This window comes from Panulirus ornatus, chromosome 32 (genome assembly GCF_036320965.1).
Source record: "Panulirus ornatus isolate Po-2019 chromosome 32, ASM3632096v1, whole genome shotgun sequence".
Taxonomy (NCBI): Eukaryota; Metazoa; Arthropoda; class Malacostraca; order Decapoda; family Palinuridae; genus Panulirus; species Panulirus ornatus.
This window is the reverse complement of record NC_092255.1, coordinates 354886-499064: the sequence shown is the minus strand read 5'-3', so window position 1 is coordinate 499064 and position 144179 is coordinate 354886. Positions and strand designations below refer to the sequence as shown.

Here is a 144179-nt window from a genome sequence, read left to right as displayed (position 1 = left end):
TATGTTGGTCTTTACTGCTATGTTGGTCTTTACTGCTATGTTGGTCTTTACTGCTATGTTGGTCTTTACTGCTATGTTGGTCTTTACTGCTATGTTGGTCCCTACAGCTATGTTGGTCTTTACTGCTATGTTGGTCCCTACAGCTATGTTGGTCCCTACAGCTATGTTGGTCCCTACAGCTATGTTGGTCCCTACAGCTATGTTGGTCTTTACTGCTATGTTGGTCCCTACAGCTATGTTGGTCTTTACTGCTATGTTGGTCCCTACAGCTATGTTGGTCCCTACAGCTATGTTGGTCCCTACAGCTATGTTGGTCCCTACAGCTATGTTGGTCCCTACAGCTATGTTGGTCTTTACTGCTATGTTGGTCCTTACTGCTATGTTGGTCCCTACAGCTATGTTGGTCCCTACAGCTATGTTGGTCCCTACAGCTATGTTGGTCCTTACTGCTATGTTGGTCCCTACAGCTATGTTGGTCCCTACAGCTATGTTGGTCCCTACAGCTATGTTGGTCTTTACTGCTATGTTGGTCTTTACTGCTATGTTGGTCCCTACAGCTATGTTGGTCCCTACAGCTATGTTGGTCCCTACAGCTATGTTGGTCCCTACAGCTATGTTGGTCTTTACTGCTATGTTGGTCCCTACAGCTATGTTGGTCCCTACAGCTATGTTGGTCCCTACAGCTATGTTGGTCTTTACTGCTATGTTGGTCCTTACTGCTATGTTGGTCCTTACTGCTATGTTGGTCCCTACAGCTATGTTGGTCTTTACTGCTATGTTGGTCCCTACAGCTATGTTGGTCTTTACTGCTATGTTGGTCCCTACAGCTATGTTGGTCTTTACTGCTATGTTGGTCTTTACTGCTATGTTGGTCTTTACTGCTATGTTGGTCCCTACAGCTATGTTGGTCTTTACTGCTATGTTGGTCCCTACAGCTATGTTGGTCTTTACTGCTATGTTGGTCCCTACAGCTATGTTGGTCCCTACAGCTATGTTGGTCCCTACAGCTATGTTGGTCCTTACTGCTATGTTGGTCCCTACAGCTATGTTGGTCCCTACAGCTATGTTGGTCCCTACAGCTATGTTGGTCCCTACAGCTATGTTGGTCCTTACTGCTATGTTGGTCCTTACTGCTATGTTGGTCCTTACTGCTATGTTGGTCCCTACAGCTATGTTGGTCTTTACTGCTATGTTGGTCCCTACAGCTATGTTGGTCCCTACAGCTATGTTGGTCTTTACTGCTATGTTGGTCCCTACAGCTATGTTGGTCCCTACAGCTATGTTGGTCCCTACAGCTATGTTGGTCCCTACAGCTATGTTGGTCTTTACTGCTATGTTGGTCCTTACTGCTATGTTGGTCCCTACAGCTATGTTGGTCTTTACTGCTATGTTGGTCTTTACTGCTATGTTGGTCCCTACAGCTATGTTGGTCCTTACTGCTATGTTGGTCTTTACTGCTATGTTGGTCCCTACAGCTATGTTGGTCCCTACAGCTATGTTGGTCCCTACAGCTATGTTGGTCCCTACAGCTATGTTGGTCCCTACAGCTATGTTGGTCTTTACTGCTATGTTGGTCCCTACAGCTATGTTGGTCCCTACAGCTATGTTGGTCCCTACAGCTATGTTGGTCCCTACAGCTATGTTGGTCTTTACTGCTATGTTGGTCCTTACTGCTATGTTGGTCCCTACAGCTATGTTGGTCTTTACTGCTATGTTGGTCTTTACTGCTATGTTGGTCCCTACAGCTATGTTGGTCCCTACAGCTATGTTGGTCTTTACTGCTATGTTGGTCCCTACAGCTATGTTGGTCCCTACAGCTATGTTGGTCCTTACTGCTATGTTGGTCCTTACTGCTATGTTGGTCCCTACAGCTATGTTGGTCCCTACAGCTATGTTGGTCTTTACTGCTATGTTGGTCCCTACAGCTATGTTGGTCCCTACAGCTATGTTGGTCCCTACAGCTATGTTGGTCCTTACTGCTATGTTGGTCCTTACTGCTATGTTGGTCCTTACTGCTATGTTGGTCCCTACAGCTATGTTGGTCCCTACAGCTATGTTGGTCTTTACTGCTATGTTGGTCTTTACTGCTATGTTGGTCTTTACTGCTATGTTGGTCCCTACAGCTATGTTGGTCCCTACAGCTATGTTGGTCTTTACTGCTATGTTGGTCCCTACAGCTATGTTGGTCCCTACAGCTATGTTGGTCTTTACTGCTATGTTGGTCCCTACAGCTATGTTGGTCCCTACAGCTATGTTGGTCCCTACAGCTATGTTGGTCTTTACTGCTATGTTGGTCTTTACTGCTATGTTGGTCTTTACTGCTATGTTGGTCCCTACAGCTATGTTGGTCCCTACAGCTATGTTGGTCCCTACAGCTATGTTGGTCTTTACTGCTATGTTGGTCCCTACAGCTATGTTGGTCTTTACTGCTATGTTGGTCCTTACTGCTATGTTGGTCCCTACAGCTATGTTGGTCCCTACAGCTATGTTGGTCCCTACAGCTATGTTGGTCCCTACAGCTATGTTGGTCTTTACTGCTATGTTGGTCCCTACAGCTATGTTGGTCTTTACTGCTATGTTGGTCCCTACAGCTATGTTGGTCCTTACTGCTATGTTGGTCCCTACAGCTATGTTGGTCCCTACAGCTATGTTGGTCCCTACAGCTATGTTGGTCTTTACTGCTATGTTGGTCTTTACTGCTATGTTGGTCCCTACAGCTATGTTGGTCCTTACTGCTATGTTGGTCTTTACTGCTATGTTGGTCCCTACAGCTATGTTGGTCCCTACAGCTATGTTGGTCCCTACAGCTATGTTGGTCCCTACAGCTATGTTGGTCCCTACAGCTATGTTGGTCTTTACTGCTATGTTGGTCTTTACTGCTATGTTGGTCCCTACAGCTATGTTGGTCCCTACAGCTATGTTGGTCTTTACTGCTATGTTGGTCCCTACAGCTATGTTGGTCCCTACAGCTATGTTGGTCCCTACAGCTATGTTGGTCCTTACTGCTATGTTGGTCTTTACTGCTATGTTGGTCCCTACAGCTATGTTGGTCCCTACAGCTATGTTGGTCCCTACAGCTATGTTGGTCTTTACTGCTATGTTGGTCCCTACAGCTATGTTGGTCCCTACAGCTATGTTGGTCCCTACAGCTATGTTGGTCTTTACTGCTATGTTGGTCCTTACTGCTATGTTGGTCCCTACAGCTATGTTGGTCTTTACTGCTATGTTGGTCCCTACAGCTATGTTGGTCCTTACTGCTATGTTGGTCCCTACAGCTATGTTGGTCTTTACTGCTATGTTGGTCCCTACAGCTATGTTGGTCTTTACTGCTATGTTGGTCCTTACTGCTATGTTGGTCCCTACAGCTATGTTGGTCCCTACAGCTATGTTGGTCCCTACAGCTATGTTGGTCCCTACAGCTATGTTGGTCCCTACAGCTATGTTGGTCCTTACTGCTATGTTGGTCCCTACAGCTATGTTGGTCTTTACTGCTATGTTGGTCCCTACAGCTATGTTGGTCTTTACTGCTATGTTGGTCTTTACTGCTATGTTGGTCCTTACTGCTATGTTGGTCCCTACAGCTATGTTGGTCTTTACTGCTATGTTGGTCTTTACTGCTATGTTGGTCTTTACTGCTATGTTGGTCTTTACTGCTATGTTGGTCCCTACAGCTATGTTGGTCCCTACAGCTATGTTGGTCCTTACTGCTATGTTGGTCCTTACTGCTATGTTGGTCCCTACAGCTATGTTGGTCTTTACTGCTATGTTGGTCCCTACAGCTATGTTGGTCCCTACAGCTATGTTGGTCCCTACAGCTATGTTGGTCCCTACAGCTATGTTGGTCCCTACAGCTATGTTGGTCTTTACTGCTATGTTGGTCCCTACAGCTATGTTGGTCTTTACTGCTATGTTGGTCCCTACAGCTATGTTGGTCCCTACAGCTATGTTGGTCTTTACTGCTATGTTGGTCTTTACTGCTATGTTGGTCCCTACAGCTATGTTGGTCCCTACAGCTATGTTGGTCCCTACAGCTATGTTGGTCTTTACTGCTATGTTGGTCCCTACAGCTATGTTGGTCTTTACTGCTATGTTGGTCTTTACTGCTATGTTGGTCTTTACTGCTATGTTGGTCCCTACAGCTATGTTGGTCTTTACTGCTATGTTGGTCCTTACTGCTATGTTGGTCTTTACTGCTATGTTGGTCCCTACAGCTATGTTGGTCTTTACTGCTATGTTGGTCCCTACAGCTATGTTGGTCCCTACAGCTATGTTGGTCTTTACTGCTATGTTGGTCCCTACAGCTATGTTGGTCCCTACAGCTATGTTGGTCCCTACAGCTATGTTGGTCCCTACAGCTATGTTGGTCCCTACAGCTATGTTGGTCTTTACTGCTATGTTGGTCCTTACTGCTATGTTGGTCCCTACAGCTATGTTGGTCTTTACTGCTATGTTGGTCCTTACTGCTATGTTGGTCCCTACAGCTATGTTGGTCTTTACTGCTATGTTGGTCCCTACAGCTATGTTGGTCTTTACTGCTATGTTGGTCTTTACTGCTATGTTGGTCCCTACAGCTATGTTGGTCCCTACAGCTATGTTGGTCTTTACTGCTATGTTGGTCCCTACAGCTATGTTGGTCCCTACAGCTATGTTGGTCCCTACAGCTATGTTGGTCCTTACTGCTATGTTGGTCCCTACAGCTATGTTGGTCTTTACTGCTATGTTGGTCCCTACAGCTATGTTGGTCTTTACTGCTATGTTGGTCCCTACAGCTATGTTGGTCTTTACTGCTATGTTGGTCCTTACTGCTATGTTGGTCTTTACTGCTATGTTGGTCTTTACTGCTATGTTGGTCTTTACTGCTATGTTGGTCTTTACTGCTATGTTGGTCTTTACTGCTATGTTGGTCTTTACTGCTATGTTGGTCTTTACTGCTATGTTGGTCTTTACTGCTATGTTGGTCCCTACAGCTATGTTGGTCTTTACTGCTATGTTGGTCCCTACAGCTATGTTGGTCCCTACAGCTATGTTGGTCTTTACTGCTATGTTGGTCCCTACAGCTATGTTGGTCCCTACAGCTATGTTGGTCCCTACAGCTATGTTGGTCCCTACAGCTATGTTGGTCCCTACAGCTATGTTGGTCCCTACAGCTATGTTGGTCCTTACTGCTATGTTGGTCTTTACTGCTATGTTGGTCTTTACTGCTATGTTGGTCCCTACAGCTATGTTGGTCCCTACAGCTATGTTGGTCCCTACAGCTATGTTGGTCCTTACTGCTATGTTGGTCCTTACTGCTATGTTGGTCCCTACAGCTATGTTGGTCTTTACTGCTATGTTGGTCCCTACAGCTATGTTGGTCTTTACTGCTATGTTGGTCCTTACTGCTATGTTGGTCCCTACAGCTATGTTGGTCTTTACTGCTATGTTGGTCTTTACTGCTATGTTGGTCTTTACTGCTATGTTGGTCCCTACAGCTATGTTGGTCTTTACTGCTATGTTGGTCCTTACTGCTATGTTGGTCCCTACAGCTATGTTGGTCCCTACAGCTATGTTGGTCCCTACAGCTATGTTGGTCCCTACAGCTATGTTGGTCCCTACAGCTATGTTGGTCTTTACTGCTATGTTGGTCCCTACAGCTATGTTGGTCTTTACTGCTATGTTGGTCCCTACAGCTATGTTGGTCCCTACAGCTATGTTGGTCTTTACTGCTATGTTGGTCCCTACAGCTATGTTGGTCCCTACAGCTATGTTGGTCCCTACAGCTATGTTGGTCTTTACTGCTATGTTGGTCCCTACAGCTATGTTGGTCCCTACAGCTATGTTGGTCTTTACTGCTATGTTGGTCCCTACAGCTATGTTGGTCTTTACTGCTATGTTGGTCCTTACTGCTATGTTGGTCCCTACAGCTATGTTGGTCCCTACAGCTATGTTGGTCTTTACTGCTATGTTGGTCCCTACAGCTATGTTGGTCCCTACAGCTATGTTGGTCCCTACAGCTATGTTGGTCCTTACTGCTATGTTGGTCTTTACTGCTATGTTGGTCCCTACAGCTATGTTGGTCTTTACTGCTATGTTGGTCTTTACTGCTATGTTGGTCCCTACAGCTATGTTGGTCCTTACTGCTATGTTGGTCCTTACTGCTATGTTGGTCCCTACAGCTATGTTGGTCTTTACTGCTATGTTGGTCCCTACAGCTATGTTGGTCCCTACAGCTATGTTGGTCCCTACAGCTATGTTGGTCTTTACTGCTATGTTGGTCTTTACTGCTATGTTGGTCCCTACAGCTATGTTGGTCTTTACTGCTATGTTGGTCCTTACTGCTATGTTGGTCCCTACAGCTATGTTGGTCTTTACTGCTATGTTGGTCCCTACAGCTATGTTGGTCTTTACTGCTATGTTGGTCTTTACTGCTATGTTGGTCCTTACTGCTATGTTGGTCCCTACAGCTATGTTGGTCCCTACAGCTATGTTGGTCCTTACTGCTATGTTGGTCCCTACAGCTATGTTGGTCCCTACAGCTATGTTGGTCCCTACAGCTATGTTGGTCCCTACAGCTATGTTGGTCCCTACAGCTATGTTGGTCCTTACTGCTATGTTGGTCCTTACTGCTATGTTGGTCCCTACAGCTATGTTGGTCTTTACTGCTATGTTGGTCCCTACAGCTATGTTGGTCCCTACAGCTATGTTGGTCCTTACTGCTATGTTGGTCCTTACTGCTATGTTGGTCTTTACTGCTATGTTGGTCTTTACTGCTATGTTGGTCTTTACTGCTATGTTGGTCCCTACAGCTATGTTGGTCTTTACTGCTATGTTGGTCCTTACTGCTATGTTGGTCTTTACTGCTATGTTGGTCTTTACTGCTATGTTGGTCCCTACAGCTATGTTGGTCTTTACTGCTATGTTGGTCCCTACAGCTATGTTGGTCTTTACTGCTATGTTGGTCCCTACAGCTATGTTGGTCCTTACTGCTATGTTGGTCCTTACTGCTATGTTGGTCCCTACAGCTATGTTGGTCCTTACTGCTATGTTGGTCCCTACAGCTATGTTGGTCCCTACAGCTATGTTGGTCTTTACTGCTATGTTGGTCCTTACTGCTATGTTGGTCCCTACAGCTATGTTGGTCCCTACAGCTATGTTGGTCTTTACTGCTATGTTGGTCTTTACTGCTATGTTGGTCCTTACTGCTATGTTGGTCCCTACAGCTATGTTGGTCCCTACAGCTATGTTGGTCCTTACTGCTATGTTGGTCTTTACTGCTATGTTGGTCTTTACTGCTATGTTGGTCCCTACAGCTATGTTGGTCCCTACAGCTATGTTGGTCTTTACTGCTATGTTGGTCCTTACTGCTATGTTGGTCCCTACAGCTATGTTGGTCTTTACTGCTATGTTGGTCTTTACTGCTATGTTGGTCTTTACTGCTATGTTGGTCTTTACTGCTATGTTGGTCTTTACTGCTATGTTGGTCTTTACTGCTATGTTGGTCCCTACAGCTATGTTGGTCTTTACTGCTATGTTGGTCTTTACTGCTATGTTGGTCTTTACTGCTATGTTGGTCTTTACTGCTATGTTGGTCTTTACTGCTATGTTGGTCTTTACTGCTATGTTGGTCTTTACTGCTATGTTGGTCCCTACAGCTATGTTGGTCTTTACTGCTATGTTGGTCTTTACTGCTATGTTGGTCTTTACTGCTATGTTGGTCTTTACTGCTATGTTGGTCTTTACTGCTATGTTGGTCTTTACTGCTATGTTGGTCTTTACTGCTATGTTGGTCTTTACTGCTATGTTGGTCCCTACAGCTATGTTGGTCCCTACAGCTATGTTGGTCCCTACAGCTATGTTGGTCCCTACAGCTATGTTGGTCCCTACAGCTATGTTGGTCCCTACAGCTATGTTGGTCTTTACTGCTATGTTGGTCCCTACAGCTATGTTGGTCCCTACAGCTATGTTGGTCCTTACTGCTATGTTGGTCCCTACAGCTATGTTGGTCCTTACTGCTATGTTGGTCCCTACAGCTATGTTGGTCTTTACTGCTATGTTGGTCCCTACAGCTATGTTGGTCCTTACTGCTATGTTGGTCCCTACAGCTATGTTGGTCCCTACAGCTATGTTGGTCCCTACAGCTATGTTGGTCTTTACTGCTATGTTGGTCCCTACAGCTATGTTGGTCTTTACTGCTATGTTGGTCCCTACAGCTATGTTGGTCTTTACTGCTATGTTGGTCTTTACTGCTATGTTGGTCTTTACTGCTATGTTGGTCTTTACTGCTATGTTGGTCTTTACTGCTATGTTGGTCTTTACTGCTATGTTGGTCTTTACTGCTATGTTGGTCTTTACTGCTATGTTGGTCTTTACTGCTATGTTGGTCTTTACTGCTATGTTGGTCTTTACTGCTATGTTGGTCTTTACTGCTATGTTGGTCTTTACTGCTATGTTGGTCTTTACTGCTATGTTGGTCTTTACTGCTATGTTGGTCTTTACTGCTATGTTGGTCTTTACTGCTATGTTGGTCTTTACTGCTATGTTGGTCTTTACTGCTATGTTGGTCTTTACTGCTATGTTGGTCTTTACTGCTATGTTGGTCTTTACTGCTATGTTGGTCTTTACTGCTATGTTGGTCTTTACTGCTATGTTGGTCTTTACTGCTATGTTGGTCTTTACTGCTATGTTGGTCCCTACAGCTATGTTGGTCTTTACTGCTATGTTGGTCCCTACAGCTATGTTGGTCCCTACAGCTATGTTGGTCTTTACTGCTATGTTGGTCCCTACAGCTATGTTGGTCTTTACTGCTATGTTGGTCCCTACAGCTATGTTGGTCTTTACTGCTATGTTGGTCCCTACAGCTATGTTGGTCTTTACTGCTATGTTGGTCTTTACTGCTATGTTGGTCTTTACTGCTATGTTGGTCCCTACAGCTATGTTGGTCTTTACTGCTATGTTGGTCTTTACTGCTATGTTGGTCCTTACTGCTATGTTGGTCTTTACTGCTATGTTGGTCTTTACTGCTATGTTGGTCTTTACTGCTATGTTGGTCTTTACTGCTATGTTGGTCTTTACTGCTATGTTGGTCTTTACTGCTATGTTGGTCCCTACAGCTATGTTGGTCTTTACTGCTATGTTGGTCCCTACAGCTATGTTGGTCTTTACTGCTATGTTGGTCCCTACAGCTATGTTGGTCTTTACTGCTATGTTGGTCCCTACAGCTATGTTGGTCTTTACTGCTATGTTGGTCCCTACAGCTATGTTGGTCTTTACTGCTATGTTGGTCCCTACAGCTATGTTGGTCCCTACAGCTATGTTGGTCCCTACAGCTATGTTGGTCTTTACTGCTATGTTGGTCTTTACTGCTATGTTGGTCCCTACAGCTATGTTGGTCCCTACAGCTATGTTGGTCTTTACTGCTATGTTGGTCTTTACTGCTATGTTGGTCCTTACTGCTATGTTGGTCCTTACTGCTATGTTGGTCTTTACTGCTATGTTGGTCCCTACAGCTATGTTGGTCTTTACTGCTATGTTGGTCTTTACTGCTATGTTGGTCCCTACAGCTATGTTGGTCTTTACTGCTATGTTGGTCCCTACAGCTATGTTGGTCTTTACTGCTATGTTGGTCCCTACAGCTATGTTGGTCTTTACTGCTATGTTGGTCCCTACAGCTATGTTGGTCTTTACTGCTATGTTGGTCTTTACTGCTATGTTGGTCTTTACTGCTATGTTGGTCTTTACTGCTATGTTGGTCTTTACTGCTATGTTGGTCTTTACTGCTATGTTGGTCTTTACTGCTATGTTGGTCTTTACTGCTATGTTGGTCTTTACTGCTATGTTGGTCCTTACTGCTTTGTAGATCCTTTCTGCCATGTTCGTCCTTATTGCCATGTTCGTGTTTACTGCTATGTTGGTCTTTACTGCTATGTTGGTCCCTACAGCTATGTTGGTCCCTACAGCTATGTTGGTCTTTACTGCTATGTTGGTCCCTACAGCTATGTTGGTCCTTACTGCTATGTTGGTCCCTACAGCTATGTTGGTCTTTACTGCTATGTTGGTCCCTACAGCTATGTTGGTCTTTACTGCTATGTTGGTCTTTACTGCTATGTTGGTCCCTACAGCTATGTTGGTCTTTACTGCTATGTTGGTCTTTACTGCTATGTTGGTCCTTACTGCTATGTTGGTCCCTACAGCTATGTTGGTCTTTACTGCTATGTTGGTCTTTACTGCTATGTTGGTCTTTACTGCTATGTTGGTCCCTACAGCTATGTTGGTCTTTACTGCTATGTTGGTCCCTACAGCTATGTTGGTCCTTACTGCTATGTTGGTCCCTACAGCTATGTTGGTCTTTACTGCTATGTTGGTCTTTACTGCTATGTTGGTCCCTACAGCTATGTTGGTCTTTACTGCTATGTTGGTCCCTACAGCTATGTTGGTCTTTACTGCTATGTTGGTCCCTACAGCTATGTTGGTCCCTACAGCTATGTTGGTCTTTACTGCTATGTTGGTCCCTACAGCTATGTTGGTCCCTACAGCTATGTTGGTCCCTACAGCTATGTTGGTCTTTACTGCTATGTTGGTCCCTACAGCTATGTTGGTCTTTACTGCTATGTTGGTCCCTACAGCTATGTTGGTCTTTACTGCTATGTTGGTCCCTACAGCTATGTTGGTCCCTACAGCTATGTTGGTCTTTACTGCTATGTTGGTCCCTACAGCTATGTTGGTCCCTACAGCTATGTTGGTCTTTACTGCTATGTTGGTCCCTACAGCTATGTTGGTCCCTACAGCTATGTTGGTCTTTACTGCTATGTTGGTCCCTACAGCTATGTTGGTCCCTACAGCTATGTTGGTCCCTACAGCTATGTTGGTCTTTACTGCTATGTTGGTCCCTACAGCTATGTTGGTCCCTACAGCTATGTTGGTCCCTACAGCTATGTTGGTCCCTACAGCTGTGTTGGTTCTTACTGCTATGTTGGTCCCTACAGCTATGTTGGTCCTTACTGCTATGTTGGTCCCTACAGCTATGTTGGTCCTTACTGCTATGTTGGTCCCTACAGCTATGTTGGTCTTTACTGCTATGTTGGTCCCTATAGCTATGTTGGTCTTTACTGCTATGTTGGTCTTTACTACCGTGTTGATCCCTACAGCTATGTTGGTCACTACAATTGTTATGTTAGTCCCTGTAGCTATGTTGATCCTTACTGCTATTTGGTCCCTACAGCTATATTGGTCCTTACTGCTATGCCGGTCCCATTGCTATGTTAGTCCCTACTGCTATGTTGGTCCCTACAGCTACGTGGGTCCTTTCTGCTATATTGGTCCCTTCATCTATGTGGGTTCTTACTGCTATGTAGGTCCTTAATGCCATGTTCGTCTTTATAGCTATTTTGCTCCTTATTGCCAGGTTCGTGTTTACTGCTATGTTGACTCTTACTGTCATGTTCTACTTTAGTGATATGTTGGTCCTTACTGCTTTGTAGATCCTTTCTGCCATGTTCGTCCTTATTGCCATGTTGATCCTTATTGCCATGTTCGTGTTTACTGCTATGTTGGTCCTTTCTGCTATGTTGGTTCTTACTGCCATCTTGGCCCTTACTTATGTGTTGGCCATTACTGCTACGTTGGTCCTTACGGCCATGTTGACCCTTACCGTTATCTTTCCTTTACTGCCATCTTGGCCCTTACTTATGTGTTGGCCATTACTGCTACGTTGGTCCTTACGGCCATGTTGGCCCTTACCGTTATCTTTCCTTTACTGCCATCTTGGTCCTTACTGCCATGTGGGTACTTCCTGCTGTGTTGGTCCTTGCTACCACCCTGGTCCTTACTACTGTTTTGGTCCCCACAGCTATATATATATATATATATATATATATATATATATATATATATATATATATATATATATATATATATATATATATATATATATATATATATATATATATATATATATATATATATATATATATTCCTATGAGTCCACGGGGAAAATGAAACACGAAAAGTTCCCAAGTACACTTTCGTGTAATAATCACATCATCACAAGACACAAGAGAGGAATGTAACAGTCAGTTGATATACATCGAAGAGAAGAAGATAGGACGCCACTTGGCGTCCTAGCTTCGTCTCTTTATTCATTTTGCTTTTTCGCTGTCTTCCGCGTTTGCGAGGTAGCGCAAGGAAACTGAGGAAAGAAATGGCCCAACCCACCCCCATACACAATGTATACATACACGTCCACACACGCAAATATACATACCTATACATCTTAATGTACACATATATATACACACACAGACACATACATATATACCCATGCACACAATTCATACTGTCTGCCTTTATTCATTCCCATCGCCACCTCGCCACACATGGAATACCATCCCCCTCCCCCCTCATGTGTGCGAGGTAGCAGTAGGAAAAGACAACAAAGGCCCCATTCGTTCAAACTCAGTCTCTAGGTGTCATGCAATAATACCCGAAACCACAGCTCCCTTTCCACATCCAGGCCCACACAACTTTCCATGGTTTACCCCAGACGCTTCACATGCCCTGATTCAATCCACTGACAGCACGTCAACCCCGGTATACCACAACAATCCAATTCACTCTATTCCTTGCCCTCCTTTCACCCTCCTGCATGTTCAGGCCCCGATCACAAAAAATCTTTTTCACTCCATCTTTCCACCTCCAATTTGGTCTCCCACTTCTCCTCGTTCCCTCCACCTCCGACACATATATCCTCTTGGTCAATCTTTCCTCACTCATCCTCTCCATGTGCCCAAACCATTTCAAAACACCCTCTTCTGCTCTCTCAACCACGCTCTTTTTATTTCCACACATCTCTCTTACCCTTACATTACTTACTCGATCAAACCACCTCACACCACATATTGTCCTCAAACATCTCATTTTCAGCACATCCACCCTCCTGCGCACAACTCTATCCATAGCCCACGCATCGCAACCATACAACATTGTTAGAACCACTATTCCTTCAAACATACCCATTTTTGCTTTCCGAGATAATGTTCTCGACTTCCACACATTCTTCAAGGCTCCCAGGATTTTCGCCCCCTCCCCCACCCTATGATTCACTTCCGCTTCCATGGTTCCATCCGCTGCCAGATCCACTCCCAGATATCTAAAACACTTTACTTCCTCCAGTTTTTCTCCATTCAAACTTACCTCCCAATTGACTTGACCCTCAACCCTACTGTACCTAATAACCTTGCTCTTATTCACATTTAATCTTAACTTTCTTCTTTCACACACTTTACCAAACTCAGTCACCAGCTTCTGCAGTTTCTCACATGAATCAGCCACCAGCGCTGTATCATCAGCGAACAACAACTGACTCACTTCCCACTCAGTCATTTGGCGTCCTAGCTTCGTCTCTTCGATGTATATCAACTGACTGTTATATTCCTCTCTTATGTCTCCCCTGATGATGTAATTATTACACGAAAGTACACTTGGGAACTCTTCGTGTTTCATTTTCCCCGTGGACTCATAGGAATATCTTGATCACGCGCAAAATTGTGATCCTTTCCAATATATATATATATATATATATATATATATATATATGGGAGTCGTGAGAGTAAGTGAGCTTGGGAAGGAGACTTGTGTGAGGAAGTACCAGGAGAGACTGAGTACAGAATGGAAAAAGGTGAGAACAATGGAAGTAAGGGGAGTGGGGGAGGAATGGGATGTATTTAGGGAATCAGTGATGGATTGCGCAAAAGATGCTTGTGGCATGAGAAGAGTGGGAGGTGGGTTGATTAGAAAGGGTAGTGAGTGGTGGGATGAAGAAGTAAGATTAGTGAAAGAGAAAAGAGAGGCATTTGGACGATTTTTGCAGAGAAAAAATGCAATTTCGTGGGAGATGTATAAAAGAAATAGACAGGAGGTCAAGAGAAAGGTGCAAGAGTTGTAAAAGAGGGCAAATGAGAGTTGGGGTGAGAGAGTATCATTAAATTTTAGTGAGAATAAAAGATGTTCTGGAAGGAGGTAAATAAAGTGCGTAAGACAAGGCAGCAAATGGGAACTTCAGTGAAGGGCGCAAATGGGGAGGTGATAACAAGTAGTGGCGATGTGAGAAGGAGATGGAGTGAGTATTTTGAAGGTTTGTTGAATGTGTTTGATGATAGAGTGGCAGATATAGGGTGTTTTGGTCGAGGTAGTGTGCAAAGTGAGAGGGTTTGGGAAAATGATTTGGTAAAGAGAGAAGAGGTAGTAAAAGCTTTGCGGAAGATGAAAGCCGGCAAGGCAGCAGGTTTGGATGGTATTGCAGTGGAATTTATTAAAAAAGGGGGTGACTGTATTATTGACTGGTTGGTAACGTTATTTAATGTATGTATGACTCATGGTGAGGTGCCTGAGGATTGGCGGAATGCGTGCATAGTGCCATTGTACAAAGCCAAAGGGGATAAGAGTGAGTGCTCAAATTACAGAGGTATAAGTTTGTTGAGTATTCCTGGTAAATTATATGGGAGGGTATTGATTGAGAGGGTGAAGGCATGTACAGAGCATCAGATTGGGGAAGAGCAGTGTGGTTTCAGAAGTGGTAGAGGATGTGTGGATCAGGTGTTTGCTTTGAAGAATGTATGTGAGAAATACTTAGAAAAGCAAATGGATTTGTATGTAGCATTTATGGATCTGGAGAAGGCATATGAAAGAGTTGATAGAGATGCTCTGTGGAAGGTATTAAGAATATATGGTGTGGGAGGCAAGTTGTTCGAAAGCAGTGAAAAGTTTTTATCGAGGATGTAAGGCATGTGTACGTGTAGGAAGAGAGGAAAGTGATTGGTTCTCAGTGAATGTAGGTTTGCGGCAGGGGTGTGTGATGTCTCCATGGTTGTTTAATTTGTTTATGGATGGGGTTGTTAGGGAGGTGAATGCAAGAGTTTTGGAAAGAGGAGCAAGTATGAAGTCTGTTGGGGATGAGAGAGCTTGGGAAGTGAGTCAGTTGTTGTTCGCTGATGATACAGTGCTGGTGGCTGATTCATGTGAGAAACTGCAGAAGCTGGTGACTGAGTTTGGTAAAGTGTGTGAAAGAAGAAAGTTAAGAGTAAATGTGAATAAGAGCAAGGTTATTAGGTACAGTAGGGTTGAGGGTCAAGTCAATTGGGAGGTAAGTATGAATGGAGAAAAACTGGAGGAAATAAAGTGTTTTAGATATCTGGGAGTGGATCTGGCAGCGGATGGACCCATGGAAGCCGAAGTGGATCATAGGGTGGGGGAGGGGGCGAAAATCCTGGGAGCCTTGAAGAATGTGTGGAAGTCGAGAACATTATCTCGGAAAGCAAAAATGGGTATGTTTGAAGGAATAGTGGTTTCAATAATGTTGTATGGTTGCGAGGCTTGGGCTATGGATAGAGTTGTGCGCAGGAGGATGGATGTGCTGGAAATGAGATGTTTGAGGACAATGTGTGGTGTGGGGTGGTTTGATCGAGTAAGTAACGTAAGGGTAAGAGAGATGTATGGAAATAAAAAGAGGGTGGTTGAGAGAGCAGAAGAGGGTGTTTTGAAATCGTTTGGGCACATGGAGAGAATGAGTGAGGAAAGATTGACCAAGAGGATATATGTGTCGGAGGTGGAGGGAACGAGGAGAAGTGGGAGACCAAATTGGAGGTGGAAAGATGGAGTGAAAAAGATTTTGTGTGATCGGGGCCTGAACATGCAGGAGGGTGAAAGGAGGGCAAGGAATAGAGTGAATAGGATCGATGTGGTATACCGGGGTTGACGTGCTGTCAGTGGATTGAATCAGGGCATGTGAAGCGTCTGGGGTAAACCATGGAAAGCTGTGTAGGTATGTATATTTGCGTGTGTGGACGTATGTATATACATGTGTATGGGGGTGGGTTGGGCCATTTCTTTCGTCTGTTTCCTTGCGCTACCTCGCAAACGCGGGAGACAGCGACAAAGCAAAAAAAAAAAAATATATATATATATATTTTATTTATTTATTTATTTTGCTTTGTCGCTGTCTCCCGCGTTACCGAGGTAGCGCAAGGAAACAGACGAAAGAATGGCCCAACCCGCCCACATACACATGTATATACATACATGTCCACCCATGCACAATACCTATACATCTCAATGTACACATATATATACACACACAGACATATACATATATACACATGTACATAATTCATACTGTCTGCCTTTATTTGTTCCCATCGCCACCTCGCCACACATGGAATAACAACCCCCTCCCCCATCATGTGTGCGAGGTAGCGCTAGGAAAAACACCAAAGGCCCCATTCGTTCACACTCAGTCTCTAGCTGTCATGTAATAATGCACCGAAACCACAGCTCCCTTTCCACATCCAGGCCCCACAGAACTTTGCATGGTTTACCCCAGACGCTTCACATGCCCTGGTTCAATCCATTGACAGCACGTCGACCCCGGTATACCACATCGTTCCAATTCACTCTATTCCTTGCACGCCTTTCACCCTCCTGCAGGTTCAGGCCCCGATCACTCAAAATCTTTTTCACGCCATCTTTCCACCTCCAATTTGGTCTCCCACTTCTCCTCGTTCCCTCCACCTGCGACACATATATCCTCTTGGTCAATCTTTCCCCACTCATTCTCTCCATGTGACCAAACCATTTCAAGACACCCTCTTCTGCTCTATCAACCACACTCTTTTTATTTCCACACATCTCTCTCACCCTTACATCACTTACTCGATCATACCACCTCACACCACATATTGTCCTCAAACATCTCATTTCCAGCACATCCACCCTCCTGCGCACAACTCTATCCATAGCCCACGCCTCGCAACCATACAATATTGTTGGAACCACTATTCCTTCAAACATACCCATCTTTGCTTTCCGAGATAATGTTCTCGACTTCCAAACATTCTTCAAGGCTCCCAGAATTTTCGCCCCCTCCCCCACCCTATGATTCACTTCCGCTTCCATGGTTCCATCCGCTGCCAGATCCATTCCCAGATATCTAAAACACTTCACTTCCTCCAGCTTTTCTCCATTCAAACGTACCTCCCAATTGACTTGACTCTCAACCCTACTGTAGCTAATAACCTTGCTCTTGTTCACATTTACTCTTAACTTTCTTCTTTCACACACTTTACCAAACTCAGTCACCAGCTTCTGCAGTTTCTCACATGAATCAGCCACCAGCGCTGTATCATCAGCGAACAACAACTGACTCACTTCCCAAGCTCTCTCATCCACAACAGACAGCATACTTGCCCCTCTTTCCAAAACTCTTGCATTCACCTCCCTAACAACCCCATCCATAAACAAATTAAACAACCATGGAGACATCACACACCCCTGCCGCAAACCTACATTCACTGAGAACCAATCAGTTTCCTCTCTTCCTACACGTACACATGCCTTACATCCTCGATAAAAACTTTTCACTGCTTCTAACTTCTAACAACTTGCCTCCCACACCATATATTCTTAATACCTTCCACAGAGCATCTCTATCAACTCTATCATATGCCTTATCCAGATCCATAAATGCTACATACAAATCCATTTGTTTTTCTAAGTATTTCTCGCATATGTTCTTCAAAGCAAACACCTGATCCCCACATCCTCTACCACTTCTGAAACCACACTGCTCTTCCCCAATCTGATGCTCTGTACATGCCTTCACCCTCTCAATCAATACCCTCCCATATAATTTACCAGGAATACTCAACAAACTTATACCTCTGTAATTTGAGCACTCACTCTTATCCCCTTTGCCTTTGTACAATGGCACTGTGCAAGCATTCCGCCAATCCTCAGGCACCTCACCATGAATCATACATACATTAAATAACCTTAACAACCAGTCAACAATACAGTCACCCCCTTTTTTAATAAATTCCACCGCAATACCATCCAAACATGCTGCTTTGCCGGCTTTCATCTTTCGCAAAGCTTTTACTACCGCTTCTCTATTTACCAAATCATTTTCCCTAACCCTCTCACTTTGCACACCACCTCGACCAAGACACCCCACATCTGCCACTCTATCATCAAACACATTCAACAAACCTTCAAAATACTCACTCCATCTCCTTCTCACATCACCACTACTTGTTATCACCTCCCCATTTGCCCCCTTCACTGAAGTTCCATTTGCTCCCTTGTCTTACGCACTTTATTTACCTCCTTCCAAACCATCTTTTTATTCTCCCTGAAATTTAATGATACTCTCTCACCCCAACTCTCATTTGCCCTATTTTTCACCTCTTGCACCTTTCTCTTGACCTCCTGCCTCTTTCTTTTATACCTCTCCCACTCATTTGCATTTTTTCCCTGCAAAAATCGTTCAAATGCCTCTCTCTTCTCTTTCACTAATAATCTCACTTCTTCATCCCACACTCATTACCTTTTCTAATCAACCCACCTCCCACGCTTCTCATTCCACAAGAATCTTTTGCGCAAGCCATCACTGCTTCCCTAAATACATCCCATTCCTCCCCCACTCCCCTTACTTCCTTTGTTCTCACCTTTTTCCATTCTGTACTCAGTCTCTCCTGGTACTTCCTCATACAAGTCTCCTTCCCAAGCTCACTTACTCTCACCACTCTCTTCACGCCAACATTCTCTCTTCTTTTCTGAAAACCCCCACAAATCTTCACCTTTGCTTCCACAAGATAATGATCAGACATCCCTCCAGTTGCACCTCTCAGCACATTAACATCCAAAAGTCTCTCTTTCGTGCGTCTATCAATTAACACGTAATCCAATAACGCTCTCTGGCCATCTCTCCTACTTACATACGTATACTTATGTATATCTCGCTTTTTAAACCAGGTATTCCCAATCACCAGTCCTTTTTTCAGCACATAAATCTACAAGCTCTTCACCATTTCCATTTACAACACTGAACACTCCATGTATACCAATTATTCCCTCAACTGCCACATTACTCACCTTTGCATTCAAATCACCCATTACTATAACCCGGTCTTTTGCATCAAAACCACTAACACACTCATTCAGCTGCTCCCAAAACACTTGCCTCTCATGATCTTTCTTCTCATGCCCAGGTGCATATGCACCAATAATCACCCATCTCTCCCCATCAACTTTCAGTTTTACCCATATCAATCTAGAATTTACTTTCTTACACTCTATCACATACTCCCACAACTCCTGATTCAGGAGTAGTGCTACTCCTTCCCTTTCTCTTGTCCTCTCACTAACCCCTGACTTTACTCCCAAGACCTTCCCAAACCACTCTTCCCCTTTATCGTTCAGCTTCGTTTCACTCAGAGCCAAAACATCCAGGTTCCTTTCCTCAAACATACTACCTATCTCTCCTTCTTTCTCATCTTGGTTACATCCACACACATTTAGACACCCCAATCTGAGCCTTCGAGAAGGATGAGCACTCCCCGCGTGACTCCTTCTTCTGTTTCCCCTTTTAGAAAGTTAAAATACAAGGAGGGGAGGGTTTCTGGTCCCCCGCTCCCGTCCCCTTTAGTCGCCTTCTACGACATGTGAGGAATGCGTGGGAAGTATTCTTAATCCCCTATCCCCAGGGATAATATATATATATATATATATATATATATATATATATACTATCCTTGGGGATAGGGAGACAGAATACTTCCCACGTATTCCCTGTGTGTCGTAGAAGGCGACTAAAAGAGAAGGGAGCGGGGGGGCTGGAAATCTTCCCTCTTATTTTTCTTGCTTTGACGTTTTGTCCTCAAAATGAATCGAACACTGTATAGGAGTAGGCGGACGACCCACTGGGTGCCCCACGGATCAACTGTCCACACTCCTGGAGAGAGATACCCACCTCCGTCCAATCCCGCCTGGTTTCTAGAAACGACGCTACCCGCCCGCTGTGCGCCGCGATCTCTTGCTCGAATAGTATGAAATAAAAAAACGCAATACCTAATACCTCTCTCATGTCTGTATTCGCTTATATTCATGCTCTACTACGCATTATATATATCTTATATATATATATTATTATATTATATTATATATTATATTTATATATATATATATATTAAAAAAACCCAAATGGGAAAATCACACCCCCCTGCCGCAAACCTACATTCACTGAGAACCAATCACTTTCCTCTCTTCCAACACCTTTAAAAACAGGCCTTACATCCCCCCGTTTAAAAACTTTTCCCCGCTTCAACAATTTCCCCTCCCACCCCCAATATATTCTTAATACCTTCCCCCAAAATATCTCTATCAACTCTATCATATGCCTTTTCCAATCCTTTAAATGCTACATAAAAAAACCCATTTTTTCTTTTAAGTTTTTTCCCACATACATTTTAAAAGCAAACACCTGATCCAAAAAAAATCAACTAAACACCCCACATCCTCTACCCCCCTTTCCGGAAACCCACACGCTTTTCCCCCAAAATTTTGATGCTCTTTACATCCCTTCCCCTCTCAATAAATTTCCCCCTCCCTTAAATTTTCCCGGGAAATTTACTAAACCAAATTTATACCTTTTAAATTTGGCACCCCACTCTTATCCCCTTTGGCTTTGTACAATGGCACTATGCACGCATTCCGCAATCCTCAGGCACCTCCCCATGAGTCATACATACATTAAAAAACCCTTTTCCCAACCATTTCAAAAATACAGTCACCCCCTTTTTTTTTTTAAAAATTTCCCCACTGCATTACCAGTCTTAGTACGTGACAAGTGCGCTGCTGACGGATGTATGTTCTTTCTGCCTCTACCTTTGCGCTTTGGATGTGTACTAGTCTTCCGCAAGAAGCGTAAGACTACCTGGTCGTGCTACATCTCTGAGTTAACCGCAAGATCAGATTTGTCTGCCATTCATGAGTCCTCCTCCTCTGACTGTTGAGGCCCTCACCTACCTCGAGTGCAAGATATACACCTGCTATGTGCTGCCACTCGATCGTATCAGAAAAGCATTCAGAACAACCTTCTAAAGATAGCTCAACTACATCTCGTTGCATGGTCTTAGATCCCGAGTACGGTTGTGTAGAGTCACCGTCCCCGATAGTTGTGACGCTTCGCCGTTCGACAATGAGAGTTCCCGAGTCTAGCGTTGTGCTGTTGTTTGTATCTACACAGACCATTGTAATAGATGACGCGCTATTTAGTGTTACTCCTTCCTGAGTACAGCAATCTGGTTAGACTTACTACCCTGTGATAGAATTGATATGATGGATACAGTCTCATCACCGCGCGCAACTCTATTTGCCCTCTGTTTGGTGCGACCTCTAAGTCTCTGGATATGGATTGTATTTTGTTACAGGTGTGTCTACGCCACTGACGCAGAGTTGCAGTGTTTGCCTCGTGGAGTGCTTGGGTGTGTCTAATATGATGTTTAATGGAGTGGGTCTGGAAGGTGGTAAGTATTTTGATGAAGAGTGGAGTAGTGAGTGTGTGGGATGAAAAATCTACAGATTATTAGTGTAAGAATGAGAAGTACCGTAGTGCTTTCTGACGATTTTGCATGGAAAAAAAATGCCAATGAGAGGGCGATTTAAACAACCTCCCCGTCTACCCGGCGTTTCTGGAAATCCGGATCAAGGAGAAAGACAGATTTGTGTTGAGTGAATGCTGAATGGGTTTTTGGGAAGAGGGGCAAGTATGATAGGTTTGTGTGGAGTGCCAGAGGTGAAACTTAATGATGGCCTATTACTTAATGAATATTCTAGTATATTCTTGTGTGTCTTTCTGTTCTAACACCCACCCTAACGTTTCCCACCCCACCCTCTAAAGACCTGCGTTACCCACCCTATGATAGCCACCCATTACACCCCCCTATTTCCCACACCCAATACTGCAAAACCCAAATCACACCCCCCCCACACCACACCAGATAGCACACACCGAAATCACCCCCACCCCCTCCCCTTATCCTAATCCACCATCTACATCATCAACACACCCCCCCACCTCTTTTGTAATCCATTTGTATCCTACTTATACACCTCGACATTTAATCTCCGGTACCGATCAAATTACCCTCTCGCCTCTTTTACTGTACCCCTCAAATATTCCTCAGCCTCCCTTCCCTTTCTCTCTGTAAATTCATTCCACTCCCCCCTCTTCCAAACAACCCCCCTTTTACGCCAAACAACAAACATTATATACTTAACAACCCCGTCCATAACCTCACAATATCTTTTCAACAAAGATCGCGTCCAATCTATCCACTTCAATGCCCCCCCCTTGCCCCTAATATACTACCTCTTCTGTCGCCCCACCTCTACAAACCCCTATAAATAATACTTCTTTGTACCATATACACCAAGGAAGGAACGAAATGACACACAATCTATATCCCAATAAACATCCTTCATCTCTTCAAACATATTCTTCTTAATATATCCCTTATAAATCAAATTCGTCCTTCCATATTCCACTCAACAACTCCGCCCTGCCACCTTTCAAAGTAATACTCCCATTAAATTCGACATTGTTCTCCTTCGCCAACCCCTCTAATCACTCAGAGAAGTCATGTAGTGTGTTCCTTACAACCTCCACAATTATAATACTTCGCCATAACACCAGAATCCCCAGAAAAACACTCGAGAATAGCAGCCCGTTGTGCATGAGGTAGATGTGCCCCTTCTATCTAGCTGTTGTATCGCTGATGTTTGCACTAGCAGCTAGGTGGTAACCACCTATCCATACTTAAATCCCTTCTCTTTAGAATAGTTATATGAACGCCTAGAGACAACCCATGCTCTAGAACCTATAATCCGCGTGACTGAGTTTGACGTCAAAGATTGTTCAAGTAAGAAAAGAAGCAAAACCATACAAACAACGTTAAACCGACCCCCATGTAAACCCACAATACCCTATACTAAACGTCCCCCGACCTGTCAGCCCTCAAGAGAAGTGACACAAGACCCAACAACCGAACCACTCTGTCCTATTTATTATACGCATATGTGCTAGACCCCATCCGCTTAAAGAAGCATTGGTGCAAGCGGCCTCAAGCTCTTCCACACAATCGCCCGAAGAGCCAGTGATGATATCAATAAACAAATCCTATAGTATCCCTCATCCACATCATAACCCCGCATCCAATATACTTTACCCAATTTACTCTCCAAATAAGACATATTACCTCCCCCATTTCTATCAAAAACCCAACACCCCACCCCGCCTCGTCCCCAACCCCCACCCCCAAAGATAATTGTCCTCACCAGAAACCCACCCCATCCCAAACCCCCCCTCCCACCCCCCCCCCCCCCTGAAGTCCCCCCCCCCACGCCCGCTGCCCCCCCCCCCCCCCCCCCTCCCCCACACCCCTCCTCTCCCTATACCCACAAACCCCCACCCCCATAACTTTCCCCATCACTGTCCACGAAGCCCACACTGAAACTCAACAATTACCCCCCTACACCCAACTATATTGTCCGCCCATCACACACAATATAACCCCCCCCTTACAACTAATAGAGTCCATCATTATCTAAACCCCCACCCCCATATATCTCACTTTCCTTACCAGCTTCTTTATAGCGTCTTTGCTTTACCCTTCAAAATCGTTGTAAAATGCCTACTCACATAGTGACCCTTTATATGTCCACACCTACCCACACCACTATCCACAGCATCATTTACCCCCTCCAAATTGTCCCACCTTTCAGCTTAACAACCACAACTAATATAAAATCAGTTACTATATCAATCACCCTATACAAGTATTTATTTAAATTTCCTCCGCTCCCCAATCTAAGTTTGAACACGGAGAACAAAAACTAGAGGCCTAACATAAACACGAGATGTTCTACCGCATATCTGGGAGTCGCAATCATAGTCATCCCCGCGCACGACGGCATCAGCGAACCCCCATCGGACAGCGGAACCACGTCCCGACCCCACCCCCTCCCACCCATACGCACACACCAGCACACTGAGAGACGCCCCAACACACGCGGCGGCGACACAGAAACAGATCAATCTGGACCCCGCGACACCTTGCTCCCTCCCCACACTATGCTCGACACCCGCACCACGTTCCAGAGAGACAACACACTACATATAGTTCTCTCTACGAATCTTACTAGCACGCATACCTATTGAGAACCTAATACTAGACGTGTCTAGAACCCCTGCCTCGTGCCTCTACAATGAGACCACTAAATTATATTAGACAATAGACCGTCTCCCTACACCAACCCCCCCAACACATCAAACAGACAAAACCCCTGCATCCCAGCGTCGCGCCCCATTACAAGTCTAGCATCAGCCGCGCTCCGCGGCTATGCTGCTCGAGTCTGTGCGCAGGAGGGTGGATGTGCTGGAAATGAGATGTTTAAGGGCCAAAGTGTGGTGTGAGGGGGTTTTTATCGAGTAAGTAATGTAAGGGTAAGAGAGATGTGTGAAATAAACCAATCCGAGCCACAGGTGTAGCATGTGCGACACGCACCCGCCTGAGGTGTTTTGAAATTTGGGTTTGGGCAAATGGAGAGAATGAGTGGGAAAGATTGACCAAAAAGGATATATGTGTCGGAGGTGGAGGGAACGAGGGAGAAGTGGGAGAAACCCCAAATTTTTTGGGGGGGAAAGAGGAGTGAAAAAAATTTTGTGTGAAAATATATATATATATTAATAATTTATATATATATACCCTTTTAAATTCCCCATATTATATATCCACCCCCTATATCTACTCCCTATCTCATTCGCTATTTGCCTTCCACCTGTCTCGCCTCTCACTGCTGCTCTCCACAGCCACACCCGTTCTGCCACCCGTCCCCGTAGCGTAATTAGATGATATGCTACAAGAACATAACGCAATCACTCGGCCTCTCAGTCTACATGCACTCCCCCTACCCAACACCTTAAACACATCTCCACCACTACTTCACTTAATCACTAAGTGGTACAGCCTCTGCACTCATCCCTCCCGCAGTTCTATAAAGTAGCCAATCGACTGCAACCACACCGCACCTTCCAATAAACTATCCACTATCCGATCTAATACCCCTCCTCTGATAATACCTGCTTTCCACCTTAGGTTCTACCCATCACGTAGCTCCCGTCATACATGCGCTGGTGATTGCGCGAACCTCATCTGATCAGCAGTCTAGTGCACTCGACCACCATACACTGAGTGATGATCGAGCTACTCGCGGTCTCAAGTGCAGATTACTTTTTTCGGCCCTTGCGTACACTCTCACTCTCATCCATACCCTCCTGCATGTTCAGGCCCCGATCACACAAAATCTTTTTCACTCCATCTTTCCACCTCCAATTTGGTCTCCCACTTCTCCTCGTTCCCTCCACCTCCGACACATATATCCTCTTGGTCAATCTTTCCTCACTCATTCTCTCCATGTGCCCAAACCATTTCTGAAACACTCTCTTCTGCTCTCTCAACCACGCTCTTTTCATATCCACACATCTCTCTTACCCTTACGTTACTTACTCGATCAAACCACCTCACACCACACATTGTCCTCAAATATCTCATTTCCAGCACATCCATCCTCCTGCGCACAACTCTATCCATAGCCCACGCCTCGCAACCATACAACATTGTTGGAACCACTATTCCTTCAAACATACCCATTTTTGCTTTCCGAGATAATGTTCTCGACTTCCACACATTCTTCAAGGCTCCCAGAATTTTCGCCCCCTCCCCCACCCTATGATCCACTTCCGCTTCCATGGGTCCATCCGCTGCCAGATCCACTCCCAGATATCTAAAACACTTCACTTCCTCCAGTTTTTCTCCATTCAAACTTACCTCCCAGTTGACTTGACCCTCAACCCTACTGTACCTAATAACCTTGCTCTTATTCACATTTAATCTTAACTTTCTTCTTTCACACACTTTACCAAACTCAGTCACCAGCTTCTGCAGTTTCTCACATGAATCAGCCACCAGCGCTGTATCATCAGCGAACAACTGACTCACTTCCCAAGCTCTCTCATCCCCAACAGACTTCATACTTGCCCCTCTTTCCAAAACTCTTGCATTCACCTCCCTAACAACCCCATCCATAAACAAATTAAACAACCATGGAGACATCACACACCCCTGCCGCAAACCTACATTCACTGAGAACCAATCACTTTCCTCTCTTCCTACACGTACAAATGCCTTACATCCTCGATAAAAACTTTTCACTGCTTCTAACAACTTGCCTCCCACACCATACATTCTTAATACCTTCCACAGAACATCTCTATCAACTCTATCATTTACCTTCTCCAGATCCATAAATGCTACATACAAATCCATTTGCTTTTCTATGTATTTCTCACATACATTCTTCAAAGCAAACACCTGATCCACACATCCTCTACCACTTCTGAAACCACACTGCTCTTCCCCAATCTGATGCTCTGTACATGCCTTCACCCTCTCAATCAATACCCTCCCATATAATATACCAGGAATACTCAACAAACTTATACCACTGTAATTTGAGAACTCACTCTTATCCCCTTTGCCTTTGTACAATAGTACTTTGCACTATATATATATATATATATATATATATATATATATATATATATATATATATATATATATATATATATATATATATATATATATATATATATATATATTTTTTTTTTTTTTTTTTTTTTTGCTTTGTCGCTGTCTCCCGCGTTTGCGAGGTAGCGCAAGGAAACAAACGAAAGAAATGGCCCAACCCACCCCCATACACTTGTATATACATACGTCCACCCACGCAAATATACATACCTACACAGCTTTCCATGGTTTACCCCAGACGCTTCACATGCCCTGATTCAATCCACTGACAGCACGTCAACCCCGGTATACCACATCGATCCAATTCACTCTATTCCTTGCCCTCCTTTCACCCTCCTGCATGTTCAGGCCCTGATCACACAAAATCTTTTCCACTCCATCTTTCCACCTCCAATTTGGTCTCCCACTTCTCCTCGTTCCCTCCACCTCCTACACATATATCCTCATGGTCAATCTTTCCTCACTCATTCTCTCCATTGCCCAAACCATTTCAAAACACCCTCTTCTGCTCTCTCAGCCACGCTCTTTTTATTTCCACACATCTCTCTTACCCTTACGTTACTTACTCGATCAAACCACCTCACACCACACATTGTCCGCAAACATCTCATTTCCAGCACATCCATCCTCCTGCGCACAACTCTATCCATAGCCCACACCTCGCAACCATACAATATTGTTGGAACCACTATTCCTTCAAATATACCCATTTTTGCTTTCCGAGATAATGTTCTCAACTTCCACACATTCTTCAAGGCTCCCAGGATTTTCGCCCCCTCCCCCACCCTATGATCCACTTCCGCTTCCATGGTTCCATCCGCTGCCAGATCCACTCCCAGATATCTAAAACACTTTACTTCCTCCAGTTTTTCTCCATTCAAACTTACCTCCCAGTTGGCTTGACCCTCAACCCTACTGTACCTAATTACCTTGCTCTTATTCATATTTACTCTTAACTTTCTTCTTTCACACACTTCACCAAACTCAGTCACCAGCTTCTGCAGTTTCTCACATGAATCAGCCACCGGCGCTGTATCATCAGCGAACAACAACTGACTCACTTCCCAAGCTCTCTCATCCCCAACAGACTTCATACTTGCCCCTCTTTCCAAAACTCTTGCATTCACCTCCCTAACAACCCCATCCATAAACAAATTAAACAACCATGGAGACATCACACACCCCTGCCGCAAACCTACATTCACTGAGAACCAATCACTTTCCTCTCTTCCTACACGTACACATGTCATACATCCTCGATAAAAACTTTTCACTGCTTCTAACAACTTGCCTCCCACACCATATATTCTTAATACCTTCCACAGAGCATCTCTATCAACTCTATCATATGCCTTCTCCAGATCCATAAATGCTACATACAAATCCATTTGCTTTTCTATGTATTTCTCACATACATTCTTCAAAGCAAACACCTGATCCACACATCCTCCTCCATATATATATATATGCCTTCACCCTTTCAATCAATACCCTCTCATATAATTTACCAGGAATACTCAACAAACTTATACCTCTGTAATTTGAGCACTCACTCTTATCCCCTTTGCATTTGTACAATGGCACTATGCACGCATTCCGCCAATCCTCAGGCACCTCACCATGAGTCATACATACATTAAATAACCTTACCAACCAGTCAATAATACAGTCACCCCCTTTTTTAATAAATTCCTCTGCAATGCCATCCAAACCTGCTGCCTTGCCGGCTTTCATCTTCCACAAAGCTTTTACTACCTCTTCTCTCTTTACCAAATCATTTTCCTTAACCCTCTCACTTTGCACACCACCTCGACCAAAACACCCTATATCTGCCACTCTATCATCAAACACATTCAATAAACCTTCAAAATACTCACTCCATCTCCTCACATCACCACTACTTGTTATCACCTCCCCATGTGCGCCCTTCACTGAAGTTCCCATTTGCTCCATTGTCTTACGCACTTTATTTACCTCCTTCCAGAACATCTTTTTATTTTCCCTAAAATTTAATGATACTCTCTCACCTCAACTCTCATTTGCCCTCTTTTTCACCTCTTGCACCTTTCTCTTGACCTCCTGTCTCGTTCTTTTATACATCTCCCACTCAATTGCATTTTTTCCCTGCAAAAATCGTCCAAATGCCTCTTTCTTCTCTTTCACTAATAATCTTAGTTTTTCATCCCACCACTCACTACCCTTTCTAATCAACCCACCTCCCACTCTTCTCATGCCACAAGCATCTTTTGGGCAATCCATCACTGATTCCCTAAATACATCCCATTCCTCCCCCACTCCCCTTACTTCCATTGTTCTCACCTTTTTCCATTCTGTACTCAGTCTCTCCTGGTACTTCCTCACACAAGTCTCCTTCCCAAGCTCACTTACTCTCACCACCCTCTTCACCTCAACATTCACTCTTCTTTTCTGAAAACCCATACAAATCTTCACCTTTGCCTCCACAAGATAATGATCAGACATCCCTCCAGTTGCACCTCTCAGCACATTAACATCCAAAAGTCTCTCTTTCGCGCGCCTGTCAATTAACACGTAATCCAATAACGCTCTCTGGCCATCTCTCCTACTTGTATACGTATACTTGTGTATATCTCGCTTTTTAAACCAGGTATTCCCAATCACCAGTCCTTTTTCAGCACATAAATCTACAAGCTCTTCACCATTTCCATTTACAACACTGAACACTCAATGTATACCAATTATTCCCTCAACTGCCACATTACTCACCTTTGCATTCAAATCACCCATCACTATAACCCGGTCTTGTGCATCAAAACCACTAACACACTCATTCAGCTGGTCCCAAAACACTTGCCTCTCATGATCTTTCTTCTCATGCCCAGGTGAATACGCACCAATAATCACCAATATCTCTCCATCAACTTTCAGTTTTACCCATATTAATCGAGAATTTACTTTTAGAATTTACTCTTGCCCTTTACCCTTGAGCTTCGTTTCACTCAGAGCCAAAACATCCAAGTTCCTTTCCTCAAACATACTACCTATCTCTCCTTTTTTCCTCATCTTGGTTACATCCACACACATTTAGACATCCCAATCTGAGCCTTCGAGAAGGATGAGCACTCCTCGCGTGACTCCTTCTTCTGTTTCCCCTTTTAGAAAGTTAAAATACAAGGGGGGAGGGTTTATATATATATATATATATATATATATATATATATATATATATATATATATATATATATATATATATATATATATATATCAATACCCTCCCATATATATATATATATATATATATATATATATATATATATATATATATATATATATATATATATATATATATATATATATATATATATATATATATATATATATATATATGTATATATATATATATATAGATATATATATATATATATATATATATATATATATATATATATATATATATATATATATATATATATATATACATATATTTTTTTTTTTTTTTTTTTTTTATACTTTGTCGCTGTCTCCCGCGTTTGCGAGGTAGCGCAAGGAAACAGACGAAAGAAATGGCCCAACCCCCCCCCCCCATACACATGTACATACACACGTCCACACACGCAAATATACATACCTACACAGCTTTCCATGGTTTACCCCAGACGCTTCACATGCCTTGCTTCAATCCACTGACAGCACGTCAACCCCTGTATACCACATGACTCCAATTCACTCTATTTCTTGCCCTCCTTTCACCCTCCTGCATGTTCAGGCCCCGATCACACAAAATCTTTTTCACTCCATCTTTCCACCTCCAATTTGGTCTCCCTCTTCTCCTCGTTCCCTCCACCTCCGACACATATATCCTCTTGGTCAATCTCTCCTCACTCATTCTCTCCATGTGCCCAAACCATTTCAAAACACCCTCTTCTGCTCTCTCAACCACGCTCTTTTTATTTCCACACATCTCTCTTACCCTTACGTTACTTATATATATATATATATATATATATATATATATATATATATATATATATATATATATATATATATATATATATATATATATATATATATATATATATATATATATATATATATATATATATATATATATATATATATATATATATATATATATATATATATATATATATATATATATATATATATATATATATATATATATATATATATATATATATATATATATATATATATATATTATATATATATATATATATATATATATATATATATATATATATATATATATATATATATATATATATATATATATATATATATATATATATATATATATATATATATATATATATATATATATATATATATATATATATATATATATATATATGGGAGGGTATTGATTGAGAGGGTGAAGGCATGTACAGAGCATCAGATTGGGGAAGAGCAGTGTGGTTTCAGAAGTGGTAGAGGATGTGTGGATCAGGTGTTTGCTTTGAAGAATGTATGTGAGAAATACTTAGAAAAGCAAATGGATTTGTATGTAGCATTTATGGATCTGGAGAAGGCATATGATAGAGTTGATAGAGATGCTCTGTGGAAGGTATTAAGAATATATGGTGTGGGAGGAAAGTTGTTAGAAGCAGTGAAAAGTTTTTATCGAGGATGTAAGGCATGTGTACGTGTAGGAAGAGAGGAAAGTGATTGGTTCTCAGTGAATGTAGGTTTGCGGCAGGGGTGTGTGATGTCTCCATGGTTGTTTAATTTGTTTATGGATGGGGTTGTTAGGGAGGTAAATGCAAGAGTTTTGGAAAGAGGGGCAAGTATGAAGTCTGTTGGGGATGAGAGAGCTTGGGAAGTGAGTCAGTTGTTGTTCGCTGATGATACAGCGCTGGTGGCTGATTCATGTGAGAAACTGCAGAAGCTGGTGACTGAGTTTGGTAAAGTGTGTGGAAGAAGAAAGTTAAGAGTAAATGTGAATAAGAGCAAGGTTATTAGGTACAGTAGGGTTGAGGGTCAAGTCAATTGGGAGGTGAGTTTGAATGGAGAAAAACTGGAGGAAGTGAAGTGTTTTAGATATCTGGGAGTGGATCTGGCAGCGGATGGAACCATGGAAGCGGAAGTGGATCATAGGGTGGGGGAGGGGGCGAAAATTCTGGGGGCCTTGAAGAATGTGTGGAAGTCGAGAACATTATCTCGGAAAGCAAAAATGGGTATGTTTGAAGGAATAGTGGTTCCAACAGTGTTGTATGGTTGCGAGGCGTGGGCTATTGATAGAGTTGTGCGAAGGAGGATGGATGTGCTGGAAATGAGATGTTTGAGGACAATGTGTGGTGTGAGGTGGTTTGATCGAGTGAGTAACGTAAGGGTAAGAGAGATGTGTGGAAATAAAAAGAGCGTGGTTGAGAGAGCAGAAGAGGGTGTTTTGAAGTGGTTTGGGCACATGGAGAGAATGAGTGAGGAAAGATTGACCAAGAGGATATATGTGTCGGAGGTGGAGGGAACGAGGAGAAGAGGGAGACCAAATTGGAGGTGGAAAGATGGAGTGAAAAAGATTTTGTGTGATCGGGGCCTCAACATGCAAGAGGGTGAAAGGAGGGCAAGGAATAGAGTGAATTGGAGCGATGTGGTATACCGGGGTTGACGTGCTGTCAGTGGATTGAATCAAGGCATGTGAAGCGTCTGGGGTAAACCATGGAAAGCTGTGTAGGTATGTATATTTGCGTGTGTGGACGTATGTATATACAAGTGTATGGGGGGGGTTGGGCCATTTCTTTCGTCTGTTTCCTTGCGCTACCTCGCAAACGCGGGAGACAGCGACAAAGTATAAAAAAAAAAAAAAAAATATATATATATATATATATATATATATATATATATATATATATATATATATATATATATATATATATATATATATATATATATATATATATGTATATATATACATATATATATATATATATATATATATATATATATATATATATATATATATATATATATATATTTATATTCTTCATCGTTCCCAGAACCTTTGTTCCCTTCCCCACCCTGTGATTCAATTCCGCTTCCATTGTTTTATTCACTGCTAAATCCACTCCCAGGTATCTAAAACACCTCACTTTCCCAAATTTTTCTCCATTCAAACTTACATCACATCTAACTTGTTCCTTAACCCTGCTGAACCTAACATCCTTGCTCTTATTCACACTTACTTTTAACTTTCTCCTTTCACACATTTTTCCAAACTGTCACCAACTTCTGCAGCTTCTCACTCAAATCAGCCTCCAGTACTGTATCATCGCTGCATAACTGTTTCACTCCCCAGGCCCTCTCATCCCCAACAGACTGCATACTCGCCCCTCTCTCCAAAATTCTTGCATTTATCTCCTAACCATCCCATCCAAAAACAAATTAAACGACCATGGGGACATCACACACCCTGCCGCAAATCGACATTCAATGGGGACCAATCACTCTCCTCTCTTCCTACTCGTACACATGCTTTACATCCTTGGTAAAAACTTTTTAATGCTTCTAGCAGCATACCCGACACATATACTCTTAAGACCTTCCACAAAGCATCTCTATCACCGCTGTCATATGCCTTCTCCAGATCCATAAACGCTACATACAAATCCACCTGTTTTTATAACTATTTCTCACAAACATTCTTCAAAGCAAACACCTGATCCACACATCCTCTCATGCTTCTGAAACCACACTGCTCCTCCCCAATCTGATGCTCTGTACATGCCTCCACTCTCTCAATCAATACCTTTCCATACAATTTCCCAGGAATACTCAACAAACTTATGCGTCTGTAGTTTGAACACTCACTTTTACCACCCTTGCCTTTGTACAATGGCACTATGCATGTATTCCGCCAATCCTCAGGCACTTCACCGTGATCCATACATACAGTGAATATCCATACCAATAAAGTTACAACGCAGTCGCCCACTTTTTTGATAAATCTAACTGAGATACCATCCAAACCCACCGCCTTGCAGTATTTCATCTTCCGCAAGGCTTTCACTACCTCTTCCCTCTTTAGCAAATCATTCTCCCTGACCCTCTCACTTTGTACACTAACCTGACCTAAACACCCCATATCTGCCACTCTATCATGAAAAACATTCGACAAACCTTCAAGATACTCACTCCGTCTCTTTCTTACTTCATCACTACCTGTTATCACTTCCCCCCCTTGCCCCTTCATCAATGTTCAAATTTGTTCTCTTGTCTTACGCACGTTATCTACCTCCTTCCAAAACATCTTTTCATTCTCCGTACGATACTCTCTCACCTCAGTTCTTATTTACCTGGTACTATTACGCTACACATACAACCTGGTACTATTACACTACACATACAACCTGGTACTATTACACTACACATACAACCTGGTACTATTACACTACACATACAACCTGGTACTATTACACTACACATACAACCTGGTACTATTACACTACACATACAACCTGGTACTATAGGTACCAGAGGAAATGTCTCCTAATGAATGGGTTCCTGCCTTATCATTACATCAAGTCCATTCACAAGTTGTGTGTGAAGGCAGCAGCAGCAGGAGGCCGTCCTGTGTGTCTCAGCTGACAATAGAGGTTCTCTGTGTAACGTGATCTACGGCCAGCAAGTATGTTTGGTAGCAGTCTCCCTGAAAGATCTGTCAGAGGAAATTTCGTCAATCCCATTTGATTGTGAAATGAACAAACAAAGCCGATGTCTCATCAGCCACCCACACCATCATGATCAACAATATAGATACCATCTTTACCTGCCGCTAAATCCCTATTGAAAAACAAAGGCCGTCCGGTTTGGGTTGTGGTACCTTGCCCAGCCTCATCATTAATACCACATGAGGGACTTTTGCTCTACCCATTCATAGGTTTCCTGTGCCAGGGTCCGATGCAGGAGCCATGCCTCAAACAGCCACCAGGTAGGGTAGGTCCTCCCCTGAGACAGGATCCGTGCAGAGACCATGCCTCAAATAGCCACCAGGCAGGGTAAAAGTCCTCTCCTATGTTACGGTCCGGTGCATAGCCATGCCTCACACAGTCACTAGACAGGGAAGGTCCTCTCATGTACCTGGGTCTAGTGGAGGAGCCATGACTCATTCAGTCACCAGGTAAGGGAGGTCCTCCCCTTTGCTAGGGTCCATTGTAGAGCCATGCCTCACACAGTCACCAGGCAGGTCATATAGTAGTTGATTCTTTTTAGATCCTTCCGTTCTTGCCAGAGCACATGAACTATATGGATGTGTAGTATATCATTCATACGTAGGATGCCATACACATGGAGAGAATGAGCGTAAGGATATTATTGTGGCTAGATCAAAACTAGGACACCAAGAGTGGACGAGAACCCGGAATAGATTGTGAAGACAATGGTCAAGAGATATAAGATGTGATTTGTGTAAGAAAACCCTAAACATGAGCGTTATATTCAAGAATGCTACATACTGACTTGGTCTAGGATGAAATGATAAATAATGCTATTAGGTTAACAGGACAGATAGATGAATAGAAATAATTCAAACATCATATCGTTACGAGACACTTATATCTGCCATGCCATTCGTAACTGGTAATGCTCTAATGCAGCGCCTCACTTGCGGAATGGGTCCCTTTTCTCTTGGGAATATAATTCTTTGAAATGAATATTGAATTGTAGTATGCAACAGTGACCACTTGCGAGAGGTGCCCATGACCAGTTGGTGAGGTGTCCCTAAATCCCTATGAAGGATCGTTAGGCGTTCTTTCATGGGCGAAAGGTTGCTTATTCATAACAATCCACACCATTCCATAAATCTATGTTTACCGTCTAATGCTGGCGGTGTGTCAGAAGCCGGCCAATGGCCCAAGGGCATGGTAGCGCACCACTTGTGTGTGTGTGTGTGTGTGTGTGTGTGTGTGTGTGTGTGTGTGTGTGTCTTGCCTAGACTAATACAGGGGATTCTTAATGGTCCTTACCTCTGATAGAATCCTTCACACTTCTGGTTCATCTTCATGAAAACATACGTAAATATCTAAAATTCTAACCTTATATATTTTGCTTCGATTTGAAGATTTGTGTGCAATATTGATATCCTAAGATTCATTATCATATAATGTAAGGAAGAGCCTGATGATTATGACAATGAATCCTCGTGTAACAGCATGAATTGTCTTGGATAAGATTCCTTTATACCTGTACATCTTGATCGATGATATCTTATTGCAATAAAGTTCCAAACCTAGAGGAACCCCATCCTATATATTTTTGATGGGGACTAGTAAGTATTTAACATCTTTTGTGATAGCTCAGCAGTGGAATAGGAGTGCAGAAGCACGAATAACAACAGCAAGTACAGCAGTGATAAGTTGGTGTAACATTATGGTACTAAAGTAACGTTAGGTGAAGTGGATGAGATAATAGAGGCAGGCTTGGCAAAAGACCCACCGTGATAGTGTACGTGGTGGCGGTAAGGCAGGTGTGCTGCAGTAGAGGTGCGTGACTGCCAGGATTTGTGGAGCTTCTGTAAGAGAGATAGGTGGCGTGTCATGGTCCTAAGTGAGTGTGCGAGTGCCGTTTGTGTTTTATGCTGAATTGTGTCATGACTGGAGGTCTGGTAAAGATAACTTCTCGAGACGGGCAATGGCTTTATCCCACGTGAGACCTGCTGAAGACCGTGGGAAATGAAGCAACACAGAGCCCTGGCAGAAAAGTTGCACATGGACACTCCTGATTTGACCTGACTTGACCTCCCACTGCTAACCCTGTCCGCTAATAGTAGACGTCCAGCCAACTGTAGCATCTACCGCACCATCCGAGTGCTTATCACGAGGAAAGGAGAAGAAAGGGAGCGGTGCAGTGACATTTCCCAGTGTCGCTCCACAAAGCCTTACATATGAGAAACGCCTAACATCCCGCTGCCTGACAAACGCATGGTTCGCTCTTGAATCTTGACAAGGACTTCTTATGACCTCATGTGATCTCAGATAACCAAGTAGATCACAGATCGGGTGCCCAAGTAAGGAGATGACCCTAGCCTTCACAACTGGAGGTCTTCTATGATATTCCAGGAGCCAGCCATAATGGTTTGGCTGCCAAGCACACAAGAGTAACGTTATCACTAGTGTTGACATGACCAGCTCGTTAACATTCTTTTATAAGTGAAGCAGTTGGCCACTCAAACAGTCATTGGTTCTAAGAATCAAAGTCGTCATGTCTCCCTGGAAATGTTCACCATCTGACTCTTGGTTCATCACTCTGGCATGGGCTCTGTGGTGCCTCATCTCCCATCGTCTCAGGTAGGACCAGAGCGGGACATGCCAGTGCTCGTTTTCTGAAGTATTTCTTACAGGATCTCGGTTACGCCTTTCAACTTGCAGCATAGATACAAACCCGGCAGCTGCTGCACATCTCCTGCACTATGAAACCTTAGAAACCGCCTTCCTCCTGCCGCACCGGCGGTGAAGCCACAGGACCTCAGAGGCTCACATCTGTTTCACAGCCTTGAGGCACTGGCACGCCACTATCCCTGTGGCTGCACTAGGAGACCCAGGTAACGACGCATTTCTCCCACGTTCTTGCACCAGTCACCACGGGTTTCCTGCCTCATCTTTCCCTGGGAGTTCCAGTCACAACTGCTCCCGCAACAGTGCAACAAAAACTCCTGTCACGCCTGCCTACATCATTTCATTTTATAATTCTGCAACAACAGTGGCAGGTCTCCTTGTGCCATACATCAATTCTGTACAGTACCTGTTCAGTAAAGGACTTTGTTGCCTGTGTTCCTTGATCCCTCTCAAGTTCATTCACTATCAACATTATGAATAAGGTAGACATAACAACATCTGCTTAACTACAATATTCTGCTTTTGACTTGCAAATGTAATAACCAAACATGACACGCTTTCCTCCAACAAGGGGTAACCTTCTGGTTGGTAACCTGGGTGCGTGAGGTGCGTCTTTGGAGTGTTCAAAGTGAGTGGACATCCGCCTGTACATTTTCAGCTTGGGTACATCTCAGACTGGTACAGTGGGCAACCTCCCAAGCCGGAAGAGTGGCCGCCAACAGAGGAATCTGTGGTACTTCTGAGGAGAGGGCAGGATGGGAGGGTGGGGACCTCAAGGCTAATGCTGGGTGGTCTAGGAGGAAGGCGGAGCAGGAAGAGGTGAAAATGAATGAGAGAGAGGGAGAGAGGGCGGGAGAGAAGAGTCCCTCACTGTTAACCTAAGATAAACCTGTAGATCCCCAGTTTCAAAGTCAACAGGAAAACCTTAGTATCGCCTAACTATACATGGCTCCAGCCTGACCCTGTGTGTCTTTCACATCACACGATTTATTTCTTCCTCTTCGCTCACTTACCGGAGGAGGGGCCACCAACTGGTGTACTGGGCTAAGGTCTGGCCTGGGAGGGCCATCATCATCAGCTGGTGTACTGGGTTAAGGTACGGATCGAGAAAGCCATCATCATTAGCTGGTATATACGGATGAGGAACGGACCAGGAGGGCCACCATCATTACCTGGTGCACCAGGCTGAAGGATGGACCAGGACGGCCACCATCATTACCTGTTATACAAAAATAAGAAACGGACCGGGAGGGACACCATCTTCAACTGGTGTACTAGGCTGGGGGACAGACCGGTAGTGCCACTACCATCAGCTGTTGTACCGGGCTGAGGGACAGACCGGGAGGATCACTATCATCAACTGTTGTGCCGGGCTGAGGGACAGACCGGAGGATCATGTTCAACTGGTGGTATGGTGAAGGTCGTTCACAGATATTCTCATGTCTACGTTATGGAAACAAATTCTATTTTTTGTCTGTGCTTTACAATGATTAGGAATCCTTATGTAGATTTATTTTAAGACTATTATGTTCATGATAATCCTTATGTAGATTTATCTTAAGACTATTATGTTTATAATAATCCTTATGTAGATTTATCTTAAGACTATTATGTTTATAATAATCCTTATGTAGATTTATCTTAAGACTATTATGTTTATAATAATCCTTATGTAGATTTATCTTAAGACTATTATGTTTATAATAATCCTTATGTAGATTTATCTTAAGACTATTATGTTTATAATAATCCTTATGTAGATTTATCTTAAGACTATTATGTTTATAATAATCCTTATGTAGATTTATCTTAAGACTATTATGTTTATAATAATCCTTATGTAGATTTATTTTAAGACTATTATGTTTATAATAATCCTTATGTAGATTTATCTTAAGACTATTATGTTTATAACAATCCTTATGTAGATTTATCTTAAGACTATTATGTTTATAATAATCCTTATGTAGATTTATCTTAAGACTATTATGTTTATAATAATCCTTATGTAGATTTATCTTAAGACTATTATGTTTATAATAATCCTTATGTAGATTTATTTTAAGACTATTATGTTTATAATAATCCTTATGTAGATTTATCTTAAGACTATTATGTTTATAATAATCCTTATGTAGATTTATCTTAAGACTATTATGTTTATAATAATCCTTATGTAGATTTATCTTAAGACTATTATGTTTATAATAATCCTTATGTAGATTTATCTTAAGACTATTATGTTTATAATAATCCTTATGTAGATTTATCTTAAGACTATTATGTTTATAATAATCCTTATGTAGATTTATCTTAAGACTATTATGTTTATAATAATCCTTATGTAGATTTATCTTAAGACTATTATGTTTATAATAATCCTTATGTACATTTGTCTTATGATTACTGGTTATAATATTACATAAGTAAACAAAGCTTGTAGCATCTTGCCAAAAAAAGAGGATTTTCCCATTGCCAGAAAAGCTGTATCCAATTTCTAAAATGTTAAACTTAAAAGTCCCAATCGTATCTAGTTATGTTTCCAATACAAGAAGATAGTAGAGTCTTAAGTACACTTCCACTTGCTATATGATATCTATATTATATATCAGGTCTTATCTGCACTGGCAGCCAGCCCTCACACCCTCACCACACTGGCAGCCTACCCCCTCACCCTCACTACACTGGCAGCCAGCTCTTACACCCTCACCACACTGGCAGCCAACCCCCTCACCCTCACTACACTGGCAGCCAGCTCTTACACCCTCACCACACTGGCAGCTAGCCCTCCCATCTTCACCACACTGGCAGCCAGCTCTTACACCCTCACCACACTGGCAGCTAGCCCTCCCATCTTCACCACACTGGCAGCCAGCTCTTACACCCTCACCACACTGGCAGCTAGCCCTCCCATCTTCACCACACTGGCAGCCAGCCCTCCCACCCTCACCACACTGGCAGCCAGCCCTCCCACCCTTACAACACTGGCAGCCAGCCCTCCCACCCTCACCACACTGACAGCCAGCCCTCCCACCCTCACCACACTAGCAGCCAGCCCTCCCACCCTTACCACACTGGCAGCCAGCCCTCCCACCCTCACCACACTGGCAGCCAGCCCTCCCACCCTTACCACACTGGCAGCCAGCCCTCCCACCCTCACCACACTGGCAGCCAGCCCTCCCACCCTTACCACACTGGCAGCCAGCCCTCTCACCCTTACCACACTGGCAGCCAGCCCTCCCACCCTCACCACACTGGCAGCCAGCCCTCCCACCCTCACCACACTGACAGCCAGCCCTCCCACCCTCACCACACTGACAGCCAGCCCTCCCACCCTCACCACACTGGCAGCCAGCCCTCACACCCTCACCACACTGGCAGCCAGCCCTCACACCCTCACCACACTGGCAGCCAGCCCTCACACCCTCACCACACTGACAGCCAGCCCTCCCACCCTCACCACACTGACAGCCAGCCCTCACACCCTCACCACACTGGCAGCCAGCCCTCACACCCTCACCACACTGGCAGCCAACCCTCCCACCCTCACCACACTGACAGCCAGCCCTCCCACCCTCACCACACTGGCAGCCAGCCCTCCCACCCTCACCACACTGACAGCCAGCCCTCCCACCCTCACCACACTGACAGCCAGCCCTCCCACCCTCACCACACTGGCAGCCAGCCCTCACACCCTCACCACACTGGCAGCCAGCCCTCACACCCTCACCACACTGGCAGCCAGCCCTCACACCCTCACCACACTGGCAGCCAGCCCTCACACCCTCACCACACTGGCAGCCAGCCCTCACACCCTCACCACACTGGCAGCCAACCCTCCCACCCTCACCACACTGACAGCCAGCCCTCACACCCTCACCACACTGGCAGCCAACCCCCTCACCCTCACCACACTGGCAGCCAGCCCTCACACCCTCACCACACTGGCAGCCAGCCCTCCCACCCTCACCACACTGGCAGCCAGCCCTCACACCCTCACCACACTGGCAGCCAGCCCTCACACCCTCACCACACTGGCAGCCAACCCCCTCACCCTCACCACACTGGCAGCCAACCCTCACACCCTCACCACACTGGCAGCCAGCCCTCACACCCTCACCACACTGGCAGCCAGCCCTCACACCCTCACCACACTGGCAGCCAACCCTCCCACCCTCACCACACTGACAGCCAGCCCTCCCACCCTCACCACACTGGCAGCCAGCCCTCACACCCTCACCACACTGGCAGCCAACCCCCTCACCCTCACCACACTGGCAGCCAGCCCTCACACCATCACCACACTGGCAGCCAACCCCCTCACCCTCACCACACTGGCAGCCTAGCCTCACACCCTCACATCATTGGCAGGAAGCCCTCCCACCCTCACCACACTGGCAGCCAGCCCTCCCAGTCTCACCATACTGCCAGCCAGCTCTCCCAGCCTCACCACACAGGCAGTCAGCCCTCACATCCTCGCCACACTGGCAACCAACCCTCACACCCTCACCACACTGGCAGCCAATCCTCACACCCTCACCAAACTGGCAGCCAGCCCTCCCTTCCACACCACACTGGTAACCAGCCCTCACACAATCACCACACTGGCAGCCAACCCTTACACCCTCACCATACAGGCAGCCAACCCTCACGCCCTCACCACCTTTAATCACGTTTATCAGAACGGCAGTTTACGTACAAATGGCTGTTGTATGACAGTGATTGCTAGACTAGTGCTCAAATATCCCTAAATATCCCCAATTTCAACTATCGTACACCATGTTGGTAAGACAGTTGAATCCACAGATGACCATCTGTGTCATGTTCAGTTCCTGTCTCGGGTGAACCAGTTCCCATCTTTAAGAAAGGAGATAGATCCATTGTCTCTAATTATCGTCCTATCAGCTTGACATCTACTGTGGAGAAATTTCTCGAATCAATTATAGCGAACAATATACTGGAGCACTTGGAGAATCATGATCTCATTAGGGATTCTCAATATGGGTTTACTAAAGGGAAGTCATGTCTCAGTAACTTTCTCTCCTTCTTTAATAAAGTATTTGAAACTGTTGATCAGGGTAAGAGTTATGGTATTGTATACTTAGACTTAAGTAAGGCTTTTGACAGAGTACCTCATGAGTGTTTGCTTAGAAAATAGTGGCACACGGCATCGGAGGTTGTGTCCTTCATCGGATTAGGGCGAGGCTCACTGACAGAAAACAGAGGATATACATCAACGGAGTTACATCGAACTGGGGCAATGTAACCAGTGGCGTTCCTCAGAAGTCAGTTTTGGGACCGCTCTTGTTCGTTGCATATGTTAATGATTTGGATATGGGAATAACCAGCGACTTATGTAAATTTGCCGATGATACAAAAATAGGGACCGTGATTGACTCAGATGAAAATTCAGTGAATTTGCAGTGACTTATATAGATTATTATAATGGGCAGGTACATGGAAAATGGAGTTCATAGATAATTGCATAACAGTGTGGGTGAAGACAGGAACCCTGATTGGACAATATTACAATTGGTAAAACAGAATGCGAAAGAAACCTAAGGTTACTGATGAGCAAGGATCTTAGCCGCGGCAACAATATATTAAAGTGTGTAATAAGGCTAATAGGATGTTAGGATTCATTGATAAGACTGTCAGCAATAAAACCTCTGGAGTATTATTGCAACTTTATCTTGCGTTGTTCATATCACATTTGGATTATGCGGTGCAGTTTTGGGCTCCATGTTGTGAAGTTGACATAGATTGTTTAGAGAGAGTACAAAGGCGAAGACAAAAATGATCCCTGGAATTAGAAACCTCACTTATGAAGAAAAGTTAGAAAGAGTGAATTTACACTCACTTAAGAGGAAGGCTAGAGGGGATATGATTGAAGTTTTTAAATGGGTGAGAGCATTAATAAAGGTAACATGAATAAAGTTCTTAGAATGGCGCCACCGGATAGGACAAAAAAATAATAGATTTGAATTAGAAAAAAAAGATAGATTCAGGTCGGATGTGGGTAGATATTGGCTCCGGAATAGTGTAGTAGATTGATGGAACAAGCTGGCGAGTACAGTAGTGGAAGCTTAGTCTTTAGGTAGATTTAAACGAAGGTTGGACGTGCTCATGGGTTCAGGCTGTTGGTTGTATTGTGGACAGATGCAGGACCTGCCTAGCATGAGCCAATAGCTATGCCTCTTGCAGTGTCCTCACTTCTCATGTTGTTATGTTCTTATGTCCTCCATGACGAGAGGTGACATGTCTTACACGAAAAGAAGAGACATATCTTACATGAGTAGAGTACTTTTCTGTTCATTGTTTTTGTCATTTTATCAGGGAATTGCAAGGTAGACTGAGACTGATACACAACTTTCGTTGGAGTGTCAAACATCTGCTGCAGGAATTATCTCACTTCTTGTTTAACTAGGAGGGACGTGGTTACCCTGTATATCCAGGAAGTGATTTGTTACCCTGTAAAGCAATGAAGGGTCATGGTTACCCTGTATTGCCAGCATGGTCGTGGTTACCCTGTAAAGCAAGGAGAGGCGAGTGCCTGTATAGCAAGGAAGGTCGTGGTTACCCTGAATAGCCAGGAGGGTCATGGTTAACCTGTATAGCCAGGAGAGGCTTGGTTACCTCGTATAGCCAAGAGGGTTGTGATTACCTTATAGCCAGGAGGGTCATGGTTACCCTATATAGCCAGGAGGGTCATGGTTACCCTATATAGCCAGGAGGGTCGTGGTTACCCTATATAGCCAGGAGGGTCATGGTTACCCTATATAGCCAGGAGGGTCATGGTTACCCTATATAGCCAGGAGGGTCATGGTTACCCTATATAGCCAGGAGGGTCGTGGTTACCCTATATAGCCAGGAGGGTCATGGTTACCCTATATAGCCAGGAGGGTCATGGTTACCCTATATAGCCAGGAGGGTCATGGTTACCCTATATAGCCAGAAGGGGCGTAGCTACTCTGCTGCCTATATAGCAATGAGGGGCGTGGTTACCATGTTTAGTCAGGAGGGTCGTGGTTACCCTGTATAGCCAGGAGGGGCGTGGTTACTTTGCCTCCTGTATAGCCAGGAGGGGCGTGGTTACTTTGCCTCCTGTATAGCCAGGAGGGGCGTGGTTACTTTGCCTCCTGTATAGCCAGGAGGGTCGTGGTTACCCTGTATAGCCAGGAGGGGCGTGGTTACTTTGCCTCCTGTATAGCCAGGAGGGGCGTGGTTACTTTGCCTCCTGTATAGCCAGGAGGGGCATGGTTACCCTGTATAGCCAGGAGGGGCGTGGTTACTTTGCCTCCTGTATAGCCAGGAGGGGCATGGTTACCCTGTATAGCCAGGAGGGGCGTGGTTACTTTGCCTCCTGTATAGCCAGGAGGGGCATGGTTACCCTGTATAGCCAGGAGGGGCGTGGTTACTTTGCCTCCTGTATAGCCAGGAGGGGCATGGTTACCCTGTATAGCCAGGAGGGGCGTGGTTACTTTGCCTCCTGTATAGCCAGGAGGGTCGTGGTTACCCTGTATAGCCAGGAGGGGCGTGGTTACTTTGCCTCCTGTATAGCCAGGAGGGTCGTGGTTACCCTGTATAGCCAGGAGGGTCGTGGTTACTTTGCCTCCTGTATAGCCAAGCTGGCCTGATTACCACTTTGAACTAACCAGGTCCGTAGGGTCAGCTCGCACCACACCAGTCATGTGTATTCAAAGTGGCCGCACCTCCCGAGGTCCTCCATTGCCCATGACAGGTGAGGTCTGTATTTATGAGTGTCGGGGTGGTCCGCGTCAGTTCCCTGGGCCCATCATTTGCTCTCCGCCCGCCCAACACGCTAAATAAACGCCCCAAACTGTAAGATTTCCACCCCGTCTTCACAGTGGTAATACCGCCTATTCTCCTCCTCACTGGCGTTTTCGTGACAGCTTGGCTTTTTTTCAGTGTTGTAGTTTAATTAGTAGTTTAATTAGTCATGTATTTGACACAGGCAAATGGCAAAGCGATAAATACATGCAGACTGTAAATTACCTGGCAAGTGGTGGGTAGATGGGTGGGTAGTGGGGCTCCAGTTGATATACGAGCAAGTGTTTGTGTTGGCATCACTGGCCGTGAGTGGCTTTAATGTGCCGACGGTCTTTGCAGTGTTGTCAGCGCTAGAACCTTCTACCTACATCATCATATCTATGGCATTTATAACTCTGCGATATCTATAATTAGCAATAAGACCAGTCTTCACTACTATACAATCAAAAACAATCGTGCATGTGTCCCTTTCATAACCGATTAAATGAGAAAAATCTACAATAGATTGGGAGTGATGCATGTCGAGTAGCCCTGTCGCCCGTCCTGCCTCCCTATCCAGCTGTTCGAAACAGTAATTGTTCGGCAGCGGCCGACACAACCACCTTTGTATGTCGGTAGAAGACAAGGTGCGGGTGGAACGGGAGACCAGTGGCGGGTTGAGCCAGGCCCCTTATCAACAGCTTGGGAAGACGCAAACATAAGGTCAGATCATAGATGACCAACCGATGTATGGCAAGGTTATTCGCTTAAGTGCAGTAATATTCTTATCTCATAATCTATATAAGTGCAGTAATATTCTTATCTCATAATCTATATAAGTGCAGTAATATTCTTATCTCATAATCTATATAAGTGCAGTAATATTCTTATCTCATAATCTATATAAGTGCAGTAATATTCTTATCTCATAATCTATATAAGTGCAGTAATATTCTTATCTCATAATCTATATAAGTGCAGTAATATTCTTATCTCATAATCTATATAAGTAGAGAAAGGAAAGTATAGCCGAAGGCTTCCACCCCCGCCCACCCTTCCACCCACCAATACAGATGGAGACATGTTAGTAAAGTAGTCGGCTGCTCCCCACCCACGTACATAGGTGGGGACAGGATAGTCAAGAAGAATGCTCCTTTCCACCTACTAATATAGGTGGAGATAGGATGATAAAGCACATAGCTCCTCCCCCATCCATCACTACAGTTGTAGACAGGGTAGTAGAGCAGTTGCCTCCTCCGACCCACTAATATAGATGGTGACTGTGGTAAAGCAGATGGCTCCTTCCCACCCACCATTATAGATGGAGTTAAGATAGTGAAACAGGAAGTTCCTTCCCACACATCCCTATAGATGGAGACAAGATAGTAAAACAGAAGGCTTCTCCCCACGTACCACTATAGATGGGGACGTGATGATAAAACAGAAGTATCCTCCCCACCCTTCCATCCACCACCTCACCATCACATCAACCAAAAGGAAAATCTAAAAAGAAAGAAAAAGAAGTTGAATTATCTACACATTACACCTTCCTTATACAACGGTTATTTCCTAATAATTGATATCATAACAATGTTTGACTCGCTGTCAACCATTACCTTATCTGACGTTTTTTTAGAAGTTGCGGAGAGTGCGTGTGTAATTTTACTCTTTGTAACTATTTCAGCTGAATAGGGAAAGAATTTTACACTCATGGGGCCCCATCTCTCAACCATTCTCTAATATTCATACAATTTTTCAAACTTCCCTATGTTGTCAGCATTAACCATGTCTTCATTTCACTTTATTCATCCACCATTCCTATACTATGACAGTACTTCCTTACATCTTTTTTGGAACGTTCCTAAATTCATTTCATGTAATAACACCTGGTTGCTCAATCCTTACATTTTTCAAAGACCTGTTCACTGTCTTCGTCATCAATACGTTTAAAAAACTTAATGGCTTTATTCAGGTCACACTTCACTCCCCACATGCCTTCTTACGGTAGTGTTCCCCTCTGGACTATGGCAACACTCCTCACATACCTCCTTAAGGTAGTTTACTCCTCTGGACAGAAAAAGCAAGACTTTTTCTAGGAAGTTTTGTTTCCATAACTCCAGTACAGGTGAGCCTTCCCTCTATACGACTCTTAAATTCCAGCTGTTTACTGTTTCTCACAAACAGATTAGCATTTGTATTGGACACTTTCAGGCCAGCATTACCACAACTTAACATTCATGACCTCTATACAGCCATGACCTCTATACAGCCATGACCTCTATACAGCCATGACCTCTATACAGCCATGACCTCTATACAGCCACTCACTACAAAGACAACAATAATAACGACAACAAAAGCTTGGTCCGGTCATCAGTAGTGCCGTTCACACCAACAACAACAGCATGGCATCATGACCACCCTTCTCTCATACCTCTTAACGACTAGTTATCATCATATTCACTCTCTAATACAAACCTTAAGACCATTTTATTAAGAGAAGCTGAAGGATTAGTTAGTAAGGTGGACGGTTTCCGCACCGAACGATAGACCGACCTGTCACACCCTTTGTCTAGGTTATCATTTTCCATTATTTCCGGTGTAATCCAAGTCCTCTTCGTTTCATGTTTTGATTTACAAAAGATAAGATGACTAACAGGTGCAGTTTAGGTGATCATAAACCTTCCAGTAGCCTCCCCAGGTGATTTCTTTCATACCAACAGGTTATCCCAGTGATCCTTGCATCCCAGCAGCTTTCCTAGGTGATCCCTTCTTTCCAGCAGCCACCCTAGGTGGCCCCTTCCGTCCCAGCAGCTTCTCAGGTGACTCCATCAAAACAGTTTTCTCAGGCGACCCCTCCGTCCCAACAACTTCTTAGGTGACCCCCTCATTCCTAGCAGCTTCCCAGGTGATCCTTCTATCCCAAGGGATCCCCTCAATCCTAGCAGCTTCCCAGGTGATTGTTCTATCCCAAGGGATCCCCTCAATCCTAGCAGCTTCCCAAGGGACCCTTCTACCTTAGCAGCTTCTCTATGTGACCCTTCCATCTCATCAGCCTCCCCAGGTGACCCCTCCATCCCAGCAGCCTCCCCAGGTGACCTCTCCATCGTAGCAGCTTCCACAGGCTTTCATCCCACCAGCCTCTTTAGATGATCCTTCCGTCTCAGTAGCTTCCCCTGGTGACCCTTCCGTCACAGTAGCTTCCCCTGGTGACCCTTCCGTCCCAGCAGCTTCCCCTGGTGACCCTTCCGTCCCAGCAGCTTCCCCTGGTGACCCTTCCGTCACAGTAGCTTCCCCTGGTGACCCTTCCGTCACAGTTTCACAAAGACTGTGTAGATGGAACTGATGAATTGCCATGGCTCATCACTCCGATTGAACTGAATAAAACTAAATAACTGGAACTGCATTACCTAAAACTATGGTTCTAGCAGAGGTCACAAACTATAAGCAATCACTGTAACAACGCCGAGCGGGAGGCCGGAAGGTCGCCTCATTTGCTGTTGTGGTGAGTTTCAACCAGCATGATCATACTGTGTGTGGGCCATAGTAGAGTGGGTGTGGGCCACACGGGCGTTGATGCTGGCCACATGGGAGGCGAAGATATTTTTTAGCCCGACCACCAAAGTGTCTACGTGTGGGAGCGCTGGGTCAACTTGTCTGGTAGTTTAGTTAGACTTGGGTAGTGAGTAAAGATTATTTTGGATAGCGTGTAGCCGCAGTCGGTATATGTTCTGTAGCGGTCCGTGTCTGTGATTTTTAGTTATATAAGGCAGTGGTACCGGACTTGTAATGTATCTATATTTGATTATTTACTCCATAACTGAAAACACCCGCACTCAGTGACAGCCTCACCGTATACCAAGGCGAAGATGAATGTATCGCATATTCACTTTTCACATCAGCTATGAATTACAGAAACAGCAGGCATCAGCTGTGTGTGTTCCCATCATTTACAGCCTCATGGTCCATCTGCTCAAGAACCAGAGTTTTGATATGCTACAGTATATTCATGATGCTCCTCGACCAGTGTTGATGTGCTACAGTATTTCTATAATGATCCTAGACCAGTGATGATGTGCTACAGTATTTCTATAATGATCCTAGACCAGTGATGATGTGCTACAGTATTTCTATAATGATCCTAGACCAGTGATGATGTGCTACAGTATTTCTATAATGATCCTAGACCAGTGATGATGTGCTACAGTATTTCTATAATGATCCTAGACCAGTGATGATGTGCTACAGTATTTCTATAATGATCCTAGACCAGTGATGATGCGCTACAGTATTTCTATAATGATCCTGGACCAGTGATGATGTGCTACAGTATCTTTATAATGATCCTGGACCAGTATTAATGTGTTACAGTATCTTTATAATGATCCTGGACCAGTGTTGATGTGCTTCAGTATCTTTATATCGATCCTGGACCAGTGATGGTGGGCTATTTATCCTTATGATGTTTTCCGTCATCCTCCGTCTTCCATCCTTCTCTTTCCATTAACATCCTCCCACTATCATTATCCTTCTCCCAACATCATTATCCTCCTTCCATTGTCGTCATCTCACCATCCTCTTCCCAATTTGCTCGTCCTAGCATCCTTCTACCATCATCATCCTCATCATCATCCCATCATCATCCTCCCATCATCATCATCCCATTATCATCCTCCTTCCATAATCATCATTCTATTATTATCTAACCATAATCTCCTACTAGCATCCTTCTCTTCATAATATCCTCATCCCATCAAGCATCATCTTATCATCCTCTCCCCAACTTCTCATCATCCTCTCCCCAACTTCCTCCTCATAACATCATTCTCTCATCATCATCATCCATTATCATTCTCCCATTGCCATCATTTCAACATCTTCCTCCCATCATCACACTCCTCTCATCATCCACTTCCCAACTTCCTCCCTACAGCTTCCTCCTCCCATTTTCAAGCTCCTTTTCCTAACGTCCTCCTTCTTCTCCTCTTCCTCCAGTCCTTATCCATTATCTTTCTTCCACCATCCTCTTCCCATCATGAAAACCATCCTCCCAACATCCTCCTTCTCTTTCAGTCATCAACATCCTTCTCCCATGGTCATCATCCTCCCATTATCCTCTCCCGTTCACCATTCTCCTCTTATCACCAATCTTCTTCCCGTCTCCATCCTCCTCCAATTACCACCTCCTCTTATCACCATAATGTTCCCATCATCATCATCATCATCATCATCCTCCCACCCTCCTCTTCCTCAGGGTGACGGCCCACGTTTTCCCACCTTCCTGTGTCTTTGTTTCTCCATCGTGGTGTACAGCGGGGGGCCGGGGCGCCAGAAACCCGATGCGGGCGTGTTGAGGGCGGAGGCGACGCTGAGGCGGGCGGCGGGGGCGGCAACCATCGCGGGCGGAAGTGCAGGAATGTGCCAGCCACCCACAGCGGGACCTAGAGACCTTGGCCTGGCCATGAGAAGCTGTGACTTACAAAACGGGACGAGTACTAACTCTCACGGCAGCTACCACAGCACGGTGTTGGTGGAGGGAGTTCTGGTTGTAAATGAGGAGTTAGATGATGACCACTGTGCTAGCGGAGAGGGCTATGGCTGGGAAAGTGGGGGACAACCACTGTGATAGTGGTGGGAACTGTCGTTGAGGTGTGGATGACGACCACTGTGATAGTGAACGAAGCTGTGGCTCTTGTTTGTTGATTGAACGACGACCACTGCGGTGGTGACGGAAGCTTTGGCTGTGGCTAGGAGAGTGAGGACGACCACTGAGGCATCTGAGGGAGTGATGGCTGTGGGTGGGAAGTGAAAGACGACCATTTTGGTAGAGGAGTGATCTGTGGCTGTGCTGAGGGAGTGAAGAACAACCACAATGGTAGTGGAGGGAGCTTTGTCTGTAGCCGAGGGAGTGGAGGACGACCACATTCGTAGAGGAGGGAGGTGTGGCTGTGGTTGGAAGAGCGGAGAGCGATATCACTTGAAGTAGAGAAAACTGTAATGGTGGCTGTAGCTGAAGGAGTGGAGAATGACCATCACACTACCAGAGAGAGTTGTACCTGTGGCCGGCGAGTGGAGGACGACTATTGTGGTAGTGAAGGTATCTGTGGCTAGAGGAGTGAAGGATGACCAGTTTGGCGGTGGAGGGAGCTATGCCTATGGCCAAAGAAGCGGAGTATGACCACTGAGGTAGTATAAGATGTGGGTGGGATTGTTCTGGGAGTGAAGGACGACGACTACCATTGTAGTGGAGGGAGTTGTGGCTGGAGTTGCACTGAGAGTGGAAGACGACCACAGTCAAAGGGGAGGGAGTTATGGTTGGGTTTGCCCTGAGAGTGGAGGACGATGACAACTGTGAGGGTGGAGTTAGCTGTGGCTAGTGTACTGATAGTGGAGGCGAACGATATATATTGTAGTGGAGTGGGATATGAATATAGTTGTGACTGGAGGAATGGAGGACGACCACCATGGAAGTGGAAGGAGTCGTAGCTGGGTACTGTAGGGAGCTGTGGTTGTGGCTGGGAGTAGAACACTATCATTGTGGTAGGGTAAGGAGCTGTGGCTGTGAATAGGGTGTTGGGGATGACCACAGTGGTGGCGGAAAAAGCTTTGTCTATGGCTGGAGCAGTGGAGGGAGACCGCTGTGATAGTGGAGAGAGTTGTTGCTGTAGATGAGAGAGTGGAGGAAGACCACTTTGGTAGTAAAGGGAACTGTGGTTGTGACAGGGTAGAGGGATGTCCTTGTGGTAATGGAGGGAGCTGTGGATGTGGCTTGGGGAGTGAAGGACGACGCACTGTGGTAGTGGAGGAAGTTGTGACTGTGACTAGGAAAAGGGGGACGACCGACGTGGTGGTGAGGGGAGCTATGTCTGTGACTGGAGGAGTGGTGGGCAATCATTGTGGTAGTGGAGGGAGCTATGAGTGAAGCCAAGCGGAGGCCGACCACTGTTGTTGTCCACAGAGTGGAGAAAGACAGCCACTGTGGCAGAGGAGGGAGTTGCGACTGGGGTTGCTCTGACAGTGGGTGAGGACGACCTCTGTGAGAGTGGAGGTAGTTTTAGCGGCGGTTGCACTGAGAGTGGAGGATAATCGATGTAACAGAGAAAGTTGTGGCTGAGATTATACTGAGAGCGGAGGACAACAACTGTGGTACGAGAAGATGTTGTGGCTGAGGTGACTGAGAACATGACAAATGTGGTGGTGGAGGAATTTGTGGCTAGGGTTGTACTGAGAGGATGACAATTGTGGCAGTGGAAGACGTTGTGGCTAGAGTTGTAATGAGATTGGAGGTGAACGACAACTGTAGTTGTGAGGGGCGTTGTGGCTAGGGAAGAGGAAGATTACCTCGGTAGTAATGGAAGAGTTATGACTGACCAGGGGATGCATGACGACCACTATATGGTAGGAGAAGGAGCTGTGACAGTGGCTGGGGCAGTGGAGGACGACAACTCTGGTAGTGGAGGGAGCTATGGCAGGCTGTGCCAAAGGAGTGGAGAACGACCACTGTGGTTATGGAGGGAACTTCATCTGTGGCTGGTGCAGTGGAGGATAACCACTGTGGTAGAGGAGGAAGCTGTGGTCGTGGCTGTGGCTAATGGAGCGGTAAAAGATTTCATTGGTGATGGAGGAATCTGAAATTGTGGCTTTGGCAAAAGTGAAAAATAATCACGGCACTATAGGATGGATGAGTATCTATGGCAGGGTGAGTGGGGGATGAGCATAGTTCAGTGGAGGGGTCTGTAGTTGAAGGAGTGGAGGACGACCGCTGTAGTAGCGGAGGAAGCTGTGTCTGTAGCTGGAGAAGCGGAGGGAGACCATTGTGGTAGTGGAGAGAAGGAGCTATGCCTATGACCAAGGGAATGGAGGACTACCATACTGTGGTAACGGAGGGAGCTGTATTTGTTGCTGGAGAAGTGGAAGGAGTCCACTGTGGAAATGAAGGGAGTTGTGGTTTGCGTTGCCTGGGAGTGGAGGAAAATGACCACTGTGGTAATGAAGGGAGCTGTGGCTGGAGTTCTACTGAGAGTGGAGGACAACCACTGTGGCAGTGAAGGGAGTCGCACCTGGGGTTGCCCTGTTAGTAGAGGGGGACGATCACTGCAATTGTGGAGGGAGTTGTGGCTGAGGTTGTACGGAGAGTGGAGGACGACAACTGTGGCAGTGGAGGGAGCTGTGGCGGTGTGTGTGCTGGAAAAGTGGAGAACGACCACTATGGTAAAAAAGTGACCTTTGTTTGTAGTTGAGGTAGTGGAGGTTGACCATTGTGGTAAAGGAGGGAGCTGCGGCTGTGGCTGTGGCTGGTAGAGTGGAGAACGATATCACTGGTAGTGGAGGGAATGAAACTGTGGATACGGCAGGAGAAGTGGAGAATGACCACCGCGCTATCAGAGGGAGTAGTATGTATGACTGGGGGTGTGTAGGACGACCATTGTGTTAGAGGAAGGATCTGTGGCTGCATCTGAAGGAGCGAAGGGCGACCGCTGTGGTGGTGGAGGGAGCTGTGTCTGTGACTGGAAGAGTGGAGGGCGACCATGTGATAGTGAAAGGAGCTTTGCCTATGACCAAGAGAGTAGAGAAAGACTATTGTGGTAGGGAAGGGAGCCAAGTCTGTGGTTGGTTGGAGAAGTGGAGGACGTCAACTGTGGCAGTGGAGGGAGTTGTGGTTGAAATTGTCCTGGGAGTGGAGGAGGATGACCACTGTGGTAGTGGAGGGAGTTGTGGCTGAGGTTGCACTCATATTGCGGGACAACCACTGTTGTAGTGGCGGGAGTTGTTTCTGGGGTTGCACTGGTAGTGGTGGAGGACGACAACTGTGATAGTAGAGGGAGTTGTGGCCGAGGTTGTACCAAGAGCGGAGGACAATCACTGTAGCAGTGGAGGGAGTTGTGGCGAAGGATGCAGTGAGAGTGGAGGACGACATCTGTGGTAGTGGAGGGAGTTATGGCTGGAGATGCACTGAGAGTGGAGGAAAATAATTCCTGTAATAGTGGGGGGAAGAGTTATATGGCTATGGTTGTCTTGAGATTGGAAAAGGATCACCATTATAGTAGTTGGGAGAGCTGTGAATGAAGTAACCCTGGGAGTGGAGGAGGATGACCACTGTGATAATGGAGGAAGCTGTGCTTGGGGCTGTCCTGTGAGTAGAAAAGAACGCCTACTGTGGTGGTGGAGGAAACTGTGGCTTGGGTTCGCTTGGGAATGGAAGCGGACGACCACTGTGGCATTGGAGTGAGATGTGGCTGGGGTTGCTGTGGGAGTGGAGGAGGACGACCATTGAGGTAGTGAAGGGAGACGTGGCTATAGTTGTGCCTGGAGGAGTGGAGGACAACCACTAAGGAAGTAGAGGGATCTGTGGCTGAGGAGTGGACAGCTACCAATTTGATAGTGTAGGGAGCTGTGGCTGGTGATGGAGGATGCTTTGTCTGTGGAGCAGTGGAGAGTGAACACTGTCATAGTGAAGGAAGTTGTGGATGTGGCTGGGGGAGTGGAGTACGACCACTGTGGCAGTGGATGGAGTTGTGGCTGTTACTGGGTAGTGGGGGAATTCCCATCTGGTAATAGAGGGAGTATTGCTGTGGCTGGAGGAGTGGAGGACGACCACTGTGATAGTGGAGAAAGCTGCAGCTGTGCCTGGGGAGTGGGGATGACCAATGTGGTAATGGAGGAAGCTGTGTCTGTGGCTGAAGAAGTGGAGAATGGCCACTGTGGTAATGAAGGAAGTTATGCCTGTGGCCGATGAAAGTGGATAGAGGACGACTATTGTTATAGTGGAGGGAGTTGTGGCTAGGGTTGTCCTGGGAGTGGAGAGACCTACCATTGTGGCAGCCGCGGGTGTTGTGGCTGGGGTTGTCCTGGGAGTGGCAGAGGATGCCCATTGTGGTACTGGAGGGAGGTGTGGCTGGGGTTTTCCTGAGTGGGGAGGATGACGACCATTGTGGTAGCGGAGGAAGCTGTGGCTAGGTTGCCCTGTGGGTGGTGAAGAACGATCACATTTACATGGAGTGAGCTGTGACTGGGGTTGCCTTGTGGTTGGAGGAGTACGACCTTTGTGGTAATGGAGGTAGTTAGGTTACCATGATAATGAAGGGGACGACCTCTGTGGACGTGAAGGGAGCTGTGGCTGGGGTTGCCTGAAAGTGGAGGTGATCGACCACTGTGGTATTACAGGTAGCTGTGGCTAGGGTTGTCCTAAGTGTAGAGGAGTACGACCACGGTGTTAGTGGAGGGAGTTGTGGCTGGGATTCCCCTGGGAATGGAGGAGGACCAACACTGTGGCAGTGTAGGGAGCTGTCGCTGGGGTTGACCTGGGAGTGGAGGAGGATGACCATTTCGGTTAGGGTTGTCCAATCTGTGAACGATAGCCACTGAGGTAGTGGAAGATGTGTTTGGGATTGCCTTGGGAGTGGAGGAGGAAGATTACCGTGGTAGTAGAGGGAGATATGATTTTAGTTGTCCTGGAAATGGAAGAAGAAAACCAATGTGGTAGTTGTGGGAGATATGGATGCGATTGCTATGGATGTGGAAGAGGAATACCTCTACAGTTTGTGGATCTACACTGGAGAGGATGGCTAAGGGAATTGGTGTATAAGACTGGAGATCTTCCCCCCAGGTAAAGGCTCACAAACAACGTTATGACCTATGAAAGTAACTAGACTACATGTGAACTTTGAGAGTGACTAGATCATTTGTAACGTTTGAGAGTGACCAGATTAGATGGGGTGAGGCCGGTTGCTGGCTCCTCCCTCACTGCAGCAGCAGAGGGAGGTCGGGTTGTGTATCCTTCCCCACTCCAGCAGAAGGAGATTGTGTGCCGGATTTTCTCTCATTCCAGCAGCAGAAGGATACTAGGTTCTTTGTCTGCCTTCATTCCAGCAGGAGGAGGCCAGGTGTAGATATTATCTAACTACAGCAGCAGAGTGAGGTTGGGGTGAGGGTCTTCCCTCACTCCAGCAGTAGGAAGCCGGATGGTGGGTCTCCTCTCGTTCCAGCAGCAGAAGGAGGACTGGTTGTGAGTGCTCATTCACTTCAGCAGGAAAAGGCCGAGTGTTAGGTCTTCTTTCATTCTAGTAGCAGGAGGCCAGGTTCTGGGTCTTCCCTCACTCAAGCAGCAGGAGTCCGGTTGATGGGTCTTCTCTCATTCCAGCAGCAGAAAGAGGACGGGTTGTGGGTCCTCCCTCGCTACAATAGCAGGAGGCTAGGTGTTGGGTCTTCCTTCATTCCAGCAGCAAAAGGAGGATGGGTTGTAGGGTCCCAGAGTCTTGGTAATGGAGGTGTTCAAGCGGTGGGAACACCGCTCCCTTAGTCTGGGTAATGGGAATGTCCAGCCGTTGAGAACACTGGAAGGTTTCCTTAGTTTGGGTAATGGGGTGTCCTGACGCTGGGACCACTGGAAGGCTCGATTAGTTTGGGTAATAGGGTTACCGAGGCGGTGGAACACTGGCAAGGTACCTCAGTTTTACACTTAATAATGAAATCTTTAAACATCCGGATTCAATCGATCCTGAAGTGGTTAGCAAAGTCCAGTCAGATCTGTGAGCCGGAAATCCTGGCAAGGTCTATGGTCAGCTTTATGGACCGGAAATCCTGGCATGGTCCAGAGTCTGGTTTTTGGACCGTAAAGCCCAACGAAGTTCAGTCAGGTCTATTGACCTGAAATCTTGGCAAGGTTCAGAGTCAGGCATTTGAACCGGAAATCATGGCAAGGCCCATAGTCAGATCTATGGCCGGAAATCCTTATATGGTACAGAGTCTACGTCTTTGAACCGGAAAGCCCAGTAAGGTACAGAGTTAGGTTTATGGACCGGACATCCTGACGAGGTCTAGAATCAGGTCTACAGACCAATATTCCTGACAAAGTATTGGGACCAGAAATCTTGGTAAGGTCCTGAATCAGGTTGGTGGACCAGAAATCCTGGCAAGGTCCAGATTCTGGTCTATAGACTAAAATCCTAGCATGGTCCATAATCTGGTCTATGGACCGGAGAGCCTGGCAAAGTCCAGATTCAGATCTATGTTTACATGAGTTTACACGAGAAAGGCAGACAACAGGAGACCTGATTGGCCCACGGTTAGGTTGTCTGAAAAAAAAAATATTTATCTTGACAAGAAAAATCTAATTACGTTCAGTACTTTTTTAAGCTATCACCGACTCCCTGCTGCTGCACATTAGCCTTCTAGTGTCCTCGTTACCGCTGTCGTTTATACTTTATTTCTGGCATTTTTCTCAGAGTATACCTGAATTTATGAAATATTTGTCTAAACGACTTTTGAAGGTATTTATAGTCTTAACATTCGCTACGTCTCACGGTAACTTATTCCAGTGCTCAACACACCTATAGGAAAAGAAACTTTTTCCCACTTCCGTACTACATCTTTTAGATTTGAGTTTTATTCCATTTGTCCTGGTAACTGTACCTTCTTGTATTTCGAAAAGATACTCGAGGTTTACTTTATCGAACTTGTTCAGAATTTTGAACACTTGGATTAAGTAGCCGCGAAGCCTGCGTCTTTTCGAGGAGAAGAGATCCAATCGTTTTAGCCTCTCTTCGTATGCCAGATTTCTAAGGGATGGGATCAACTTTGTCGCGCGCCTTTGTACTTGTTCTAATTTTTCCTCGTCTTTTTTATAGTTTTGGGACCAAAACTGGACGGCATACTAAAGGTGTGGTCTTACTAGAGAATTATAAAATGTGAGAATTGTTTCTGGTGTCTTGTAATCTATGTTCCTCCGTCACTGTTCATTCCATTCATCCACCTCTCATATTATGAAAGTACTTCTTTACATCTTTTTCGATAAATATTTCGCTTAATTTCCTGTAACAGCATCTCTAGTTTTTCTATCAGCATTTTCTGAAGAAATGTTCACTGTTGACTTCATGAAGGAGGTTTTATCATGTTAAACCTTAGAGGCTTTAATCAAATCTTCCCTTGCTCTACTCTCTTTCATGGTGGATAACTTGATAACTTCTAAATTCTCTATATAACTTAGCTCTCTTTATTCTTTTGCCTTCTTTCTTGCCCCTTTTGGGCCTTCTCTATTAGTTCCTTGATTTCTTTTTTTAAGTGCGGTGGCCAAAATTGAGAAGCACAGCTTAGTTTAACCTTATGTACGATGTAAAGAGCTTGCTGAATATTTCTTTATCCATGTATCTGAATGCATTTCTAGTATTTGCTACCAGACAATCTGTGTCCTTTAATGTTCTTCCAAGGTGGGACTCGGACAACAGGTTAGGTATAATGTCGAGTCACGGTTCTCTCACACATATACTCCTGCAGCTTATTCCGTTAGATAATTTTCAGGCCTTCTTTCACTGTGTCGCACCCTCATTACTTTTCATTTACTCAGGTCGATTTCCATTAGCCATTTATCTTACCATCTTTCGGGTTTACCTTTAGCTTCCCTTGTACGTTCTTAGAATAATCTTTTTTCAGTTACCTTACGTTCTTGATATCATCAGCAAGTTTCTAATATAGATCAAGAACAGTAATGGTCCCAGGGTAGAACCCTACGGCACTCTACTGGTGACCTCAACCCTGTACGAAGAGAACCCTCTGACAAGTGTCCATTGTTTCCTTCTATTAACGTAATTTTCTATCTCTCAAAGAATTCTACCTCTTATGCTGGCGGAAGATCCAATTTCTTTAACAACATCTAACGTTGTGCGGTGTCAAATGCCTTCTAGTAATTCAGATTCACAAAATCCACCGAACCTATTCATGTCTATAAAGGTCCTTTCTGTCACATAAGTTTGCTGCAAATGACCTTTTTTCACTTTATCCGTGCTGTCTCTCTTGATGTGATTTCTTCTTTGCAAGTAATCATCCATTTGCTTTCTGATTATGTTGACTATCGTTTTGTTACGAAGAGTTTTACACTTGTGTTGCCCTGTCTTAACTTTGTATACATGTACCGTGTCTTTACCACTGCGTGTGTACCCACAAACATACACACACACACACACACACACACACACACACACACCAGTTAAAGCCAGGCACCCATTTATCAACCGGCTCCTAAGGGAGGACGAAAATAGCTAGGATTGACTGAGAGTCGATAGCCGAGCCTAGGATTTGGACCTATGCTGGCCAGACTCCGGAAGGGCCTGCTGATTCATGGTCACTGTGTGAGTGTGTTTGTTTGTTTGTGTGTGTGCATGTGTGTGTGTGTGTGTGTGTGTGTGTGTGTGTGTGTGTGTGTGTGTGTGTGTGTGTGTGTGTGTGTGTGTGTGTGTGTGTGTGTGTGTGTGTGTTTCCCTTTATCTGTTTATCTTTTCAACTGGTGCACATTCAGTCAATTGCATGTAATAACATTAATTATCAAAAGAAAAAATATCGGAAGAACAGCAGTGTTTCGATATAGACTAGTCATAATATTTTCCATAACTGAAGAATATGCTGGAAATAAAAGGGGAGGACCAGTCATACTCCCCACCGTTATGACTACAGCAGCAAAGTGAAGACTATCAGCTATGCTCCCCGTCGAATATGACAGCCACAACGGGGAGATTACAAGCCATTCTCCTACCGTTGTGACTACAGACACAAAGGGAGACTACCAGCCATGCCCCCCACCATTATGACGACAGCCACAACGGGGAGACTATTCAGTATGTACCTCACCGCATGTGTCTACAGCCACAAAAAGAAACCAATTGAAATTAAAGTTCCCGCCAATCGTACTGAGAAACCAGAAATAACCAGTTTACTACTTTGAGCAAGTCTCGAAGGGTACTGCCTTTTGAGTCACGATTTATCATCACTTGTATGAAAACTAGTCTGACGTGTATGACAGAATGAGCCATCTACCCCGACCCCTAAACTAGTGTCACCAGTTGTCATGCAGGAGGAGGTCCTCACATGACCATCGTACCCTTAGGTCATTAGTTGTCATGCAGGACGAGGTCCTCACATGACCATCGTACTCTTAGGTCATCAGTTGTCATGCAGGACGAGGTCCTCACATGACCATCGTACCCTTAGGTCATCAGATGTCATGCAGGAGGAGGTCCTCAAATGATCATCGTACCCTTAGGTCACCAGTTGTCATGCAGGAGGAGGTCCTCACATGACCATCGTACCCTTAGGTCACCAGTTGTCATGCAGGACGAGGTCCCCACATGACCATCGTACCCTTAGGTCATCAGTTGTCATGCAGGAGGAGGTCCTCACATGACCATCGTACCCTTGAGCCACCAGTTGTCATGCACTTGGAGGTCCTCACATGACCCTCACACCCTTGGACCACCTCACCACCTGTCACAACAGGAGGCAAGTTAAGGCCTCGTGAGCTGGGAGGATGCCGTCCAGCGCACTGATGGCCTGACAAACCCCTCAGTGGTCGTTCATCTTCACTTCCTTAGGGATGAGCACAGCGGAATCCCGTCCTGCCGCTGGCCCTTCTCACATTCCTGTAGGATGCTTGACATTTCCTTACTTTGAGACAGTGTACCACGCCCTCTTCCCAAGCTACATCTTCACGCTGTCTACAGATCCGCTCTTAGCACCTAGTAATGTATACTGACAACAGGTCCAACTGACATCCTCGTTCTACATTGACCACAGGCCCAGCTATTTGTATCTAGTTTCGTATCACCTGACCTCAAATACACTCTTGCCTGAATCCCTCTGCATCACTTTTCTCATACATTCTTCACTCTTCCTTGACTCCCTGCACATCACGCAACCTCATAAACTCTTTTCCTTAAGGCTCCCTGCATTACCTGTCCTTACACACTCTCTTTCCTTATTCCCTCTTTATCACCTGCCCTCACATACTTCTTTCCAAGAGTTCATCTGCATCACCTGGCCCCAGACATATTCTTTCTTAAGTTTCTCTGCATCACATGCCGTCACACATACACTTCGTTGAGTCCCTCTGCATCACCTGTCCTGATACACACACACACACACACACACACACACACACACACACACACACACACACACACATACACACACACACACACATACACACACACACACACACACACACACACACACACACACACACACACACACACACACACACACAACCACGCACACCTCTGACACACATATCCCCTCTCTCAAACTTTCTTCATTCATTCTCTCCATATGCCCAAACCATTTCAACACACCCTATCTGCTCTCTTAACCACACTCTTTTTATTGCCACACGTTTCTCTTACCCTTTTATTACTTACTCGATCAAACCACCTCACACCACAATTACCGTCAAACATTTCATTTCCAATACATCCACTCTGTTTCGCATAACTAAATCTATAGCCCATGTCCCGCAACCGTATAATATTGTTGGTACTACTATTTCTTCAAACATACCCATTTTTGCTCTCCGTGATAACGTTCTCACTTTCCATACATTCTTCATCGCTCCCAGAACCCTCGCGCCCTCTCCTACCCTGTGACTCACTTCCGCTTCCATGGTTCCGTTTGCTGCCAAGTCCACTGCCAGATATCTAAAATACTTCATTTCCTCCATTTTCCACTATTCAAACTTACATCCCATCTAACTTGTTCCTCAACCCTGATGAACCTAATAACCTTGCTCTTATTCACATTTACTCTCAGCTTTCTGCTTTCACACACTTTTCCACACTCAGTCACTAACTTATGCAGTTTCTCACTAGAATCAACCACCAGTGTCGTATCATCGGCGAACAACAACGGACAATTCCCAGGCCCTCTCATCCCCGACAGCCTGCATACTCACTCCTTTCTCCAAAACTCTTGCATTTACCTCCCTAACCATCCCATCCATAAACAAATTAACCATGGTGACACCACACACACGTCCACAGAACAACATTCATTGGGAACAAATCACTCTCCTCTCTTCCTACCTGTACACATGCCTTAGACCCTTGATAAAAACTTCTCACTGCTTCTATCAGTTTACCTCTCACATCTTATATTCCTAATACCTTACACAAAGCATCTCTATCAGCCTTGTCATGAGACTTCCCCAGATCCATAAATGCTACATACAAATCCATCTGTTGTTCTAATCATTTCTCACATACATTCTTAGAGCAAGCAACTAATCCACACATCCTTTACCACTTCTGAAACCACACTGCTCCTCCCCAATCTGATGCTCTGTACATGCCTTCACCCTCTCAATCAATACCCTCCCATACAATTTTCCAGGTATACTCAACAAACATATATCTCTGTAGTTTGAACACTCACTTTAATCCCCTTCCCTTTTGTACAATGGCACTATACTTGCATTCCGCCAATCCTTAAGCACTTCACCATAATCCATACATACACTGAGTATCCTTCCCAACCAATCAAGAACACAGTAACCCCTTTCTTAATAAATTCAACTGCAATGCATCCAAACTCGCCGCCTTGGCGGATTTCATCTTCTGCAAGATTTCACCAACTCCTCTCTTTTCACAAAACCACTTTCCCTGACTCTCTCACTTCACACACCATCCCGACCAAAACATCCTACATCTGCCACTCTATCCTCAAACACATTCAACAAACCTTCAAAATACTCACTCCATCTCTTACTCACTACATCACTATCTGTTATCACTTCCCCTTGCCCCCTTCACTATTTGATCTCTTGTCTTTCACACATCATTTACCTCCTTCCACAACATATTTTCATTCTCTCTAAAGTTTACTGATATTCAAGCTTACTTATTCTCACCACTCTCTTCTCCCCGACACTCTCTCTTTATTGAAAACCGATACAAATCTTCACCTTAGCTTCCACAAGATAGTGATCAGACACCCCACCAGCCGCCCCTCTCAAAAAATTTACATTAGAAAATCTCTCTTTTACACGCCTATCAATTAATACGTAAAATAATGATACCCTTTGATCATCTATCCTACTCATATACGTATATTTGTGTATACTTCTCTTAAACCAGGTATATATATATTTCTCTCTCTCTCTCTCTCTCTCTCTCTCTCTCTCTCTCTCTCTCTCTCTCTCTCTCTCTCTCTCTCTCTTTTCTACATACATATTCGCCATTTCCCGCGCTAACGAGGTAGTGTCAATAACAGATGACTGAGCCTTACAGGAAAAATTCTCACCTGATCCCCTTCTCTGTTCCTTCTTTTGGAAAGTAAAACAGGAGGGAGGATTTCCAATCTCCCGTTCCCTTCTTTTTAGTCGCCTTCTACGATATGCAGGGAATACGTGTGCCGTATTCTTCCCTATCCCCAGGGATAATTAATATATATATATATATATATATATATATATATATATATATATATATATATATATATATATATATATATATATATATATTCCTATGAGTCCACGGGGAAAATGAAACACGATAAGTCCCAAAGTGCACTTTCGTGTAATAATCACATCAGGGGAGACACAAGAGAGAAATACAAGTCTTATGTCTTGTGTCCCCCCTGGCATATATATATATATATATATATATATATATATATATATATATATATATATATATATATATATATATATATATATGACAATCAGCTTTAGTAGGTATCAGTCAGCGTTATTAAGTGACGTCAGCTTCAGTAAGTAACAGATCAACTTTAAGAAGAGTCAGGATAGCTTATGTTCCTGGCTGCAATTTACATTTGCAAAAGCAATTGCACTCGTCTTTACTCATGAGTTAAACATGAGAATTGTCTTTCGTGTAAGTGATCAGGTAGCTTGGGCACATATTGTTATATGAGGATATACAATGTTTTCCTTCAGTCAATTGCATACGTGTATCTTTTGTTGTTATATTCCTATTCAAGTACGGTCAAGGAGGGAAAGACACACATTTTAATTTAGAGGATTTTATTACACAAAGTCTTAAAACGTAAAAAAATTCTTAAATATATAAATAGTATCACAGATATTTACAACAGAATGAGTTTGTACAGTGAAACCAGGCGAGCGCATCGCCCAGGCCAGGAACCTAACAAAACAGAGATCACAGAAGTTGACACGCGCTGCAGGTACCCGACCTTTGACCTAAGGTCTCCCGGTGCCTGGCCGTGGCAGTACACAGCTGTGGCAGTGCCCGGGTGCACGCTTGGTCGTTCCTCTGTGCAGTGCGAGGTACGTCTAGAGAAAGCTTTGATTATAACAATAAGGCTTAGCTATCACTTGGTCGCTTCGCGGTATCACAGGAGTAAGGCTCCACACAGGTACTTGGTACTGGTACAAACGCTGGTACGACCATTGGTACAGGTACTAGCGATGGTACTAATGCTGGTACTTTTCACCGGTACTCCGTCAGGGGCCGCGAATGCCCCAGTCACCTGAGATCACATCTTCCGCTGTCTGCTTCCTGCCAGGACATTTAATGCCCACTGCAGGCATGACCATCTCCTACATCCAGGAACCCGGCGAGGGAGTCCCTGGGTAATAATGTGTTGGTGAGGACACTGAGGCACTGCTGAGAGCGGCACTGAGGAAGGCCAGATCTGGCGGTGGCCGGGACTGAGAATCGCTCTGTTGGCTCTGTTGCAATTGCTCCAGTGCGCGAAAGTCGAACTTGTAGGCGTATCGCTTGCCGTGCACTTTGGTCATGAGATTCCTGTCGTAGTAATAGCGCAGGGCGCGTGAGAGCTTGTCGTAGTTCATGTTGGGTTTGGATTTCCTCTCTCCCCATCGTCGCGCCACTTCGTCAGGATCGAGGATCTTGAACTCCCCGGCGGTGCCTTCCCAGGTAATGACGGCGGCGTTGGCTGAGTCTGTGAGGAGCTCTAATAAGAACTGCCACAGTTGGATCTGGCCCGATCCCTGAGCAGACAGCTTCACGCACAGCGGGCCGAGGATTTCATACGGATCGCCCTCGATTTGGTCATCTTGTTTTTCTCCCTCGGGCTCCAGCACGTCCTGTATCTCATCTTTGGGAAGACCGAGTCCAATGTAGCCAAGGATAATGTCCAGATGCTGGGCCAAGATGCGACCTGAGTGGCTGCCAACCTTACGCTGAATCTCGCCTCTGGTCAAACTGCATAGCTCACAGCCTGTGGAGGTGAGAGCGCGGTTTATTAGTTAATGATGACTATGTAGAGTGGGATGTTAAAGACCAGTCCTTCCCAGCTTTGTGAAGCAATATAACATAACATTATGCCACAGTATGTAGAGTGGAATATTGAACACCAGATCCACCCTGCCCGTGAATAAATGTAACCCAACACAATTTGCCACATTAAAGAGAGTGTATGCTTACCGGTGGATGGCAATAACGATGGGTTAAGGGTTGGAGGCAAGTCAAATTCTTTCCTTGCCCAAACTGTCCATGATCTGATGTCCTGAGCAGTCCACACACGGGGATCTGTTGGGTCAAAGAAACGAAATTGTTTGAGTCAGGTTACATACATTTATACACACACACACACACACACACACACACACACACACACACACACACACACACACACACACATTTGGTAAACAATAGCATGTTTACCAAATGGCGTTCTAGCTACGTTTCTTCGTTGTATATCATCTGAATGTTATATTTCTCTCTTGTGTCTCACCTGATGATGTGATTATTACACGAAAGTGCACTTGGGAACTTATCGTGTTTCATTTTCCCCGTGGACTCATAGGAATATACTTAATCATGCGCAAAATTGTGATCCTTTGCAATATATATATATATATATATATATATATATATATATATATATATATATATATATATATATATATATATATATATATATATACTTCCTTGCCTTCATCCATTCCTGGCGCTACCCCGCCCCACAGGAAACAGCATCGCTACCCCCTGTTTCAGCGAGGTAGCGCCAGGAAAAGACAAAAAAAAAGGCCACATTCGTTCACAGTCTCTAGCTGTCATGTGTAATGCACCGAAACCACATTTCCCTATCTACATCCAGGCCCCGCAGACCTTTCCATGGTTTACCACAGACCTTTCACATGCACTGATTCATATGTGTGTGTGTGTGTGTGTGTGTGTGTGTGTGTGTGTGTGTGTGTGTGTTAGTGCCAAGGATGTTACACTGCTCATCTTGGTCTCTTATCTATTATTGCTGAGATAACATACAAGAAAATTCTTTGAAGAACTAGGGGCCAGAAGTAACTGGCTCCTGTAACCCATCCTCATCCATCCTTCTGTCTTGCCAGGGGCGGCTAAGCCGGTGTTGGGGCAGGTGTTGATGGTAGTGTTCATTACCAGAGTTTATTCTCTAGTATGTCTATTGAAGTTTGTATGTCAGTGTTTTGATGCATACACGTCAGTCTGCTAATGTCTCTGTCTGTTAGTGTATATGCTTGCCTACTGAAGTGTGTCAATCTCTTATGTGTTTATCTGTCTTTTGGAGTGTGCATGTCCGCCTGTTGATGTGTAGAGATATAATTGTTAATGTTTACATGTTTATTATGTATGTATGTATGTATGTATGTATGTGTGTACATATGTATGTTTATTTGTAGATGTTCGTACATGTGTATGTTTGTTTGTGTATAGGTGTGCTGAGGTGTGCTGGGTGATCGTTTCGTGTATTCATAGCTAATTTGATAAAAAATTCCAATGGAAAATTTCCTTGAATAGATTAGATTACCTCTCCTCCAGATTTTCCCTAACCTTAGAAGACCTTACCCCTAGTATCCTCTCTCCAGGCCAGGTTTCTACCCCGGGTGTCCCGCTGCAAGTGTGTCTCCAACCTCAGAACACCATCACCACCAGTGTCCTTTCTCCAGGCTAGGTGTCTACTCGCAGGGGTTGAGTACGTCCCCAACCCCACCAGACACGACTAGAATGTATGAATGTGTGTGCTTATGTGTAAGTATCCTTTTATTTGATAAATTTCTCCAGCACAAGTATATATTACAACAGCCAGCTTGACTACGAGTTGAAAAAAAATCATACACCTGGTTGTACGTTACAGTTATACACCCGGTGTCACGTCACATCTCTTCACACACCCGGCCTTACATCACATCACATCAGACACCTAGCCTTAAAGTCAAACAGAGTACCATCGAAAGCAATAATGGTTTTTCATTCACTGATATGGCTGAGGATAAGGGAGATAATGGGGGACGTCTCCAGTCATCCTTGACAAGGCTGAGAAATATATAGTGAGGACGTCTTCAGTCACACCTGATAAGGTTGGGGATGAGGGAGATATTGAGGATATTTCCAGAAATCTCTGATACGGCTGAGAGTGAGGTAGATAGTGAGGACGTCTCCAATCATCCCTGATAAGGCTGAAAGAGAGGTAGATAGTGAGGACGTCCCCACTTCACCCCTGATAAGGATGAGAAAGAGGTAGACAGTGAAGACTTCTCCAGTCAACCCTGATAAGGCCGAGAGTGAGAGAGATAGTGGGGACATCTTCAATCGCCCCTGATAAGGCTGAGGGTGAGAGAGATATCGAAGGACGTCTCCAGTCAGCCCAGCTAAGCTTGAGAGTGAGGTAGTGAGGGTTGTCCCGAGTGTCTCTGATAAGCATCGCCCTTAAAGACATTCACGACGTCGTAGATCTAGCTAAAAGAAACAGTAGTCGTGAGGGCAACGCTCTCACTGACCAGCTCAACATAAATGTGTATTTTGATACACCTCGACGATATGAGCTTCATCTGTAATACTTTTCTTTTAATATCATGAGAAACATTTAAATTAAAAGGTTGTGTCCTCTTATGAAATAATGAAACGTTAAGCAACGAGTAACGAGTCTGTCCGATTGAGTAGTAGGCCGTAACTACAGACTGGGAGGAAGCAAATGAGGAGAGAGAAAGCTGGACATGGCAGTGAGAGAGAAAGTTGTGGGCGTTGGCAGAAGGGAAGCCAGGTTGGTGGATGGATGGAAAGGCAAGAAGTTGTGGGTGTTGGTGGAAGAGGAGACAGGTTGGTGGGATGGGTGGAGGGGCAAGAAGTTGTGGGTGTTGGTGAAGGGTTTAATTGACGGGATGGGAGGGTCGGATGAGGCAGATAGTTATCTTTTGGTAAAGCAAATTCGTCCACTGATATGGGTGCTGCCTCACAGACAATGAGCCCAAGACAACTACTAAAACATCCACGATTAGCTTGTGATAAACGTTAAAGAATCCGAGACTACTGAATGATAATAGCCAGACTAAAAGCTAGCAATGGGGTGTGGGAGCGTAGATCAGGAAGGTGTGTGCATGCCAGGCCGCTCCCACAGAATGAATGGCGTGGATGACCTGCAGGAATAAGGGTGCGACGCCTGAACATGAAGACCCTGCAGTCCAGCAGTTACCCATCAAATATCCTCGTTTTCTTTTCGTTCGTTTATTATTCCATTCGTATTCAGCCAACTGATCTACTCTGGTCTACAGTTGATAATGATTATTCAGGAACTTATCTACGTATCATCCTTTGGTTGTTATGAATAAATGATGGCATTTGTATTGTATTCTAGCATACATATCTTGTGATCGGTTGACTGAAAATGGTGCAAAAAGTTTGTCTCAGAAAGGTTCAACACAAGTAGTCAAGAATGATGCAGTCGTCCCTCGACAACAGGGACAGAGGTCTGTGGTCTGACCCTGGGATAGATGCCCTTCAACACAAAGAAAAACGTCATTTACAGAAAAACTTCAACAACAAAAAATCCATTGAGCGTGAGGTTGATCAAAAACTATGCCATTATAACGTTAGAAATGATGGTTAGGATTAAAAATGGTAACTTAACACATCAACTAGTGAAGAAGCCACCGTGGGCACACCCCTAGTGAGCCTCGCCACAGGTAACAATCAACGCGTCCTCTGGCTCTGCCTCGGTACCGGACCATGACGATGGGTTACATCATCATTTTATCCATAAATTCGCAAAATTTTCATAAACTTCTTTGATTCACGTCTACACTTGTTTATTGATCTACTGCTGGCATAACTACCTATGGAGGTGTTGAGAATTTAACAAGGGCTTTTAATGTGGAGACGAGTGCGTTCACTAAAGAACAATATGTACTGCCAAAGAATGGTACATATTCCCAGAGGATTACATGGCTGAACGTCCTCAATCATCGCCACACATCGTCGGAAATTGTTAAAGACCGAGGGAGGCTGAGATTAATTCATCTCCCGCCCAGGATACTGATGCTCTGTGACATAAATCTTGCTTTGTTATAATAGTATAAATTACATGTTTATTTGTCAACTGAACGCGGTTGCTTTACGATTGAATGCCATCACAAGCGATGAAAGGCCCTTGTTTAAAGTTTTCCTCTAAAACAAACGGCAGAGTCATGCTTCAGTGTATGTATTTTTCCTGTATTGTAGGAGTGTTTGTACAACACCGGATGCGTGGCTCTTGGGTATTTTCCCTGTGTTTAGGGCGACCGGAAGAATGACCAACACGAGTGTCAAGCCCCTCACTGGCACTCATCAAAACCATGTTATTGCTGATCAAATAGGACCTTGTGACTCACCGGAGGGTACACGGTGCTGTTGCTGCTGCTCTTCGTCCTGCTGTAGATGTTGTTGTTGTGGCTCGTAACTGCTAGCGGCAGCGAGGCTGTAGGGAGAGTCGCAGGGCGGCTCCACGTAGGGCGAGGCATAGCCAGCCATTGGTGACCCGTAGTTTGTGTCCAATATGCGCTCGTAGCTGGTGTCAAAGCTGGAGTTAAGGGTGTCACATGCGCTGTTCTGGCTCTCGTAGGCGGCGTAGCCGGCAGCACCGTAATTGTTGAGCGTATTGGTGGCAGAGGTAATGAAACTGGCCTCCATGTCGAACTCGAGGGCAGGGGTGGCGCGAGAGGGAGGCCGGAGTGGGGCAGGAGACCCCCCAAGGTTGCGACTCATGGGTGATGCCTGACCCACACTGCAGCTGCTACCGTAGCCAGACTCCCCGCCCGGGGACAACAGACCGTACTCACTGAACGGCACGTCCAGGTAGGACTTACTGTACCCCACCTGCTGGTGTGTATCAAACATCTGACACTGTGGATGCTGATGATGCTGGAACTGCTGCTGCTGCTCCTGCTGTTGCTGTTGCTGCTGCTGCTGCTGTCCGCCGAAGGTCTGAGGACTGAATGACTTGTCAAGTCCCGGGGTGACCAGGGAGTGAAGGTCCAGGACGGTGGTGTCTGCACTCCACGCCATGACTCCTCACATGCACGTTCACTATGTGTGCAATGTCCGGACCCGTGTAGGGGTGGCGCTGGCTGGTGGCGGAGCTGTGTGTGGGGCGCGTGCGGGTGTGTAGCGCGCAGCTGAAGTAGTGTGGCCCCGGCTGCCGCAGCGCGGGGTGTTCACTCCTCCCTGCCTGACTCACTGGCTGGCCGCTGACTCACACCTTTCCCGGGAACACTAAGCCGCTCCTCCTCCTACAGGCAGCTCTCCTTCTAACACTGTAGCACCTTCAGTAGCTGATGTTCAGGAAGGACAAGGGCATAACTACCCAGCTGGGTACATGAGGGGTCTTGCCTGTAATAAGGTGAACAAACAAACACTTGTCTCGCTGGTTGATGATACAGCGATACACACGTACAAACAAACACACCACTCACGAACTAGGTAAGAGAGCGAGCCAGCCAGCTAGAGCTGAGTCCGTCCCTTTGGTTTGCTGGCGAACGGCCGTCTGAGCCATCACGCATCGCGCCCACCTTTTATATCTTTGCTGAACGCCGATACTTGGTAACCAGTTTCGCTATAAAGCGTAACAGGAGCACGTGGCCAGGTGTTTGGGGTAATGGGGAGGGGGGGTTGAGCCTGGCGGGGAGTGTGTTTACTGATGATGTCAAGGTTGGCGGAGGAAGGGGCACAACCTGTTGATTAGCCTCCCTCGCCCGGGACGTATGCTAGACGCCTGAGTTACCATTAGGGTCTTATGGTCGTCGTGATGAAGGGGGACGTAAAGGTGATTTGGTGGTGTTGAGGTTGTGGTGGTGGTGGCGTTATGGTGGTGGCGCTTGTAAGTGTTAAGCGGTGGTAATTGTGGTGCTGCTGAAGAGGGATGGTAATAGTGGCCTTGATAGTTGATGGTGGTTCTGTTATGTTGATAAATGAACGATGGTTGAGTGGAGATATTTGTGGTGGTGGTGGTGGCGATGTGGTAGTGGTATTACTGATGGTAGTGGTATTGGTGATGTCTGGTTCTGGGGCTGGTGGTGATCGTGGTGAGTGGTGGTGCTGGTGAGAGGTGGTACTGGTGGTGGAGAACGGTGGTAATGATACTGGTGGTGGTGGTGGTGCTGGTGAGAGGTGGTACTGGTGGTGGAGAACGGTGGTAATGATACTGGTGGTGGTGGTGGTGCTGGTGAGAGGTGGTACTGGTGGTGGAGAACGGTGGTGGTGAGTGCTTCTAATGCTGGTGGTGAGTGGTGTACTGGTACTGGTGTTGTTTCTTCTTTCTTTTTGGTGGTAATGATGCTGGAGGCGCTGATATTGAGTGGTTGTAATGATACTGGTGGTGAGTGGTGGTGAGTGGTGGTGGTGATGGTGGTGGTGGTGATAATGGTACTGATGGTGGTGGTGGTGAATGGTGATATTGGTACTGATGGTGGTGGTGGTGAGTGGCGATAATGGTACTGATGGTGGTGGTGGTGAGTGGCGATAATGGTACTGATGGTGGTGGTGGTGAGTGGTGATAATGGTACTGATGGTGGTGGTGGTGAGTGGGGCTGGTGGTGAGAGGTGGGACTGATGCTGTAATGGTAATGGTGAATGGTGGTGATCGTGAACGGTGGCGATAGTATTAGAGCTGGTGAGGGTGAGCCGGTGCTGGTGATTGTGTTGGTAGTAGTGAAGGGTGGTGATAATGGTGCTGGTGATTGATAGAGATGATGGGGATGATAGTGGTGGTATTGAGGCGGTAATGGTGGTGTTGCTTCTGGTGGTGTCAGATAGTCATGATGGTAGTGCTGTAGTGGTGGTGATGCAGATGGTGACAATAGCAGTGATGGGTAGTAATGGTGATGGTGGATGATAATGGAGGAGGAGGGTGAGTGGTGGTGGTAGTGGATAAAGTGATGGTGTTGTTGTTGTTGGAATTGATGGTATTAGTGGTTTGATTCTGATGGTGATGTTGGTGGTGGTAGGAAGGAGTGGTAGAGGTGATGATGAGGTAATCGATGGTGACTGTAATGGTGGAGTTGGTAGCAGAGGAGGTGATTATTATGTTAAGTGGTGGTGGTTGTAGTGGTGAGGGTGGTAGTGGAGATGATGATAATGGTAGATGGGGAAGTTATAGTGGTGGGGGTGGTAGTGCAGGGGGTGATGATGATGGTAGATGGTGTGGTTATAGTGGTTGGGGTGGTAGTGCAGGACAAGAATCAAATGCCTTGTTTAATCACGTTAAAAAATATGATCATTGTATTGACTGGAGTAATGCCATCTCAGTTATTAACTCTAACTCCAGTACCACGAGAAATATCATTGAATCTTCGATTAAATACACAAAAAATTATAATCTTAATATTAGTGAAGGTCTATACATTTTGGATAATTTTATTGTTGATAAAATTTGTAAACAATTCACCTTCTTGTCCACATAATAAGTTTATGATACGCTCGTTGTCTGTCTTGGACAATCACATGTTTATCAAATGGCGTCCTAGCTACGTCTCTTCGTTGTATAACAACTGACTGTTATATTTCTGTCTTGTGTCTCCCTTGATGATGTGATTATTACACGAAAGTGCACTTGGGAACCTGTGTTTCATTTTCCCCATGGACTCATAGGAATATATATATATATATATATATATATATATATATATATATATATATATATATATATATATATATATATATATATATCACATACAAACCTCCAACAGACAGGATCGAACCTGGGACCCCTGTGCGCGAGGCAGGAATGTTAACCGCTAGGATATAGGCCCATAGCCTATCGGTTAGCATTCCTGCCTCGCGCACAGGGGTCCCGGGTTCGATCCTGTCTGTTGGAGGTTTGTATGTTCTATGGAGGTGCGCGTTTCTATGCACTTTACTCGTATATATATATATATATATATATATATATATATATATATATATATATATATATATATAAATTGGAAAGGATCACAAGTCAACGCGTGATCAAGTATATTCCTGTGAGTCCACGGGGAAATGAAACACGATAAATTCCTAAGTGCACTTTTGTGTAATAATCACTTGGGAACTTACCGTGTTTCATTTCACCTTGGAAATATATATATATATATATATATATATATATATATATATATATATATATATATATATATATATATATATATTATCCCTGGAGATAGGGGAGAAAGAATACTTCCCACGTATTCCCTGCGTGTCGTAGAAGGCGACTAAAAGGGGAGGGAGCGGGGGGCTGGAAAACCTCCCCTCTCAATTTTTTTAATTTTCCAAAAGAAGGAACAGAGAAGGGGGCCAGGTGAGGATATTCCCTCAGTGGCCCAGTTCTCTGTTCTTAACGCTACCTCGCTAACGCGGGAAATGGCGAATAGTTTGAAAAAAAAAAAAAAAAAAAATATATATATATATATATATATATATATATATATATATATATATATATATATATCCCTGGGGATAGGGGATTAAGAATACTTCCCACGTATTCCCTGCGTGTCGTAGAAGGCGACTAAAAGGGGAGGGAGCGGGGGGCTGGAAATCCTCCCCTCTCGTTTTTTTTTTTTTTTTAATTTTCTAAAAGAAGGAACAGAGGGGGCCAGTTGAGGATATTCCAAAAAAGGCCCAGTCCTCTGTTCTTAGCGCTACCTCGCTAACGCGGGAAATGGCGAATAGTTTAAAAGAAAGAAAAATATATATATATATATATATATATATATATATAAGAGGATAGAAATGTTGGACAAAGAGATATCTGAGTGTGTGCACAAGTTATAGCAAAACACAGTCAACAAGGTGGTCGCAAATGTGTCATATATAACTTGTATGGTAGTTTATTATTCTTGATTCATAGTTGTTATTTGATATGTTGGGAATATCATGCCTTGCAATAAAGAATATACATTATTACTAGAGTCACTATATGGGAGAGGGAGATCATGTGTTGGCAACACACGGCGTTGATTGGTGAACAGCGGAGTGAAGACACCACCTACTAACACCCCCCCCCCCATCACATCCTTCCTGCGGGGGTGAAAGAAGCCAGTTATGGGTACTCTTGTAATACTTCTTAGCTAGTAAGGAGCATATCATCATATTGTAAGACTGATTAAGAAATTACCACGTAAGATAACCAGTGGCATGTATCATGAGTATAGCTGTAGGTTAATTACAGAAAATAAATTGTAAGGGGCATGGCCTCGTCCATAGCAGTTCCCATATAGGATTAAACCAAGTGCAAAACTTTACTATTTACGGTGCTCAGTTACGAATATACAGTGATACAGTTTCAAATAATGACCCCACGAAAATCTATCGAGTGTGGAGAAGTGACAAAGTGACATAGTGAAGTAATTAACCAAGGAAACTGAAATAATCGCTTTGGCAACCCAACGTGATTCCGGGTGACGCAGTACAAAGTCGAGACTCAGTCAGTGTGTGTCAGTCAGTGAGTACCCCTACCTGTTAGGAGACAGCATTCAACATCCACTAAGAAATTACGGTAAGCTAGCATCTCGATTTGTTACAAAACGTGTCTTTTATAAAGTGTGCATGGCTCGCCTCCTGTGAGGGTAATGAGCCAATAATGTGTCTACAAGAGACACTGATAACTTCGATTTTGTTCCCTGAGATAACGTTCTCTCCTTCCACACATTCTTCATTGCTCCCAGAACCATCACCCCCTTTCCCACTCTATGACTCGCTTCCGCTTCCATGGTTCCATTCGCTGCTAAATCCACTCTCAGATATCTAGAACACTTTACTTCCTCCAATTTTTCTCCATTCAAACGTACATCCCAACTAACTTGTCCCTCAACCCTGCTGAACCTAATAACCTTGCTCTTATTTACATTTACTCTCAACTTTCTCCTTTCACACCCTTTTCCAAAATCAGTCACCAACTTCTGCAGTTTCTCACTCGAATTAGCAACCATTGCTGTATCATCGGCGAAAAATAACTGACTCACTTCCCAGGCCCTCTCATCCCCAGCAGACTGCATACTCGCCCCTCTCTCCAAAACTCTTGCGTTTACCTCCCTAACCATTCCATCCATAAACAAAGTAAACAACCATGGGGACATCACCGACATTCACTGGGGACCAATCACTCTCCTCTCTTCCTACCCGTACACATGTCTTACATCCTTGGTAAAAACTTCTAACTGCTTCTGTCAGCTTACCTCCCACACCATATACTCTTAAGACCTTCCACAAAGCATCTCTATCAACCCCACCATATGCCTTCTCCAGATTCATAAATGCTACATAGAAATCCATCTTTTTTCTCTAAGTATTTCTACAAGGCAAACACCTAATCCGCACATCCTCTACCACTTCTGAAACCACACTGCTCTGTCTGTACATGCCATCACCCTCTCAATCAATACCCTCCCATGCAATTTTCCAAAAATACTCAACAAACCTGTATCTCTGTAGTTTCAACATTCACCTTTATCCCATTTGCCATTGTACAACGTCACTATGCATGCATTCCGCCTGTCCTCAGATACTTCACCATGATCCATACATACAATGAATATCCTTACCTACCAATCAATAACAGTCATCCCATTTCCTAATAAATTCCACTGAAATACCATCCAAATCCGCCGCCTTGGCGGATTTCATCTTCCGCAAAGCTTTCACTACCCCTCTTCTCTTAACCAAACCATTCTCCCTGACCCTCACTTTGCACACCGCTCTGACCAAAACACCCTACATCTGCCACTCTATCATCAAACACATTCAACAAACCTTCAAAATACTCCATCTCCTTTGTTTGCCATGTATTAAATCAAATATATAATTCATGTTGTGTTGTGGAGGTACGTTTCAGATAACAGAGACCTCCCCCCACACAAACACATACCTTATATGTACACTTGCTGAAATACAAATCATGGAACAGTTAGCAATCCGAGGAGCTGCGACAGGTGGTTTTGGTACCAACAGCCAGCTGGGGTAGGTCAGAGCTTAGGGTGCCAATTGTGGCACGCAAGAGCTCTGAGTGTCAGCTGTAGCAAGCTAGAGCTCTGGGTGTCTGCTACGGCAGGTCACTCTTCTAGATATCAATTGTAGCAGGTCAGGGACTTTGGTGTCATCTGAGGCAGGGCTGTGGTGTGGGTATCAAATATAGTAAATCATAGCTTTGAGTGTTAGCTGTAGCAGATCAGGCCTCTGAGTGACGCATATGGTAGGCCAGAGGTCTGGATGTCAGCTGTGATTGGTCAGACCTCTAGCTGTTAGTTGATGTAGGTCAGTGCTGTGGGTACCAACGGTAGGTCCGGTCCCTGGGCACCTATGCGTCAAGTCAGGGTTCTGAGTGCCAGCTGTGGCAGATCAGGGCTTGAGGTATCAGTTGTGGCAGGTCAGAGCTCTGGAAGTCACCTGTAGCAGGACGGGTTACAGATGCTAGTTGTGATAGGTCAGGGCTCTGAGTATCAGGTTTTGGAAGTAAGGGCTGTGGGTGTTAGCTGTGGCAGAACAGAGCTCTCAGTGTCTGCTGTGGCAGGTCAGGACTGTGGGTGCCAGCTGTGGCAGGTCTGGGCTCTGTGTACCAGTTGTGACAGGTCATGGCTGTGGGTGCCATTTGTGACAATTCAGGGATTCGGTTGCCAGCTGTGGCAGGTAACGGCTGTGGGTACCAGTTGGGGCAGGTTAGGGTTCTGGGTTCCTGTTGTGGCAGGTCGGATCTTGAAGTGTCAGCTGAGGCAGATAAGCGCTTTGAATGTCAGCGATATCAAGTCAGGGCTGTGGTGTCAGGTTTGAAAATTTCGGGACCTGGCCGTTAAGTGTGGCAAGTCAGGGTTCTTGGTGTTAGCTGCGGCAGGTTAGGGCTCTGGATGTTAGCAGTAGCATGTCAGGTTGTAGGTTCCTTTTGTGGAAGATCGGAGCTTTGTTATCACCTCTGACAGTTTAGTACTGTGGGCGTCATTTGTGGCAGGTAAGGCCCTGGGTGCATTTTGTGGAAGGCTAGGGATGTAGGTGTCATCTAAGGTGGGTCAGGTTCCAGGGTGTCTTTTGTGGTAGGTAATGACTCAAGTTTCCTGTTAGAGCTAATAATAACTGTTGTGGCAGATCAGAGCCATGTGCATCTATTATGGCATGTCAGGGCCCTGGATGCCAGCGTGGTAAGTCAGGGTTCTGGACACCAGCTGCGGAATTTAGGTCCCTAGTTGCCTGTTGTGGCTAGTTAGGTCTGGGTTCCCTTTTGTTGTTGGTCAGAACTCTGGGTGCCTGTTGTGCCACGTCAGAGCTGTACGTGTCAGATGAGGCAGTTAAGCGCTTTGGATATTAGTTGTGGCAGGTCAGGTTACTAGGTGTCGACTGTCACGGGTTAGAGCTCAAGATGTCTGATTTTATAGATCAGAACCCTAGGGGTCTTTTGTGACAGGTCAGGGCTCTACATACCAGCTGTGGCAGGTCAGGGCTCTACATGCCAGCAGTGGCAGGTCAGAGCTCTGGATGTCATCTGTGAAAGATCAGGGCTCTGTGGACCTGTTGTAGCTAGCTGGACTCTAAATATCTGTTTGGCTGGTTAGAGCTCTGGGTGCCTGCTGTAGTAAATTAGTGCTCTTGATGACTGTTGTAGCTCGTTAAAGCTCTGAATGCCCGATGGAGACAGTTAAGACTTTAGATGCCTGTTATGGCTAGTTCGTGCCTAGATTCTGGGTGCCCATTGTGGCTAGTTAGTGATCTGATTACCTCTTGTGGCTAGTTAGTGCTCTAGGTGCTTGTTTTGGCTAGATAGTGCTCTGGATGCCAGTTATGGTTGGTTAGTGCTCTGAGTGTCTGTTGTTGCTTGCTAGAGCTCTGGTGCCTGTTGTAGCTAGTTAGCGCTCTGTGTGTCTCTTGTGGCTACCTAATGCACTTTGTGCTGTTGTGGTTAGTTAGTGTTCTAGGTACCTATTGTAGTTAGTCAAGTACTCTGGGTGCCTGTAGTTGCTGGTTAATGCTCTTGGAGTTTGTTGTAGCTAGTTTGTGCCCTGGGTGCCTGTTGTAGCTAATTAGTGCTCTGGGTGCATCTTTTGGCCAGTTAGTGCTCTGGATGACTATTGTGGCTGGCTAGAGCTCTAGGTGCCTGTTCTGGCTAAATAGTGTTCTATGTGCCTTTTGTGGCTAGTTGGTGTTCTGGATTCTTATTGTAGCTAGTTAGAGCTCTAGACGCCTGTTGTGATTAAGTAGTGCTCTGGTTGCCTGTTGTAGATAGTCAGAGTTCTGGGTGCTCGTTGTGGCTGGTTAGTGATCAGGGTGCCTTTTGTGGCTAGTAAGTGCTCTGGGTGCCTGTTGTGGCTTGATAGAACTCTGTGTGTATGTTGTGGCTAGTTAGTGCTTAGGGTGCTTTCTGTATATGATCAAACTCCTGGGAGCCTGTTGTTGCTAGACAGTGTTCTGAGTACCTATTGTCGCTAGTCTGGACTTTGGGTGCTTTCTGTAGGATGCTAAGGCCCTAGGTGTCTGGCGTGACTATTTAGGGTTCTTGGTGGTTAGCTACAGCTCTGAGTGCCTGTTGTTGTTGTTTGGCAGGGCACTGGATGCCTGTTGTGGCAGATCATAATTGTGGGGGCCTGCTGTGACTAGTTAGGACTCTGAGTGTCTGTTGTGACTAAGTATGATCCTATGTAATTGTTGTCACTGGTCCAGGTTCTGAATGTTTAGGCAGATCAGGACTTTGGGGGTCAGATGTACCAGTTTAGGGTTGTGGGTGTCAGCTATTATAGGTCAGGACTCTGGATAATTGTTGTGGCAGGTAAGGATTGTTGGCGTCATTTGTGGTAAAACAGGGCTCTGGGTGTCAACTGTGGTAGGTCAGGGCTCTGGGTGTCAACTGTGGTAGGTCAGGGCTCGGGGTGTCAACTGTGGTATGTCAGGGCTCGGGGTGTCAACTGTGGTATGTCAGGGCTCTGAGTGTCAACTGTGGTAGGTCAGGGCTCTGGGCGTCAACTGTGGTAGGTCAGGGCCCTGGGTGTCACTTGTGGCTAGTCAGGACTCTGTGTGTCTGCTGCGACAGGTCTGGGCTCTGGATGACAGCTGTGGCAGGTCAGGACTCTGAGTTTCATTTGTGACAGATCAGAACTTTGGGTGTCAATTGCAGCAGGTAAGGGATCATAGTGTTAGCTGTGGTAGGCCAGGAATCTCTGTATTGGTTGTGGCAGGTAAGGGTTCTGTATGCCAGCTGTGGCAGGTCAGGGCCTTGGATAGTTGCAGACAATTGGTTTTGATAGACAGGGATGTTTGTCTTTTTTTCTTCTTTTAATAATTGTGTGTGTGTGTGTGTGTGTGTGTGTGTGTGTGTGTGTGTGTGTGTGTGAGTGTGTGTGAGTGTGTGTGTGTGTGTGTATGTGTGTGTGTGTGTGTGTGTGTGTGTGTGTGTGTGAGTGTGTGTGTGTGTGTGTGTGTGTGTGTGAGTGTGTGTGTGTGTGTGTGTTTTGTAAGAGTTTTATAAGTCCGTGAGGACGTAATAATAAGAAGGATTATGGTAACTGTAGCAGGTCAGCTGTAGAAGACCATATGCTGGTAAGGGGTACGCAGAATTGGTAATTAATTAATAGGCCAGTTGTAGAAAATCATCATGGATTTAGCAGGGAGATATTGCAACTCGTAGCGGGAGTTGTGTTAGGGTTAGCAGAGGGTTGTAGTAGGGGCTGTTGTTGCTGGCGCACTAGGCCAGAATTTGTCTGTGACCAAGAGATAATCTCTTGAGCCAAATTATTGTGGTAGAGCAAGGGGTTGTGGGAAGTCGATAGGTTTTCGTCGTGGAGTAGTGTTAAGGTAAGCCAGGGTGGCTATGCAGCAGGTGTGGTACGGCTAGGGCCATGGCTGGCTAGGGTGGCGCTGCAGCAGAACAGAGGGATGTGGTACGGCTAGGGACGTGGTAGGCCAGGGTGGCGCTGCAGCAGAAGGATTTGTGGTACGGTTAGGACCGTGGTAGGCCAGAGTGCTGCTACAGCAGAACAGGGCGGTGTGGTATGGTTAGGGCCGTGGTAGGCAAGGGTGGTGCCACAGCAGATCAGGGAGGTGCGATATGGCTAGTGCCGTGGCAAGACAGAGGGCTATGCAGCAGAACTGGGATGTGTGGTACGGCTAGGGCCGTGGTTGGCTAGGGTGGCGCTGCAGCAGAACAGGAAGGTGTGGTAGGACTAGTGTTGTGGTAACCCTGGGTTGGGAAAGTAAGGTGATATCGGTGACGAGTAGAAATTGCTCCCGTCAGATGCAATAGTTGTAGCAACACCCGCGGTGGCGCTGTCTACCGACCACACCGATGTGACGTCACGCGCACGCAGATTAAGATAGTGCTATGACTCACTCTGCTCCCCGGTTGGCCAATTGAGCAACGGTAACTTCCGTCAAGAGGCCAGTCAGTGTCAGAATGTGGGCGGAGCGTGGCCAACTTAGACCAATAATGGCGCTGAAACCGGGGGCGGGGAACGACACGGCCCCAATAGCCAGGAGGAGGCGGAGCCCGCCGTGGGATTACCCAGCCCCGTGGAAAAGTTGTTATTCCACCTGATTCAGTATGTTGCAGGGTTTCATGGAATAGTATGTTGGCTTCTGCAGAAGCTCTTTCTGACTTAGGATTTCCTACTGCAGGACACACCGGCCCTGCACCACCAGCTGCTCGGGTCACCGGATCTTTCACCCGCGGAATTTCACATGAGTCCACGATGGTTATCTTAGGTAATACTGCTTCCATCCTCAGAGCATGTTGTGTAGGTGGATTGGTTCCCTGACCTGGCTGTCCCGTAGTTCTGCTCCTTGACCTGACTGTCTTGTGGCCTAGTTCTCCTGTAGCTTGGTTCCCTGACCTGACTGTCCTGGGATTGGCTTCCTGACCTCGTTGCTTTGTGGGCTGGCTCCTTGACCTGGCTATCCTATGGCCGATCTCTCCTGTATCCCGACTTCGTGCCTTCGCTGTCCTGTGAGCTAGCTGTCGTGTAGTCTGGCCCACTGACCTGGCTGTCTTCTGACGTAGCTCTTTTGTAGGCCGGCTCCCTGCCCTCGTTGTTCTGTAGGCTGGCTCCCTAACCTCACTATCCTGTAGGCTGTCTCCCATTTTGGTCACTACCCTAGAATGGTTGTCCAGTGTCCTGGCCCTTTGACCTGGCTGTCCTGTAGTCTGCGTCCGTTACCTGGCTTTCAATAGCCTGGCTGCTTTGAATGGCTACCTGCCCTGGCTTTCCTGTAGCCTGGCTCTTTGACCTGGCCGTACTTTGATCTGATTGTCATGTGGCCTACCTGCTGACCTGACTCTCCTTCAAGCTTGTTCATTGACCTAGCTGTCTTGTGAACTGGCTCGCCTGTAACCTAACTCCCTGCTCTGACTGTCTTGTGGTCTGGTTCCCTGACATAGATGTTCTGTGGCTTGGCTCTCCTGTAACCTGGCTGCCTGACCTGGCCCTTCTGCAGGCTGGTCAACTAGCCTGACTGTTCTGCAACCTGACTCCACTTGGCTGTCCTGTGGCCTGGCTCCTCTGCAGCCTGTCTCTCTGACCTGGTCCTCCTGTAGCCTGGCACTCTGACCTAGCTGTCCTGCAGCCTTACTTCCTGCCTTGGTTCTCGTCTTCTCTCTCTCTCCGGACGCATGACCCGCTATCTTCTTACCAGTACATTCTGTAACTGTCAACGTGTTAAATATATTTGACCTTTCATATCGCTATCATTGTTAACCACTGTACGCTACACTGTGTCCTGTTTCGAATACACACCTCAACGTATATGTACTTTGTAATTGAGATATTGAGGTCCTGGATATGAATGACATTCTGTACTTAGTTTTGTATCTCACAAATGTTATTACCTGTGTTGCCGTCAGCACCACGTACTATCCTGTAACTATATATCATATATTTGTTGTATCCTAGACCTCCCTCCCCCATTCTGACAAGAGAGGGTACCCTTTAGGTTTCTGCGACCCACTCGAGCCCAGCTGTCACCCTCCAATATCGATGTATTGTACCCACTGAACGCTCTATACTGGCTTCCACCTATCCCTAGCCATGTAACCTTCACTCATACTCTCATTGAAATGCTTTGTCTATGCATATTTAAACTATAACTGTTCTAAAACTGAAAGTAGAATTTTTAGGCATCATTGACATTGCCATAACAGTAACATCATCACCAAGGTAGCATCAACATTGATCAGGGTAGCTCCACCACCACCAGTTACATCACCACCACTAGAGTAGTTCCCCACCACCAATCAAATCACTCACTCACCACCAGTGACACCATCACCACCAGTTACATCACCACGATCAAGGTAGCTCCACCACCACCACCAGTCACATCACCACCAGGTTAGCTTTCCTACCACCACCACCATCACCACCACTGGTAACATCATCACCACCAGTAACATCACCACCATCATGGTAGCTTCCCCATCACCAGTAACATCACCACCACCATGATACCACCCCCACCACCAGTGTAGCTCATCCACCATCATGAACATCATCACTACCAGGATACCGCCGCACCACCAGTCACGTCACCATCACTACGGTGCCATCCCCACCTCCAGTAATATCACCACCACTGGGAAACCATACCACCACCAGTCACATTACCACCACCGGGGTACCACTCCCGCCAGCGGTCATATCATCACCACTACCACAGTACCATCCTACCACCTGTAACATCACCACCACAGTACCATCCTACCACCTGTAACATCACCACCACAGTACCATCCTACCACCTGTAACATCACCACCACAGTACCATCCTACCACCTGTAACATCACCACCACAGTACCATCCTACCACCTGTAACATCACCACCACAGTACCATCCTACCACCTGTAACATCACCACCACAAGGGTTGCTCACGTATGACTAATAACATCACCATCACCAGGTTACCACCCCCACTATCAGATATATTAGAACCACCGAGTACCACCCTTGCCACCAGTCATATCACCATCATCAGGTTACCATCCTACTACCAGTAACATCACCACCACAAGGGTTCCATCCCACCAACAGTAACATTATCATCATCAGTCACATTACCAGTACCAAGGTACCACCACCGCAACCACCACGGTACCACCCATACCAACACTGGCATCACCACCAACAGAGCACCACCCCACCATCATCACCAACAGAGCACCACCCCATCATCACCACCAACAGAGCACCACCCCACCATCACCACCAACAGAGCACCACCCCACCATCACCACCAACAGAGCACCACCCCACCATCACCAACAGAGCACCACCCCACCATCACCAACAACAGAGCACCACCCCACCATCACCACCAACAGAGCACCACTCCACCATCACCACCAACAGAGCACCACCCCACCATCACCACCAACAGAGCACCACCCCACCATCACCAACAGAGCACCACCCCACCATCACCAACAACAGAGCACCACCCCACCATCACCACCAACAGAGCACCACCCCACCATCACCACCAACAGAGCACCACCCCACCATCACCACCAACAGAGCACCACTCCACCATCACCACCAACAGAGCACCACCCCACCATCACCACCAACAGAGCACCACCCCACCATCACCACCAACAGAGCACCACTCCACCATCACCACCAACAGAGCACCACCCCACCATCACCACCAACAGAGCACCACCCCACCATCACCACCAACAGAGCACCACCCCACCATCACCACCAACAGAGCACCACCCCACCATCACCACCAACAGAGCACCACCCCACCATCACCACCAACAGAGCACCACCCCACCATCACCACCAACAGAGCACCACCCCACCATCACCACCAACAGAGCACCACCCCACCATCACCACCAACAGAGCACCACCCCACCATCACCACCAACAGAGCACCACCCCACCATCACCACCAACAGAGCACCACCCCACCATCACCACCAACAGAGCACCACCCCACCATCACCACCAACAGAGCACCACCCCACCATCACCACCAACAGAGCACCACCCCACCATCACCACCAACAGAGCACCACCCCACCATCACCACCAACAGAGCACCACCCCACCATCACCACCAACAGAGCACCACTCCACCATCACCACCAACAGAGCACCACTCCACCATCACCACCAACAGAGCACCACCCCACCATCACCACCAACAGAGCACCACCCCACCATCACCACCAACAGAGCACCACTCCACCATCACCACCAACAGAGCACCACCCCACCATCACCACCAACAGAGCACCACCCCACCATCACCACCAACAGAGCACCACCCCACCATCACCACCAGAGGAGATTCCCACATCAGTATGACCTGAACCACCGGGGTCGCTCCCCCTCCAGTAGTACATATCAACACCACCAACACAATTATCCCCCACTACCAATAGCATCGTCAGCACCAGGAGTAGCTTCACCACCACAAGGATAGCTCCCTCATCACCAATAATATTACCAAAACCATTGTAGCTTCCTTACCACCATTAACACATACAGAACAATAACATCATCATCAGGGTAGCTCACCCACCATTAGCAGTATCAACACCATTAGTTCCCCACAACGAGTAACATAAACACCACCACGAAAGCTCACTCGTGATCAGTAGCGTCAACACCACCATGATAACTAATCCACCACTAGTGACACTACAACCACTACGATAGCTCACCCACTACCAGTAACACTATCACCGCCACAATAGTTCACCAACTACCACCACCATAGGTCACCCACCACCACCACTAACATCACCACCATGATATCTCACGCACTACCAGTAATATGACCACTATCACCGCGATACCTCATCCACCACCAATAATAGCATCACCCCAACGATATCTCACCCACCGCCAGTAGCATAACCACCATCACGATACCTCACCCACCACCATTAACATCATAGCCACCACGATAGCTCAACCACCACCAGCAACATCATCACCAACACGATAACTCACCCATCATTAGTAACATAAGCACCACCAGCAGGAGTTGCAGTTCCTACGCTCATGCCGGGACCACATCCTCATCCAGCATGATCCATAGTTCCTATGTTTGTGCCACGACCACCACTAAAGCCTCTTCCAGCATGAGCCCCAGTTCTTCTTCTCGTGTCAGGAGCACCTCCACATTCTCCTCCGGCAGGAGCCACAGTTCCCACTCGCATTCCGAAAACACCTCCGCATACTCCTCCAGAAGGAGCCACAGTTCCCACGCTTGTGCTAGGAACACCAGTTAATCCTGCAGGAAGAGCCATAATTCACACTTTCGTACCGTAAACACCTTCACATGCTCCTCTAGCAGGAGCTACATTTTCCAGACTAGTGCTGAGAAGGCCTCCACATCCTCCTCCACCAAGAGCCACAGTTTCCAAACTCGAGCTGGGAACACCTCCATATCTTCCTCCACTAGGAGCCACGGTTACCACAATCGTACCGGAAACACATCCACATACTCCTCCGGCAGGAACCAACGTTCCCACGCTCGTATTGGGAAAACCTCCACATCCTCCTCCAGCATGAGTCACAGTTCCCATACTCATGCCGGAAACACCTCCACATCCTCCTCCAGTAGGAGAATCAGTTAACACGCTCGTGCCGGGAGCGCCTCCACATCCTCATGCACCAGGAGCCACAATTCCTAAGATCGTACCAGGAATACCTCCACATCCTCCTCCAGCAAGAGCCAGAGTTCCCATGCTCGTGTTGGGAGCATCCACACATCTTCCTCCAGCAACAGCCTCAGTTCCCTAGTTCGAGCCGGGAACACCGCGTAATCCTCCAGGAGGAGCCACACTTCTCATGCTCGTACCGGGAACACCTCCACATCATCATCCAGTATGAGCCACAGAACCCATGCTCGTGCCGGGAATACATCCACAGCATCTTCCAGTAAGAGTTCCAGTTCCCCTGCACGTGTCTAGAGCACCTCCACATCTTCCTCAAGCAGGAACCATAGTTCCCGTGCTCGTTCCGAGAGAAACTCCACATCCTCCTCCAGCATAAGCCACAGTTCCCCCGCTTGTGTTGGGAACACCTCCACATCCTCAGCAGGGAGTCACACTTCCCACGCTCGTACTGAGAACACCTCCACATCCTCCTCCAGCATGAGCCACAGTTCCCATCCTCTTGCTGGGAACACCTCCGCATCCTCCTCCAGCAGGAGCCACTCTTCCCTCGCTCGTGTCGATAACACCGTCACATCCTCCGCCAGCAGGCCCCACAGCTCCTACGTTCATTACGGGAACACCACTACATCCTCCTCCAGCATGAGCTACAATTCCCACACTCGCGTCGGGAACACCTCCACATCCTCCTCCAGCAGGAGCCACAGTTTCCACGCTCGTGCTAGACACACCTCCGCATACTCCTCCAGCAGGAGCTACAGTTACTACGCTCGTCCCGGTACCACCTCCTCATACTCCTGCAGCAGGAAACAACGTTCCCATGTTTGTGCCGGGAACACCACTCAATCCTCCATGAGAAGCCACATTTCTTATGCTCGTACTGGGAACACCTCTTCCTACGCTTGCACTGGGAACACCTCCACATCCTCCTCCAGCAGGACCCACAGTTACCACGCTCGTGCCGGGAACACCTCTACATCCTTATCCAGCAGGAGTCATAGATCCCACTTTCGTTCCGCGAACACCATTTCCTCCTCCGGCATGAACCACAATTCCCATTCTAGTGCCGGGAACACCTCCACATCCTCCTCCAGCAGGACCCACAGTTCTCACGCTCGTTCCAAGAACACCTCCACATACTCTTCCAGCAGGAACAACAATTCCCATGCTCCTATCGGGAACACCTCCACATCCTCCTCCAGCATAAGCCACAGTCCCCACGCTCGTGCTTAGAACACCTCCACATCCTCCTCCAGCATAAGCCACAGTCCCCACGCTCGTGCTTAGAACACCTACACATCCTCCTCCAGCATAAGCCACAGTTCCCACGCTCGTGCTGGGAACACCTACACATCCTCCTTTAGCAGGAGCCACAGTTCACACGCTCCTTCCGGGAACACATCCACATCTTCCTCTGGCAGGAGCCACAGTTGCCACGCTCGTGCTGGGAATATCTCCACATCCTCCTCCAGCAGGAGCCACAGTTACCACCCTCGTGCCGGGAGCACCTCTACATTCTCCTCCTGCATGAGCCACAGTTCCCATGCTCTTTCCTGGAACACCTCCACATCCTCTTCCAGCAGGTGTCATAGATCCCACTCTCGGTCGGCGAACACCTCCACATCCTCCTTCAGAAAGAGCCACAGTTACCACGCTCGTGCCGGGAACACCCCTACATCCTTATCCAGCAGGAGTCATAGATCCACTTTCGTTCCGCGTACACCACTTCCTCCTCCGGCACAAGCCACAGTTCCCATTCTAATGCCGGGAACCCCTCCACATCATCCTCCAGCAGGAGCCATAATGCCCACGTTCGTGCTAGAAACACGTCCACATTCTTCTCCAACAGGAGCCACAGTTCCGGTACGCGTGTCGGGAACACCTCCACAGCCTCTTCCAGCATAAGCCACAGTTCCCATCCTCTTACTAAGAATACTTCCACATCCTCCTCCAGCAGAAGCCACAGTTCCCAAGCTCGTGCTAGGAAAACCTCCACATCCTACTCCACCAGGAGTCACACTTCCCACGCTCTTCCGGGTAACTCCTCCACGTCCTCCTCCAGCAGAAGACGCAGTTCCCACGCTTGTACCGGGAAAACCTCCACTTCTTCCTCCAGCATAAGCCACGGTTCCCATGATCGTGGCGGGAACACCTCTACACCCTCCTCCAGCAGGAGCCACAATTAATACGCTCGCGTCGGTACCACCTCCTCGTACTCCTGCAGCAGGAAACAACGTTCCCATGTTTGTGCCGGGAACACCACGTAATCCTCCATGAGAAGCCACAGTTCCTACGCTCGTACAGGGAACACCTCCACATCCTCCTCCAGCAGGATCCACAGTTACCACGCTCGTGCCGGGAACACCTCCACATCCTCCTCCAGCAGGAGCCACAGTTACCACGCTCTTGCCCGAAACACCTCCACATCCTCCTTCTGCATGAGCCACAGTTCCCGAGCTCGTCCAGGAAACACTTCCACATTTCCTCAAGCAGGAGTCATAGATCTCACTCTTGTGCCGCGAACTCCTCTACATCCTCCTCCTGCATGAGCCAAAGTTTCCATGCTCGTGCCGAGAACACCTCCACATCCTCCTTCAAGAGGAGCCACAGTTGCCACGCTCGTGCTGGGAATATCTCCACATCCTCCTCCAGCATAAGCCACAGTTACCACGCTCGTGCCGGGAACACCTCTACGTTCTCCTCCTGCATGAGCCACAGTTCTCACGCTCTTTCCTGGAACACCTCCACATCCTCTGCCAGCAGGAGTCATAGATCCCACTCTCGGTCGGCGAACACCTCCACATCCTCCTTCAGAAAGAGCCACAGTTCTCACGCTCGTCCCGGGAACACCTCCACATTCTCCTCCAGTAGGAGTCATAGTTCCCACGTTCGTGCTGGGAATACCTCCACTTCCTCCTCCTGCATGAGCCACAGTTCCCTCTCTCGTGCTGGAAACACCTGCAAATCCTCCTCCGATAGGACTCATAGGTCTCACTCTCGCGCTGAGAACACCTCCACATCCTCCTCCAGCAGGAGCCACAGTTCCCACTTTCGTGCCGGAAACAACTGCACATCCTCCTCCGGTAGGACTCATAGGTCTCACTCTCGCGCTGAGAACAACTCCACATCCTCCTCCAGCATGAGCAACAGTTCCCATGCTCTTGCCGGAAACACCACATCGTCCTCCAGCAGGAACCACAGTTCTCACGCTCTTTCCGGGAGCACTTCAACATACTACTCCAGCAGGAGCCACAGTTCCCATGCTCCTTTACGGGAACACCTTCACATCCTTCTCCAGCAGGAGCCACAGTTACCACGCTTGTGCCGGGAACACCTCAACATCCTCCTCCTGCATGAGCCACAATTCCCATGCTCTTTTCGTGAACACCACATCCTCCCCCAGCACGAGCCACAGTTCCCATGCTCGTGCCGGAAACTCCTCCATATCCTCCTCCAGCAGGAGCCACAGTTACCATGCTCCTTTACGGGAACACATCCACATCCCCTTCAAGAGGAGCCACAATTCCCACGCTCGTGTCAGGAACACCTACACATCCTCCTCCAGCAAGAGCCACTGTTCCCACTCTCCTGCTAGGAACACCTCCACGCCCTCCTCCAGCACGAGCCACAATTCCCCCGCTGATGTTGGGATCACCACCACATCCTCCTCCAGCATGAGCCACAGTTCCCGCAATCTTGCAGGGAACACCTACACATCCTCCTAGAGCAGCAGCCACAGTTTCCACTCTCGTGTCGAGAACACTCCCTCCTACTCCTCCAGCATGAGCCACAGTCCCTACGCTTGTGCTGGGTGTACCTCCCTATCCTCCTCCAGCAGGAACCACATTCTCACGCTCTTGCCGGAAACTCCTCCACGTCCTCCTCCAACAGGAACCACAGTTCTCACGCTCGTGTCGGGAGCATCTCCTCATTCTATCCTCCTCCAGCAGGAGCCACATTTCCCACGCTCGTGCCGGGATCACCTTCAAATCCTCTTCCTGCAGGAGCCAGTTCCCACGCTCGTGCCGGAAACACCTGCACATCCTCCTCCAGCAGAATCCACAATTCCCACGATCTTGTCGGGAATACCTCAACATCCTCCTCCACCAGGAGCCACAGTTCCCATGCTCGCACCGGGAACACCTCCACATAATCCTCCACCAACGCCACAATTCCCAAGTTCGTGCTGGGATTATGTATACTCCTCTCCTCGTCATTCACTGATAGATCTTTCTGATCTTAAGCTTAGGGCATCAATAACAGCTGTAGCTTTACCTTTCCTTTACTTTTCTGTTCTGATGGTACCACAGCTGAATCTCCCAATGACAAAGCTACTCTCTTGGATTCCCGTTTCTCCTTTATGTATACCTTGGGTGACTATCACATTCCTTCACTTGCTGATGCTCCTCTTACCATTCCTTTCTCCCTTCCCGCAATCTCTTTTTGAACCGTCCGAAAAGCGATTCTCTCTCTGGACACAAGTAAGGTCTATGAGACTGAATCCATCCCCGTTTACTGAAAGAGAGTTCTTCTGAATTTGCACCTGTGTTTCCTCGTCTGTTCCGGTTCTGTTTAAAAACCATAATTTTCTTTTCGTCCTACGAGTAGGCGTTGGTACAGCCATCCGGAAGAAGGATGACCTTTCTAACCCCTCTAACTATCATACTGTTGGTTTGACATCTACCATTTCCAAAGTGTTTTGAATACCTTCCTACTTCCCATATCCTCAGATATCTTGAATATCACACTCATATCTTTGATTACCAGTATGGTTTCCGTAAGGCGAGATCCACGTGTAATATTCTCTTTTATCTTGCTAATGTCTGGTCATCATCCCTGAAAGGTTGTGGGGGATCCTAAGTAGTTGCCTCTGACATATCTAAAGCTTTTGAAAGGGTGTGGCCTGGGGGTTTCATCTTTAAACTCGCCTTTTTTCGGCTTCCTTCCTTGATATTCAAATTCCTCTCTGGCTAATCTACCTCCATGGTTCTTGACGAATCAGTCTCTCCCCCTTTCTCCTTCAACGGGGGTGTCCCTCAAGGTTCTGTCATGTCTCCTAAACTTTTTCTTCTTTATCAACGATTTCTTTTTTCTACAGTTACCATATGCACTCATACTCTGGAGACTCAACACTGCATTTCTCTGCATTCTTCATTTCTGCTCTTTCTTTTCTCATTCGATCTCCATCTCACCTCGGCAAAACTTTCTCAGTAAACTCAGACTTGAGTAGGATATCTCAGTGATAGACGAAAATTCCTCACAATTTTCCTCTCTTCTTCGACGGTTCTGTAATTCCACCCTTTGGTTCAATGAACATAAATGGTATTACTGTAACATTCATTCTGTCTTGGAAACCCTACATTAGGGAAATAGGTAACTCTACCTTTGAGAAACTGGGAGTACTGTTTAGGTGTCGAAATTTCTTTCCTTCTGAACAGTTCCTCCTTTCATGAAAAGGACTGATCCGTCCTCATATGGAGTAGTGCTCTCATATCTGGAGTGGTTCTAGCTTTGCATCTTAACTTAGAGTTGAGCCAAAAACGGTCAGACTTATAAATTCTTTCTGGCTAACTTCAAAACTTGACCCACTTGCCCAACGTCACAATGTTGGTTCACTTCCGCTCGTCTGTCGGTATCGTTTTGGTTTTTGGCTGCTAGACCACACAATACTTGGCAAGTTGTTATCACATGATTACTGCGTGGCCGTTGGCAACTCAAGGGTGGCCGTTCTGATAAGTTTTTTTTTTTATACACCTCGAGTTTTTGGAGCTCTCTCCCCTCTCATATCTTTCCCATAACTATGAACTAGCAAAATTGAAAAAAAGAAATTCACTTCCAATATTCGCAATTACTTTTCTTTGCCTTTTCTTTTCCACTTTCATTAACCTCTCTATACTTCAGTTAAGGCTTGGCTTTTATAGGCCTTTTGTCCGTGATATCATGAAAAAAAGAAAATCCTCCCGCACGAGCCGTAGTTCCCACGCTTGTGCCGGGAATACCTCCACATCTTCCTCCATCAGTAGCTACAGCTACCGCGCTCGTACCAGGACCACCCCTGCACTCTCCTCCAGCAGGAACCACAGTTTCCAGGCTCGTGCCGGGACCACATCCGCACCCTCCGCTAGCAGAAGCCACAGTTCCCACACTCGTGCCGGGAACACCTCCAAACCCTCCACAAGCAGAAGCTACAGTTCCCACGCTCGTGCCGAGAACGTGGCTATCGTAATGGTTTACTTCCTGCGAATGGCAACGTCTCCCCCCCCCCCTACACCCCCCACCCCAACCCCCACCACCCCACACCCCAACACCCCGGCCGCCCGTCCCGTCCGGTCACTCACGACCTTGACTAGCCTAACTCTCCCTCCTCTGTGTAGCTATCAAGTGTTCCCAAGTTTTGGAACTATCAAATGTGACAGCCAATGGAGCTGCCAAGAATGATAGCCAAGTCACCAGTGGTAGAACTGTCAAGTGTGACAGCCACGTCACCAGTGGTAGAACTGTCAAGTGTGACAGCCACGTCACCAGTGGTAGAACTGTCAAGTGTAACAGCTAAGTCACCAGTGGAGGTAATATTAAGAGTGCTTACCAAGTGATGGTACTACTAAGTGCGATTGCCAAGTCACTTGTGGTAAAACTGTTAAATGTGACTGCCAGTTCACCAGTGATGGAATAGTCAAGTGTGACAGTCAAACCACCAGTGGTAAGACTGTCAAGTGGGACAGCCTAGTCACCAGCAGTGGAACTGTCAATTATGGCAGTCAAGTCACCAGTGGTGGGACTGTCATATATGATACAATATTTTGGGAAAATGATCCAGTAAAGCGTATGTTTGATTATGTAGAAAATGAAGTATATAAAAGAGCAGAGATGAGAAAAAACTTAACGAGGAGAATAATCATTCAACTACAGAGAACTTGACAATTTGTGAAGTAGCATAATCTGGGAGAAGGAATTCAGAAGACAGGGACCTGGGTGTTCCAGTGAATGGATCTGTGAAATGTATGATGGAGTAGGCTCTTGGTTACCTCTAGCCTCAAATATAAAGGAAAGATTCATTAAGGAAGTGGGAGGAAATGTTCAGTAAAAGATGTCAGAAGGCAAAGGAGCTTCGAGGTTTGCTATGACAAAGAAATAGGTTCTCCACTCGGCTAGCGTTTGCAAGACAGAAGAGAGCACGGAATAAATAGAAAAGGTAGGAAATGATCAAAAATATTTTGAGATGGATATTGCGGACGTCAGGAGAAAATCCAAGACTTTTTCCTCCTCTCACCCTGTTAGCTCTCTCTAACCCTAGCATCCCTCCTCTCACCCTTATCGCCGTCCTCTCACCCTGGCAGCCTTCCTCTTACCCTTTCACCTTCTCCTTTATCATGACATCCCTCTCATCACCCTGGGGACCTTCTTTTCATCCTGGCAGCCGTTCTCTCATCCTAGCATCCTTCCTATTACCCTGGTAGCCCTCCTTTCACCCAGGTAGCCCTCCTCTCACCCTGGCGGCACTCTTCTCACTCTGGCAGCACTCATTTTACTCTAGCAGCCCATCCATTTTCCATCTCACTCAGGTAGCCCTTCTTTCACCCTAGCAACCTTCATCCCATTCTGATTGCCCGTCTCTTACCCTAGTAGCCCTCCTCACCCTAACATCCCTCCTCTCACCTAGGCAGCCCTCCTCTGACCCTGGCAGCCCTCTACTCATTCTGGCATCCCTTCTCCTTCCCAAGCAGGCCTCCTCTTACCCTGGCAGCACCTCTCACACCCTAATAGTATTCCTCTCAACTTCTCATTCTTCATACTCTTGCTCAGATTCCCTGCCAGCTGTCTTGGCCCTGCCGTCCACCCCTGCATCACCGTCCTGACCACTAAAGGCCTGGTGCTACCTGGTCTTCTTTATGCGCCAGTACCACCTGCTTCTGCGACTGGCAAGTATTGTCCAGCTACACATCCTGGTCTCTATGAGCGGCCCGCGGGCAGGAAGGCGTCTCACTGGCCGCAGGCAGGAGGTTGTCCTGCGGCCTGAGGGCAAGAACACCTGTGGGTGTCATGAGAGAAGCAGTCCGCAGACTTCCCACGACCTCACCTCACCTGACACACCTACTCACACACTTAACATCTCCCCACCCTCTCCCAATCGCAACTGTCTTCACTCACACCACCCATTATTGTCCATATCACCTCACAAAAAAAAAAAAAAATCTTTACGATCGAGGCTTCCGTCAAGCACAAATATCTTCAGCCAGACGAAAGCAATAAGTTGGCTAAATGAAAGTAAGGCGATGGGAGACAATATATGGACAAGAGATGTAGACATGAGACAGGCGTTATGTGTGGTCTACGTCAGGCGAGTTGTGTGGCGTGCACCAAGTGAGTTTTGTGGCGTACGTGGTGAGGTGTATGGTGCACGTCAGGTGAGGTGTGTGATATATGTCACATGAGGTGTGTAGCGTACGCGTGAGTTATGTGGCGTACGTCAGGTGAAATGTGTGGTCTACGTCTGGTGAGATGTATGGCGTACATCACGTAAGGTGTATGGGGTACATCATGTGAGTTGTGTGGTGACATTACCTAAGGCGTGTGGGGTACATCAGGTGAGTTGTCTGGCGTACATCACGTAAAGTGTGTGGGGTACGTCAGGTGCGTTGTATGGTGTACATCACGTAAGGTGCATGGGGGTACATCAGGTGAGTTGTGTAGTGTACATCACCGAAGGAGTGTGGGGTAAACAAGTGCGGCGTACATCACGCAAGGTGTGTGGGGTACGTGAGGTGATTTGCGTGGTGTACATAACGTAAGCTGTGTGGGGTACGTGAGGTGAGTTGTAAGGCGTGCATCACCGAAGGTGTGTGGGGTACATCAGGTGTTTTGTGTGGTGTACATCACTTAAGGGGTGTGGAGCACGTCAGATGAGTTCTGTGGCGTACATCAGCTAAGGTGTCTGGATATGTCTGGAGAATTGTGTAGTGTATGTGAGAGATTGTACTTATGTAATCCCATATGTGTAACAATATTATTACCTCATACATTATGTAATGCTGTCATGTCAGCTAGTTAGCGGCGTATGGCAGTGATTCTGTTACGTTCCATACGTCGTATATTACTACAGTAAGCCAGCGACTTGTGGCATCTTTTATTATTACCATGTCTTCGGTTTTGATCAGCTGTTTTCCTCATGTATTGTTCTACTGTGTGCTCCCACGTATTGTACTGTGTCTTATCAGAAATAAGGATCTATTTGTCTACAAAGTGTGTTTCAGTCATCTTTCAATACCTTGACTGTAGTCACACCAATATACATGGCGCAGAGTAGGATATGGGCAAGTTACATTGCATCACCGAGGGGAACATTCTCACGCTACCCATCCAGCCATCTTGTGCCCCGTGATTTTTTCTTGTGGATTTCATGAGGGTATCCGCGTGCAGTTTGTGTTTTTCCGCGACAGTGTTTGTTCTTTTCCGCGATTGCAGTGTTAGTCTAAGTGTAGTGTTGGGTATATTGTGCTTCCTTCGTGGCAGTCCGTTGGGTGCTGTGTGATCCCTCTGTTTCCTGTGTGGCAGGAGCGCGGAGCGTGAATACACTCCTCAATTCTCGAATAGCACTGCCGCACCCTCTCTCACCTCAGCACCCGCCACGCACACTTACCCACACACGCAGATACATCTTATATGAACTTTTTAATGTTGCCTGTGTTGATCTGTACAACTAATTCGAGCTTTTGAGGGGTTGGTTTGTACTAGAAGTAAACATTGCACAAATATGCCTCGCTGTAAGCACCGTTGGCAGCAGGAAGCAGCTGCCCCTTGCGAATCTCCTACCTCCCACGACAAACCCGCTTCATCTAGTGCTTCCTGTTCTCCTTCACCTCTCATCACGGACCTCGTTTCGTTCATGAGGTGGATGAAACAACAGCGCAGGGAATATCAACAACAGCGCAGGGAATATCAACAACAGCGCAGGGAGAATCAACAACAGCGCAGGGAACATCAACAACAGCGCAGGGAGAATCAACAACAGCGCAGGGAATATCAACAACAGCGCAGGGAGAATCAACAACAGCGCAGGGAACATCAACAACAGCGCAGGAAACATCAACAACAGCGCAGGGAACATCAACAACAGCGCAGGGAACATCAACAACAGCGCAGGAAACATCAACAACAGCGCAGGGAACATCAACAACAGCGCAGGGAACATCAACAACAGCGCAGGAAACATCAACAACAGCGCAGGAAACATCAACAACAGCGCAGGGAATATCAACAACAGCGCAGGGAACATCAACAACAGCGCAGGAAACATCAACAACAGCGCAGGAAACATCAACAACAGCGCAGGGAACATCAACAACAGAGCAGGGAAGATGAAGAACGAACAGGGAAGATAAACAGCAGCGAAGGGAAGATGAAATGCAAAGGGAGGAGGAAGCTCAAAGTCGTGAAGAAGACAGCTCACTTCGAGGCTCTCCTCTCAAGACTTATGCCACCCCAGGCACAGGTTTCATCAACTGTTCCACCACCTGTTAGCCCAGGATTCGCGCCCAGGACGCCACTTAGCCGCCCTTCCACTCTTGCATCACCTAAAGTTGCCGCCCAGCCACCGCCATCTCTCACACTTTGTTACTGACCAGAACTTCAGAGAGTGGAGATGAAGATAGTCGGACTATGCTACAATGGTAGATCTACAGAGCTTGCTAAAGTTCAAAGCAGTTCATACAGCTACGTATGTGCTTGTCCCTCGAGACAGCGCGTCTTCGAGCATACACTGCAGGCGCCCCCAAACTCGGCGTCGTCTGTGGAGACTGTACTCGACGTCTTACAAGAGCACATCAAGGGCCAGCGCAGTGAAGCACTGTGTAGTGCTTCCCAGCGTAGCTTCGAACAGATGACGGTTCTAAGATGACTCCAGCTTTGGGATCTTTCCAAGCGGACATTACCTTTGGCAAGAGGTCGTGATGTGCTTGGATTGACGTGCACGATGGCTTTCCTACTCTTCTGTTGTCATACAAATACTGCCAGGAGTTAACTATCATCTCCAAGGACTTTCCTAAGCCTATCCTCGAGGTGAAGCACGTCAACAGGTTGCACGCATTTAGCAGTGACGATCCTGCCGTTGCACCACCTTCCTCTACATCACCACCACTCTCTCTCTCTCTCTCTCTCTCTCTCTCTCTCTCTCTCTCTCTCTCTAGGGAAATATCTCCTTCAGATGTTCGAGAATATTTTCTGAAGGAATTCAGCTACGTGCTAGTGACAAAGGACGCGTTATGGGCCACGCCACTCAAGCCGATGATTGTCCCCTCCCCCATGAGGATTCACCAGAGGGAAGATGCGAAACCCTTCGCCATCCCTACCCCTCGGTTGATTACTCTTGCTTTCCGTGAGTCAGTAAAACAAGAGCTGGATCTATGGTCCCTTAGGGTGTCATCACACCGGCTGGCGATGACCTGTCTCCATGGTGCCACCCCCTCTTAACCGCTGCCAAGAACAAAGGTGGAGTTTGGATCACCACCGATCTGTCCAAGTTAGATAGCCGGTGTCACGTCCAACGCATCCTTCTCCCACGCCCTTTGCAGCAATTCGCTGCGTAGACACAAAGGCGCGCTTCCTCACGACGGTTGACGCTGTATGTGGCTAATGGCAGATCGAGCTCGCCAAGGAGGACCAGCCACTGACAACGTTCATCACTCCTTACGGACGCTTCAGATATCGCCGAGGCCCCATGGGTTTTGCCGCTACGAGAGACGCCTTCTGTCTCCGAGGTGGTATTGCTCTATAATATGAGGAATTGTGTGAAAGTCATCGATGACATTCTTCTATACGACGAGGACTACCTCACCCACCTCCGCCGCATCCACGACACACACTCTAGGTGCCGGAAGCACGGAATCTCAACACCAACAAGTTTGTTCTTGCCGAAATCTTCAGTATCCTTCTATGGTTATACCCTCTCAGGGAACGGCATAGCAGCTGATCCAGAGAAGATCCGTATCATCAAGGACTTCACAACTCCTGCCAACCTGACTGACCTTCGGTCCTTCATGGGACTCGTCAACCAATTGGCAGAATTTTCTCCGGACATTTTCGCAGCTGCACAGTTACTTCGCCCACTGATAAGCCCCAAGAGGACTATCCCTCGGACTCCAGACCATGAACGAGGCGTTTCAGCGCGCGAAAGAGGCCCTGTCAAGTCCGCCCATCCTCGCTACGTTTAACCCAACCTTGCCCACCGTCTTGCAGATTGATGCCTCCCACTTGTATGGCACCGGATATGCTCTACTGCAAAACCACGGTAGGGGGAAGTTTCGACTCGTTCAGTGTGGCTCTAGGTTCCTGACCGACGTAGAAACACGCTCTGCCGCCATCGAACTCGAACTGTTGGCTGTGGTGTGGGCCATGTCGAAGTGCAGGTTTTACCTCATCGGCCTAAAACACTTCTAGGTACCGACCATCGCCCACTCGTACCGATCCTCAACCGCTACTCGCTGAATGCGATCGAAAACCCTCGTCTCCAGCGCCTGAAGAAGCTTTCAGCATACCTCTTCACAGCGTGTAGCGCTCGGGTAATCAGCTCTGTATCCCAGATGCTTTGTCCCGCTCTCCTGTAAGCCGCTCCACCTCAGAGGACGAAGCGCTGAGCACGGAAACCGATGTCTCCATCAGGACCGTTGTTACTTTACGGGCCGTTCAGCCCCTTATCAGTACCCATCGTTCACAGTTTTCACCTGACGATGACAAGGCAATGAAAGATGTACGGACTGCGGCTCGAGACTACCCTTCCTAGGCCAGGCTCATCAACTGTGTGAGAAACGGTTTCCTTCGTCACCGATACGACCTTCATAACTCATTGCTCCTGTACTGAAAAGTGCGTGAGGACCTCAACTGTGATGGGGACCTCATCCGTTAAAGGGGCACGTGTAGTTGTTCCACTACCTTACGTCGCCAAATCTTGGATCGCCTCCACGACAACCACCGAAGGGCGGAGGCTGTATTCTGGCCCGGCATCGACTCGTACATAGTGAACACTGTTCGCGCGTGCGAGCTGTGCCAGGTATTGCAGCCCAGCCAACAGCAATAGCCCCTACTCTTTGACGACAATCCCACCAAGCCCTTTGAGTTCGTGTCGGCGTACGTCACTTGAGATTTGTGGTGTACTTCACTACTTCAGGTGAGTTGTGTGGCGTACGTCACGTGAAGTGTATGGGGTACGTCATGTGAGTTTTGTGGCGTGCGTAAAGTGAGACGTGTGATGTACTTAGGTGAGTTGTGTGGTGTACATCAGGTAAGTTGTGTGGCATACGTCATGTGAGCTGTGTGGCATACGTCACGTGAGGTGTGTGGCCTACGTCACGCGAGGTGTGTAGCGTAAGTCATGTGAGTTATATGGCGTACGTCACGTGAGGTGTGTGGCATACGTCAGGTGAAGTTGTGGCATATGTCTGATGAGTTGTGTAGTTTACGTCACCTGAGGTATGTGGCATACGTCACGTGAGGTGTATGGTATACTTCACCTGAGGTGTGTGACGTACGTCAGCTGAAGTTGTGGCGCACGTCACGAGACGAGAGTGTCATACGTCACGTGAGGTGTGTGGCATACGTCCCTCGAGGTGTGTGGCATACGTCACGTGAGGTGTATGGCGTGCGTCAGGTAAGGTGTGTGGCGTACATCAGGTGAAGCGTGTGGCGTACGTCAAGAGAGGTGTGCAGCTTATGTCAAGTGTGGCGTGCGGCGTAAGTCAGGTGAATTGTGTAGCGTACGTTAGGTGAGGTGTGGGTCATGTGAAGTGATTGGCTTACATTGAGGTGTGTGGCGCACGTTAGGTAAAGTGCATGGCATGCGTTAGGTGAAGAGTATGACGTAGATCAGGTGACGTGTGTGACGTAGGTCATATGAATTGTATGGCGTACGTTAGCTAAGGAGTGTGTCTTATCAGGTGATGTGTGTGGTGTACGTCAAGCGAAGCGTATGGCGAACGTCAGCTGAGGTGCATGGTGTACGTCAAGTGTGTGACGTATGTCAACTGAGGTTTGCGGCATATGTCATGTGAAGTGTCAGCTGTCGTATGTAGTGTGTTTTCATGAGTTTTACATGAGAAGGACAGACAACAGGAGGCCTGATTGGCCCACGACTGGGTTGTCTGGTAGAAAAAAAAAACTGACAAGAAAATGTAATTCCGTACAACAGTTTCTAAGCTATCACCGACTCCCCGCTGCTGCACATTAGCCATATAGTGTGCGTTAGGTTAGGCGTGCAAGTGAGATGTGTTGTGCGCATCAGGTGAAGTGTATGGCATACGCATGGCAACGTGTGTGGTGTACGTCAGGTGAAGTTATGACGTCAGGTGAGGTGTATGATTTGGGTCAGGTGAAATGTAAAGCGAAGGACATGTGAGGTATGTGGGATACGTGAGATATGTGTTCGTCGCTATCCTCCACAGCACCAAAAGATGACCAGAGACGGTTTGGGTGTTCAACACTATCCTCACAGCAGCAAATGATGAACAGGAACGGTGTGGGTGTTCATCACTATTCTCCACAGCGCCAGATTACCAGGGCGGTTAAGGTGTTCATCACTATCCTCTACAGCACCAGAAGGTGACCAGAGACGGTTTAGGTGTTCAACGCTATCAACCACAGCTCCATAAGATAACCTGGGACGGTTAGGTGTTCATCATTATCAACGACAGCACCAGATGATGACCAGGGACGGTTTGGGTTTTCACCTCTATTCTTCACAGCACCAAAAGATGGCCAGGGACGGCTTGGGATTTCATCACTATCCTTCACAGCACCAGAAGATGGCCAGGGACGCTTTGAATGCACATCACTATCCTAAACAGCACCAGATAATAACCAGGGACTGTTTGGGTATTCATCATTATCCTCCACAGAACCAGAAGATGACTAGGGACGGTTTGGGTGTTCATTACTAACCTCTACAGCACCAGAAGTTGACCGAGGACGGTTTGGCTATTCATCTCTATCCTCCACAGTGCCAGAAGGTGACCTGGGACGGTTTGGGTGTTCATCACTATCATCCATAGCACCAGAAGGTAACCAGGGACGGTTTGGGCGTTTCTCACTATCCTCCACAGTGCCAGAAGGTGATGAGGGACAGTTTGGCGTTCATCACTACCAATCACAGCACCAGAAGATGACCAGGGACGATTTCTGTGTTCACCACTGTCCTCTACAGCACAAGAAGATGACCAGGGATGATTTGGGTGTTTATCACTATCCTCCTGGTCACTTTCTGGTAACCAGGGACGGTTTGGGCGTTTATCGCTATCACCCAATGCAGCAGAAGGTGACAAGGGACGGTTTAGGTGTTCATCACTATCAATCACAGCTCTGTAAGATGACCAAGGACGGTTTACGGAGGTGTTCATCACTATCACCCATAGCACCAGAAGGTGACCAGAGACTGTTTTAGTGTTCATCACTTTCACTTTCAATCACAGCACGAGTTAATGACCAGGGACGGTTTAAATGTTCATCACTATCAACCACAGCACCAGAAGGTGAACAGGGGCGGTTTGGGTTTTCATTATTAACCTAAGAGACAGAGCGTGATCAGGGACAGTTTGGGTGTTCATCTCTATCAACCACAGCACCAGAAGACAACCAAGGACGCTATGTGGGGTTACCGTGACCCGCCACAGCATCAGAAGACGACCAGATACGCTGTGCGCAGTCACTATGACCTTGGTCGTCTGGCGGAAGCTGGTAATTGTTGTGGTGGCAGCCAGATTGTTTTCATGCGGCCCGCGTGCGGCCTCTCCCACGCTCCACCACGTGTGGCCTCTCCCGCGCTCCACTAATTGCAGTGTTCCCAACGCTCCACCATGTACGGACCACGTGCGGTCTTTCCCACGCTCCTCCATGTGCGGATCACGTGCGGCCTCTGTCACGTTCCACCATGTGTGGACCACGTGCGGCCTCTCCCATGGTCCACTATATGTGTACCAAGTGCGGCCTCTCCTACGCTCCTTCATGCGCCGGTCACGTGCAACCTCGCCTACGCTCCTTTAGGTCCGGACCACGTGCGGCCTTTCCCATGCTACCCATGTGCGGAAGACATGCGGCCTCTCACGTTTCACCATGTGCAGACCACGTGTGGCCTTGCCCACGCTCCTCCATGTGCAGAAAACATGTGGCCTCTCTCATGCTCCACCATGTCCGGACCACGTGCGGCCTTTCCCACGCTCCTCCATGTGCGGATCAAGTGCGGCCTCTCTCGCACTCCTCTATGTCCGGACCACGTGTGGCCTTTTCCATGCTCCTCCATAACAGTACCACAAGCGACCTCACCCACTCTTCTCTATAACCGGCCCACGAGCGGCCTGTCTCACGCTCCTCCATGTGCGGGTCATTTGCGGCTTCTCTTATGGTCCTCCATGTACCGACCAAATGCGGTCCTTCTTACATTTCATGTAAAGACCACGTGCGTCCTATACCACGCTACCCCACGTGCAGCCCCCTTCACACTCCAACATGTGCGACCACCCCCCGTTTCACCATTTACAGCCGCCTGTTTACGGCCACCCCACGCTTCACCATGTACAGCAGCCCATGTACTGCCACCCCCACGCTTCACCATATGCAAACCATGTACGGCCACCCCCACGCTTCACCATGTACAGCAGCCCATGTACGGCCACCCCCTTTCTTCACCATGTGCAGCCCATGTATGGCCTCCCCTACGCTTCTCCTCCATGTCAGGTTGGTTCATGCTCGTATTTCACGCAACGGTTGGTTGAAGCACGCCAGAAGCACGTACTTAATATTCTTCCCAGATGGGACCCTGACTGGTACCCTACAGATGCTCGACCCAAACAGCTGCTCGACCCAACCAGGCTCGATCGACAGAGGCTTGACCCACACAGGCTCGACTCAACCAGGCTGCCCTGTAGAAACTGAAGTTATCAGTGTCTCTTGTAGACGTATTATTGGCTCATTACCTTCACAAGGGGCAAGTCATGCACACTGTATAAAGACACCTTTTGAAACAAATCGAGACGCAAGCTTGCCGGGAATTCTTAGTGGATTTTCAATGCTATGACCCCCGGGCAGGGTAACTTTCCCCAAGTAGATAGGCTACTCACTGACACTAAGTAACAGTCTCGTCTGTGTACTGCATCACCCGGAATCACGTTGGTTGCCAAAGCGATTATTTCAGTTTCCTTGGTTAATTACTTCACTATGTCACTTTGTCACTTTTCCACACTCGATACATTTTCTCGGTGTCATTATTTGAAACTATATCACTGTATATTCGTAATTGAGCACCGTAAATAGTAAAGTTTTGCACTAGATTTAATCCTATATGGGAACTGTTATGGATTAGGACATGTCCGTCATGTCTTTAACGATTAAATCTCTAGAATTATCCGGCAGCTATACCATGATACATGCCATGGGTTATTTTACGTGCTAATTCCCTACAGTATTCTTACAATATGATACTTTGCTCCTTAATAGCTAAACGTTAGATAAATATGACAGCACTGGCTGCCTTCTGGTTCGTTGTTGTCACCATCGTCTTGGTTTGATGTACTGATCCTATATTACATTATATTTCTATCCAATAGATGCATGGCCGCGCGATAACTTTATGCATACCATCAGGTATCTCCTTGCCAACACTTCTACCCTGATTTACACACACACACACACACACACACACACACACACACACACACACACACACACACACACACACATATATATATATATATATATATATATATATATATATATATATATATATATATATATATATATATATTATCCCTGGGGATAGGGGATTAAGAATACTTCCCACGTATTCCCTGCGTATCGTAGAAGGCGACTAATAGGGGAGGGAGCGGGGGGCTGGAAATCCTCCCCTCTCGTTTTTTTTTTAATTTTCCAAAAGAAGGAACAGAGGGGGCCAGGTGGGGATATTCCAAAAAAGGCCCAATCCTCTGTTCTTAACGCTACCTCGCTAACGCGGGAAATGACGAATAGTTTAAAAGAAAAGAAAGAAATATATATATATATATATATATATATATATATATATATATATATATATATATATATATATATATATATATATCCCTGGGGATAGGAAAAAAAGATTACTTCCCACGCATTCCTCACGTGTCGTAGAAGGCGACTAAAGGGGACGGAAGCGGGGGGCTGGAAACCCTCCCCTCTTTGTAGTTTAACTTTCTAAAAGGGGAAACAGAAGAAGGAGTCACGCGGGAAGTGCTCATCCTCCTCGAAGGCTCAGATTGGGGTGTCTAAATGTGTGTGGATGTAACCAAGATGAGAAAAAAGGAGAAATAGGTCATATGTTTGAGGAAAGGAACCTGGATGTTTTGGCTCTGAGTGTATCGAAGCTCAAGGGTAAAGGGGAAGACTGCTTTGGGAATATCTTGGGAGTAAAGTCAGGGGTTAGTGAGAGGACAAGAGCAAGGGAAGGAGTAGCACTACTCATGAAACAGGAGTGGTGGGAGTATGTGACAGAGTGTAAGAAAGTAAACTCTAGATTGATATGGGTAAAACTGAAAGCGGATGGAGAGAGATGGGTGATTATTGGTGCATATGCACCTGGGCATGAGGAGAAAGATCATGAGAGGCAAGTGTTTTGGGAGCAGCTGAGTGAGTGTGTTAGTAGTTTTGATGCACGAGACCGGGTTATAGTGATGAGTGATTTGAATGCAAAGGTGAGTAATGTGGCAGTTGAGGGAATAATTGGTGTACATGGGGTGTTCAGTGTTGTAAATGGAAATGGTGAAGAGCTTGTAGATTTATGTGCTGAAAAAGGATTGGTGATTGGGAATACCTGGCTTAAAAAGAGAGATATACATAAGTATACGTATGTAAGTAGGAGAGATGGCCAGAGAGCGTTATTGGATTACGTGTTAATTGATAGGCGCGCATAAGAGAGACTTTTGGATGTAAATGTGCTGAGAGGTGCAACTGGAGGGATGTCTGATCATTATCTTGTGGAGGCGAAGGTAAAGATTTGTAGAGGTTTTCAGGAAAGAAGAGAGAATGTTGGAGTGAAAAGAGTGGTGAGAGTAAGTGAGCTTGAGAAGGAGACTTGTGTGAGGAAGTACCAGGAGAGACTGAGTACATAATGGAAAAAGGTGAGAACAAAGGACGTAAAGGGAGTGGGGGAAGAATGGGATGTATTTAGGGAAGCAGTGATGGCTTGCGCAATAGATGCTTGTGGCACTAGAAGTGTGGGAGGTGGGCAGATTAGAAAGGGTAGTGAGTGGTGGGATGAAGAAGTAAGAGTATTAGTGAAAGCGAAGAGAGAGGCTTTTGGACAATTTTTGCAGGGAAATAATGCAAATAACTGGGAGATGTATAAAATAAAAGAGGCAGGAGGTCAAGAGAAAGGTGCAAGAGGTCAAAAAGAGGGCAAATGAGAGTTGGCTTCTTTCCACATCCAAGCCCCACAAAACTTTCCATGGTTTACCCCAGACGCTTCATATGCCCTGGTTCAGTCCATTGGCAGAACGTCGACCCCGGTATACCACATCGTTCCAATTCACTCTATGCCTTGCATGCCTTTCATTCTCCTACATGTTCAGGCCCCGATCGCTCAAAATCTTTTTCACTCCATATCTTCAACCTCCAATTTGGTCTCCCACTTCTCCTCGTTCCCTTCTCCTTTGACACATGATCCTCTTTGTCAATCTTTCCTCACTTATTCTCTCCATGTGACCAAACCATTTCAAAACACCCTCTTCTGCTCTCTCAACCACATTCTTTTTCTTACCACACATCTCTCTTACCCTTTCATTACTTAGTCGAACAAACCACCTCACACCACATATTGTCCTCAAACATCTCATTTCCAACACATCCACCCTCCTCCGCAGGACGCTATCTATAGCCCACGCCTCGCAACCATATAACATTGCTGGAACCACTATTCCTTCAAACATACCCATTTTTGCTTTCCGAGATAATGTTCTCGACTTCCACACATTTTTCAACGCTCCCAGAACTTTCGCCCCCTCCCCAACCCTGTGACTCACTTCCGCTTCCATGGTTCCATCCGCTGCCAAAACCACTACAAGATATCTAAAACACTTCACTTCCTCCAGTTTTTCTCCATTCAAACTTACCTCCCAATTGACTTGTCCATCAACCCTACTGAACCTATTAACCTTGCACTTATTCACATTTACTCTCAGCTTTCTTCTCTCACACACTTTACCAAACTCAGTCACCAGCTTCTGCAGTTTCTCATCCGAATCAGCCACTAGCGCTGTGTCATCAGCGAACAAGAGCTGACTCACTTCCTAAGCCCTCTCATCCACAACAGACTGCATATTTACCCCTCTTTCCAAAACTCTTGCATTCACCTCCCTAACAACCCCATCCATAAACAGATTAAACAACCGTGGAGACATCATGCACTCTGCCGCAAAACGACTTTCACTGAGAACCAATCGCTTTCCTCTCTTCCTACTGGTACACATGCATTACATCCTCGATAAAAACTATTCACTGCTTCTAAAAACTTGTCCCCCTCACCATATATTGCTAATACCTTCCATAGAGCATCTCTATCAACGCTATCATATGCCTTCTCTAGATCCATAAATGCTACATTCAAATTGATTTGTTTTTCTCAGTATTTCTCACATACATTCTTCAAATCAAACACCTGATCCACACATCCTCTACCACTTCTGAAACCACACTGCTCCTCCCCAATCTGATGCTCTGTACATGCCTTCACCCTCTCAATCATTACCCTCCCAAATAATTTCCCAGGTATACTCGACAAACTTATACCTCAGTAATTTGAGCACTCACCTTTAGCCCCTTTGTCCTTGTGCAGTGGCACTATGCATGCATTCCGCCAATCCTCAGGCACCTCACCATGAGCCATACATACATTAGATATCCTTACCAACCAGTCAGCAACGTAGTCACCCCCATTTATGAAAAATTCCACTGCAAAGCCATCCAAACCCGCCGTCTTGCCAGCTTTCATCTTCTGCAAAACTTTCACTACCTCTTCTCTGTTTACCAAATCATTCTCCTCTCACTTCGCACACCACCTCGACCAAAACACCCTATCTCTGCCACTCCATTATCTAACACTTTCAAGAAACCTTCAAAATACTCGCTCCATCTCCTTTTCACATCACTACTTGTTATTAACTCTCCATTAGCCCCCTTCACCGATGTTCCCATTTGTTCTCTTGTCTTACGCACTTTATATACCTCCTTCAAAACATCTTTTTGTCCTCCCTAAAATTTAGTGATACTCTCTAACCCCAACTCTCATTCGCCCTCTTTTTCACCTCTTGCACCTTTCTCTTGAACTCTTGCCTCTTTCTTTTATACTTCTCCCGGTCATGTGCACTATTTCCCTGCAAAAATCGTCCAAATGCCTCTCTCTTCTCTTTCACTAATAATATCACTTCTTCATCTTACCACTCACTACTCTTTCTAATCTGTCCACCTCCCACGCTTCTCATGCTACAAGCATCTTTTGCGCAAGCCATCACTGCTTCCCTAAATACATCTTATTCCACCCCCACTCCCCTTACGTCCTTTACTCTCACCATTTTCCATTCTGCACTCAGTCTCTCCTGATACTTCCTCACACAAGTCTCCTTCCCAAGCTCACTTACTCTCACCACTCTCTTCGACCCAACATTCTCTCTTCTTTTCTGAAAACCTCTACAAATCATCACCTTTGCCTCCAGAAGATAATGATCAGACATCCCTCCAGTTGCACCTCTCAGCACATTAACATCCAAAAGTCTCTCTTTCACGCGCTTATCAATTAACATGTAATCCAATAACGCTCTCTGGCCATCTCTCCTACTTACATACGTATACTTATGTATATCTCTCTTTTTAGACCAGATATTCCCAATGACCAGTCCTTTTTCAGCACACAAATCTACAAGCTCTTCACCATTTTCATTTTTAACACTAAACACCTCATGTACACCAATTATTCCCTCAACTACCACATAACTCACCTTTACATTCAAATCACCCTTCACTATAACCCGGTTTCGTGCATCAAAACTGCGAACACACTCACTCAGCTGCTCTCAAAACACTTGCCTATCATGATAATTCTTCTCATGCCTCGGTGCATAGGCACCAATAATCACGAGGAGAAGTGGAAGACCAAATTGGAGGTGGAAAGATGGAGTGAAAAAGATTTTGAGTGATCGGGGCCTGAACATGCAGGAGGGTGAAAGGCGGGCAAGGAATAGAGTGAATTGGATCGATGTGGTATACCGGGGTTGACGTGCTGTCAGTGGATTGAATCAGGGCATGTGAAGCGTCTGGGGTAAACCATGGAAAGTTCTGTGGGGCCTGGATGCGGAAAGGGAACTGTGGTTTCGGGCATTATTGCATGACAGCTAAAGCCTGAGTGTAAACGAATGGGGCCTTTGTTGTCTTTTCCTAGCGCTACCTCGCACACATGAGGGGGAAGGGGGATGTTATTCCATGTGTGGTGAGGTGGCGATGGGAATGAATAAAGGCAGACACTGTGAATTGTGTGCATGTGTATATATGTATGTGTCTATGTGTGTATGTACATGTGTACATTGAGAAGTATGGGTATGTATATTTGCGTGTGTGGACGTGTATGTACATACATGTGTATGGGGGTGGGTTGGGCCATTTCTTTCGTCTGTTTCCTTGCGCTCCCTCGCAAACGCGGGAGACAGGGACAAAGCAAAATGAATAAATAAATAAATATATATATATATATATATATATATATATATATATATATATATATATATATATATATATATATATATATATATCATTTTTTATTTTGCTTTGTCGCTGTCTCCCGCGTTAGCGAAGTAGAGCAAGGAAACGGACAAAAGAATGGCCCAACCCACCCACATACACATGCATATACATACACGTCCACACACGCAAATATACATACCTATACATCTCAACGTATACATATATATATATATATATATATATATATATATATATATATATATATATATGTATATATATATATATGCACACAAAGACATACACATACATACACATGTACATAATTCATACTGTCTGCCTTTATTCATTCCCATCACCACCCTGCCACACATGAAAATAAAAACCCTCTCCCCCCGCATGTGCGCGAGGTAGCGCTAGGAAAAGAAAACAAAGGCCATATTCGTTCACACTCAGTCTCTAGCTGTCATGTTTAATGCTCTGAAACCACAGCTCCCTTTCCACATCCAGGCCCCACAGAACTTTCCATGGTTTATCCCAGACGCTTCACACGCCCTGGTTCAATCCATTGACAGCACGTCAACCCCGGTATACCACATCGTTCCAATTCACTCTATTCCTTGCACGCCTTTCACCCTCCTGCATGTTCAGGCCCCGATCACTCAAAATCTTTTTCACTCCATCTTTCCACCTCCAATTTGGTCTCTCACCTCTCCTCGTTCCCTCCACCTCTGACACATATATCCTCTTTGTTAATCTTTCCTCACTCATTCTCTCCATATGACCAAACCATTTCAAAACACCCTCTTCTGCTCTCTCAACCACACTCTTTTTATTACCACACATCTCTCTTACCCTATTATTACTTACTCGATCAAACCACCTCACACCACATATTGTCCTCACACCTCATTTCCAGCACATCCACCTTCCTCCGCAGAACTCTATCTATAGCCCACGCCTCACAACCATATAACATTGTTGGAACCACTATTCCTTCAAACATACCCACTTTTGCTTTTCGAGATAATGTTCTCGACTTCCACACATTCCTCAACGCTCCCAGAACTTTCGTCCCCTCCCCCACCCTATGATTCACTTCCGCTTCCATGGTTACATCCCCTGCCAGATCCACTACCAGATATCTAAAACACTTTACTTCCTCCAGTTTTTCTCCATTCAAACTTACCTCCCAATTGACCTGTCCCTCAACCCTACTGTACCTAATAACCTTGCTCTTATTCACATTTACTCTCAGCTTTCTTCTTTCACACACTTTACCAAACTCAGTTACCAGCTTCTGCAGTTTCTCACACGAATCAGCCACCAGCGCTGTATCATCAGCGAACAACTGACTCACTTCCCAAGCTCTCTCATCCACAAGAGACTGCATATTTACCCCTCTTTCCAAACCTCTTGCATTCACCTCACTAACAACCCCATCCATAAGCAAATTAAACAACCATCCACCTCCAATTTGGTCTCCCACTTCTCCTCGTACCCTCCACCTCCGACACATATATCCTCTTTTCCAATCTTTCCTCACTCATTCTCTCCAAGTGACCAAACCATTTCAATACACCCTCTTCTGCTCTATCAACCACACTCTTTTTACCACCACACATCTCTCGTACCCTTCCGTTACTTACTCGATGAAACCACCTCACACCACATATTATCCTCAAACACTTCATTTCCAACACATCCACCCTCCTCCACACAATCCTATGTATAGCCCATGCCTCGCAACCATATAACATTGTTGGCACGACTATTCCTTCAAACATACCCATTTTTCCTCTGCGAGATAACGTTTTCGCCTTCCACGCATTCTTCAGCGCTACTAGAACGTTCGCCCCCCCCTCCCCCACCCTGTGACTCACTTCCACTTCCATGGTTCCATCCGCTACTAAATCCACTCCTAGATATCTAAAACACTTCACTTCCTCCAGTTTTCTCCATTCAAACTTACCTCCCAACAAACTTGTCCCTCAAACCTACTGAACCTAACAGAGAGAGAGAGAGAGAGAGAGAGAGAGAGAGAGAGAGAGAGAGAGAGAGAGAGAGAGAGAGAGTATTTTGAAGGTTAATTCAATGTATTTGATGATAGAGTGGCAGATGTAGGGTGTTTTGGTTGGGGTGGTGCGCGAAGTGAGAGGGTCATGGAGAATGGTTTGGTTAAGAGAGAAGAGGTAGTGAAGCTTTGCAGATGAAATCCAACAAGGCGATGTATTAGCATGGTATTGCAGTTGGATTTATTAAGAAAGGGGGTGACTGTGTTGTTAAATGATTGGTAAGGATATTCAGTGTATGTATGGATCATGGTGAAGTGGCTGAGATTTGGCGGAATGTATACATAGTTCCATTGTACAAAGGCAAAGGGGATAAACGTGAGTGTTCAAACTACAGAGGTATAAGTTTTGTTGAGTATTCCTGGGAAATTATATGGGGGGTATTGATTGAGAGGGTAAAGGAATGTACAGATTAGTGAGGAGCCTTGTGGTTTCAGAAGTGGTACAGGAAGTGTGGATCAGGTGTTTGCTTTGAAGAATGTGTGTGAAAAATACTTAAAAAAAACAGATGGACTTATATGTAGCATTTATGGATATGGAGAAGGAATAAGAGAGGGTTGATAGAGATGCTTTGTGGAAGGTCGTGAGAGTGTATGGTGTGGGAGTTCAAGCTGCTAGAAGCAGTAAGCATTTTTATCAAGAATGTAAAGCATGTGTACGAGTAGGAGGAGAGGCGAGTGGTTTGTTTCCAGTGAAGGTCGGCTTGCGACATGGGTATGTGATGTCCCATGGTTGTTTGATATGTTTATGGATGGGTGGTTAGACAGGTAAATGTAAGAGTTTAGGAGATAGGGGTAAGCATGCAGTCTGGTGGGGATGAGAGGGCCTGGTAAGTGAGCCAGATGTTGTTCGCCGATGATTCAGCACTGGTGACTGATTTGAGTGAGAAACTGCAGAAGTTGGTGACTGATTTTTGGAAAAGTGTGTAAAGGTAGAAAGTTGAGAGTAAATGTGAATAAGAGCAAGGTTATTAGGTTCAACGTGGTTGAGGGACAAGTTAGTTGTGATGTAAGTTTGAGTGGAGAATATTGGAGGAAGTGAAGTATTTTAGATATCTGGGAATGGACTTAGCAGCGAATGGAACCATAGAAGCGGAAGTGAGTCACAGGATGGGGAGGGGGCGAAGGTTCTGGGAGCGATGAAAAATGTGTGGAAAGCGAAAACTTTATATCGGAGAGCAAAATTGGGTATGTTAAAGGGAATAGTAGTTCCAACAATATTATATGATTGTGAGGCATGGGCTATAGATAGGGTTGTGCGGAGGAGGGTGGATGTGATGGAAATGAAATGTTTGAGGACAATATGTGGAGTGAGGTGGTTTGATTGAGTATATAATGAAAGGGTAAGAGAGATGTGTGGAAATAAAAAGCGTGTGGTTGAGAGAGCAGAGGAGGGTGTGTTGAAATAGTTTGAACATATGGAGAGAATGAGTGAGAAAAGGTTGACAAAGAGGATATGTGTCAGAGGAGGAGGGATTGAGACGTGGGAGACCAAATTGGAGATGGAAGGATGGAGTGAAAAAGATTTTGAGCGATCGGGGCCTAAACATATAGGAGGGTGAGGTGCGTGCAAGGAACACAGTGAATTGGAACGATGTGGTATACCTGGGTCGACGTGCTGTCAGTGGACTGAACTAGGACATGTGAAACGCCTGGGGTAAACCATGGAGAGGTGTGTGGGGCCTGAATGTGGATAAGGAGCTGTGGTTTTGGTGCATCACACATGACAGCTAGAGACTGAGTGTGAACTAATATGGCCTTTTTTGTCTGTTTTCCTGGCGCTACTTCGCTGAAGCCAGGGGTAGCGATGCTGTTTGCTGTGGGGTGGGGTGACGCCAGGAATGTATGAAGGCCAGCAATTATGAATATGTACATATATATATATATATATATATATATATATATATATATATATATATATATATATATATATATATATTTCTTGTGCTATTCGCCATCTCCCGCGTTGGCGAGGTAGCGTTAAGAACAGAGGACTGAGCCTTTGAGGGAAATCCTGACTTGGCCCCCTTCTCTGTTCTTTCATTTAGAAAATTAAAAACGACAGGTGAGGATCTCCAGCCCCCCGCTCCCTCCCCTTTTAGTCGCCTTCTACGACACGCAGGGAATACGTGGGAAGTATTCTTTCTCCCCTATCCCCAGGGATAGGCACAACTATATATATGTATATATATATACATATATTATCCCTGGGGATAGGGGAGAAAGAATACTTCCCACGTATTCCCTGCGTGTCGTAGAAGGCGACTAAAAGGGGAGGGAGCGGGGGGCTGGAAATCCTCCCCTCTCAATTTTTTTTAATTTTCCAAAAGAAGGAACAGAGAAGGGGACCAGGTGAGGATATTCCCTCAGTGGCCCAGTTCTCTGTTCTTAACGCTACCTCGCTAACGCGGGAAATGGCGAATAGTTTGAAAAAAAAAAAAAAATATATATATATATATATATATATATATATATATATATATATATATAAAGAGAGAGAGAGAGAGAGAGAGAGAGAGAGAGAGAGAGAGAGTAATGTGGCAGTTGAGTGAATAATTGGTGTACATGGGGTGTTCAGTGTTCTAAATGGAAATGGTGATTTGTAGATTTATTTGCTGAAAAAAGACTGATGATTGGGAATACCTGGTTTAAAAAGAGAGATATGCATAAGTATACGTATGTAAGTAGGAGAGATGGCCAGAGAGCGTTACTGGATTACGTGTCAATTGATAGGTGCGTGAAAGAGAGACTTTTGGATGTTAATGTGCTGAGAGGTGCATCTGGAAGGATGTCTGATCATTATCGTGTGGAGGCGAAGGTGAAGATTTGTAGAGGTTTTCAGAAAAGAAGAGAAAATGTTGGGGTGAAAAGAGTGGTGAGAGTAAGTGAACTTGGGAAGGAGACTTGTGTGAGGAAGTACCACGAGAGAGTGAGTACAGAATGGAAAAAGGTGAGAACAAAGGACGTAAGGGGAGTGGGGGAGGAATGGGATGTATTTAGGGAAGCAGTGATGGCTGGCGCAAATGATGCTTGTGGCATGAAAAGCGCAGGAGGTGGGCAGATTAGAAAGGGTAGTGAGTGGTGGGATGAAGAAGTAAGATTATTAGTGAAAGAGAAGAGAGAGGCATTTGGACGATTTTTGCAGGGAAATAATGCAAATGACTGGGAGATGTATAAAAGAAAGAGGCAGGAGGTCAAGAGAAGGTTTGTTTGGAAGGAGGTAAGTGCGTAAGACAAGGGAACAAATGTGAACTTCAGTGAAGAGGGCAAGTGGGGAGGAGATAACAAGTAGTGGTGATATGAGGAGATGGGGTGAGTGTTTTGAAGGTTTGTTGAATGTGTTTGATGATAGAGTGACAGATATAGGGTGTTTTGGTCGAGGTGGTATGCAAAGTGAGAGGGTTAGGGAAAATGATTTGGTAAACAGAGAAGAGGTAGTAAAAGCTTTGTGGAAGATGAAAGCCAGCAAGGCAGCGGGTTTGGATGGTATTGCAGTGGAATTTATTAAAAAGAGGGGTGACTGTATTGTTGACTGGTTGGTAAGGTTATTTAATGTATGTATGACTAATGGTGAGGTGCCTGAGGATTGGCGGAATGCTTGCATAGTGCCATTGTACAAAAGCAAAGGGGATGAGAGTGAGTGCTCAAATTACAGAGGTATAAGTTTGTTGAGTATTCCTGGTAAATTATATGGGAGGGTATTGATTGAGAGGATGAAGGCATGTACAGAGCATTAGATTGGGGAAGAGCAGTGTGGTTTCAGAAGTGGTAGAGGATGTGTGGATTAGGTGTTTGCTTTGAAGAATGTATGCGAGAAATACTTAGAAAAACAAATGGATTTGTATGTAGCATTTATGGCTCTGGAGAAGGTATATGATAGAGTTGATAGAGATGCTCTGTGGAAGGTATTAAGAATATATGGTGTGGGAGGCAAGTTGTGAGAAGCAGTGAAAAGTTTTTATCGAGGATGTAAGGCATGTGTACGTGTAGGAAGAGAGGAAAGTGATTGGTTCTCAGTGAATGTAGGTTTGCGGCAGGGGTGTGTGATGTCTCCATGGTTGTTTAATTTGTTTATGGATGGGGTTGTTAGGGAGGTGAATGCAAGAGTTTTGGAAAGAGGGGCAAGTATGCAGTCTGTTGTGGATGAGAGAGCTTGGAAGTGAGTCAGTTGTTGTTCGCTGATGATACAGCGCTGGTGGCTGATTCATGTAAGAAACTGCAGAAGCTGGTGACTGAGTTTGGTAAAGTGTGTGAAAGAAGAAAGTTAAGAGTAAATGTGAATAAGAGCAAGGTTATTAGGTACAGTAGGGTTGAGGGTCAAGTCAATTGGGAGGTAAGTTTGAATGGAGAAAAGCTGGAGGAAGTGAAGTGTTTTAGATATCTGGGAGTGGATCTGGCAGCGGATGGAACCATGGAAGCGGAAGTGAATCATAGGGTGGGGGAGGGGGCGAAAATTCTGGGAGCCTTGAGGAATGTTTGGAAGTCGAGAACATTATCTCGGAAAGCAAAAGTGGGTATGTTTGAAGGAATAGTGGTTCCAACAATGTTGTATGGTTGCGAGGCGTGGGCTATGGATAGAGTTGTGCGCAGGAGGGTGGATGTGCTGGAAATGAGATGTTTGAGGACAATATGTGGTGTGAGGTGGTTTGATCGAGTAAGTAATAATAGGGTGAGAGAGATGTGTGGAAATAAAAAGAGTGTGGTTGAGAGAGCAGAAGAGGGTGTTTTGAAATGGTTTGGTCACATGGAGAGAATGAGTGGGGAAAGATTGACCAAGAGGATATATGTGTCAGAGGTGGAGGGAACGAGGAGGAGTGGGAGACCAAATTGGAGGTGGAAAGATGGGGTGAAAAAGATTTTGAGTGATCGGGGCCTGAACATGCAGGAGGGTGAAAGGCGTGCAAGGAATAGAGTGAATTGGAACGATGTGGTATACCGGGGTCGACTTGCTGTCAATGGATTGAACCAGGGCATATGAAGCGTCTGGGGTAAACCATGTAAAGTGTGTGGGGCCTGGATGTGGAAAGGGAGCTGTGGTTTCGGTGCATTATTACATGACAGCTAGAGACTGAGTGTGAACGAATGGGGCCTTTGGTGTTTTTCCTAGCGCTACCTCGCACACATGAGGGGGGAGGGGGTTGTTATTCCATATGTGGCGAGGTGGCGATGGGAACAAATAAAGGCAGACAGTATGAATTATGTACATGTGTATATATGTATATATCTGTGTGTGTAATATATATGTGTACATTGAGATGTATAGGTATGTATATTGTGCGTGTGTGGACATGTATGTATATACATGTGTATGTGGGCGGGTTGGGCCATTCTTTCGTCTGTTTCCTTGCGCTACTTCGCTAACGCGGGAGACAGCGATAAAGCAAAATAAATAAAAAAAAAAAAAAAAATATATATATATATATATATATATATATATATATATATATATATATATATATATATATATATATATATATATATATATTATCACTGGGGATCGGGGAGAAAGAATACTTCCCACGTATTCCCTGCGTGTCGTAGAAGGCGACTAAAAGGGAAGGGAGCGGGGGGCTGGAAATCCTCCCCTCTCGTTTTTTAGTTTTCCTAATGAAGGAACAGAGGAGGGGGCCAAGTGAGGATATTCCCTCTAGGACTCAGTCCTCTGTTCTTAGCGCTACCTTGCTGACGCGGGAAATGGCGAATAGTATGAAAAAAAAAAAAAATATATATATATATATATATATATATATTTTTCTTTTTTTCTTTTAAACTATTCGCCATTTCCCGCGTTAGCGAGGTAGCATTAAGAACAGAGGACTGGGCCTTTGAGGGAATACCCTCACCTGGCCCAATTCTCTGTTCCTTCTTTTGGAAAATTAAAAAAAAAAACGAGAGGGGAGGATTTCCAGCCCCCCGCTCCCTCCCCTTTTAGTCGCCTTCTACGACACGCAGGGAATACGTGGGAAGTATTCTTAATCCCCTATCCCCAGGGATAATATATATATATATATATATATATATATATATATATATATATATATATATATATATATATATATATATATATTGCAATAGTTCACAGTGGTGCGCTTGATATAGTATTTGCTAATAACTACGACGAAAATGAAAAACGATAAGTCCCCAAGTGTACTTTTGTGTAATGATCACATCGTCAGGAGAGATGCAAGAATGAGATGGAAGGCTTAGAGAATTGTCAGTTGATACACAAAGGAGCTAGGACAAAACAATCTAGGTTGTATGAACCTTCGCGAATATTGATGTTACAATTCTTTGTACATATGATAAGAGCAGATTCAATTATGTTTCTCTAGGTCAAGGAGTTACAATTGACAAGTGAATTAGCGTTACTCCAATGATTACAGTTATCATGATTTTTAACATGATGAAACAAAGCATTTGATTCTTGTCTTGTTCTTTTCCTATAGTTATGTTGCTTAAGTCTGACACAGAGATCCTTACCAGAGTGCCCAATATGAAACATATCACAGCTTTTACAAAGTATTCTGTAAACACATCCCGCAGAATTTTCTGGCGATATTTTGATTAAGATATTTTCTATATTATTGTTATTGCTGAGGTCTACATTTACATTAAAGGATTAAAAAAAAAAAAGACCTGGGGAGCACATAAGATTATCACTAAATGGGGGAGCTGAAAGATTCTCAGTATCAAGGGGAGTTTTGGAATGTGTTTAACTATGAAATGATGTCTTTGCCAGCGTAAGAGATCTATTAATGAAAGTTCTAGAATACTTTGACTTGGATCCAGTAAAGTATATTTTCTCAAATTCATCATCAATAAATCCTGGATAGCATGTATGTGATGCTCTAAGGAACATCGACTGGAATGATGATTGTTTAACTGTGTCATGTTGGGCTGCGTAATAATGAATATAAGAACAAACATTCGTGGGTTTTCTGTATAAGTTAAACTTAAACATGTTTCCTTCCCAATGAACTATGTAAGCTATAAATGGTAACATACAATTATTTTCCACTTCCACAGAAGTTTTGATAGAAGGTACTAAATTGTTAAGTAAAGGGAAAAAATTTGTAGATTTTCGTTTGTTGGCCAAACACAAAGAACATCTTGTACATACCTAAACCAAATAAGATATTCCTTTATAATTTTGTTTCAAAGAATTCCATGGGAAGATTACTTAATACTGGCGAAAGAGGGTTCATCGCCATACCAGATTTCTAAGCCTAATGTTTTCCAATGAATTGAAATACATTATTTTACACACAAACTCATCAGTTTAAGAAACTCAGAATTTGAAACACGTAAATCAAGATTATCCAAGGCATCAATCAGATGTATTAAGAGGTCATCAACTGGAACTTTTGTTAACAATGATGACATCAAAACATACCAGTTTGGTATCTACATTGTTTCTGATATTAGAATTTGATATATCACCAACCAGTGGGCTTTATAAGGAAACCAACCATTTTGATAACTTATACTGGATTGATCCCTCTCAACTCACTATGGGTCTTGCGGGATAGTTTGGCTTATGTGTTTTGATAAGACAATTGTATTGTTTGGAGTAACGCTAATCACTTTTTAATTGTAACTCGACCAAGAGAAATATCACGGAATCTTATCTTAGTAAGCACACAAAGAATTGTAACATGGATATTAACACTTGGGTTTGGATGATATTGCAGTAGAAATTATTGGAAAAGGGAGTGACTGTGTTGTTGATTGGTTGGTAAGGATATTCAGTGAATGTATGGATCATGGTGAAGTGCCTGAGGATTGGCGGAATGCATGCATAGTGCCATTGTACAAAGGCAAAGGGGATAGAGGTGAGTGTTCAAACTACAGAGGCATAAGTTTGTTGAGTCTTTCTGGGAAATTATTTGGGAGGGTATTGACTGAGAGAGTAAAGGCATGTACAGAGCATCAGACTGGGGAAGAGCAGTGTGGTTTCAGAAGTGGTAGAGGATGTGTGGATCAGATGTCTGCTTTAAAGAATGTGTGAGGAATACTTAAAACAACAGACGGATTTGTATGTAGCATTTATGGATCCGGAGGTGTATGATAAAGTTGATAGAGATGCTTTGTGGAAGGTCTCAAAAATATATGGTGTGGGAGGTAAGTTGCTAGAATCAGTGAAAAGCTTTACCAAGGATGTAAGGCGTGTGTTAGAGTAGGAAGTCATTGGTTCCCAGTGAATGTCGGTCTGCGGCAGGTGTGTGTGATGTCCCCATGGTTATTTAATTTCTGTATGGATAGGGTATTTAAGGAGGTAAATGCAAGAGTTTTGGAGAGAGGGGCGATATGCTGTTGGTTGGGGATGAGAGGGCCTGGGAAGTGACTCAGGTGTTGTTCGCCGATTATACAGCTCTAGTGGTTGATTCGAGTGAGAGACTGCAGAAGTTGGTGACTGAGTTTGGAAAAGTGTGTGAAAAGAGAAAGTGAATGAGAGTGAATGTGAATAAAAGCAAGGTTATTAGGCTCAGTAGGGTTAAGTGATGAGGGACAAGTTGATTGGGATATGAGTTTGAATGGGGAAAAATTGGAGGAAGTGAAGTGTTTTAGATATCTGTGTGTGGGAGGGGGCGAATGTACTAGGAGCGATGGAGAATGTGTGGAACGAGAGAACATTATTTTGGAGAGTAAAAATGGGTATGTTTGAAGGAATAGAAGTTCCAACAATGTTATATGGTTCCGAGGCATGGGATATAGATAAGGTAGTAAGGAGGTAGGAGGATCCGTTGGAAACGAAATGTCTGAGGGCAGTATGTGGTCTGAGGTGGTTTGATCAAGTAACTAATGAATGGGTAAGAAAAATGTGTAAAAATAAAGAGTGTGGTTGAGAGAGCAGAAGAGGGTGTTTTGAAATGGTTTGGCCACATGGAGAGAATGAGTGAGGAAAGATTGACAAAGAGGATATATGTGTCAGAGGTGGAGGGAACGAGGAGAAATGGGAGACCAAATTGGAGGTGGAAGGATGGAGTGAAAAAGATTTTGAGCGATCGGGGCCTGAACATGCAGGTGGGTGAAAGGCGTGCAAGGAATAGAGTGAATTGGAACGATATATATATATATATATATATATATATATATATATATATATATATATATATATACATATATATATATGCTCTCTGGATGGTATTAAGAATATATGGTGTGGGAGGCAAGTTGTTAGAAGCAGTGAAAAGTTTTTATCGAGAATGTAAGGCATGTGTACGTGTAGGAAGAAAGGAAAGTGATTGGTTCTCAGTGAATGTAGGTTTGCGGCAGGGGTGTGTGATGTCTCCATGGTTGTTTAATTTGTTTATGGATGGGGTTGTGAGGGAGGTGAATGCAAGAGTTTTGGAAAGAGGGGCAAGTATGAAGTCTGTTGGGGATGAGAGAGCTTGGGAAGTGAGTCAGTTGTTGTTCGCTGATGATACAGCGCTGGTGGCTGATTCATGTGAGAAACTGCAGAAGCTGGTGACTGAGTTTGGTAAAGTGTGTGAAAGAAGAAAGTTAAGAGTAAATGTGAATAAGAGCAAGGTTATTAGGTACAGTAGGGTTGAGGGTCAAGTCAATTGGGAGGTGAGTTTGAATGGAGAAAAACTGGAGGAAGTGAAGTGTTTTAGATATCTGGGAGTGGATCTGGCAGCGGATGGAACCATGGAAGCGGAAGTGGATCATAGGGTGGGGGAGGGGGCGAAAATTCTGGGAGCCTTGAAGAATGTGTGGAAGTCGAGAACATTATCTCGGAAAGCAAAAATGGGTATGTTTGAAGGAATAGTGGTTCCAACAATGTTGTATGGTTGCGAGGCGTGGGCTATGGATAGAGTTGTGCGCAGGAGGGTGGATGTGCTGGAAATGAGATGTTTGAGGACAATGTGTGGTGTGAGGTGGTTTGATCGAGTAAGTAACGTAAGGGTAAGAGAGATGTGTGGAAATAAAAAGAGCGTGGTTGAGAGAGCAGAAGAGGGTGTTTTGAAATGGTTTGGGCACATGGAGAGAATGAGTGAGTAAAGATTGTCCAAGAGGATATATGTGTCGGAGGTGGAGGGAACGAGGAGAAGAGGGAGACCAAATTGGAGGTGGAAAGATGGAGTGAAAAAGATTTTGTGTGATCGGGGCCTGAACATGCAGGAGGGTGAAAGGAGGGCAAGGAATAGAGTGAATTGGAGCGATGTGGTATACCGGGGTTGACGTGCTGTCAGTGGATTGAATCAAGGCATGTGAAGCGTCTGGGGTAAACCATGAAAAGCTGTGTAGGTATGTATACTTGCGTGTGTGGACGTATGTATATACATGTGCATGGAGGTGGGTTGGGCCATTTCTTTCGTCTGTTTCCTTGCGCTACCTCGCAAACGCGGGAGACAGCGACAAAGCAAAAAAAAAAAAAAAAAAAAAATATATATATATATATATATATATATATATATATATATATATATATATATATATATATATATATATATATATATATATGTATGTATATAGGGAGAATAAAAAGATGTTCTGGAAGGAGGTAAATAAAGTGCGTAAGACAAGGGAGCAAATGGGAGCTTCAGTGAAGGGCGCAAATGGGGAGGTGATAACAAGTAGTGGAGATGTGAGAAGGAGATGGAGTGAGTATCTTGAAGGTTTGTTGAATGTGTTTGATGATAGAGTGGCAGATATAGGGTGTTTTGGTCGAGGTGGTGTGCAAAGTGAGAGGGTTAGGGAAAATGATTTGGTAAACAGAGAAGAGGTAGTAAAAGCTTTGCGGAAGATGAAAGCCGGCAAGGCAGCAGGTTTGGATGGTATTGCAGTGGAATTTATTAAAAAAGGGGGTGACTGTATTATTGACTGGTTGGTAAGGTTATTTAATGTATGTATGACTCATGGTGAGGTGCCTGAGGATTGGCGGAATGCGTGCATAGTGCCATTGTACAAAGGCAAAGGGGATAAGAGTGAGTGCTCAAATTACAGAGGTATAAGTTTGTTTAGTATTCCTGGTAAATTATATGGGAGGGTATTGATTGAGAGGGTGAAGGCATGTACAGAGCATCAGATTGGGGAAGAGCAGTGTGGTTTCAGAAGTGGTAGAGGATGTGTGGATCAGGTGTTTGCTTTGAAGAATGTATGTGAGAAATACTTAGAAAAGCAAATGGATTTGTATGTAGCATTTATGGATCTGGAGAAGGCATATGATAGAGTTGATAGAGATGCTCTGTGGAAGGTATTAAGAATATATGGTGTGGGAGGCAAGTTGTTAGAAACAGTGAAAAGTTTTTATCGAGGATGTAAGGCATGTGTACGTGTAGGAAGAGAGGAAAGTGATTAGTTCTCAGTGAATGTAGGTTTGCGGCAGGGGTGTATGATGTCTCCATGGTTGTTTAATTTGTTTATGGACGGGGTTGTTAGGGAGGTGAATGCAAGAGTTTTGGAAAGAGGGGGCAAGTATGAAGTCTGTTGGGGATGAGAGAGCTTGGGAAGTGAGTCAGTTGTTGTTCGCTGATGATACAGCGCTGGTGGCTGATTCATGTGAGAAACTGCAGAAGCTGGTGACTGAGTTTGGTAAAGTGTGTGAAAGAAGAAAGTTAAGAGTAAATGTGAATAAGAGCAAGGTAATTAGGTACAGTAGGGTTGAGGGTCAAGTCAATTGGGAGGTAAGTTTGAATGGAGAAAAACTGGAGGAAGTAAAGTGTTTTAGATATCTGGGAGTGGATCTGGCAGCGGATGGAACCATGGAAGCGGAAGTGGATCATAGGGTGGGGGAGGGGGCGAAAATCCTGGGAGCCTTGAAGAATGTGTGGAAGTCGAGAACATTATCTCGGAAAGCAAAAATGGGTATGTTTGAAGGAATAGTGGTTCCAACAATGTTGTATGGTTGCGAGGCGTGGGCTATGGATAGAGTTGTGCGCAGGAGGATGGATGTGCTGGAAATGAGATATTTGAGGACAATGTGTGGTGTGAGGTGGTTTGATCGAGTAAGTAACGTAAGGGTAAGAGAGATGTGTGGAAATAAAAAGAACGTGGTTGAGAGAGCAGAAGAGGGTGTTTTGAAATGGTTTGGGCACATGGAGAGAATGAGTGAGGAAAGATTGACCAAGAGGATATATGTGTCGGAGGTGGAGGGAACGAGAAGTGGGAGACCAAATTGGAGGTGGAAAGATGGAGTGAAAAAGATTTTATGTGATCGGGGCCTGAACATGCAGGAGGGTGAAAGGAGGGCAAGGAATAGAGTGAATTGGATCGATGTGGTATACTGGGGTTGACGTGCTGTCAGTGGATTGAATCAGGGCATGTGAAGCGTCTGGGGTAAACCATGGAAAGCTGTGTAGGTATGTATATTTGCGTATGTGGACGTATGTATATACATGTGTATGGGGGTGGGTTGGGCCATTTCTTTCGTCTGTTTCCTTGCGCTACCTCGCAAACGCGGGAGACAGCGACAAAGAAAAAAAAGAAAAAAAAAAAAAAATATATATATATATATATATATATATATGTATGTATATATATATATATATATATATATATATATATATATATATATATATATATATATATAAAGTGCGAAAGACAAGAGAACAAATGGGAACATCGGTGAAGGGGGTTAATGGGGAGGTAATAATAAGTAGTGGTGAAGTGAGGAGATGGAATGAGTATTTTGAAGGTTTGTTGAATGTCTTTGATGATAGTGTGGCAGATATAGGGTGTTTTGGTTGAGGTGGTGTGCGAAGTGAGAGGATCAGGGAGAATGGTTTGGTAGACAGAGAAGAGGTAGTGAAAGCTTTGCGGAAGATGAAAGCCGGCCAGCAGCGGGTTTGGATGGTATCGCAGTGGAATCTATTACAAAAGGGGGTGACTGTGTTGTTGACTGGTTGGTAAGGATATTCAGTATGTATGGTTCATGGTTAAGTGCCTGAGAATTGGCGGAATTCATGCATAGTGCCATTGCACAAAGGCAAAGGGGATAAAGGTAAGTGTTAAAATTACAGAGGTATAAGTTTGTTGAGTATTCCTGGGAAATCATATTGGAGGATATTGATTGAGAGGGTGCAGGCATGTACAGAGCATCAGACTGGGGAAGAGCAGTGTGGTTTCAGAAGTAGTAGAGGATGTGTGGATTAGGTGTTTGCTTTGAAGAATGTTTGTGAGAAATACTTTGAAAGACAGGTGGATATGTATGTAGCATATATGGATCTGGAGAAGGCATATGATAGAGTTGATAGAGATGCTCTGTGGAAGGTATTAAGAGTATATGGTGTGGGAGGTAAGTTGCTAGATGCAGTGAAAAGTTTATATCAAGGATGTAAGGCATGTGTACGAGTAGGAAGAGAGGAAAATGACTGGTTCTCAGTGAATGTTGGTTTGCGGCAGAGGTGGGTGATATCTCCATGGCTGTTTAATTTCTTTATGGATGGGGTTGTTATGTAGGTGAATGCAAGAGTTTTGGAGAGAGGGGCAAGTATGCAATCTGTTGTGGATGAGGGGGCTTGGGAAGTGAGTCAGTAGGGTTGAGAGACAAGTTGATTAGAAGGTAAGTTTGAATGGAGAAAAACTGGAAAAAGTGAGGTGTTTTAGATATCTGGGAGTGGATCTGGCAGCGGATGGAACCATGGAAGCGGATGAGTCACAGGGTGGGGAAGGGGGCGAAAGTTCTGGGAGGGTTAGAGGATGTGTGGAAGGCGAGAACGTTATCTGGGAGTGCGAAAATGGGTATGTTTGAAGGAATAGTGGTTCCAACAATGTTATATGGGAGGGAGGCATGGGCTATAGATAGGGTTGTGCGGAGGAGGGTGGCTTTGTTGGAACTGAGATGTTTGAGGACAACATGTGGTGTGAGGTGGTTTGATCGAGTAAGTAATGAAAGGGTAAGTGAGATGTGCGGTAATAAAGAGTGTGGTTGAGAGAGCAGAAGAGGGTGTATTGAAATGGTTTGCTCACATGGAAAGAATAAGTGAGGAAAGATTGACAAAGAGGATATATGTGTCAGAGGTGGAGGGAATGAGGAGAAGTGGAAGACCAAATTGGAGGTGGAAGGATGGAGTGAAAAAGATTTTGAGCGATCGGGGCCTGAACGTACAGGAGGGTGAAAGGCTTGCAAGGAATAGAGAGAATTGAAACGATGTGGTTTACTGGGGTCGACGTGCTGTCAGTGGATTGAACCAGGGCATGTGAGGCGTCTGGAGTAGACCATGGAAAGTTTTGTGCGGCCTGGATGTGGAAAGGCAGCTGTGGTCTCGGTGCATTACACATGACAGCTAGAGACTGAGTGTGAACGAATGTGGCCTTTGTTGTCTTTTCCTAGCACTACCTCGCCTGCGTGGGGGGAGTGGGGGTGCCATTTCATGTGTGGCGACGAGAATGGATGAAGGCAGCAAGTATATGTATTTGTGTATATATGTATATGTCTGAGTATGTATATGTATGTATACTTTGAAATGTATAGGTATGTATATGTGCATGTGTGAGCGTTTATGTATATACATGTGTATGTGGGTGGGTTGGGTCATTCTTTCGTGTGTTTCCTTGCGCTACCTTGCTAACGCGGGAGACAGCGACTAGGTATCATAATAATAAAAGTATATATATATATATATATATATATATATATATATATATATATATATATATATATATATATATATATATATAAACGGCTATTCTTGAATGATACTATGATGGTAGATGGATCTGCTTGTGGTAATTTCGCTTCGCCTTAAATCTAAAAGATTTTGTTCATCAATTATATAACTGATGTAAGCAATGTACATGATTTTAACTACTCAGACTTTGACCACAGATTGTGGACTGGAGCCTGTTACATCCCTGAGTGTTCTAACCTTTCTCTAAATCAAGTAACAACAGCTCCAAAGGTTGGTGCTTCTAATCCAAGATACCAGTTCCATTTTACATAATCACTGATTTGATTAATTAAGCAACCGAATCCCACCCAAAAATACACAGTAGTGACCGGTGACGCATATACAGTGATAACAATCACAGCCGTAACTCACTATAACCGCAACGTCCTGCTGGGAGGCACCTTCCCACGCCCTTACCCAACGCCTCACTTTTCCACCCTATGCCCCTAACGACCTCCAGTCTGGCTACCGGAACACCTCGGGCTGATCGCTCAGGTGAGTGAGAACGTCTCACTCACGGTATACAAACATACACAGTTCACAGATACTTTACTGCATAGAAAGATCTTTATATACAGTTTGTAAGAATACCTTACATTATACAAACATACTTGTATATAGTTAACAAGGATACTTATATTTAGATAAAGATACTTTACAGTATACAAAGTTACTTGTATACGGTTAACAAAGATACTTAATAGTATTCAAAGATATTCATATACAGATAACAAAGATACTCTACAGCATACAAAGATACTTGTATACTGTTAACAAGGATACTTTACAGCATATAGATATACACAGTTAACAAAATGATTTATAAAAAGATACGTTTATAAGTTAACTAGGATACTTTAGAGTAAATTCTTTTTAGGCGAAGAACAGAGCACTACATCACCATGAACCACCACTGACCTGAGTTCCCTTACAGCTATCCCCTACTTAAGTTCCATTACCATCACCTCCCATCCAAGATCCCTCACCATCCCTCCCTAAGTTCCCTTCCCATCACTTCCTACCCAAGCTTCCAAACCACAACTTCCCATCCAAATTACCTTAACACTACCACTACTAAAGCTCTCTTACGACTACTTCCCATCCAAGTTCCCTTACCACCACCTTTCATCCAAATTCCCTTACCACCACTTTCATCCAAGTTTCTTTAGCACCTTCCCCTACCCAAGTTCCCTTCCACCACTCCCTACTCAATTTCCCTTCCACCACTCCCTATTCATGTTCCCTTAACACCACCTCCCATCTAATTTCCCTCACCACTATCTCCCATCTAAGTTCCCTCACCGCCACCCCCTACCAAAGTTCCCTTACCACCACTCCCTACCCAAGTTCCCTTACCACCAGCCCCTGTCCGAATTGACTTACCAACACTACCTTCCCAAGTTACCCTACCATTACCTTCCATCCACATTCCCTTCCCACCACTCCCTACATAAGTTCCCTTACTACCACCTCCCACACAGGTTTCCTTACCGCCACCACCTACCCAAGTTTCCTTACCACCACATCCCTCCCAAGTTTCCTAACAACCACTCCCTACCCAGGTTCCCTTATCACCAGCTCCCACCTAAGTTCTCTTACCGCTACCTTCCATCAAAGTTCCCTTACCACTACTCCCTACCCAGGTTTCCTTACCACCACCTTCCACTCATATCCCTCACCACCACCCCTCGCCCAAGTGCCCATACTACCACCTCCGACCCAAGTTGTTGTTCAAGGAGGATGGCTCTACTCGCTATATCAAAGGCAGATTTGAGGTAGCTAAAGGCTGTACATACATTTTCTTGTAGAGAGGCAAAATACTCAGCAAAGTAATGATATGTACTCCTACATGTCAGGAAGCCAAAGAGATGAGGGGATAAGTGAGGCGAGATGATATGCATAAGGCTATTTCCTAATAATCATGGCAATCCCACTTTATAGTTCTTTCCACTGAATAATGAAATCAATATAATATCTATTACGGCAGATGACAAGAAATGTCGCTGACAATCAGTGCATTACAGTATCATGAAAACAAGGTTACAACGTAAGGCCATCCCAGTAGGAATTTCTCCAAGTGCTGCGTCCTTGTATTGTTTCACACAAAAAAGTGGTAAGATACTTTTTCTTGCGTATGTATAAGATTGTAGCTTAATGCAAGATGAAGATAGCTGTCGAGTACATGGGTAGATTCGTATGAAGGATAGTGGGTAAGACTAATCAGCGATGTAAGAGAGAAGTTTTGGACCATTTTCATCAGTGGTGGTGTCCCCAAGGGCAGAGTGGAGTGAGCTGAGGTCCCCTTTACAGCTGAGTTCCTTAGGTCTGGGATAAGGAAGTTTTGTGCAGTAAAGATGATTGTTAATAATGATGAATCGGCAGAGTTGGTTATCAGGGGAGTCAGATTCACAGATCAGATCATAAGGGATGCTATTATGGACATAGGTGACAAGGCCATTTCACCAAATGTTCTTGTAACAAATATGTTCTGTTTTATCTTAAGTATAGGGATAGCGTGCTAGAGGAAATGGTTCATGATGGCCGATTATGTTGAGTTATGCTAGGCATAGAAAGTTATCTGTTAAGTCTTTCCTTAAGAATACTTTCCTTCCAATAGAGCTTATACTCTAGCTCAGGGGCCGTACTGTTCAATGTCCCTAGTATAGTTGTTCAAAAACTTTCATCTCATCATTCACATTATCAAGACCATGGCAGAAATGGGAATTATTTGCCCTATCAACTAACTTTCTTATCCTTTAAGAATGTCTCAGGGCAGATCGGGCGATCCCTTGCCACCTCAAGTAGACCAGGGAGTCCTTGGCCACCTTAGGGCTGGCCGGATGGGCCTTGGCCACCAGCATGACGGTACAGACTTCATGGACACCGCAGAAGCCGTCAGTTCGTCCAGTGTCAAATTTTCCCACGTGCATAGCGAGGAAACCATCATCCTAGGCAGGACTTTATGGTCACTTATCAGCGCTTGTGGACCACAGGATCTTGGCGGACAACTCTCCTACCGCAGCGGCAGTAAACTCAAGCGGCAACCACAGGTACCCCACTACCGCAGCAGCCATGTTTCCCGCACTCCATCCTCCTTTTAGGCTGCCAGCCAGCTTGTTCTACATTGTAGTCCACTGTACTTACCCTTGTCTAGACTCCGTATAGTTATGCCTATGGACTATAATCCTGTTCCACTTAAGAAGAGATTAATTGCATCATTACGATATATCTACCGTCCCAAGGACCTTCATTAACCTTAGATAACCGAAGCCAATCGTTGACTTATCCATGACGGAGGAGTGACAGTAATATGAGGCACAATTTGTCGGTGTGTGTCATCCATACCTGGGAATGTAGGCTTGGAAGTCTTCTGGCATTTAGCTTTTTGTAAAACAGGAAATCTTCGAGGGATGGGGGAAGAAAAAAAAAAGTGTCAGAGACTTCCAGAATATTGAATTTATTTAGGAAAATATGGGATTCTCTATTCAGTTCAAAACGTAAGACTTAAATTCAAATATTCATAGTGTAAGCTTAGAATAAAATTCCAAGATATATGGCGAAAACATGTGGTCAGGACATTGTATTTCTAACTTGGCTCTCCATGTTGATGTAGAGGCTGAGGTATATGGCCAGAATAATGACTCTCCCTGTGGGTGTAGAGGCTAGGGTAAATGGCTAGAATATTGGCTCTCCCTGTGGGTTTATAGGTTGGGGTATATGGCCAGAATATTGGCTGTCTCTGTGGGTGTAGAGTTTGGGGTATACGGCCAGACTACTGAATCTCCCTGTAGGTGGATAGGCTGGAATATATGGTCAGAATCTTGACTCTCCCTCTGGGTGAAGAAGCCAGTGTTGTCTCTCCTTGTAGGTATAAAGGCTTGTGTATATAGCCATAATATTGGCTCTCCATATGGGCGTAGAGACTGGGGAATACTGCCAGAATATTGGCTCTCCCTGTGGGTATAGAAGCTCAGGAATATGGCCACAATATTCACTCAGTACGTGGGCGTAGAGGCTGGTGTATGTGTAGAGAATACTAGCAAAATGGGAAGTGTTAACAGGTAGCGATGAAGTGAGGAGATGGAGTGAATATTTTGAAGGACAGTTGAATGTGTTTGAAGTCAGACTGGCAGATGTAGAGTGTTTGAGTCGAGATGGTATCCAAAGTGAGGGAGTCATGAAGAGTGGTTTGGTGAAGAAAGAAGAGGTGGTGAAAGCCTGGCACACGATGAAATGTGGCAAGTGGAGGGTATTGCTGTTGAATTTCTTGATAATTGAGGCGACTGTATTATTGACTATTTAGTTAGGATTTTTTTATATATCTAAGGATCATAGTGAAGTGCCTCAGGATTGTCGGAATGTATGAATAGTGCCACTGTATAGAGGCAAAGGGGACAAAAGTCAGTCTTGAGAGTACATGGTAAGTTGCATGGGAGAGTAGTGATTGAGAGGATGAAGACATGCAGAGAGCATCAGACTGGATAGAAACAATATAGTTTCAGAGGTGGTAGGTAGATGTGTGCATTAGGTGCTCGATTTAAAGAACGTGTGCGAGAAATACAGAAACAGAAAGATTTGTATGTGGCATTTATGGATCCGGAGAAAGCATATGAGAGGGTTGATAGAAATGACATGTGGAAGACCTTAAGAATATATATTGTGTGTGAGGAAGGCTGCAAAAAGCAATGAGAAGGTTTAATGAAGGGTGTAAACCATGTATAACAGTTGGAAGAAGGGAAAGAGAGGTTTTAAGAGAAGGTTGGTCTGTGGCAAGGGTGTGATGGCTGTTTAATTTGTTTATGGATGGAATGGTGAGGGAGATAAAATGCAAGAGTTTTGCAGAAAGGGGCAAATATGTATTCTTTAGGGAATGACAGGGCTTGGGATATAAGTCACTTTTGTTTGCTGATGACTGGTGGCAGATTTGAGTGAGATACTATAGAATTTGATGACTGAGATTGGATGAGTGTGTGAAGGAAGTTGAAGGTGAATATGAATAAAAGCAAGTTTATTAGGTTTAGTAGGTTAGAGGGACAGGTTAGCTGGGTTGTGAGTTTGAAAGGTGAAAATTTGGGGATGAGGATCAATTATCAAAAATGTACACCTAGTTTAATTAGTCATGTAATAAGCAATGTGTGGCGAGGTGGCGATGAGAATGAATAAAGGCAGACAGTGTGAATTGTGTGCATGGGTATATAGGTATGTGTCTGTGTGTATATATATGTGTACATTGAGATGTATAGGTATGTATATTTGCGTGTGTGGACGTGTATGTATATACATGTGTAAGGGGGTGGGTTGGGCCATTTCTTTCGTTTGTTTCCTTGCGCTACCTCGCAAACGCGGGAGACAGCGACAAAGCAAAATAAATAAAAAAAATATAATAAGCAAATAAATATTAAGGTAATTAACCCAATTATTAGTATGGATTATGTTAGGAAATGGAATTTTTCAATCGAAATTCAGATTCAGCATAAGGAATAACGTCTATAATGATACTTTCATGCAAACCCAAAAAAGTTGAACATTTTCCCTAAATACACCATAATGTCAAAGTACATAAATGTTTTCAAGATTTTTTTAATATCTTGGATAAGAATATGTAGTCAAAAAGATACAATTCGGTTGATTAGTCAAGTAATTAGCTGATGAATATTAAGGTAATTAACTCATTTGTTGCTATCGAAAATTATGGAAAATGGAATTTTTTCTTTCGAAATTCTTATTCAGCAAAAGGAATTTCATCTATAATGAGTTTTTCATGCAAATTTGAAGAAGTTGAAAATTTCAACAAAATCCCATAAAAATATTTATCTGTTTATTATACTTTGTCGCTGTCTCCCGCGTTAGCGAGGTAGCACAAGGAAACAGACGAAAGAATGGCCCAACCCACCCACATACACATGTACATACACACACGTCCACACACGCAAATATACATACCTATACATCTCAACGTATACATATATATACACACACAGACATATACATATATACGCATGTACACAATTCATACTGTCCGCCTTTACTCACTAACATCGCCACCCCGCCACACATGAAACAACATTCCCTTCCCCCCGCATGTGCGTGAGGTAGCGCTAGGAAAAGACAACAAAGGCCACATTCGTTCACACTCAGTCTCTAGCTGTCATGTAATAATGCACCGAAACCACAGCTCCCTTTCCACATCCAGTCCCCACAGAACTTTCCATGGTTTACCCCAGACGCTTCACACGCCCTGGTTCAATCCATTGACAGCACGTCGACCCCGGTATACCACATCGTTCCAATTCACTCTATTCCTTGCACGCCTTTCACCCTCCTGCATGTTCAAGCCCGGATCAATCAAAATCTTTTTCACTCCATCTTTCCTCCTCCAGTTTGGTAGCCCACTTCTCCTTGTTCCCTCCACCTCTGACACATATATCCTCTTGGTCAATCTTTCCTCACTCATTCTCTCCATGTGACCAAACCGTTTCAGAACACCCTCTTTTGCTCTCTCAATCACACTCTTTTTATTACCACACATCTCTCTTACCCTATAATTACTTACTCGATCAAACCACCTCACACCACATATTGTCCTCAGCTCATTTCCGGCACATCCACCCTCCTCCGCACAACTCTATCTATAGCCCACGCCTCGCAACCATATAACATTGTTGGAATCACTATTCCTTCAAACATACCCATTTTTGCTTTCCGAGATAATGTTCTCAACTTCCACACATTCTTCAACGCTCCCAGAACTTTCACTCCCTCCCCCACCCTATGATTCACTTCCGCTTCCATGATTCCATCCGCTGCCAAATCCACTCCCAGATATCTAAAACACTTCACTTCCTCCAGTTTTTATCCATTCAAACTTACCTCCCAGTTGACTTGTCCCTCAACACTACTGTACCTAATAACCTTGCTCTTATTCACATTTACTCTCAGCTTTCTTCTTTCACACACTTTACCAAACTCAGTCACCAGCTTCTGCAGTTTCTCACATGAATCAGCCACCAGTGCTGTATCATCAGTGAACAACAACTGACTCACTTTCCAAGCTCTCTCATTCACAAACAGACTGCATACTTGCCCCTCTTTCCAAAACTCTTCCATTCACCTCCGTAACAACTCCATCCATAAACAAATTAAACAACCATAGAGACATCACACACCCCTGCCGCAAACCAACATTCACTGAGAACCAATCACTTTCCTCTCTTTCTACACGTACACATGCCTTACATCCTCGATAAGAATATCAAGCAGAATACCTGATTATTTCAATTTTTTTTTGAACATCTTGGATTTTGTTCAAAATCTCCCCAAAGATACTATTAAACATATTGAATGAGAATCTGTTGTCATATACTTGCATTTAGGTTAATTAGTCAAGTAATTAGGAAAGAATTTTAACATAATTAATCTGTGTTAATATGCTAAATATTAGAAAAAAAATCACTCGAAATTCTTATTCAACATAAGGAATATCATCTATAATGAGATTTCCATGCAAATCTGTGGAAGTTGAAAATTTCACCAAAATGTCAAAAACAAAATGCCTGACTCAAGATTTTTTGAACATCTTGGATTTTGTTCAAAATTAATCCTTTGGTAATGTTGAGCATGCTGAATGAGAATCTCTTGTCATATACTTATATTTAGGTTAATTAGTCCAGTAATTTGCTAATAAATATTTAGATAATTAACATGTAATATGCTGAATATTAGAAAAAGGAATTTTTTCCACACAAAATCCTTACTCAGCACAAGGAATAACATCATTAGTGAGATTGTCATGCAGATCTGAAGTTGAAAATTTTACCTAAATCCAAAAAAAAAATTCAAGAATAATTCCATTGTTTTTTTCATAATTTTTGAACACCTCAGGTTTTGTTCCGAATCTCACATTAGGTACTATTAGGCATGCTGAAGGAGAATCTGTTGTCAAAAATGTATAGCTAGGTTGATTAGTCAAGTAATTATGTAAAGAATATGAAGGTTTATTCATTTATTATTTCTATTATACTTGATTGCCGTTTCCTTTGTCAGCGAGGTAGCACCAGGAAACAGACCAAGAAAGCCCTATCCACTCATATACAGGCATATATACATACACGCCCATACACATATACATATCAACATTTACGCATATGCATATACATATTAACATATACACATATACATATATACACATACACAGCCATATATTTATAAACACAAGTACATATTCATACTCGCTTGCCTTCATCCATTTCCTGCACCACCCCACCCAACAGGAAACAGTATTGCCATCCCCTGTGTTAGCGAGGTAGCGCCAGGAAAACAGACAAAAAAGACCACATTCATTCGCACTCAGTCTCTGGCTGTCATATGTAATGCACCAAAACTACAACTCCCTATCCACATCCAGGCCCCAAAGACCTTTCCATGGTTTACCATGAACATTTCACATGCCCTGACTCAGTCTATTGACAGCAAGTCAACCCTGGCATATGAAATCGTTCTAATTCACTCTATTCCTTGCACATCTCGCACCCTACCACAGGTTCAGGCCCCGATTGTTCAAAGTCTTTTTCACTCCATCCTTCCACCTCCAAATTGGTCTCCCGCTTCTTCTTGTTCCTTCCACCTCTGACTCATATATCCTCTTCGTCAACCTTTCCTCACTCATTTTCTCCATTTGTCCAAACCATTTCAACACACCCTCTTCTGCTCTCTCAATCACACTTTTTACTACCACACATCTCCCTTACCCTTTCATTACTTAATCAAACCACCTCACACCACATATTGTCCTCAAATATTTCATTTCCAACACATCCACCCTCCTCCACATAACCCTATCTATAGCCCATGCCTCACAGCCATATAATATTGCTGGAACTACTATTTCTTCAAACATATACCAATTTTTGCTCTCTGAGATAACATTCTCTCTTTCCACACATTCTTCATCGCTCCCAGAACCTTTGCTCCCTCATCCACCCTATCGACTCGCTTTCGCTTCCATGCTTTCATTCACTGCTAAGTCCACTCCAAGATATCTAAAAGACTTCACTTCCTCCAAATTTTCTGCATTCAAACTCACATCCCAACTAACTTGTCCCTCAACCCTACTGAATCTAATACCCTTGCTCTTATTCACATTTACTCTCTTCTTTCTCCTTTCACACACTTTTCCAGACTCAGTCACTGACTTCTGCAGTTTCTCACTATAATCAGCCACCAGTGCTTTATCATCGGCGAACAACTGACTCGCTTCCCAGGTCCTCTCATCCACAACAGCCTGCATACTTGCCCCTCTCTCCAAAACTCTTGCATTTACCTCCCTAACAACCCCATTCATAAACAGATTAAACAACCATGGGGGCAGCACACTATCCTGCCACAGACCGACCTTCACTGGGAACAAATCACTCTCCTTTCTTCCTACTCGTGCACATGCCTTACACCCTTGAGAAAAAAAGCTTCTCTGCTTCTAGCAGCTTACTTCAAACACTAAATAATCTTGAGACCTTCCACAAAGCATCTTTATCAACCCTATCACATGCCTTCTCCAGATCCATAAATGCCACATACAAATCCATCAGTTTTTCTAAGTATTTCTCACACACATTCTTCACAGCAAACAACTGATCCACACACCCTCTACCACTTCTGAAACCACACTGTTCCTCCCCAATCTGAAGCTCTGTACCTGCCTTCACCCTCTCAGTTAATACCCTCCCATACAATTTCTCAGGAATACTCAACAAACTTATACCTCTGTAGTTTGAACACTCACCTTTATCCCTTTTCCCTTTGTACAATAGCACTATACATGCATCCTGCCAATCCTCAGGCACTTCACCATGATCCATGCATACAGTGAATATCCTTACCAACCAATCAAAAACCCAGTCACCCCTTTCTTAATAAATTCAACTGCAATACCATGCTAACCCACCGACTTGCCGGATTTCATCTTCCACAAGCTTTCACCACCTTTTTTCTCTTCATCAAACCACTCTCCCTGACTCTCTCACTTCGCACACCACCCCAACTAAAGCACCCTACATCTGCCACTCTGTCATCAAACATATTCAACAAACCTTCAAAATAATCATTCTATCTCCTCAATTTATCACTACCTGTTATCACTTCCCCCCTTCACCATTGTTCCCATTTGTTCTCTTGTCTTTTGCACATTATTTATCTCTTTCGAAAACATCTTTTTATTCTCCCCAAAGTTTAATGATACTCTCCCACCCGAACTCTCAATTCTTGTGCCTTCCTCTTGACCTCCTGTCGCTTTCTCTTATACATCTCCTGGTCATCTGCACTCCTTCCTTGCAATTATCGTCCAAACGCCTCTTTTTTCTCTTTCACTAACACCTTTACCTCTTCATCCCACCTCTCACTACCTTTTCTAATATGAGCTGAGGCTATGCATTCATTCCCACATAAAAACAATCATTTTACCCGAATAAACATATTATTCATAATCTTTACTTTTCTTGAAAATAAACAGCTACTTAAACAATTAGAATATGACATTAACCAGTCTAAAGTATGAGGCGCAACATTTCTTTCATCAAGAGACATTTGCAACTTACCGGAAAATTTCGAACGTTACTATAATATTGAGGAACATACTTTCTCGTTGGGGAAGTTCTGTTAGTTTCAGTAAATTATCTTGACATGATCTAAGATATAGATTTATGTTGTTTATGAAGCTGTGTGAGCGAACTACAGTAACAAATTAATGGAGAGGTGCTCCAAGTTTATATCAATTCCTCACTTATTATCTCCTCACATCACGGCACAATTCTCTGATGTATGCCTTATACATGAAAAACACTAACAAACTGGTATCTGTTTAAAAAAATGATATCTTTGAATAAGTTTCAATGTGTGTTCAATGGATACATAAATAACGGATTTTCCACTAATCAAGATTGGGGTGTCTAAATGTGTGTGGATGTAACCAAAATGAGAAAAAAGGAGAAATAGGTAGTATGTTTGAGGAAAGGAACCTGGATGTTTTGGCTCTGAGTGAAACGAAGCTCAAGGCTAAAGAGGAAGGGTGGTTTGGGAATGTCTTGGGAGTAAAGTCAGGGGTTAGTGAGAGGACAAGAGCAAGGGAAGGAGTAGCACTACTCCTGAAACAGGAGTGGTGGGAATATGTGATAGAGTGTAAGAAAGTAAACTCTAGATTGATATGGGTAAAACTGAAAGTGGATGGAAAGAGATGGGTGATTACTGGTGCATATGCACCTGGGTATGAGAAGAAAGATGATGAGAGGCAAGTGTTTTGGAAGCAGCTGAGTGAGTGTGTTAGTAGTTTTGATGCACGAGACCAGGTTATAGTGATGGGTGATTTGAATGCAAAGGTTAGTAATGTGGCAGGTGATCGAGTGTTGGTATTATTGCCTCAGATAGGAAATCCTCTGAGAACAAGGTTTTATGGTCTCTGGGTTACTGAGAAAAGTGGATGATTTGAACTAAATTGTGAATACTCCAGAAAGATGCAAGCCAAGCCAATTGTGTCACATAAACATAATAAAACCTTATCATGATAGAAATTCTGCAAATGATGATGTGCATGTGTTATGTCTGATGATGCAGAGGATGTGGATGGAAGTGAGAATGTAAAGTTGGAGATATTTATTTATTTATTTATTTTACTTTGTCGCTGTCTCCCGCGTTAACGAGGTAGCGCAAGTAAACAGACGAAAGAATGGCCCAACCCACCCACATACACATGTATATACACACACGTCCACACACACAAATATACATACCTTTACATCTCAACATACACATATATATACACACAGACATATACATATACACACATGTACATAATTCATACTGTCTGCCTTTATTCATTCCCATCGCCACCCCGCCACACATGAAATAGCAACCCCCTCCCCCCTCATTTGCACGAAGTAGCGCTAGGAAAAGACAACAAAGGCCACACTTGTTCACACTCAGTCTCTAGCTGTCATGTAATAATGCACCGAAACCACAGCTCCCTTTCCACATCCAGGGCCCACAGAGCTTTCCATGGTTTACCTCAGACGCTTCACATGCCCTGGTTCAATCCATTAACAGCACATCGACCCCAGTATACCACTTCGTTCCAATTCACTCTATTCCTTGCATGCCTTTCACCCGCCTGCATGTTCAGGCCCCGATCACTCAAAATCTTTTTCACTCCATTTTTCCACCTTGTCTCCCACTTCTCATTCCCTCCACCTCTGACACATATATCCTCTTGGTCAATCTTTCCTCACTCATTCTCTCTATGTGACCAAACCATTTCAAAACACCCTCTTCTGCTCTCTCAACCACACTCTTTTTATTACCAACCATCTCTCTTACCCTATAATTACTTACTCGTTCAAACCACCTCAGACCACATATTGTCCTCAAACATTTCATTTCCAGCACATCCACCTCCTCCGCACAACTCTATCCATAGCCCATGCCTCGCAACCATATAACATTGTTGGAACCACTATTCCTTCAAACATACCCATTTTTGCTTTCCGAGATAATGTTTTCGACTTACTCACATTCTTCAATGCTCACAGAACTTTCACCCCCTCCCCCACCCTATGATTCACTTCCGCTTCCATAGTTCCATCCGCTGCCAAATCCACTCCCAGATACCTAAAACACTTCACTTCCTCCAGTTTTTCTCCATTTAAACTTACCTCCAAATTGACTTGTCTCTCAACCCTACTGTACCTAATAACTTTGCTCTTATTCACATTTACTCTACTCTCAGCTTTCTTCTTTCACACACTTTACCAAACTCAGTCACCAGCTTCTGCAGTTTCTCACACGAATCAGCCACCAGCGCTGTATCATCAGCGAACAACAACTGACTCACTTCCCAAGCTTCTCATCCACAACAGACTGCATACATTCACCTCCCTAACAACCCCATCCATAAACAAATTAAACAACCATGGAGACATCACACACCCCTGCTGCAAACCTACATTCACTGAGAACCAATCACTTTCCTCTCTTCCTACACGTACACATGCCTTACATCCTTAATAAAAACTTTTCAATGCTTCTAACAACTTGCCTCCCACACCATATATTCTTAATACCTTCCACAGAGCATCTCTATCAACTCTATCATATGCCTTCTCCAGATCCATAAATGCTACATACAAATCCATTTGCTTTTCTAAGTATTTCTCACATACATTCACCTCACCTTCACCCTCTCAATCAATACCCTCCCATATAATTTCCCAGGAATACTCAACAAACGTATACCTCTGTAATTTGAGCACTCACTTTTATGCCCTTTTCCTTTGTATAATGGCACTATGCAAGCATTCCGCCAATCCTCAGGCACCTCACCACGAGTCATACAAACATTAAATAACCTTACCAACCAGTCATTAACAATACAGTCACCCCCTTTTTAATAAATTCCACTGCAATACTATCCAAACCCGCTGCCTTGCTGGCTTTCATCTTCCACAAAGCTTTTACTACCTCTTCTCTCTTTACCAAATCATTTTCCCTAACCCTCTCATTTTGCACACCACCTCGACCAAAACACCCTATATCTGCCACTCTATCATCAAACACATTCAACAAACCTTCAAAATACTCACTCCATCTCCTTCTCACATCACCACTACTTGTTATCACCTCCCCATTTGCCCCCTTCACTGAAGTTGCCATTTGTTCCCTTGTCTTACGCACTTTATTTACCTCCTTCCAAAACATCTTTTTATTCCCCCTAAAATTTAATGATACTCTCTCACCCCAACTGTCAAATTGCCCTCTTTTTCACCTCTTGCACCTTTCTCTTGACCTCCTGCCTCTTTCTTTTATACATCTCCCAGTCATTTGCATTATTTCCCTGCAAAAATTGTCCAAATGCCTCTCTCTTCTCCTTCACTAATAATCTTACTTCTTCATCCCATCACTCACTACCCTTTCTAATCTGCCTACCTCCCATGCTTCTCATGCCACAAGCATCTGCGCCAGCCATCACCGCTTCCCGAAATACATCCCATTCCTCCCCCACTCCCCTTACATCATTTGTTCTCACCTTTTCCCATTCTGTACTCAATGTCTCCTGGTACTTCCTCACACAAGTCTCCTTCCCAAGCTCATTTACTCTCACCTCTTTTCACCCGAGCATTCTCTCCTCTTTTCTGAAAACCTCTACAAATCATCATCTTCACCTCCACAACATAATGATCTGCAATATTACTCATACCAAAAAAAACTACTGTTGTAGCAATGGTTCTATCCTGCCTATTAACTTTTTCTCAATCTTTAACTTCGTTAAGTTTCTTCTTCCATGCCTGGTTGACCAGTGCTTACCTATCTAATATTGTATCTATCTATCTACATCTCTGACACCTGTTCCAACTGGAACTCCCTTAAGGGGGTGGAGGCCATGGCAAGTCTCCATAACTAGTGAACTCCAGTGCTGCTTCTTAACCTTTAGTGCCTCACCCTTAAAAGGCAACTGGCAGAAGGCAAATCTAGGACAGTGTTTGGAGAGGCTCCTACCTAATGTTCCTATTGACTACATCTACCTAATGCTCCTCCCTAAAGCTCCAGCTAAAATGTTCCTACCTACTGCTCCTACCATTTTGCCAAACTGCAGGGCTAGCACATAGAGCTCATTGCAGGAAAATCTAGAGTTGCAAAGAATGAGCTGTGCAAGTTAAGTTTTGTTGTGTTATGTAAGACAAGGAAAGATATATGTTTGTGGACAGAGTGCCAGTAGTCCATGTGTGGGTGAGGCAGAAAGAAAAGAAAGTTAACTGGGTCAGAGGAGTGCAACTTGACAACCACTGAAGTCCTCCTGATTCACTACACAGCTGTCACTAACCTTCCCTGACATATCTAATCATGATATAAATTCTCCTGATCCAATCTAACAGAGCACCATTCATTTAAACTTTTCCCAATGTTCTCTTTCCTCTACCTTTTTTCAACTGAGACAGCACAGGCAACTGAGAGTGCTAATCAGAGCCATCTTGTTTACACTTCTTTTTTCTTTTCTTTCAAACTATTTGCCATTTCCCTTATTAGCAAGGTAGCATTAAGAACAGAGGACTGGGCCTCTGAGGGAATATCCTCACCTGGCCCCCTTCTCTATTCCTTCTTTTGGAAAATTAAAAAAAACAAGAGGGGAGGATTTCCAGCCCCCCCACTCCCTCCTCTTTTAGTCGCCTTCTACGACACGCAGGGAATATGTGGGAAGTATTCTTTCTCCCCTATCCCCTATTCTATTCATGTCTTTTTAAGGTATGACCTTGCTGAGGACTTCTGTCCAGAAATGGACCCTTCAAGATAAATTTCTATATATCTCTGTTGCCTGATTCCCCAAGGGATGTCCCGACGTGGACAGACCGCAGAAAAAGTCAACAATTTCCTCTATACAACCACACGTTTCTAGTACGCTTTATTTTCCCTCACACTTTCCTATGTCCTCTCCCAATATATTCCCTCGCTTTCCTTTCCAAGGATGCTGGCTACGTTCCCCTCATTCTATGTCCTATATCACTCCTATATATTCTTTTTACCAACCTGTTATCAAGTTATCAAGGTATTTCTCTCAAAAACAATGTATCACTGCATCCAGTGATACCTTTTCCAACATCCTACATCTCTAATACATTTAAACATAACATATACTTACTCTGTTCTACCTGCTAACAGTCTGAGCACAGCTAAAATTCCTTATTTCAACAGTCTAAATTCCTAAACTATCTGCACTATTCCATGCCTATGTTTCACATCCATAAGTTGGGATTGGCAGAATTATGTTGTTCCTCACTTTTTTTTTTAACTCAAGGTAACTCTCTTCCCTTTCATTATTTTCTCAAAGGATCTAGTCACCTTCCTCCCTTGGAAAGCTTTCTCCTTCAGTTCTTTCAGTCAGCCATTTGCATAATACTGAACCCAAATACCTAAATTCTATGACCTCTTCCTACAGTTCACATCACATCACAACTATGAACTTCACTCAGTGTAACTATTTTGTATAACATTACAATGTTTATCACTTTACTCACCCTCCTTTCAGAACCCATCATTTTACCCTTTTCATTTTTGTATTATACTTAACCACTGTTTCCCGCATCAGTGAGGTAGCGCAAGGAAACAGACGAAGAATGGCCCAACCACCCATATAGACCTATATATACATAAATGCCCATACACTCACATATACATACATATACACTTCATTGTATACATACACAGACACAGACATATATACACATGTACATATTCATACTTGCTGCCTTCATCCATTCCCGTCGCCAACCTGCCACACATGAAATAGCATTCCCCCTTACCCTTACCAGTACCTAAACTTTAAATTCTTTCTGTTACACATTGTGTAAACTCACTCACTACCTTCTGTAACTCGCTTCAATCTCCACTGGAATTACCAAATCATTGGCAAAATAAGCTGTCTGTTTACACTATACACATGTATACCCCAGCCTAAGTTTGGTACCCATTTTACTGACCAGCCCACAATGGAAGATGAACGGCTTCTGTTGACTGTAGACTGACTATCACAACCTGGATTCAAACCTATGTGGATTCAGCCATTTAAATACAATCATTCATTTTACTGTGCTCTATTTCAAGTTTGAAGGCAGTAATGAATCACAGATATTTCTGCTTTTCTGTGGTGTTTGCTTCATAATGGTATCCAACCACAGCATTTCAACTTACGTAAATATTACTCTGTTCCCTAGTCTACATCACACCTGATACAGGCATGGACAAGGAAGAATTTTGGATAATTACAATAAATAATTTTCAAAGATTTAGTATGTAATTATCTACACATTTTACATAAACATAGCATCCAAAAGCTGGAAAACCATATCAGAAAGATCAGTAATGTATCTATAATTCAAAAACTCTGAAATACAATTGCTTTTCAACTCTGAAATATGAATGCAGTTTAATCCAAAGTAATTCAGAGTGACAATTGGGTCTCAGACATACCACTAATTTGGGAACAACTAGTCTACATATCAACCTTGGCATCAAAAAGAATTTACTGTATTTTAAGGAATTTACAAAAATACAAAAAGTTTTGGGAAGACTTTACCATGATTAAACAAGAATTGATCAAGAAAAATATATTCATTTTTAATTTTGCTTTGTCGATGTCTCCCGCATTAGCGAGGTAGCGCAAGGAAACAGACGAAAGAATGGCTCAACCCACCCACATACACATGTATACACATACACGTCCACACACGCAAATATACCTCGCCCCACATGAAATAACAACCCACTCCCCCCTCATGTGTGCGAGGTAGCGCTAGGAAAAGACAACAAAGGCCCCATTCGTTCATACTCAGTCTCTAGCTGTCATGTAATAATGCATCGAAACCACAGCTCCCTTTCCACATCCAGGCCCCACAGAACTTTCCATGGTTTACCCCAGACGCTTCACATGCCCTGGTTCAATCCACTGACAGCACATCGACCCCAGTACACCACATCATTCCAATTCACTCCATTCCTTGCACACCTTTCACCCTCCTGCATGTTCAGGCCCCGATCACTTAAAATCTTTTTCACTCCATCTTTCCACCTCCAATTTGGTCCCCCACTTCTCCTCATTCCCTCCACCTCTTACACATATATCCTCTTTGTCAATCTTTTCTCACTCATTCTCTCCATGTGACCAAACCATTTGAAAACACCCTCTTCTGCTCTCTCAACCACACTCTTTTTATTACCACACATCTCACTTACCCTATTATTACTTACTCGATCAAACCACCTCACACCACATACTGTCTTCAAACATCTCATTTCCAGCACATCCACCCTCCTGCGCACAACTCTATCCATAGCCCACGCCTCACAACCGTACAACAGTGTTGGAACCACTATTCCTTCAAACGTACCCATTTTTGCTTTCCGAGATAATGTTCTCGACTTCCACACATTCTTCAAGGCTCCCAGAATTTTCGCCCCCTCCCCCACCCTATGATTCACTTCTGCTTCCATGGTCCCATCCGCTGCCAAATCCACTCCCAGATATCTAAAACACTTCACTTCCTCCAGTTTTTCTCCATTCAAACTTACCTCCCAATTGACTTGACCCTCAACCCTAATGTACCTAATAACCTTGCTCTTATTCACATTTACTCTCAACTTTCTTCTTTCACACACTTTACCAAACTGTCACCAGCTTTTGCAGTTTCACACATGAATCAGCCACCAGCACTGTATCATCAGCGAACAACAACTGACTCACTTCCCAAGCTCTCTCATCCACAACAGACTGCATACTTGCCCCTCTTTCCAAAACTCTTGCATTCACCTCCCTAACAACCCCATCCATAAACAAATTAAACAACCATGGAGACATCACACACCCCTGCCGCAAACCTACATTCACTGAGAACCAATCACTTTCCTCTCTTCCTACACATACACATGCCTTACATCCTCGATAAAAACTTTTCACTGCTTCTAACAACTTGCCTCCCACACCATATATTCTTAATACCTTCCACAAAGCATCTTTATCAACTCTATCATATGCCTTCTCCAGATCCATAAATGCTACATACAAATCCATTTGCTTTTCTAAGTATTTCTCACATACATTCTTCAAAGCAAACACCTGATCCACACATCCTCTACCACTTCTGAAACCACACTGCTCTTCCCCAATCTGATGCTCTGTACATGCCTTCACCCTCTCAATCAATACCCTCCCATATAATTTCCCAGGCATACTCAACAGACTTATACCTCTGTAATTTGAGCACTCACCTTTGTCCCCTTTGCCTTTGTACAATGGCACTATGCATGCATTCCACCAATCCTCAGGCACCTCACCATGAATCATACATACTTTAAATAACCTTACCAACCAATCAACAATACAGTCACCCCATTTTTTAATAAATTTCACTGCAATACCATCCAAACCCGCTGCTTTGCCGCCTTTCATCTTCCGCAAAGCTTTTACTACCTCTTCTTTGTTTACCAAATCATTTTCCCTAACCCTCTCACTTTGCACACCTCCTTGACCAAAACACCCTATATCTGCCACTCTATCATCAAACACATTCAACAAACCTTCAAAATACTCACTCCATATCCTCACATCACCACTATTTGTCATCACCTCCCCATTAGCCCCCTTCACTGAAGTTCCCATTTGTTCCCTTGTCTTATATTTATTATTTATTATACTTTGTCGCTGTCTCCCGCGTTTGCGAGGTAGCGCAAGGAAACAGACGAAAGAAATGGCCCAACGCCCCCCCATACACATGTATATACATACGTCCACACACGCAAATATACATACCTACACAGCTTTCCATGGTTTACCCCAGACGCTTCACATGCCTTGATTCAATCCACTGACAGCACGTCAACCCCGGTATACCACATCGCTCCAATTCACTCTATTCCTTGCCCTCCTTTCACCCTCCTGCATGTTCAGGCCCCGATCACACAAAATCTTTTTCACTCCATCTTTCCACCTCCAATTTGGTCTCCCTCTTCTCCTCGTTCCCTCCACCTCCGACACATATATCCTCTTGGTCAATCTTTC

At 45.0% G+C, this 144179-nt stretch overlaps 1 protein-coding gene and 1 long non-coding RNA gene across 2 annotated transcripts; one reads left to right on the top strand and one right to left on the bottom strand.

Moving 5' to 3' along the window:
• Nucleotides 1–63327: 63327 nt before the first annotated feature.
• On the bottom strand, nt 63328–70085 carry LOC139758953 (uncharacterized). Its single transcript, XM_071680774.1, has 3 exons — nt 68928–70085; nt 64732–64836; nt 63328–64525 (listed from the first exon to the last, which is right to left on the bottom strand). Exons 1-3 carry the CDS (start codon nt 69598–69600, stop codon nt 63882–63884), a joined length of 1422 nt encoding a protein of 473 aa, XP_071536875.1. The 5' UTR covers nt 69601–70085; the 3' UTR covers nt 63328–63881.
• Nucleotides 70086–74008: 3923 nt separating this feature from the next.
• Nucleotides 74009–128835, top strand: LOC139758952 (uncharacterized). Its single transcript, XR_011714966.1, has 3 exons — nt 74009–74068; nt 126582–126707; nt 127356–128835. It is a non-coding gene; the product is annotated as an uncharacterized lncRNA (long non-coding RNA).
• The last annotated feature ends 15344 nt before the right edge of the window (nt 128836–144179 follow it).

Excerpts from the sequence above, each read along its gene's own strand:
- LOC139758953 (XM_071680774.1), bottom strand. The coding sequence starts at position 69,600 with ATGGCGTGGAGTGCAGACACCACCGTCCTGGACCTTCACTCCCTGGTC. Across the intron at positions 64,837-68,927 it reads ACAGCACCGTGTACCCTCCG|ATCCCCGTGTGTGGACTGCT; the intron begins GTGAGTCACAAG and ends TTGACCCAACAG. Across the intron at positions 64,526-64,731 it reads ATCGTTATTGCCATCCACCG|GCTGTGAGCTATGCAGTTTG; the intron begins GTAAGCATACAC and ends TCACCTCCACAG.